This window comes from Hemitrygon akajei, chromosome 20 (genome assembly GCF_048418815.1).
Source record: "Hemitrygon akajei chromosome 20, sHemAka1.3, whole genome shotgun sequence".
Classification (NCBI taxonomy): Eukaryota; Metazoa; Chordata; class Chondrichthyes; order Myliobatiformes; family Dasyatidae; genus Hemitrygon; species Hemitrygon akajei.
In genome coordinates this window covers 59,848,314-59,979,073 of record NC_133143.1, presented here as the reverse complement: position 1 = coordinate 59,979,073, position 130,760 = coordinate 59,848,314, and the positions used below count along the sequence as shown (strand labels likewise).

Genomic DNA, 130,760 nt, shown 5'->3' with positions numbered 1-130,760 from the left:
CTTCTTCCACCAGGCCATCAGACTGATTAATTTATCCTGACACAACTGTATTTCTATGCTATGTTGACAGTCCTGTTGTACATACGATTTATTACAAATGACTATAAATTGCACATTTAGACAGAGATGCAAAGTAAGGGTTTTTACTCCTCGTGTATGTGAAGGATGTGAGTAATAAAGTCAAGTCAATTTGTTTCTAAAGTAGAGTAATTATTTCAGTCAGGAACTTTGCATTGGTGTCTGTAATCGACCAAATTCTGGAGTGGCTCAAAGCCAAACGAGACTCAGAGTGCCACTTTGGAGTTAAAGGCTTAAATAATTTAAATGCTTTTACTGAAGGATGTCTTATCTATGTGTCATATCATCAATTCTCCCTGAATCAGTTACGTTCCCCCCTGCAGCAGCTACAGAAGTGTCCGGGGCAGCGAATACCAGCCTTCTGGAAATAGTTTGACATGCCTCGTTGTTGCTGAGCTGATTAGGCGGAAGATCCGCCCCACAGCAAAGCAGTCCTGTGTCTGTAATGAGTGCCGTTGCTGAGTATGAGGGGTAATCAGCAAATTTCATGACATATGCCAGTGATGCCAAACCTGATTCTGATCAATTAGTAATCAGGCAGTCTGAGCAAGATGAATTGCTCAGAGAAAGGCGCAGTAATGTAGCAGCTACTGCAATTATGTTTGACCCCTGTCAACACTTTCCGCTGCTGTCTGTAAGGAGTTTGTTTGTTCCTCCCATGACTGTGGGCTTCCTTCCACATTCCAAAGACATATGAATTAGTAGGGTAACACAGACGAAATGCTGGTGGAACACAGCAGGCCAGGCAGCATCCATAGGGAGAAGTGCAGTCGACGTTTTGGGCCGAGACCCTTCGTCAGGACTAACTGAAAGAAGAGATAGTAAGAGATTTGAAAGTGGGAGGGGGAGGGGGAGATCCGAAATGATAGGAGAAGACAGGAGGGGGAGGGATGAAGCTAAGAGCTGGAAAGTTGATTGGCAACAGGGATACACAGCTTGAGAAGGGAAAGGATCATGGGATGGGAGGCCTAGGGAGAAAGAAAGGGGGAGGGGAGCACCAGAGGGAGATGAAGAACAGGCAAGGGGTGATTGTGCGAGAGGCAGAGAGAGAAAAAAGAGAGAAAAGAAAAGAAAGAGAAATGGGGGGAATAATAAATAAATAAATCAGGGATGGGGTAAGAAGGGGAGGACAGGCATTAACGGAAGTTAGAGAAATTAATGTTCATGCCATCAGTTTGGAGGCTACCTAGATGGAATATAAGGTGTTTTTCCTCCAACCTGAGTGTGGCTTCATCTTGACAGCAGAGAAGGCCATGGACAGACATATCTGAATGGGATATCAGTTTGGATTAGTAGGGTAACTGGTCACATGGGTGTAATGAGTGGTAGGGGTTCGATAGGCCGAAGGTGCCTGTTAGTGTGCTGTGTCTCTAAATGAAAATAAGTGTAACTCTGGGAGCTGTGGTCCCAGATTAATCATCTTACTTTAGTGCACAGAAAATCAAGGACATTGGTGTTCTGCCATTAGCTCTCAGTGGGTGCTTCTTCCTGCACAGTGCTTAATTAAGAGAACAACTCTACGTTCTGTGGCCATCCTGTGGTAATATTTGTTATCGAATAGAGAGGGACAGAACAATCAGAGGAGTGAGTGAATTTTGTGCAAGTTTGCAACATATATCGTGGGAGTTGTTATGGAATAGAAAGAATTCCATGTGGACTTTCCTCTGCGGGTATCTTCCATTTACATGGCATCACCTGTTTTGGACTTAATGGGGCTAGGAATATTAATTATTCAGCACTGGCTCCCAGTGGATGCTCTGAAAACAACTGCATGGCAGGAAGCCATTAGAAAGAAAACGCAGCAAGTGATAAATAAACACAAGAGATTCTGCAGATGCTGGAAATCCAGAGCAACACACACACACACACACACACAAAATGCTGGAGGAACTCAGCAAGTCAGGCAGCATCTACGACAGAGGTTCCCAACCTGGGATCCATGGGCCCCACAGTTAGGGTAGGGGTCCATAGCATGAAAAAGGGTTGGGAATGCCCGATCTACGAAGAGGAATAAACAGTCACTATTTCAAGCTGAGACCCTTCATTAGGAGTGAAACATTATCTATTTATCCCTCTCCATAGATGCTGCCTGACCAGCTGAGTGATAAATGGGTGCCACGGATCAAAAAGCGAACTCATCGCCAGTGGAAATGTGGTAAATTAGAGGTGATGGTGGTCTCTGTCCACTGCTGTTCGGGTGCACAGAGCCTACACAATCATCCCCTGTAATCCACGGCCGCTGTGGTTATGGAAGGCAAGAAAATCAGTAACACACCCCGGCTTCATCTTGCTGCTGATGTTTATGTACAGCAGAACAATTCAGGACAGATAATGGCTTGCTGATTCAGCTGCAGGGGAGGATTTATGTAACAGCAACTGAGGCACAATTGCGTTCACTCACACTCCTCGGCCAATAGAGAGGAAACGGGATGATAAGGTGTAAAAATGTTTGTTAGTAAATGGAGAGAGGGAGAGAATACAGCATAATGTGGATTATTACGAAATAGGAAAAAAAAGGGAGTCAACAAGGATTTTACAAAGCCTTGCATGAGGCAAGATTTCATGGAGTCATACAGTCATATAAAAGTATAGCTCAAAAACAGGCCCTTTGGCCCATCTGTTCTATCCAAACCATTTAAACAGCCCATTCCCATCGACCTGCACCAGATCATAGCCTTCCATACCCCTAAAATCCATGTACATAGAACATTACAGGCACGTTACAGGCCCTTCGGCCCACAATGTTGTGCTCACCATGTAACCTACTCTAGAAGCTGCCTAGAATTTCCTTATATTGTTTCCATCTATTTTTCTAAGCTCCATGTACCTATCTCTTAAAAGTACCTAGCCAAATTTCTCTTAAACATTGAAATCAAGCTCACATGCACCACTTGTGCTGGCAGCTCATTCCACACTCTCACGACCCTCTGAGTGAAGATGTTTCCCCTCATGTTTCCCTTAAATATTTTACCATTCACCCTTAGTCCATGACCTCGAGAAGTAATCCCACCCAACTTCAGTGGAAAAAGCCTGCCTGCATTTACCCTATTCATACCCCTCATCAAATCTATCACATCTCCTTCTCAATCTTCAATGTTCTAAGGAATAAAGTCATAACCTATTCGATCTTTCCTCATAATTCAGGTCCTCCAGACTTGGCAACATCTGTGTAAATTTTCTCTGTAATCTTTCAACCTTTTTTATATCTTTTCTGTAGGTAGGTGACTTCATATTCACCCCAAGCATCAATAAGAGTATTGTTCTTGCTGTTGCCATCAGAAAGAAAGTACAGGAGCCTTAGGTCCCCCACCACCAGGTTCAGGAACAGTTATTACACTTCAACCATCAGGCTCCTGAGCCAGTGTGGAGAACTTCACTGAACTAATTCCACAACCTATAGACTCACTTTCAAGGATTCTATAACTCATGTTCTCAGAGAAATTATTTAGTTACTTACAATTATTTTTGTTTGATTTTTCTGTATTTGCACATTGGTTGTTCATCAATTATTTTATAGTTATTCATTCATTCTACTGGATTTCTTTGTTCTAATGTGAATCCCTGGAAGAAAATGAATCTCAGAGTAGTATGTGGTGACACATATGCACTTTGATAATAAAGTTATTTTGAACTTTGAACATTGATTCTCATAAGTATGCACATCAAATGTGGCAGTGGTCTTTAGATAACAGTATGGAAATTCATTAGTGAAGTAACAGCAAAATCTAGAAATAAATCTTTGGTGAAAATGTTCATCATCAGTAACTGCAAATAAAATGTTGCATGACTTAAGAGTCATAGAATTCTACAGCCAAAAACAAGCCCTCTGGCCTATCAAACCTGTGCCAACCTGGTTTTCTGCCCAGTCCCATCCACCCACACCTGGACCATGGCCCTCCATACCCTTCTCATCTATGTCCCTAAGCAAACTTCTCTTAAATTCCCCTTAAGGTTTCAAATTTTATCCTAAATCTATGATTAGCTTCTAGTCTCACCTAACCTTGGGGGGAAAAAGCCTGTGTGTATTTACCCTATCTTTACCCTCATAATCTTGCATACCTCTATAAGCTTCACTAGTTTTATAAGCTGCAACTTGTACGTCATGTTTTCACCCAGAAGGTAGAACACTGCACATGAACAGACCCTTCAGCCCGCGATGTCTGAACCACTGCCAGATTCAACTAAATGTCTACCGCCCGCACATGATCCATTTTCCTCTATTTCATGCATTTTCATGTGTCAATCTAAACTGCCATTATTGTATCTGCTTCTACTAGTGCCACTGGCAGCCTTTCCTGGCTCCTTCCACTTTCTGCATAAAAAGACTTGACCCACACATCTCCCTTAAGCTTCCTACCCTGGGAAAAAATTCTGACTGGGGACCTTATTTATGCCTTTAAACTTCTATCAAGTCTCCTCTCAGCCTCCAGTACTCCAGAGAGAAGAATTCAAGATTGTGCAATCTCTCCTTATAGGTCATGCCCTCTAAAGTATGAGCAGTGTATTATTTACAGGTTTCCACTTCCCTACTAATCCGGTTTTACACTGGTGTCTTATTTCATTTGTTAAAGGCTGCCCTTCCCACTTACATTGGTCCTTAGTGTCCCCTCCTCTCCCTCTCTTATGCTCAGAGTCATATGTGCGGCGGAGAGTATATTGACCAGCTGCATCACAGGCTGGTATGGAAACACTAATGCACTTGAATGTAAAATCATGCAAAAAGTAGTGGATACAGCCCAGTCCATCATGGGTAAAGCCGAGGAGGTGAGGAAATGCTGTTGGACAACCCCCCAAGCGGCCAGATCCCAGATGGAGAGGAAACCCCAGCAGCCAAGCACAGCTCGCAAGGATCAGACAGTCCTACGCCCAGTGAGGGGGGCACTCACAAGAGGAAGAGAGTAAAGGAAGAGAGAGAGGGCCCAACCAACAAGAGGCATTTGAATTCCTTCTATAAATTCAGCCGTGACCTCCCCAAACAGGTAGGTAGGAGTCCACTAGGAGTATGGACTTTGCAAGCAAATGGGAAGGGATTGGGCATATTGGGATTGTGGTCAGTGGCAGTGAATGTGAGAGGGTCAGGTCCATTGGAGCTATGGACTGTTGGAGTGAATGGGTAGGGGTTGAGATCATTCAGATTGTGAACGGTGGTGGTAAATGAAGAGATGGGTATAGTGGGAGTGATTGGGAAGAAGTGGTGTCCATTGGGATTTTAGATAGTGGAAGTCATTAGTAAAGAGTTTTGTTCCTTGGAATTTCAGACAGTGGAAGTAAATGGGAAGGAGTTGGTTCCATTGGGAATAAGAACAGTGAAAATGAATGGAAAGAATTTTGGACCATTTGGATTATGGACAGTGGGAGTGAATGTCAAGGGGTTGTTTCCATTGCGACTAACCATTACTTGTTTATCCTGCTCCCCATACCTTGTCCCAGCAGGATTCCAGTGATGAAGAACTGTCACCCAGAGAAGGGGGTGAGGCCCTCTCCCGTCCCTGGAACACTGAGAGCCCCGAAGGGAAAGTTGTGTATGGAGAATACTCCAGCCCTTCTGTCTACCCTGAATTTGACTGAAGCCCTCAATCCTGGACTAGGAGGCATCAGAAGAAGAGGGCTGGGGACTGGCACTTGGAGGCAGGCCAGTTCAAAGGACCTGAACCACCCGCACCTTCCAATATTTTAGGGCCCACCCCCTCAGATCCCTGGCCACATGTTTTGTGACACTGTCAGCAGTGTTCTATGTTAACGAGGTCGTCATTCCAGTAGTATTCGTCTGAGAAAATACCATGCCAAGGGAGGAGGCGGCAGGATGGGCAGCAAAATTGGGATTAGGAGTGCAAAGAATTAGGAGAACAGGCTAGATCTAGGACTGAATCTAAATCTATCTCTCATGTTCTTTCTGTATCTGTCTCACTTTCCCTCCCTCCTCAGCCACTTTTTACCACTCTTTACTCTTGTCAGATGGACAATGTCTTTCACACCTGTCTTTCCTGCTTCCCTTCTCCACTTATGTCTCTCCCATCTTTCTTTCTCTCCATAGACAGAGTATACAACTCCCTTTATACCAGGAGTTCCCGAGCTGGGGTCCCCAGACCCTTTGCTTAATGATCTTGGTCCATGAGATAAGAAGGGTTGGGTAGAACCTCTGCTCTGTACTGCCCTGTAAGAATCTCTCCAGGTACATGTTAGATGTTCCCTTTACTTCCAACACCTTGAGGGATATCTGTTCTGTTTTTAAACATCAAACAAGAGAAAATCTGAGCAGCACGCACAAAATGCTGGAGGAACTCAGCAGGCCAGACAGCATCTATGGTAAAAAGCACATTCGACATTTTGGGTCAAAACCCTATGGCAGGACTGGAGGAAAAAAAGCTGACATCTACTCCTCGACTTTTTTTCTCCAATCCTGCCGAAGGGTTTCGACCTGAAACATCAACTGTGCTTTTTATCCATAGATGTTGCCTGGCCTGCTGAGTTCCTCCAGCATTTTGTGTGTGTTGCACTGTTTTTAAACATGTTCTCTCTGCACTGTTAGAGATAATGGTTCTGACCAGTGTAGTAATTTCTTATTATTGTCCAGTAATTCCTACTTTTCCATCGATCTTTGAAGTAACAATAAGTCAACATTTCAATAACTGTGAACGTGATTGATTGTGGAGGTAAAACCTCATAAATCCAACTTGATTAGACAGAAATATGAACAGTACCCAAGAAAAGTAATGTATGAAATATGTTATTGAATCTTTTTTTGTTGTGTTCTTGCATTAATTTAATAAAAGCAGTTCATTTTTGACATCTTTCAAGTTATTTCTGTGGAGGAGATCCAGGGTACAGGCGTATTGGGTTCAGAGAGCTCAGTAGTTTCCTCTATGTAACAAATCTCATATCAAGTGTGTTGCAGTTTCATTTTTGACATGATTTACAGATTCTTGTTTTGAGTAGTGTACCACTGTGCGAGATAAAGGTGATTTTTGCTTGTCCTGTTATGGAGCAAAAAATATTGACATAATTCTGCACCATATCAAAAATACAAGTATTTATGACCAGTTGAATTCATCCAGCATTTTTAATCTGTTTCCATCTGCAGTTTTTTTTTTGATTTCCAGAAAAGTACTTGTCGGTCATTCTTTTGCCAGCAGGGAAAACAATGGACTGGTTACATTTGAGGTGCTGTCCTTACACTCCTGTATACCTCGGACTTTAGATACAACACTGAGTCATGTCATCTGCAGAAATTCTCTGATGACTCAGCAATAGTAGGGTGCATGATGGGAGGACTGGTGGAGGACTTCTTCGAATGGTGCAAACATCACCTGCAGCTCAACATCAAGAAGACAAAGGAGATGGTGATGAACTTTAGGAAGACTAAGCCTGCACTGCTCCATTACTATTGATGGTGAGGTGGTGGATGTGGTGAGGACCTACAAGTACATGGGGTGCACCTGGATGACAGACTTGAGTGGAGTACCAACACGGAGGCTGTGTACAAGAAGGGCCAGAGTCACCTCTACTTCCTGAGGAGACTGATGTTCTTTGGCATATGTCAGCCTCTCCTTCACATGTTCTACCAGTCTGTTGTCACCAGTACTATCTTCTATGCAATGGTGTGTTGGGGTATTGGCATCAACAGGGATGATGCCATCAGGCGCAATAAACTGATTAGAAAGGCTGGCTCTGTTATAGGAGTGATGCACCATCAATAACTCACTCTGAGACGTAAGAAGCGAGATATCGGCTTTTATGGACTGGAAGAATGAACAACACTACATCCTGGAGAATGAGGCTGGGCTCAGGCCTCAATCGCCTTTATACAGGGGTCTGTGGGAGGAGCCACAGGAGCAGTCCAGACAGGTATATGTAGTTCACCACAAGGAGTCAAACTGGACACACTGGAGGCTGTTGTAGAACAAAGGACCCTGGGAATATCCTGGCAATTCTGGACAATGTTTCTCACCCTTTGCATGCCACCTTGGCTGAACAAAGGAGCACTTTTAGTAATAGACTAAGATAACTGCACTGCTTCAAAGAGCGCTAAATGAGGTCATTCTTATACTTGGCCAATGGGCTGTATAATGAGTCGATCTAGCTGGGGAAGTGATGACCCTCTCCTGTTAGATACTGTTTGAGGTAACTTATTTTTTTATTCTTTCTTACTTATTTTCTAATATTTGTATACAAACTTTTCTATCCAAAAGTTTGGGCACCCCAGTCAAAATTTTAGTTACTGTGAATAGCTAAGCAAGTAAAACATGACTTGATTTCCAAAAGGCATAAAGTTAAAGATGACACATTTCTTCAATATTTTAAGCAAGATTACTTTTTTTAATTTCCATCTTTTACAGTTTCAAAATAACAAAAAAGGAGAAGGGCCTGAAGCAAAAGTTTGGGCACCCTGACGCTGAATTTTGTGCTGAGGACGCAGGAGAGGTTTTCTTCTGATGACTCTTCCATGAAGGTCATACACAGTAGAACAGTGCACCACCTCGCCAGAGTCTGCTAAATCTTCCTGAAGGTCTTTTGCAGTCAAACGGGGGTTTCGATTTGCCTTTCTAGCAATCCTAAGAGCAGTTCTCTAGGAAAGTTTTCTTGGTCTTCCAGACCTCAACTTGACCTCCACCATTCCTGTTAACTGCCATTACGAACTGAAGAAATGGCTACCTGAAAATGCTTTGCTATTTTCTTATAGCCTTCTCCTTCTTTGTGAGCATCATTTATTTTAATTTTCAGAGTGCTAGGCAGCTGCTTAGAGGAGCCCACGGCTGCTGATTGTTGGGAGAAGGTTTGAGGAGTCAGTGTATTTATAAAGCTTTGAAATTTGCTTCAACTGGCCTTTCCTAACGATGACTGTGAACAGGCCATAGCCCTAACAAGCTAATTAAGGTCTGAGACCTTCGTAAAAGTTATCTGAGAGCTCAAATCTCTTGGGGTGCCCAAACTTTTGCATGGAGCTCCTTTTTTTTCCCCCACTCTAAAATCGTACAAAACAAAAATAATACACTAATCTTGCTTAAAATGTTGAAAAGAATGTTTCATCTTTATGACTTTTGGAGATCAGTTAATCTTTTACTCACTTAACTATTCACAGTAACAGAAATTTTGACCGGGGTGCCCAAACTTTTGCATGCCACTGTATCTGTGTATAACTGTAATTCCCTTTGGGATCAATAAAGTATCTACCTATTTATTACATTTCTGTCCACATTTCAAAGATAAGGTATAACAATTTCACCAAAATACAGAAGACCATAAGATAGAGGAGCAGAATTAGGCCTTTTGGCCCATCGAATCTGCTCTGCAATTTCATCATGGCTGAAACATTTCCTTTTCAGCCCCAATCCCTGCATTCTTCCCATGTCCCTTCCTGTCTTGGGTGCCCCTCACCATCCAGGACATTCCTTGTTCTCATTGCTACCATCAGGAAGGAGGTACAGAAGTGTCAAGCCACACAATGATGGATGAACAATTTTGTTCCTCTGTCATCCAATTTCTGAATGGACATTGAACCCATGAACACTACCCTACTTCTATTTTAGCACTACCTACTTAATTAATACATATATAATATTCACATTTTTTTCTACATTATGCATTACATTGTACTGCTGCCACAAAGTCAACAAATTCAATAACATGCTGGTAATATTAAACCGGATTCTGATCCTGACTAATAAAGAATCTCTCAATTTCTGCCTTAAATATACCCAATGACTTGGCCACCTGCGGCAATAAATTCCTCCTCATCTCTGTTCTAAATGGATGTCTCTCTATCCTGAGGCTGTGTCCTCTGGCCTTAGGCTCCCCAACCATAGGAAACATTCTCTCACAAATCCACTCAATCGAGATCTTTCAACATTTGAATTCCAGTGAGCACAGGCCCAGAGCCATCAAATGCTCCTCATATGATAAGCCTTTCAACCCTGGAATCATTTTTGTGAACCCCTTTTGAACCCTCTCCAATGTCAGCACATCAGTTTTTAGATAAAACTGCTCACGATACTCCAAGTGAGGCCTAACCAGTGCCTTATAAAGCCTCAACATTACATCTGTTCTTTTATATTCCTTTAGATGCTGTCATTTAACATTATTGATTTCCTACTCTGCTAAGTTCAGTAAATTAACCATGTTTTTCTGCAACAAAGAGTCTGAAATTCATTGCTTAAGATAGCTGTGGAGCCCAAGTCATTGGGTATACTTAAAAGTGGAGGTTGATTGGTAATGGTGTCAAAGGTTACGGGGAGAAGGCAGAAGAAAGGGATTGAGAGGGATAATAAATGAGCCATTGATAGAATAAGGGTGCATACTTGATGGGCTGAACGACCTATGATGTGCAGCTGATACAGACCTGAAAGGGAGAAGGCACAGCGTACCTTCCTAGATGAACCAGGAGCAAGGATGGACAGAGCAAAGAAGTGCCATCAAGGAGAGCAAAGTGACTGGAAGTGTGAAGAGGGTGCAGACACAGTAGGGTGAAGCAGGATCGATAGGAATAAAGGGATCTTAGGGGTCAAAGCATACGTGAAGGATGTAAGGAATAAAGTCAATTCAATCCAATTCATTAACGAGCAGGTGTACCTAATAAAGTGGCCACTGAGTGTAGATGTACTCTGATAATAAATTTACTTTGAACTTTGATCCAAACTGATCACTTCATTCTAACAATGCATTGAAACAGTTTAGAACTGTTTAAGAAAGGCTCTAAACAGAAACCTGGAGATTATAGGCTACTCACAGTCCTCAGCAGCCCTGTGTCCACCGTGGAGAACTTCAGGTTCCTGGGAACCACCATCTCTCAGGATCTGAAGTGGGAGCAGAACATCAGCTCCATCCTGAAGAAGGTCCAGCAGCGGATGTATTTCCTGCGGCTCTTGAGGAAATACAGTCTGCCTCAGGAATTGTTGCTGCAGTTCTACACTGCAGTCATTGAGTCTGTCCTGTGCACCTCCATCATTGTGTGGTTTGGAGCCGCCACCAAGCAGGATAGAACCAGACTACAGCGCACAGTGAGGACTGCCGAGCGCATCATTGGAGTCTCCCTGGCCTCTATTGTGGACCTGTACTCTTCCAGGTTGAAGAAGAGGGCGGGGAACATCATAAAGGACTCCTCCCATCCTGCGCACGGACTGTTTGATCTGCTTCCGTCTGGTAGGCGCTTCAGATCCCTCCAGACTAAGACTAATAGGCACTGGAGAAGTTTTTTCCCTACTGCGGTCACTTTGCTGAACAGTTAACTGCCGGTTAACTGTCGGCTAACTATTACTTGGATTGCACTACCTGTATGTATAATCTATATTTTCATTTATATTTATCATTATTATTGTTATGAGCAGAGAGACAACATCTGCCGGAAGTAAATTCCTTGTATGTGCATAGGTACTTGGCGATTAAAGTCTGATTCTGATTCTGATTCTGATTCTGAATCTGGTGTTAGTAGTGGGAAAGCTATTCGAAGATATTCTAAGGCGCTGGATATACAAGTATTTGGATGGACGTGGACTGATTAAGGATAGTCAGCATGATTTCGTGCATGGTAAGTTATGTCTAATCAACCAGTTTTTCAACTGTTATTCCTACTGTAAGTATATTACCTATTATGCAGGCATGGAAAGTTTGGGAATCTGGCCTGGTTCCTAAACTACTTCGGCTGTATCGCTGTTTGGAGAGATTTCTTTTTCTGCCTCACCACAATTCTCCATTCTAATTGTAAAAATAGATTTGAGACATGCTTGTAACTATTCCATGTAAAGCCCTGGGGTATTACTAAAGGTTGACAACCTGGATGGAGTAACCAAGTCTTCTGTTCCGAAATATATTTCCATGAAAATAAAAGTTTTTCCAAACTGACAAGTAGCTGGGAGAAATGTGAGAAAAAGTTAATTGCAACACACTTTTAGCTTTCAGCTAATTATAGCCCTCAAGAAATTTTAATTCCAGTTTTGGGAGGAAGCATTGTTTTGATCAATGATCTCAATTTGTGCACCTTGTTGCTTAATACAGTTAACCCTTGCCCGCCTACCATCTCAACTCTAAACAGTCGTCCTGAACCCTGGAGCACCATAGTGAACTTTAAATTCTGTTATTTTCACATAGTCATAGAGCACCACAACACAGGAACAGGCTCTTCGGCCTACGGAAAAGAGATTTCGGGGGTGTTTCGGGTCAAATCTAGTCCAGCTAACTACCACCTCATCCGTTTAGTCTCAGTTATTCATACATTAAAGGACCATACTGTTGATGTTGTCAAATAGTTTGAACTCAGCAATGCCCTATCAAATAGTGGCCAGAATGGGTCTCACAAGGATTATTTGACTCTAGATGTTATTACAGCCTAGCTGCAAAGCTTAATTCTAGAGGTGAGAGAAATTTGATTAAGTGAGACCTGGTAACACTGACGTCAGTGGCATCAAGAAAGGAGTATTACAGCCCTAAGATTTCATCCTTAAACCAACTGTCTCATCAATGTTCATCCTTCTATTTTAAGGTCATAAAGGGAGATTTTATTTATTGAGATACCACGTGGAATGAGCCCCTCTGGCCCTTCAAGCTGCAGCACCCAGCACCCAGCAATCCCCCAATTTAATCCAAGCCTCAGTGGACTCTTTCTGCACTTCACGATGCCTCAGTAAAGCAGCCAGCATTGTCATAGACTCCACCCATCCCAGGTGTTTGCTCTGCTCTTCCCTCCCATCGGCTAGGTGATATAAAAACCTCAAATCACGTACTGCTTGGCTGAAGGACAGCTTCCATCCCGCTGTTGAAAGACTACCGATCGGCTCCCTAGTACGATAGAGGAATTGACCTCACAAACCACAGCGTTTTGACCTTGCAGTTTATTGTCTACCTTCATTGCACTTTCTCTGTAAGTGTTACATTTTATTCTGAATTATGTTGATGTTTTACCTTGATGTAATGAATTGATCTGTTTGAATGGTGTGCAAGACAGCTTTTCACTATACTTCAGTGCATGTGAGTTGTATTTGCTTTCTTGGGTCACAGTGTAGCCTGACACAATGCCTACAGTGCAGAGCAGCAGAAAGCCACAGCGACCAGCTCTCTGGCTGGCTGAGTCTGGCTCTGTGGCTCAGACACTCTGGGGGGTGGGGGGAAGTGGAGTGCAGTAGTGACAGGGGATTCCATAGTTAGAGAGGCAAGCAGGAGATCCTGTGGATGTGAGAGACGCCCTGATATTGCCTCCCATGTGCCCGGGTCAAGGACATCTTGGAGCAGGTTCACAGCATTCTAAAGGGGCAGGGTGAACAGCCAGCAGTTGTGGTACGTATAGGTACCAATGGCATTGATAGGGAAAGGGTTGAGGACCTAAAGAGAGAATATAGGGAGTGAGGTAGAAAGCTGAAAAGCAGGATCTTGAGGATTGTAATCCAACCAAACCTGGAGTATTGTGAGCAATCACAAACACGAGAAAATCTGCAGATCAAGCTGAAGTCAAGTTTATTGTCATTTAACAATTTAAGAAGTGCATAAATATTAAAGGTTGTAATGTACGGAACAGAATAGCCCGTGACACTTTGAATATGATGCGGCAGGGAGTTCAGAAGCCGAATGGCTTGGGGGAAGAAACTGTTTCCCATCCTGACCATTTTTGTTTTTATGCATCAGAGCCTCCTGCCTGATGGTAGAAAGTCAAAGAGGATGCTGGGTGGAAGGGTGGGATCCTTAATTATACTAAGGGCCCTGCGTATGCAGCACTCCTGATAAATGTCCCCAATAGATGGTAGGGAGACCCCCATGATCCTCTCAGCCGGTCTCACAGTCCTTAGTAGTGACTTCTGGTCCAATGCTCAACTGGTAAGACTCTTGGCAGTGTGGAGGATCAGAGGGGTTTTGGGGTCCAAGTCCATAGGACGCTCAAAGCAGCTGTGCAGGTTGACTCTGTGGTTAAGAAGGTATATGGTGTATTGGCCTTCATCAGTCGTGGAATTGAATTTAGGATCCGAGAGGTAATCTTGCAGCTATATAGGACCCTGGTCAGACCCCACTTGGAGTAGTGTGTTCAGTTCTGGTTGCCTCACTACAGGAAGGATGTGGAGGGAGGCCAGAGTGGAGAAATAGAGAAGAGGGAAGGTGGAGGGGAAAAACGCTTCCAGACAGTTTGTGTGTGTTACTACTGTATATTTACAACTTTTTTTTAAAGAACATTCTTTTTTTTAGTTTCTAGCTCCATAATAGTTAAGGGGATATCATGTTCTCTTGTCCAATCATTAATTCCAAATGTGTTGCCATGTCATATGTATGATTCACTTTCTCTTGCCCAATAATTTATTATTAATATGGTGTCATGTCATATATGTGACAAAGGTGGATGTTATGTACTTGGATTTTCATATGGCCTTTGACAAAAGGCCAAACATGAGGCTGCTTAACAGGGTAAGAGCTTTTGGTTCTACAGCAGGGGTGTCAAACTACTGGTCGGCGAAAGAGTCCAATCTGGCCCGCGGGAGGATTTGGGGGTAAAAAAGTACATTCATGACTATTTATTATGTATCAGTACGGCAGCTGTACAGTAGGTGGCAGTTAACCACCTGCTGTGCATAAGCACTTACCACCCTGTACTGAAGACTAATAAGGCCCCACTTACGTCGGCAAACACGGTATAAACACGGAGTATTCAGGTAAGTAACACCCGTATCAAGGCTGACACTGTTTGCTGCTGTGGTTCAAAATGCTTTCCAAGAAACGTTGACATTGAAGGTCGGATATTCAACGATAATTGGGAAGATCGTTTTTTCTTCTGTGAGGTCAACGGCAAACCTGTGTGTCTGATATGCTCGCAACAATTGGCTGTGGCTAAAGAGTTCAATATCAAACAACACTATGAGACGCCACACAGAGAAAAATATGACAAGTAGCAGGACAACTCAGGACGCAAAAGGTTAAAGAGCTTGAAGCAGCTCTGAAAAAAACAGCAATCAGGTTCACCAAAAGTTGAGAGACTCATGATGGAGCTGTTGAAGCCAGCTATATTATTGCCAACAAAATAGCTGCTGCGTCAGAGGGGGAATTCGTCAAAGTGTGCATGCTGACGGCGACTGAGCTGGTGTGCCCTGAGAAGAGACAGACTTTTTGTAATATCAGCTTGTCAAGAAATACTGTGGCAGAGAGAATCGGGGACCTTGCAGGAGATTTGAACAGTCAACTAAAAGACAAAGTGAAGTCATTTATTGTCTTCTCTGTTGCAATTGATGAGAGCACCGACGTGACTGTTGTATCTCAATTGGGAATATTTATTCGTGGTGTTGATGCATCTTTGACCGTCACCAAGGAGTTTGTGGAGATGGTGCCCATGACAAACACCACAACGGCGAACGACGGTTTTCTCCAGCCTCGTCGAAGCCTGGGCAGACAGGGGGTTGACTGCAGTCACACTGTCAGCGTGGCAACAGATGGCGCAACGTCCATGGTCGGGAAAAAGGCAGGTGGTGTTGTGAAACTCAGAGAGAAAGTTCAGACAGAATCCAGAGCAGGAATTCTAGAATTTTCATTGTATTATACACCAAGAGGCGATATGTAGCAGGAGCCTATAAATGGACAATGTCATGGATGTAGTAATCAAAACAGTTAATTTTATTAAAGCAAAGGGATTTAATCATCTGCAATTTGACACTCTTTTGTCCGAATGTAATATTGGAAACAGCCTACCCTACCACACTGAAGTCCGCTGGTTGAGCAGAGGGGTTGTGCTCAAACATTATTTTCAATTGCGTGCAGAAATTGGGCCGTTTATGAACGAGAAAGGGAAGCCAGTGGCAGAGTTAGATGACCCAGACTGACTTCATGATCTTGCATTTCTGGTGGATATAACAGAGCACTTAAATGTGCTTAATGTTAACATGCAAGGCCGCAACAAACCTGTTACAGAATACTACGACAGCATTCGTGCCTTTCAAATTAAAGGGATGTCCTTTTAAAACAGAGATGAGGAGGAATTTCTTCAGCCAGAGAGCAGTGAATATGTGGAATTCGTTGTCAAAAGTGGCCATGGAGTCCAAGTCACTGGGTATATTTAAGGCAGAGGTTGATCGATTCTTGATTAGTCAGGGCATGAAGGTGTGCGGGGAGAAGACGGGAGATTGAGGTTGAAAGGGAGAATGGATCAGCCATGATGAAATAGCAGAGCAGACTCGATGGGCAAATGGTCTAATTCTGCTCCTGTATCTTATGGCCTTGCATTCGCTTGAGAAGCAGCTATTTCTATTGTTTGACTTTTAACAGTTAATCTGAAACTGGAGAATTCATAGCAGTGGCAAATTTTGCTGCCGATGATAACAATACACAGTTGAATCTTGTGCAGTGACAAAAATATTATCTTTCATACTGTAGTTTCACACAATTTTTGTTAAATTTTTTGTTAATTGCTCCATAATAGCATCAAATTCTCTTGCCCAAGAATTACTTGCGAATGTGTTGTCATGTCATACATTTTGATGAAGAGCACCTATTTCTATCTCTTGAATGACATTGTTAAAACATTCCAATATTTAACCTGAAAGTTTATGTAGAAAACAACACTTGCACCAGCCTCTGATAATCTTTATTGTGATATTTCTAATATTTTGGATTTTTATTTAAGCCTAAATTAGTTCCATTGTTGAATTCTGGAATAGCACCAAGCCCCCTGCAAACACTGAAAATGGAAGGCTGTGTTAATGAGACCAACTTTGTCATTTTGGAGGAGGGGGTCATGGCCATGGATGTCATTGGCCAGAAGATCAATGAGAAAAAGCTCACAGTGAGTATTGACATGATGTTATGTCAATAGTACATTTCAGATTAAGTTATAATCAGAAGGTACATGTAATTGTTTTGCTTATTCAGGATAACAAGTTCTGCCACTATTAATCTTGACAATATATTCAAAAAAAGAATTGCATATCAAATGTCTGAAGTTACAATAATCCTCAAGGAATGCTAGTAACAAAAGTAAATTATCTTCTACTGTGACAAAGTGGCTGAGCTCATTAATATCAAATTAAATATTTCTGGCATTCACTGATACTATGATCCATTTATCAGAACATCAACATACAGTACTATACAAGAGTCTTAGGCTCCTAAATATGGGTCTCTATTGTGGACGGAGAGTGGAAAGAGGGCAAGGAGAGGGGATTTATGGTTGGGAAAACAGGAAGGGAAGGGGGAGGGAGCAGGAAGCACCAGAGAGTAAACACCAGAGTAATGATCAATAAACCACTTGTTTGGAATCAAATGACCTTGCCTAGTGTCTCAGGGCTGGGCGTGTCGCACCTGCGTCACCACTGCCCCTAGCACTCCTTCTCTGCACCTCCACACATCTCTCACGGCACTCCACCCTCGTCACTCCCAACACTCTTTTCTCTCACCAGGTTTACAAACTTGCTCTCCGCTCCACGCTGACAAAGAGAGTACTTTGCAAATGTCTTGCTATATGTACAGTAGGTGCCTGAGTTTTGCACAGTACTGTATCTGCAAATAAAACTATTACTTTGTATGAAACAACACAGACAAAATGCTGGAAAAAGTCAGCAGATCAGGCAGCCTCTATTGAGGCAAATGAACAATCAACATTTCAAGCTGAGACCCTTCATCAGACTCCATAGATGTTGCCTGATCTGCTGAGTTCTCCCTGAATTTTGCATACATTGCTGCAGTTTTCCAGCATCTACAGTCTCTCTTGTGTCACTTGTTTGTGTCAGTGATTTTCACTCCAGCAACTTGGTGATAATGGGAACATATCTGAACTGGAACCCAACTCCCCTCATTGCCTTCTTGGATTTTTTCCATGGGTCTGAATTTCAAAATGAGTAGCAAAGGCTTCCTGCAGGAACAAAGTAATCAGAGCAAAGTGATAACTGGGAGGGAAATAAATACAAATGTCTTTTAAGTACTGCTTAGAAAAATAGGTTCCTCTGTCCAGAACAGATGGAGAAAGCATCAAGATAAACACCTGAGATCAATCTTTACCATTCAGGTATAAACTACAGCTTCAGTTAAAAATGTTATAGATCTTTCACAGAAACCAAGTGGTATTCAAATGCTGATCATTACATCATTTGTCAGAACAGGAACCGGTCAATGAGAAATAAAAATTCATTAGTCCGAGCTCGTGCAAACTGCTTGTTCAATTATGGATTTAGAGGGGGCACAAATAAAATGTTGCTTATGACATTTTTACATGCTTTGGGTTGCTTAATGCATTTATTTCCTCAGAAATAAGTGTGGTTATCACCAATAAATTGAATCATCCATTGGGGAAAATGACATCAAATGCCAAACTTTACATCATCACCTCTGTTACCTTGAGCAACCAAACAACTTTATTCTGATATTTAATTATGGGATATTGAATGAACGGTGAGATCTAATGTGGTTTCTGTATGAAAATCGGAGAGCATCACACAGCATCGAAGCAGGCCCTTCGGCCCGTCATATCTATGATATACCTTGTACCTACCCACAGTAATCCCAGAAGAACATAGAAGAGGACGGCACGGCAACAGAACTTTTGGCTGACAATGTTGTGCTGAACTAATTCTGTCAATAATTAAAAGCCCACTAAACTAGTCCTTTCAACCTACACAAATCCATATCTCTCCATTCTCTGTACATGCATGTGCCTCTCTGAGAGCTTCTTAAATACTCCCATCATATTTGTTTCCACAACCAAGCTTGGCAGCGCTCTCTAGGTAACTCCCAGTCTGCGTTTTAAAAAAAAATATTAAAAAAATATAATTTGCCCTGCTCCTCTCCTTTGAACTTGCTGCCTCTCACCTTTAATATATACCCTCTAAAATTAAACCTTTTGACCTTGGTGAATAGGATATAGGCTGTCTATCTACGCCCTTCATAATCTTATAACTTCCTATCAGGTCTCCCCTCAGCTTCTGCTATTCCAGTTTGCCCAATCCCTCTTCATAGCATAGGCAGCATCCTGATAAACCTCTCCAGAGTCTCCACATCCTTCCTGAAATGGAAAACCAGAATTAAAGGCAGTATTTCAGATACGGGCTAACCAGAGATTTATAAAGCTCCAACATAACTTCTTGACTCTTGAACTCAATGCTGCTATTGACAAAGACTAGATTGCCATATGATTTCTTCACTACCCTATCAATGACAACCAACTACGATTATTTTAAAATTACAAATTAGATCCACATGGCCTTGTGCTTACTACATAAATCTGGTTACTAGTTTTTGAAGTAAAGACCAACAGATCCACATCCCACAGCTCAGTGCTCACCTTATTGGCAGCTGTTACCTGTGCTATTATCACGTCAAAAACTTGACATTCCCACCCCACCCTCCCATTTAATTATAAAGGCAACACGTACAAACAAGCTGGATGAACTCAGCAGGTCAGGCAGCATCCGTTGAAGCGAGCAGTCAATGTTTCAGGCCGAGACCCTTTGTCAGGACTGACTAAGTCTCGGCCCGAAACGTTGACTGCTCGTTTCAATGGATGGTGCCGACCTGCTGAGTTCATCCAGCTTGTTTGTACGTGTTGATTTGACCACAGCATCTGCAGTGTACTTTGTGTTAATTATAAAGGCAAATTTTATCCCTTGAATATCACCTAGTAAAAATAATGTTGGATTATGTGGAAGTTGTATTCCAATAATTTGTTCCAGTAAAACACTTAAATTTGTCCAAAAAGGTTGAATTTTAAAACAAGACCAAGTAGACTGTAAAAAAGTACCAATTTCTTGATTACATCAAAAACATTGATCAGATAAACTTCAGTTTAATCTATTTATTTTTTGTTGTGTAATATATATTTGATGTAAAAAGTTATATTGCACTAATCTTAGTCGAACATTTATTGTATTTGTCATACTGTCAAGACATAATCTTGACCAACTTGTTTCATCAATTTTAATATTCAATCAGTTTCCCATTTTTGTCTTGACTTATGAATTCCTTGTTTAATTGCCTGTTTTTGAATCAAATTATACATACCAGACATAATTTTTTAAATTTTTCCTTTATTAATTGAAGTTTCTATTTCATTAGGTTTCAGCAATAACATTGTTTGACCCAGTTTATCTCTTAAATAAGCCCTTAATTGGAAATAACAGAAAAGAGTGTTATTTGATATTTTATATTTATTCTTTAATTGGTCAAATGACATTAATATACCTCCTTCAAAACAGTCTCCTATATATCTAATCCCTTTTGAAACCAGTTATAATATATATTAAACTAAATTATTTGCCATTATCGAAAAAAATTCAAGAGGATCTTGATAAATGGATGATGTTACCAATAACATTAATAGGTAGAGTCAATGCTGTAAAAATGAATATATTCCCTAGATTACAATATTTATTCCAAACACTATCAATATAATTACCACAGAAGTTCTTTCAAGAGTTAAATAGATGTGTGAGGAAATTCCTTTGGAAAGGTAAGATGTCAAGAATATCGTTGGAAAAATTGACATGGAAATTTGACCCAGGAGGGTTACAATTACCAAATTTTAAGAATTATTACAAAGCATATCAACTTAGATTTATTGCATCTTTTTTTGATGAAGATAAACCGGCATGGATTAGAATAGAATTAGATAAAATAGGAGAAAATATACCAGAAGATTTTATATATAAATGGGAATCGAAATGGATACGGGAAAAGAAAGAATCGCCTATACTAATGGTCTCGAAGCTCTTCGTTTTTTTTTTGGATTCCAGACCTAACCAATTCCCCTCTACCACCACTCTCCTCCATCTAGCGGAACGAGTTCTTACTCTCAATAATTTCTCCTTTGGCTCCTCCCACTTCCTCCAAACCAAGGGTGTAGCCATGGGCACCCGTATGGGTCCCAGTTATGCCTGCCTTTTTGTTGGCTTTGTGGAACAGTCCATGTTCCAAGGCTATACCGGTATCCATCCCCCTCTTTTCCTTCGCTACATCGACGACTGCATTGGCGCTGCCTCCTGCACGCGTGCTGAGCTCGTTGACTTCATTAACTTTGCCTCCAACTTTCACCCTGCCCTCAAATTTACCTGGTCCATTTTCGACACCTCCCTCCCCTTTCTTGATCTTTCTTTCTCTCTCCATCTCTGGAGATGGCCTCTATACTGATATCTACTATAAGCCTACAGACTCTCACAGCTACCTGGACTATTCCTCTTCCCACCCTGTCTCTTGCAAAAAGGCTATCTTCTTCTCACAATTCCTCCGTCTCCGCCGCATCTGCTCTCAGGATGAGGCTTTTCATTCCAGGACGAAGGAGATGTCTTCCTTTTTTAAACAAAGGCGCTTCCCTTCGTCCACAATCAACTCTGCTCTCAAATGCATCTCTCCCATTTCCCACACATCTGCCCTCACCCCATCAACCCGCCACCCCACTCGGGATAGGGTTCCCCTTGTCCTTACCTACCACCCCACCAGCCTCCAGTTCCAACATATAATTCTCCGTAACTTCCGCCACCTGCAATGGGATCCCACTACCAAACACATTTTTCCCTCCCCCCCCTTTCTGCTTTTTGCAGGGATCGCTCCCTACACGACTCCCTTGTCCACTCGTCCCCCCCATCCCTTCCCACCGATCTCCGTCCTGGTACTTGTCCTTGTAAATGGAACAAATGCTACACCTGCCCTTACACTTCCTCCCTCACCACCATTCAGGACCCCAGACTGTCCTTCCAGGTGAGGCGACACTTCACCTGTGAGTCGGCTGGTGTGGTATACTGCGTCCGGTGCTCCCGGTGTGGCCTTTTATATATTGGTGAGACCCGATGCAGACTGGGAGACCGTTTCGCTGAACACCTACGCTTGGTCCGCCAGAAAAAGCAGGATCTCCCAGTGGCCACATATTTTAATTCCACGTCCCATTCCCATTCTGATATGTCTGTCCATGGCCTCCTCTATTGTCAAAATCAATCTAAACTCCGGTTGGAGGAACAACACCTTATATACCGGCTGGGTAGCCTCCAACCTGATGGCATGAATATTGACTTCTCTAACTTCTGTTAATGCCCCTCCTCCCCTTCTTCCCCCATCCCTGATATATTTAGTTGTTTGCTTGTTCTCCATCTCCCTCTGGTGCTCCCCCCTCCTTTCTTTCTCCTGAGGCCTCCCGTCCCATGATCCTTTCCCTTCTCCAGCTCTGTATCACTTTCGCCAATCAGCTTTTGTGGTGAACTAGATATACCTGTCTGACTGCTCCTGTGGCTCCTCCCACAGACCCTGCTGACTGCTCCTGTGGCTCCTCCCACAGACCCCTGTATAAAGGCGACTGTGGGCTGCTGCTCTCCCTCATTTTCCCCAGGATGTAGTGCTGTTTATTCTTCCAGTCAATAAAAACCGATAACTCGCTTCCTAAGTCTCAGCGTGAGTTATTGATGGTGCATCAATTTTATTGACTGGAAGTTAAAACATGGAAACCGTTTTACGCCCAGAACGCTTAGATTTGGACCCCCAAGACCCTGAAGCAGCTCTTGCCTTTGAACACTGGCTTGTATGCTTCCAATCATACTTGGAGGAGGTTCGTGCCACCGACTCAGCTGTTAGGCTCAGACTTCTCCTCTCGAGGGTCGCCCCAAAAGTTTATTCATTCATCAGGGACCTCTCGACCTACGAGGGGGCGCTTGCCGCTCTCAAAAGACAGTACCTGCGGCCGGTAAACGCAGTTTATGCCCGGCATCGCTTGGCAACACGAAAACAGCGGCCTACGGAGTCGACTGCTGAATTTCTCCGAGCCCTACAGGCACTCGTGCGGACTTGTGACTGCCAAACGCTCACAGCGGAACAGCATACGGAACTCTTGGTCCGAGACGCTTTTGTGACTGGAGTCCGGTCAGTGTATTTACGCCAGCGGCTGCTGGAAAAAGCTGATCTTACCTTACGCTCAGCGATAGAGACGGCCGATACGTTGGAGGCTGCGCAGCTGTACGCCGAGGCGGTCCAGCCGCGCGATTCCCCGGTTCCGAGCGAATTCGCCAACGCCGCTGCCAGTCGCGGTATCACGAACTCCTCGAATTCGCCAGGTATAAAACTCTGTTACTTTTGTGGGCTTCAGAAACATCCCAGAAACAGCTGCCCGGCTCGCGAAGCGACTTGTTCCAGCTGCGGGAAGAAGGGCCATTTCGCCAAGGTCTGTAAATCTAAACCGCGCCCGGGGTCGAGTAGCGCTGCGTCTGAGACCTGGGGGCCGCCATTTTGCATGCCCGGATGTGGACAACCATCTTTGCCGGCGTCACCATGCCCCGCCCCTACCTACCCGTGTGCGACCTGGGAGCCGCCATCTTGCATGCCCGGATGTGAGCGGCCATCTTTGCCAGCGCCACCAGGCCCCGCCCCCGACTCACCCCGTTCAACGCTGGCTACCGTGACCCTCGATCAAAGCACTCCGCACCAGCTCGCAAGGTCGATGATGGACATCCTGGTGGAGGGGCACAGGACTAGCTGCCTGTTTGACACGGGCAGCACTGAGAGTTTTATTGACCCGGCCACAGTGAAACGCTGTGGACTCGTGACACGGCCGGCACATCAGAAGATCACCTTGGCTTCTGGGTCGCATTCCACAGACATCCGGGTGGGTTGTGTAGCGACATTGGTGGTGCAGGGCACAGAATATCAGAACTTTGCGTTCCTGGTCATGCCTCAACTGTGCGCACCTGTGCTGTTGGGGCTCGACTTCCAGAGCCATCTCAAAAGTGTGACTATGGCATATGACGGGCCCCTCCCACCTCTCACTGTCAGGAATCCTCAGTTTGGTGGGACTTCGCCATATACTCCGTTACCACACGCACATACACATCGACCCACACATCCCACCCAGTACCATGCCGATAGCTGTGCTACTGACACTACTTGCAGCCTCTCCACCCTCAAGATCCCTCCCCCATCGCTGTTCACCAACCTGACCCCCGACTGTAAACCGGTGGCGACTAAAAGCAGGAGGTACAGCGCAGGGGACAGGGCCTTTATTCATTCAGAGGTGCAGCGGCTGCTCAGGGAGGGGATCATTGAGCCGAGCACAAGCCCATGGCGGTCCCAGGTGGTCGTTGTTCAGACTGGGCAGAAAAATAGGATGGTTGTGGACTATAGCCAGACCATCAATAGATTCACGCAGCTTGACGCGTACCCCCTACCCCGCATCGCGGATATGGTCAACCAGATAGCTCAGTACAAGGTGTACTCGACAATAGATCTGAAATCCGCTTATCACCAGCTCCCCGTCCGCCCGGAGGACCGCCCCTACTCTGCCTTCAAGGCGGGTGGCAGGCTCTATCACTTCCTGCGCGTCCCATTTGGTGTCACAAATGGGGTCTCAGTCTTCCAGAGGGAGATGGACCGGATGGTGGACCAGTACAAACTGAAGGCCACATTTCCCTATCTAGATAACATCACCATCTGTGGTCGCGACTGGTCGGATCACGACGCCAACCTCCAACGATTTTTCCAAGTGGCCGAAGCTTTGAACCTCACTTATAACAAGGACAAGTGTGTGTTCAGAACCACACGACTCGCTATCCTTGGGTATGTCGTGGAGAACGGGGTCATTGGCCCTGACCCCGACCGTATGCGCCCCCTGTTAGAACTCCCTCTTCCCACCACTCTCAAGGCCCTCCGGCGGTGCCTGGGTTTTTTTTCCTATTACGCCCAATGGGTCCCCCATTACGCAGACAAGGCCCGCCCCCTGGTCAGGTCTACCACTTTTCCCCTCTCTGCCGAGGCCCGCGCGGCCTTCAGCTGCATTAAAGGGGACATTGCCAAAGCAACGATGCATGCGGTGGACGAGACCATTCCCTTCCAAGTAGAGAGTGATGCCTCTGACGTCACGCTGGCTGCTACCCTCAATCAGGAAGGCAGACCAGTGGCGTTTTTTTCTCGTACCCTTCAAGGCTCTGAACTTCGGCACTCTGCGGTGGAGAAAGAAGCCCAGGCCATAGTGGAAGCTATTAGGCACTGGAGGCACTATCTCGCCGGCAAAAGGTTCACATTGCTGACCGACCAGCGCTCAGTTGCGTTCATGTTCAGCAACCAACAGCGGGGCAAGATCAAAAATGATAAAATTTTGCGATGGAGAATAGAACTCTCCACCTACAATTATGATATCCTGTACTGGCCTGGCAGGCTCAATGAACCCTCTGATGCCCTATCCCAGGGAACGTGTGCTAGTGCCCAGCTCGACCAGCTGTATGCCCTTCATGCCCATCTTTGCCATCCGGGGGTCACCCGATTTTACCATTTCATTAAAGCCCGGAACCTGCCGTACTCCCTGGAGGACATCAGGACGATGACCAGGGACTGCCAGATCTGCGCTGAGTGCAAACCGCACTTCTACCGTCCTGACACTGCGCAGCTTGTCAAGGCCACCCGCCCTTTTGAGCGACTGAGTGTTGACTTTAAGGGCCCCCTTCCCTCCACCGACCGCAATGTCTATTTTCTCAGTATTATTGACGAGTACTCGCGATTCCCCTTTGCCGTTCCCTGCCCCGACACCACTGTCACGTCCGTCATAAAAGCCCTGCGCCAGCTCTTCACTCTGTTCGGATATCCCTGCTATGTCCACAGTGATAGAGGGTCCTCCTTTATGAGTGACGAGTTGCGCCGGTTCCTGCTAGCTAGGGGCATTGCTACTAGTCGAACCACGAGTTATAATCCCCGGGGGAATGGCCAGGTGGAGAGGGAGAATGCCACAGTGTGGAAGGCCACACTTTTAGCCCTTAAGTCAAAAGGGTTGCCGGTCTCCCGATGGCAGGAGGTCCTCCCTGAGGCACTCCACTCTATCCGCTCCCTGTTGTGTACGTCCACTAATGCCACCCCTCACGAACGCCTATTCTCTTTTCCCAGGAAGTCTGTCACTGGGACCACCCTACCAGTTTGGCTGACGTCCCCGGGGCCAGTGCTGCTACGTAAACATGCGAGGAGTAATAAGTACTCCCCGCTGGTCGAGAGGGTTCACCTCCTGCATGCTAATCCCCAGTATGCCTACGTGGTCTTGCCTGATGGGCAGGAGGACACGGTCTCTGTCCGCGACCTGGCGCCCGCCGGAGCAGCAGACCACTACCCCGAACATTCCACGGTAACTATGCACCCTGTACCCGAGGTGACACCGCACACACCGTGCCACACCCAGACTCCTCACGACGCTCATGTACCGGGCATCTCGTACGCGTCTATTCCGGGGACCTCGCACACACGCGAGGGATCCCTGACACCTCCAGCTGGGACAGAACCAACCCACTCTCCGCCTCCGGTGCAAACAACAACTCCGGCACCTGTGCCAACACCACCTCCGGCACCTGTGCAATTGCAGCCGGAGCTACGTAGATCACAGCGAACGATTCGACCACCTGATAGACTTAACCTGTAAATATACTTGGGGACTTTTTTTTAAACAAAGGGGGGGGTGAATGTGGTGAACTAGATATACCTGTCTGACTGCTCCTGTGGCTCCTCTCACAGACCCTGCTGACTGCTCCTGTGGCTCCTCCCACAGACCCCTGTATAAAGGCGACTGTGGGCTGCTGCTCTCCCTCATTTTCTCCAGGATGTAGTGCTGTTTATTCTTCCAGTCAATAAAAGCCGATAACTCGCTTCCTAAGTCTCAGCGTGAGTTATTGATGGTGCATCACCTTTCCAGCTCTTAGCTTCACCCCATCCCCTCCGGTCTTCTCCTATCATTTCGCATTTCCCCCTCCCCCCACTACTTTCAAATCTCTTCCTATCTTTCCTTTTGGTTAGTCCTGACGAAAGATCTTGGCCCGAAACGTCGACAGCGCTTCTCCCTATAGATGCTGCCTGGCCTGCTGTGTTCCACCAGCATTTTGTGTGTGTTGTTGTTTGAATTTCCAGCATCTGCAGATTTCCTTGTGTTTGCTCTTTAAATTCTACTGCGAAGCCTCTGCTAGTGATGCCTACACTGAAGAAGTTTAAATCTTCTCTTCGACAGGAGTTCAGTGAAACCCTCTCTCGCTGCTTCCCATCTATAATTCCTTCGGCCCTTCAACTTTTCGATCATTGGTCAAATGACATTAATATACCTCCTTCAAAACAGTCTCCTATATATCTAATCCCTTTTGAAACCAGTTATAATATATATTAAACTAAATTATTTGCCATTATCGAAAAAAATTCAAGAGGATCTTGATAAATGGATGATGTTACCAATAACATTAATAGGTAGAGTCAATGCTGTAAAAATGAATATATTCCCTAGATTACAATATTTATTCCAAACACTATCAATATAATTACCACAGAAGTTCTTTCAAGAGTTAAATAGATGTGTGAGGAAATTCCTTTGGAAAGGTAAGATGTCAAGAATATCGTTGGAAAAATTGACATGGAAATTTGACCCAGGAGGGTTACAATTACCAAATTTTAAGAATTATTACAAAGCATATCAACTTAGATTTATTGCATCTTTTTTTGATGAAGATAAACCGGCATGGATTAGAATAGAATTAGATAAAATAGGAGAAAATATACCAGAAGATTTTATATATAAATGGGAATCGAAATGGATACGGGAAAAGAAAGAATCGCCTATACTAATGGTCTCGAAGCTCTTCGTTTTTTTTTTGGATTCCAGACCTAACCAATTCCCCTCTACCACCACTCTCCTCCATCTAGCGGAACGAGTTCTTACTCTCAATAATTTCTCCTTTGGCTCCTCCCACTTCCTCCAAACCAAGGGTGTAGCCATGGGCACCCGTATGGGTCCCAGTTATGCCTGCCTTTTTGTTGGCTTTGTGGAACAGTCCATGTTCCAAGGCTATACCGGTATCCATCCCCCTCTTTTCCTTCGCTACATCGACGACTGCATTGGCGCTGCCTCCTGCACGCGTGCTGAGCTCGTTGACTTCATTAACTTTGCCTCCAACTTTCACCCTGCCCTCAAATTTACCTGGTCCATTTCCGACACCTCCCTCCCCTTTCTTGATCTTTCTTTCTCTCTCCATCTCTGGAGATGGCCTCTATACTGATATCTACTATAAGCCTACAGACTCTCACAGCTACCTGGACTATTCCTCTTCCCACCCTGTCTCTTGCAAAAAGGCTATCTTCTTCTCACAATTCCTCCGTCTCCGCCGCATCTGCTCTCAGGATGAGGCTTTTCATTCCAGGACGAAGGAGATGTCTTCCTTTTTTAAACAAAGGCGCTTCCCTTCGTCCACAATCAACTCTGCTCTCAAATGCATCTCTCCCATTTCCCACACATCTGCCCTCACCCCATCAACCCGCCACCCCACTCGGGATAGGGTTCCCCTTGTCCTTACCTACCACCCCACCAGCCTCCAGTTCCAACATATAATTCTCCGTAACTTCCGCCACCTGCAATGGGATCCCACTACCAAACACATTTTTCCCTCCCCCCCCTTTCTGCTTTTTGCAGGGATCGCTCCCTACACGACTCCCTTGTCCACTCGTCCCCCCCATCCCTTCCCACCGATCTCCGTCCTGGTACTTGTCCTTGTAAATGGAACAAATGCTACACCTGCCCTTACACTTCCTCCCTCACCACCATTCAGGACCCCAGACTGTCCTTCCAGGTGAGGCGACACTTCACCTGTGAGTCGGCTGGTGTGGTATACTGCGTCCGGTGCTCCCGGTGTGGCCTTTTATATATTGGTGAGACCCGATGCAGACTGGGAGACCGTTTCGCTGAACACCTACGCTTGGTCCGCCAGAAAAAGCAGGATCTCCCAGTGGCCACATATTTTAATTCCACGTCCCATTCCCATTCTGATATGTCTGTCCATGGCCTCCTCTATTGTCAAAATCAATCTAAACTCCGGTTGGAGGAACAACACCTTATATACCGGCTGGGTAGCCTCCAACCTGATGGCATGAATATTGACTTCTCTAACTTCTGTTAATGCCCCTCCTCCCCTTCTTCCCCCATCCCTGATATATTTAGTTGTTTGCTTGTTCTCCATCTCCCTCTGGTGCTCCCCCCTCCTTTCTTTCTCCTGAGGCCTCCCGTCCCATGATCCTTTCCCTTCTCCAGCTCTGTATCACTTTCGCCAATCAGCTTTTGTGGTGAACTAGATATACCTGTCTGACTGCTCCTGTGGCTCCTCCCACAGACCCTGCTGACTGCTCCTGTGGCTCCTCCCACAGACCCCTGTATAAAGGCGACTGTGGGCTGCTGCTCTCCCTCATTTTCCCCAGGATGTAGTGCTGTTTATTCTTCCAGTCAATAAAAACCGATAACTCGCTTCCTAAGTCTCAGCGTGAGTTATTGATGGTGCATCAATTTTATTGACTGGAAGTTAAAACATGGAAACCGTTTTACGCCCAGAACGCTTAGATTTGGACCCCCAAGACCCTGAAGCAGCTCTTGCCTTTGAACACTGGCTTGTATGCTTCCAATCATACTTGGAGGAGGTTCGTGCCACCGACTCAGCTGTTAGGCTCAGACTTCTCCTCTCGAGGGTCGCCCCAAAAGTTTATTCATTCATCAGGGACCTCTCGACCTACGAGGGGGCGCTTGCCGCTCTCAAAAGACAGTACCTGCGGCCGGTAAACGCAGTTTATGCCCGGCATCGCTTGGCAACACGAAAACAGCGGCCTACGGAGTCGACTGCTGAATTTCTCCGAGCCCTACAGGCACTCGTGCGGACTTGTGACTGCCAAACGCTCACAGCGGAACAGCATACGGAACTCTTGGTCCGAGACGCTTTTGTGACTGGAGTCCGGTCAGTGTATTTACGCCAGCGGCTGCTGGAAAAAGCTGATCTTACCTTACGCTCAGCGATAGAGACGGCCGATACGTTGGAGGCTGCGCAGCTGTACGCCGAGGCGGTCCAGCCGCGCGATTCCCCGGTTCCGAGCGAATTCGCCAACGCCGCTGCCAGTCGCGGTATCACGAACTCCTCGAATTCGCCAGGTATAAAACTCTGTTACTTTTGTGGGCTTCAGAAACATCCCAGAAACAGCTGCCCGGCTCGCGAAGCGACTTGTTCCAGCTGCGGGAAGAAGGGCCATTTCGCCAAGGTCTGTAAATCTAAACCGCGCCCGGGGTCGAGTAGCGCTGCGTCTGAGACCTGGGGGCCGCCATTTTGCATGCCCGGATGTGGACAACCATCTTTGCCGGCGTCACCATGCCCCGCCCCTACCTACCCGTGTGCGACCTGGGAGCCGCCATCTTGCATGCCCGGATGTGAGCGGCCATCTTTGCCAGCGCCACCAGGCCCCGCCCCCGACTCACCCCGTTCAACGCTGGCTACCGTGACCCTCGATCAAAGCACTCCGCACCAGCTCGCAAGGTCGATGATGGACATCCTGGTGGAGGGGCACAGGACTAGCTGCCTGTTTGACACGGGCAGCACTGAGAGTTTTATTGACCCGGCCACAGTGAAACGCTGTGGACTCGTGACACGGCCGGCACATCAGAAGATCACCTTGGCTTCTGGGTCGCATTCCACAGACATCCGGGTGGGTTGTGTAGCGACATTGGTGGTGCAGGGCACAGAATATCAGAACTTTGCGTTCCTGGTCATGCCTCAACTGTGCGCACCTGTGCTGTTGGGGCTCGACTTCCAGAGCCATCTCAAAAGTGTGACTATGGCATATGACGGGCCCCTCCCACCTCTCACTGTCAGGAATCCTCAGTTTGGTGGGACTTCGCCATATACTCCGTTACCACACGCACATACACATCGACCCACACATCCCACCCAGTACCATGCCGATAGCTGTGCTACTGACACTACTTGCAGCCTCTCCACCCTCAAGATCCCTCCCCCATCGCTGTTCACCAACCTGACCCCCGACTGTAAACCGGTGGCGACTAAAAGCAGGAGGTACAGCGCAGGGGACAGGGCCTTTATTCATTCAGAGGTGCAGCGGCTGCTCAGGGAGGGGATCATTGAGCCGAGCACAAGCCCATGGCGGTCCCAGGTGGTCGTTGTTCAGACTGGGCAGAAAAATAGGATGGTTGTGGACTATAGCCAGACCATCAATAGATTCACGCAGCTTGACGCGTACCCCCTACCCCGCATCGCGGATATGGTCAACCAGATAGCTCAGTACAAGGTGTACTCGACAATAGATCTGAAATCCGCTTATCACCAGCTCCCCGTCCGCCCGGAGGACCGCCCCTACTCTGCCTTCAAGGCGGGTGGCAGGCTCTATCACTTCCTGCGCGTCCCATTTGGTGTCACAAATGGGGTCTCAGTCTTCCAGAGGGAGATGGACCGGATGGTGGACCAGTACAAACTGAAGGCCACATTTCCCTATCTAGATAACATCACCATCTGTGGTCGCGACTGGTCGGATCACGACGCCAACCTCCAACGATTTTTCCAAGTGGCCGAAGCTTTGAACCTCACTTATAACAAGGACAAGTGTGTGTTCAGAACCACACGACTCGCTATCCTTGGGTATGTCGTGGAGAACGGGGTCATTGGCCCTGACCCCGACCGTATGCGCCCCCTGTTAGAACTCCCTCTTCCCACCACTCTCAAGGCCCTCCGGCGGTGCCTGGGTTTTTTTTCCTATTACGCCCAATGGGTCCCCCATTACGCAGACAAGGCCCGCCCCCTGGTCAGGTCTACCACTTTTCCCCTCTCTGCCGAGGCCCGCGCGGCCTTCAGCTGCATTAAAGGGGACATTGCCAAAGCAACGATGCATGCGGTGGACGAGACCATTCCCTTCCAAGTAGAGAGTGATGCCTCTGACGTCACGCTGGCTGCTACCCTCAATCAGGAAGGCAGACCAGTGGCGTTTTTTTCTCGTACCCTTCAAGGCTCTGAACTTCGGCACTCTGCGGTGGAGAAAGAAGCCCAGGCCATAGTGGAAGCTATTAGGCACTGGAGGCACTATCTCGCCGGCAAAAGGTTCACATTGCTGACCGACCAGCGCTCAGTTGCGTTCATGTTCAGCAACCAACAGCGGGGCAAGATCAAAAATGATAAAATTTTGCGATGGAGAATAGAACTCTCCACCTACAATTATGATATCCTGTACTGGCCTGGCAGGCTCAATGAACCCTCTGATGCCCTATCCCAGGGAACGTGTGCTAGTGCCCAGCTCGACCAGCTGTATGCCCTTCATGCCCATCTTTGCCATCCGGGGGTCACCCGATTTTACCATTTCATTAAAGCCCGGAACCTGCCGTACTCCCTGGAGGACATCAGGACGATGACCAGGGACTGCCAGATCTGCGCTGAGTGCAAACCGCACTTCTACCGTCCTGACACTGCGCAGCTTGTCAAGGCCACCCGCCCTTTTGAGCGACTGAGTGTTGACTTTAAGGGCCCCCTTCCCTCCACCGACCGCAATGTCTATTTTCTCAGTATTATTGACGAGTACTCGCGATTCCCCTTTGCCGTTCCCTGCCCCGACACCACTGTCACGTCCGTCATAAAAGCCCTGCGCCAGCTCTTCACTCTGTTCGGATATCCCTGCTATGTCCACAGTGATAGAGGGTCCTCCTTTATGAGTGACGAGTTGCGCCGGTTCCTGCTAGCTAGGGGCATTGCTACTAGTCGAACCACGAGTTATAATCCCCGGGGGAATGGCCAGGTGGAGAGGGAGAATGCCACAGTGTGGAAGGCCACACTTTTAGCCCTTAAGTCAAAAGGGTTGCCGGTCTCCCGATGGCAGGAGGTCCTCCCTGAGGCACTCCACTCTATCCGCTCCCTGTTGTGTACGTCCACTAATGCCACCCCTCACGAACGCCTATTCTCTTTTCCCAGGAAGTCTGTCACTGGGACCACCCTACCAGTTTGGCTGACGTCCCCGGGGCCAGTGCTGCTACGTAAACATGCGAGGAGTAATAAGTACTCCCCGCTGGTCGAGAGGGTTCACCTCCTGCATGCTAATCCCCAGTATGCCTACGTGGTCTTGCCTGATGGGCAGGAGGACACGGTCTCTGTCCGCGACCTGGCGCCCGCCGGAGCAGCAGACCACTACCCCGAACATTCCACGGTAACTATGCACCCTGTACCCGAGGTGACACCGCACACACCGTGCCACACCCAGACTCCTCACGACGCTCATGTACCGGGCATCTCGTACGCGTCTATTCCGGGGACCTCGCACACACGCGAGGGATCCCTGACACCTCCAGCTGGGACAGAACCAACCCACTCTCCGCCTCCGGTGCAAACAACAACTCCGGCACCTGTGCCAACACCACCTCCGGCACCTGTGCAATTGCAGCCGGAGCTACGTAGATCACAGCGAACGATTCGACCACCTGATAGACTTAACCTGTAAATATACTTGGGGACTTTTTTTTAAACAAAGGGGGGGGTGAATGTGGTGAACTAGATATACCTGTCTGACTGCTCCTGTGGCTCCTCTCACAGACCCTGCTGACTGCTCCTGTGGCTCCTCCCACAGACCCCTGTATAAAGGCGACTGTGGGCTGCTGCTCTCCCTCATTTTCTCCAGGATGTAGTGCTGTTTATTCTTCCAGTCAATAAAAGCCGATAACTCGCTTCCTAAGTCTCAGCGTGAGTTATTGATGGTGCATCACCTTTCCAGCTCTTAGCTTCACCCCATCCCCTCCGGTCTTCTCCTATCATTTCGCATTTCCCCCTCCCCCCACTACTTTCAAATCTCTTCCTATCTTTCCTTTTGGTTAGTCCTGACGAAAGATCTTGGCCCGAAACGTCGACAGCGCTTCTCCCTATAGATGCTGCCTGGCCTGCTGTGTTCCACCAGCATTTTGTGTGTGTTGTTGTTTGAATTTCCAGCATCTGCAGATTTCCTTGTGTTTGCTCTTTAAATTCTACTGCGAAGCCTCTGCTAGTGATGCCTACACTGAAGAAGTTTAAATCTTCTCTTCGACAGGAGTTCAGTGAAACCCTCTCTCGCTGCTTCCCATCTATAATTCCTTCGGCCCTTCAACTTTTCGATCATATTTTGACCCAGACCCGCTATTACAGCCATATATCCTTCCTTGGAATGTGTCTCCGTCGCCAATTGACTCCAGTTGGCTTCAGGATCCGTTTTCGAGCTTCTCAATTTGGACCTTCTGAGGATCCCAGGTACTCACACTTAATTGACTCTGCCCCCCGTTGTTTCTCCCGTTGAGCTCTGAGGGCGACACTCTCCGCCATGAGAAGGTACCTGGCGTCCCTATCACAGTCCCTTCCACGCCTCCAGGACACCTTTTTCTTTGTTTGCAATGGACCTGTCCGTTATTTCATCCTCCGTCGGATCCATGCGTGCAATCACTGTTTCTTTGACTTTATCACGTCCTGCAAGGATCGCAAGATCTTCCACCTGCAGACCCCAGAGCATGGTCTTCATATCGCGTCCCCGGCCCCGGTAGTCAATCTCGGCCTCCCCAGCGACCCAGGGCATTTTGAAAATCCGGACTCCAGCACCATCACCGCGTGTTCCAATGGCCATGGATTCGCCCCGGCTGTCGATCTCGGCCTCCCCAGCGACCCAGGGCATTTTGAAAATCCGGACTCCAGCACCATCACCGCGTGTTCCAATGGCCATGGATTCGCCCCGGCTGTCGATCTCGGCCTCCCCAGCGACCCAGGGCATTTTGAAAATCCGGACTCCAGCACCATCACTGCGTGCTCCAACGACCATGGATTCGCCCCGGCTGTCGATCTCGGCCTCCCCAGCGACCCAGGGCATTTTGAAAATCCGGACTCCAGCACCATCACCGCGTGCTCCAACGACCATGGATTCGCCCCGGCTGTCGATCTCGGCCTCCCCAGCGACCCAGGGCATTTTGAAAATCCGGACTCCAGCACCATCACCGCGTGCTCCAACGACCATGGATTCGCCCTGGCTGTCGATCTCGGCCTCCCCAGCGACCCAGGGCATTTTGAAAATCCGGACTCCAGCACCATCACTGCGTGCTCCAACGACCATGGACAGCTTCAAAGCGATTGAGCAGCCACCGACTGTGACTCCAGCGTTGAACTCCAGGCCGGGTCTTCACATGCTGCGATTGTGTCTCCCATCTCCCCCTCCCCCTCCCCCTCCACCACTCTGCAATCCCCTCTCCCTCAGATCCCATCGTCAGCTCCTGGGCCCTCAGAGGCTCCATCTTCCTCTCACCCCAACCCTTCCCTCTCCACTGACACTTCCAGCCTCCCCCCTCCCCTCTCTGATCCCATCTCTCATCCATGCCGGGTCTTTACCATTCCCTCTGACCTTCAACTCTCTGAGGCAGAGTGCTCTGTCCTCATTAAGGGCCTCACCTTTGTCCCCCTTCGCCACACCTCAGTGAGTTCTGCGTACGCCATGACGCTGAACTCTTCTTCCGCCGACTCCGTCTCCGAGCTTACTTCTTTGACAAGGACTCTCCTACACCCACCGATCACCCCTTCTCCCGTCTTCAACCCTCCTCCTCTTCATGGACACCCTGCTCTGGTCTTCTACCTGCTCTGGATCTCTTTATTGCTAATTGCCGACGGGACATCAACCATCTCAACTTCACTACACCCTGTTCCAATTCCAACCTCACTCCTTCCGAACGCTCTGCTCTCCGCTCCCTCCGCACCAATCCCAACCTCACTATAAAACCTGCTGATAAGGGGGGAGCTGTTGTTGTCTGGCGTACTGACCTCCAGCTGGCCGAGGCACAGCGACAACTCTCTGATACCTCTTCTTATTTACCCCTTGATCATGATCCCACTAAGGAGCACCAGGCCATTGTCTCCTATACCATCACCAACCTTATTAGCTCTGGGGATCTCCCATCCACTGCCACCAACCTCATAGTTCCCACACCCCGCACTTCCCGTTTCTACCTCCTACCCAAGATCCACAAACTTGCCTGTCCAGGTAGACCTATTGTCTCAGCTTGCTCCGGCCCCACTGAACTCATTTCAGCATATCTTGACACTGTCTAATCCCCCCTTGTTCAATCTCTTCCCACCTATGTTCATGACACTTCTCATGCTTTAAATTTTTTCAATGATTTTAAGTTCCCTGGCCCCCTCCGTCTTATTTTCACCATGGACGTCCAGTCCCTATATACCTCCATCCCCCACCGAGATGGTCTTGAAGCTCTTCGGTTTTTTTTGGATTCCAGACCTAACCAATTCCCCTCTACCACCACTCTCCTCTGTCTAGCGGAATTAGTTCTTACTCTCAATAATATCTCCTTTGGCTCCTCCCACTTCCTCCAAACCAAGGGTGTAGCCATGGGCACCCGTATGGGTCCCAGTTATGCCTGCCTTTTGGTTGGCTTTGTGGAACAGTCCATGTTCCAAGGCTATACCGGTATCCATCCCCCTCTTTTCCTTCGCTACATCGACGACTGCATTGGCGCTGCCTCTTGCACGCATGCTGAACTCGTCAACTTCATTAACTTTGCCTCCAACTTTCACCCTGCCCTCAAATTTACCTGGTCCATTTCCGACACCTCCCTCCCCTTTCTTGATCTTTCTTTCTCTCTCCATCTCTGGAGATGGCCTCTATACTGATATCTACTATAAGCCTACAGACTCTCACAGCTACCTGGACTATTCCTCTTCCCACCCTGTCTCTTGCAAAAAGGCTATCCTCTTCTCACAATTCCTCCGTCTCCGCCGCATCTGCTCTCAGGATGAGGCTTTTCAAAACAGGACGAAGGAGATGTCTTCCTTTTTTAAACAAAGGGGCTTCCCTTCGTCCACCATCAACTCTGCTCTCAAACGCATCTCTCCCATTTCCCGCACATCTGCCCTCACCCCATCAACCCACCACCCCACTCAGGATAGGGTTCCCCTTGTCCTTACCTACCACCCCACCAGCCTCCAGGTCCAACATATAATTCTCCGTAACTTCCGCCACCTGCAATGGGATCCCACTACCAAACACATTTTTCCCTCCCCCCCTCTTTTTGCTTTTTGCAGGGATCGCTCCCTACATGACTCCCTTGTCCACTCGTCCCCCCCATCCCTTCCCACCGATCTCCCTCCTGGCACTTATCCTTGTAAACGGAACAAGTGCTACACCTGCCCTTACACTTCCTCCCTCACCACCATTCAGGGCCCCAGACAGTCCTTCCAGGTGAGGCGACACTTCACCTGTGAGTCGGCTGGTGTGGTATACTGCGTCCGGTGCTCCCGGTGTGGCCTTTTATATATTGGTGAGACCCGACGCAGACTGGGAGACCGTTTCGCTGAACACCTACGCTCGGTCCGCCAGAGAAAGCAGGATCTCCCAGTGGCCACGCATTTTAATTCCACGTCCCATTCCCATTCTGATATGTCTATCCATCGCCTCCTCTATTGTCAAAATGAATCCAAACTCAGGTTGGAGGAACAACACCTTATATACCGGCTGGGTAGCCTCCAACCTGATGGTATGAACATTGATTTCTCTAACTTCCGTTAATGCCCCTCCTCCCCTTCTTACCCCATCCCTGATATATTTAGTTGTTTGCTTGTTCTCCATCTCCCTCTGGTGCTCCGCCCTCCTTTCTTTCTCCTGAGGCCTCCCGTCCCATGATCCTTTCCCTTCTCCAGCTCTGTATCACTTCCGCCAATCACCTTTCCAGCTCTTAGCTTCATCCCACCACCTCCGGTCTTCTCCTATCATTTCGCATTTCCCCCTCCCCCCACTACTTTCAAATCTCTTCCTATCTTTCCTTTCGGTTAGTCTTGACGAAGGGTCTCAGCCTGAAACATCGACAGTGCTTCTCTTATAGATGCTGCCTGGCCTGCTGTGTTATACCAGCATTTTGTGTGTGTTGTTGTTCCTATACTAAAACATTTGATTGATTTATGGAATAAGATAAATGTTGATGATGAGATAAAGAAATCTTTATTAGAAAAGAGACCTTTAATTCAAAATAAACTTATCCCTTTTACAATGAATTATTCTCATTCTCAAACTATACTGTTTAGTGGCCACATTTTTAATGAGTGTTCTTCATTCTACACTAGTCATCATTGACATCAGTGTCATAATTCCATCTGCTTATCCATGCTGTAAACTCATCTGCCTTACCTACAATACTCCGTGCATTGAAATAGACATAACTAAGAACATTATTGCCACCATGCTTTTGATTCCTGCCTTTGTAAACGTGGTCTTAATAACGTCTTTTCCCACAACTACCCCACGATCTGCCATGTCCTACAGCTCTTGTTCAAACACCCACCCCCCGGAGCAGCACTGACAAATCTTTCTATGTATTTTACAAAACACATGAACAGCACAGCATTCCAATGTTTTGCTCAACTTATTGAATTTAGCAGAGAAGGCTAAGTGAAGGAATCTAATAATGTTAAATTAGTGGATAATGACAGTCAGTATGATCACCATGCCTTGTGTTGCAGGATAACACAGATGCTTTCTACGTTGCCGACTTGGGTGAAGTCATAAAGAAACACCATCAGTGGAAGATGACATTGCCTCGAGTGAAACCTTTCTATGCTGTGAAATGCAATGATAGCAAACCAATAGTTTGGACCCTTGCTCAATTAGGGATCGGCTTTGACTGTGCCAGTAAGGTAGGATTTGGAATAATGAGCTCACTGATGCTCTTTAAATATTAAAATGTGTTAATGTATGCAACAATGGAAAATCTCCCAAACTTTGCGGGAAATGGTACCACAGCATAAAAGCCAGGACCAACAGGCTCTGGGACAGCTTCTTCCACCAGGCCAGCAGGCTGCTTAATTCATGCTGATGCAACTGTATTTCTGTTATATTGACTATCCTGTTGTATATAAAACTGATTATAAATTACTATAATTGCACGTTGCACATTTAAACGGAGACGTAACGTAAAGATTTTTACTCTTTATGTATATGAAGGATGTAAGTAATAAAGTCAATTCAATGCCTCACTATACACTCAGTGGCCATTTTATTAGATACGCCTGCTCATTAATGCAAATATCTAATCAGAGAATCATGTGGCAGCAACTCAGTGCATAAAAGCATGCAGATCTGGTCAAGAGGTTCAGTTTTTGTCAGACAAAACATCAGAATGGGGAAAAAGTGTGATTTAAATTACTTTGGCCGTGGAATGATTGTTGGTGCCGTTTCCTCTATATTCCTATTACATGTCGTGACCCATTTGCCAGATCTACTCAGTGTTGTCCTGCCACCTCTGCACTTCTCCGTGCTTCTCGTTGCCTCTGTTCCCCCACAGCTGGTTTGCTCTCGCTTCGTCCTTTCTTTTGAACCATTTCATAGCTCACTCTGCATGACGGTGCTGTCCTCGTCTCCTTGCATTGCTTCACATTTAACATTAAAGATTAGATTTATTTGTCATATATACAGTATATTGCACATATATATATAGTCAGTATTGTATCTGTCAAAGTGGAGTAGAGAGCAAGTTTGTAAATCTGGCTGGAGCAAAGCATGCTGGGAATGGTGAAGGTGGAGGTGCAGGAACATGTGGCAGAGAAGGAGTGCCAGGGGATGGAGACGGTGTGAGTGCAGACAGACCAGCCCTGAGACACCAGGCAAGGTCATCTGATTCTACACAGTTCGTTTATTGATCATTACAGAATGTCTCTCCAGTGCTTCCCGCACCCTCCCCTCTCCCTTCCCCTTCTCCTAACCATGATTCCACTCTCCCTGCCCCCTTCCCACTCTCAATCCACAACTGAAACCCATATCACAATCAGGATTATCATCACCCAAACGTCGTGATTTAAAAAAAAATGGCAGTAGTACAGTGCAATACATAAAATTTCGACAGTACTGTGCAAAAGTCTTAGGCATCCTAGCTATACCTGTGTGCCCAAGACATTTGCACAGTACTGTACTTCAAAACATACAGTGAACTGTGTTGTTTGCATTAACAACCAACAGCTTCAGGATGTGCTGGGCAGCCCACAAGTGTCACCATGCTTCCAGCAGCAATATAGCAGGCCCACATCTTATAACCCTAACCCATATGTCTTTGGAATGTGGGAGAAAACTGGAGTTCCGGGAGGAAACCCACATAGTCACAGGTAGAATGTATAAGCTCCTTATTGACGTTGGCAGGAATTGAACGTTACGCTAACCACTACGCTACCATGTTGTCCCATGTTTTGTGGCCCAAAATGATTTTGCTCTCCCTACTTTACTCTGTGGCTGATTCCTGTTCTGCCCTCATCGGATAGTTGCCCCTTTGTTCTGCCTATCTCTGCCTCTGGTTCACCCTACGTAGTCCCCTGACCCACCACCCTTATATCCCACCAAGATGAGATGGACTCTAGACCTCACAATCTATTGCCTTGTACTTCACTGTCTACATGCATGTTACTGTCACTGTATTTTCTGTGTAACTCGTTCTCTGCATTCTGTTGTTACCCTTCTACCACTTCAATGCATTGTCGGAATGAAATTAATGAATTATGGACAGTATGCAAGACAAAGCTTTCCACTGAACTTCAGTATATGTGACAATTTACCAATCAATGAACTCAGAAAAATAAAAAATATTAAAGATAACTCTCTTTCTGTCCCAACAGAATGAGATTGCGATGGTACAAGATATTGGGGTCCCCCCAGAGAGAATCATTTATGCACACCCCTGCAAGGAGAGCTCTTATATTAAATTTGCTGCCACCAATGGGATTCAGATGATGACATTCGATAACAAAGATGAACTTTTCAAAGTTGCACGGATCCATCCCACTGCGAAGTAAATGACAATTATCTCTTTCTCGTCTGAATCAGCTGATAATTTCAACTGAAATGTAGACAATATGCATCTACTTTTGATATTCTCTGTAGACACCTGTCTGAATTGTCGTTCACTTTTCATATGTCCTTCCATAGTGCTGGCCTTCATCTAGTTCTACATATTTCTCTGTTCTACAACACTATCTCCTGTGTTCCCCCTAAAACTCCAGCATTCATGGCAGAAATATTCTGGCTTGTACCCCCTTCCTTTCCAGGACTGATGAAGGGTCTTGGCCCAAACCACTGACTGTTTATAGAGCAAAAAATACATAGTGAGGTTGTGTACATCCATTCATTGCCCATTCAGAAAGCTGACGACGAAGGGGAAGAAACTATTTTAAAAATATTGAGTGTGTATCCTCAGGCTCCTGTACTTCCTCCTTGATGGTAACATTGAGGTAAGAGCACATCCTGGGTGATGAGGGTTCTTAAAGATGGATGCTGTCTTTCTGAGGCATCACCTTTTGAAGATGTCCTTGATGCAGGGGAGGTTCGTGCCCATGATGGAGCTGGCTGGGTTTGCAACCCTCTGCAGCTTTTTTCCAATCCAGCGCAGTGGTCCCCTCCATACCAGATGGTGATACATCCAGTCAGAACGCGCTCCACGTAATGTAGAAATTTGAGAGAGAGCTTCGTGAAATACCAAAAGTCTGCTGCTACTCCAAATGAAATACAGACACTCTCATGCCTTCTTTGTGATTACATCAAGTCAAATCAAGTTTATTTCATTTAACTATATACCTATATATCATCAAACGAGACATTTCTCTGAACCAGAGTGTAAAGCACAATAGTACACATAACACACAATAACTTATGAATGTTAAGATAAAACCTACAGATGGATTACACATGTATAAACAAACTAAAGCACGTTAAATAAATATTGTAAGGCACAGAACAGATTAGCCAGAGAGAATTCAAATGCAATGCAGCAGGGAGTTCAGAAGCCTTATGGCCTGAGAGAAGAAACTGTTCCCCATCCAGACCATTATTGTTTTGATGCATCAGAATCTCCTGCTTGATGGTAGAAAGTCAGAGAGGATGCTGGATGGATGGGTGGAACCCTGCGTACACATCACTCCTGATAAATGTCCCCGTGGATGTTCAGGAGGCGCCTATGACCTTCTCAGCTGTTCTCACAGTCCTCTGCAGGAACTTCTGGTCCAGTGCTTGGTTGCTCCCATACCAGATGGAGATGCAATATGTTGCGCCCAGAATAGATCCTTAGATGTTGACATGCAGGAATTTGAAATTGCTCAACCTTTCCACTGCTGATCCTTTGATAAGAACTGGTGTGTGTTTCCTTGACTCCCCATTCCTGAAGTTCACAGTCAATTCCTTCATCTTATTAACACTGAGTGCAAGATTGTTGTTGTGACACCATTCAACTAGTTGATGTATCTCTTTCGTCACCATCTGAAACTATACCTACAATAGTTGTGTCATCAGCAAGTTTATAGATGGTGTTTGAGTGGTGCCTAGCAAAACAGCCATGAGTGCAGGGAGAGTAGAACAGTGAGCTAAGCACACATCCTTGACCTCAGCAGTGTGTTCTTTGCTGAAAGATATAGCGGTTCAATCTCCTAGTAGAAATTTATTCTCAGTGGCACCGAGGGACACTAATTGTAACTCAGAGCATTCAAAGTGGATTGGGAACAGCATAAGATAGTACAGTCCTTTAGTGTAATTTGTTTTTGTTAATAAGGTTTGTTAATCTTATTTCAGTCCTCGTATGTGAGAAATCAAAGCAGGATAGGAATGGTAAGGGTCTGGGAAGCGCTGAGGAACAGAGTGTGAGCTCCTTTTCACCACATCCTACAGCAAACAACAGAGTGGATCAATCAGAAGCACATTTATTTTCCTTGCAGCAAGGGGAGACTAGCACCGCACAAGTGCCGATGACAGCCTCCAAAAAAAAAACAGACAGCATAGTCACTCCTTTATACACAAGTGCAGCTAGCCAGACCTCAGTTCAAGGGAAGGGTACATTCTGTTCTTCTGCTTCTTCAGTGTGTTTGGCATTCTTCCAGTAATACATGTGCTGGTCTGTAGTTTGTCAAGGATTCAGGTTTATTCAGCATAATGTTACACAAATATTATTAACAAATCACTCTGGTACAATACAGGTTCCATTCTGTGACAAACAAAAATGCCATTTAGTTACTATCAGTACATTTCCACATTAGTGACTGAGAAATAAAGTACATATTGAGTGGAAATGGTGTCACAGGTAAACAGGGTGGTGAAAACTGTGTATGACACAATGGCCTTCTTGAGAACATAAGAAATAGGAGCAGGAGTCGGCCATCTGTCCCATCAAGCCTGCTCGGCCATTCAATAAAATCATGGCTGATTTGACCATGGACATTTCCACCTACCTGCCTTTTCCCCATAACTCTTAATCCCCCTGCTGTGCAAAAATGTATCAAACCTTCTTTTAAATATACTTACTGAGGTAGCCTCCACTGATACATTGGGCAGAGAATTCCACAGATTCACTGTTCTCTGGGAAAAGCAGTTCCTCCTCATCTCCGTCCTAAATCTATTCCCCCAAATCTTGACGCTATGCCCCCTAGTTCTAGTCTGATATATCAGTGGAAACAACTTTCCTGTCTCTGTCTTATCTATTCCGTCCATAACTCTATATGTTTCTGTAAGATCTCCTCTCATTCTTCTGAATTCTAGAAAGTATGGTCTCAGGCAACTCAATCTTTCCTCATGGTCTAACCCCCTCATCTCTGGAATCAACCTGGTGAATCTCCTCTACATCGCCTCCAAAGCCAGTATATCCTTCCTCAAGTAAGGAGACCAGAACTGCACGCAGTACTCCAGGTGCGGCCTCACCAGTACCCTGTACAGTTGCAGCATAACCTCCCTGCTCTTAAATTCAATCCCTCCAGCAATGAATGCCAACATCCCATTTGTCTTCTTGATAGCCTGCTGCACCTGCAAACCAGCCTTTTGTGATTCATGAACAAGCACTCCCAAGTCCCTCTGCACAGCAGCATGCTGCAATTTTTCACCATTTAAATAATAATCTGCTCTTCCATTTTCCTTCCAAAGTGGATGACCTCACGTTGTACTCCATCTGCCAGACCCTTGCCCACTCATCTCTCTGCAGACTCTCTGTATCTGCTGGACAATTTGCTTTTCCATTTAATTTAGTGTCATCAGCAAACTTAGATACACTACACTCTGCCGCCTCTCCCATTCGTTTATGTTTATTATGAACATCTGTTTGTCCAGCCCCCACCCTGTGGCACATCGCTTACCACTGATTACCAACCAGAGTAACACCCGTGTATCAGCCAGAGCATTGCATATCGGAATTGTTGAAGACTGTACACTGGATAACAGGAACAAGTGTGCAAGTAACTGGTGATCCCAGAGCAAAAGAATATCTACACAGAGTTATTTCCAGATGGATAATATTGGGAGAAGTCAAAATCAAGATCTGAGAAACAGAATCAATTTTATTATCACTGACATATATATAATTGAATATGTAGTTTTGTTGCAGCAGTATGGTACAAGACATGAAAAAATATAAATTACAATATTAAATAAACAAACAGATAACTGAAGAGTGTAAAAGAGCAACATTGAGGTCGTGTTTATGGACCCTTCAGAAATCCGATAGCAGAGAAGCTATTCTTACAATATTGAGTGAGAGTCTTCAGGCTACAGTACCTTCTCCCTGATAGTAGTAATGAGAATAGAGCCTGTCCCAGATGGTGAGGGCCTTCAATCTTACACACCTTCTTAAGCCTCCACCTTTTGAAGATGCCTTTGATGATGGGGAATCTTGTACCGTGATGGAATTCGCTGAGTCTATAACTAACTGAACTCTTGCGAATCTGTGCATTGGAGACTCTATACCAGACGTTGATGCAACCAGTCATAATGCTCTCCAAAGTGCATTTGTCAGAGTTTGCCAGATTCTTTGGTGACGTGCCTTCTTCATGATTGCATTAATATGTTTGGTCCCGGAGATCCTGAGATTTGAAACTGCATACTCTTTCCATTGCTGACCCCCAAGCCTGCTTTCTAATTGTCTACTGAACAAACAAAAATGGTAAACTCCCTCTGACTTTTCAGCAGTCACACCTGTCTTCCTAATGTTGCTATCTTGACAGAATGGTTCTTCGCATTGTTGCAAATGATGCCAAGTCCCCCTTTCCCTTAAGTATGAAGTTTGGAGCAACTTTAAAAGAGTGCAGACAGCTGATGGAAAGTGCAAAGGCTTTGTGTGTGGAGATCATTGGTGTAAGGTAAAAAAAAAGTATTAATACTGAAAAACAGTTTGCAACTTTTATTCAATAGTTTATTTACAAACATGTCAAGGCAATGTCACTATTTGTGACCATGGCAATGGGAACAGCACGTGCAAGGGAATCATGGCAGTTCCAAAGTGAACACGTTGTGTAATGATGATGTCTACCAATTAAATCTTTTTTTTTTCAGTATAAATTACATTATTATTAGAGTGTAAACACAAAAAGTATAAATTTCGAAAAGTACTTTTGGCCTATCCATATCCAAATACCCAAATTGTTTTTGGCATCATCATTCCCTGTACGGTATTAGAAATGTAATGTACAATGCTTGAGTTTTAACAAAGTGCTGAACTAACAGGTAAGAGAAATAAATAAATTTTCCTTAAATATTCTTAAAAATATCAGTTGAATTCTAATCTAATGACTCTTCTTTAACCAGCTTTCATGTTGGAAGTGGCTGTAGTGAACCAGAGGTATTTGCTGAGGTCATAGCAGATTCACGCACGGTTTTTGATATTGGGGTATGTTTCTTTTGAAGTTTTATATATTGAATAATAGAAATTTTCAGAAATACAGCAGTCATAACAATGAAAGTTTCAAATATGATGAGTTAATTACAGTATGAAATACAAAATCTCCTATTTGAGAATGAGAAAGGGCAGGCGACAGAAGTGTGTGTAGGGGAACACTTTCGATCTGGTAAACAAAATCAGATTAGTTTCAGGATAGCTATAGAGAAGGGTAGAACTGGTCCTCTGGTTGAGATTTGAAATTGGAGGAAGACCATTTTTGATGGCATCAAAAAAGAAAAACAGACAGGTGCGGATTGAGAGATTATTTTTGCCAAAAGGATGCTTGGTAAAGCATTAGGATGGTTGGGAGGCCTTCAGAGATGAAATACTGAGAGTACAGAGTTTGTATGCTCCCATTAGAATAAAAGGCAATGATAACAGTTTATTTTAGGCATATTGAAACAGCTAAGAACAAAACACAACATTCTGCAGTAACTCAGCAGACCAGGCAGCATCTATGGATAAAAGTATGTTTGGGCCTATTTGAATCTGATTAATGGTGCAGTAGTGACAAACTAAAACCTAAAGTTTGGGATGTCCTTTGGTGTCAGTGATGCTTTTGTATGAATTGTCATGACAGTAACAGAAAGTGATAAGGTTTGCATGGAAAGTGCTTGCTGGTAATGAGACAACAAAGATTGGATCTTTTACATATCTTCTCCAGATGAGCCTTGGATTTCATATGAACTTGCTCGATATTGGTGGTGGTTTTCCTGGCTGTGAGGATGACAAGATTACATTTGAGGAGGTAACATGTTATGCATTAAAGTAACATTTGAGGAACAATTGATATTCAAATAGGTATACCTACTGTATGCATTTTACATATAAAATATGGGCTTGAGAGTTTTCAGAGCTGAAAAAGCAGCAGACAGGTTTCTAATTACTTTTCAGGTGTAACAGTATCACTGTCTTAAATTATATGTTTGCTCTTTAAATCCTTTGATGTAATAAAGTGAATAAGTCAATGAAACTCAACTGTATGGTCTCATGTCCTAATTGTGGCACCCCATCCCAGGTAATATCCTGGTAAATATTATCCTCTCCAGTTCAGCTAAGTCTTCATATTGTGTGGCAACCAGAAGAGTAAAAAGCTGTACGATTTTATACCATAATTAATAAAAGAAAGTACTCTGTATTCCTTCTTCAACTGCCCCATTTACCTCCGCTACCACCTTAAGGGCTCCTTCCAGTTCTACACCAAGGTTCCCTGTTCCTCAAAACTTCCAAAGGCCCCACCGATCATTCTGAGAGTCCCAAAGCGCATCATCTTGCACTTAGCAGCATTAAATTCCATCTACCACTGGTCTGCCCATCTTAGTAACTGATAAACTTGTCACGTGAAGCAGGAGATATAAAAAGCAGAGCTCAAAGTAGTACTCTCTCAATTTCTGCCTGTGCTACTCTCTCAGTGAGGGTATGAATAGGATGACCTGGCAGTTAAATGTCTGGCTGAAGAATTGGTGTAAGGGGCAGGCTTTCACATTTGGGGATTATTGGGATCTCTTCTGTGGAAGGTGTGATCTGTTCAAAAGGGCAGGTTACACCTGAACTCTGACATCTGACAAACATCCTTGGGGACAGGTTTGTTAGAGATGTTGGGAAAGGAGTTCCCACTGGGTCGGCAGAGGCATGAGAGCCAAAGGATGGTGCTGTTGGTGGGCAGGTGGATGCTATGTGTAGAGAGATTGAGGAACAACTGGCAGAGGATAGGGCACAATTGCAGTCAGTTGCATGGGTTGAAAGGTGTCTACTTTAATGCAAGAGGTATCAGGAACAAGGGTGATGAAAATAGAGCATGGATCAGTACATAGAACTACGACATTGTGGCCATTACAGAGTCTTGGCTGCCCCAAGGGCAAGAATAGCTGCTGGATGTTCTGGGACTTAGATATTTCAAAATGACCAGGGAGGTAAAAGAGGCAGAGGAAGAGGCATTGTTGGTCATAGATAGTATCACAGCTGCAGAAAGGGAGGTTGCTGTGGAGGGATTTTCTACTGAGTCTGTGTGGGTGGAAGTCAGAAACAAAGGCAGTAATCACTCTCATGGGAATATTCCATAGATTCTCCCAAACAGCTACAGAGACACTGAGGATCAGACTGGTACACAAATTTTGGAAAGGTACAAAAATAACAAGGTTGTTGTCATGGATATGATAACCAATATTATCAGCTTCCCTAATATTGATACTCCTTAGTACAAAAGTTTTGGATGGGGAAGGATTTGTTATGCTTGTGCAGGAAGGATTCCTGATACAATATGTGGTCAGGCTAAAGAAAGGAGAGGCCATACTGGACCCACTACTAGCCGATGAGCCTAGTCAGGTGACAGATCTCCTGGTGGGTGGGCATTTCAGAGAGCAACTACAACTTCCTGATGGCCTTGGACAGGGATAAGAGCAGACGCTTTGGAAAGTATTTAGTTGAGGGAGGGCGAATGATGATGCTAATCGGTAATAACCTGAGAACACAAATTGGGAATAGTTGTATTCAGGGAGACATACACAGAAATGTGGAAGTTGTTTAGGGAGCATTTTCATGGTGGTTCTGGGTAGATTTGTCCCTTTGAGGTAGGGAAAGGACGGTAAGTGAAGGAATCATGGTTGACAACAGATGTGAAATATTTAGTCAAGAAGAAGAAAGAAGCTTAAAGTTTAGGAAGCAAGAATCAGATAGGTCTCTTGCGAGTTATGAGGTAGCTAGGAAGGAGCTGAAGAATTGACTTAGGAGAGCTAGTAATGGACTCTTGTATTAACTTCATTGCTTAATACAAATTCAGTATTTGTGCTTTCTGTACAAATTCATTTATAACTACAGTGGATTCCGGTTAATTGGGACACATCAGGACCAGTACATTTTGGCCCAATTAAGCAGCTGCCCCAATTAGGAGAAGTTTCGTGAAAATAGTTTAAAAAAGATAAACTACTGTTTAACTGAATAAGAAATTATGTATGTAAATGAAATACAGAACAAATTAGAACACTACAATATCACTGCAGTTCTATAACACTACATGTTAGTTCCTAATTGTTATCGATGGAGGAATTAATCCAGTATACATTGCTGTGTCCTTTTGATACACTGTAAATGAAAAAAATCAGTGCAGACACCTCGTGCAGATAATGCACTGCTTTCATTGCCTTCCTGCATGAAGTAGTGTCAAAAATCACTGCTATTCAATTCAACATCAGCCAGCCTAAAATGAATAACATAATATAAGCAAATGCAGCTGAGGCTGTTTAAAAACTGTTGACTCTAAGCACAGTGTAGTTATTGTCAATACCTTCAAATTCCTCATAGTCCTACCTTGCAGGAGTGGTGAAAACATTTCATTTTCATTCCCAGCTGTTTCTCGCATCTCCAAGCCAGAATGATTGAAACCATAGTGAGCAAAATGGTCTTACTGCTTATTTCTTACCAACCATCAGTGACAAAAATCACTACTTTTTGAACACAAACGCACACAACTCATGCTATTTGAAAATTGTTCGCTCTAAGCACAGTGTAGTGTCTAGTGGCCATACAAGCGAATGCAACTGATGCTAATTAGAAACTGTTTGGCAACAGTCTCCTGTTCCAATTAAGCGGCATAGTGTCCCAAATTATCAAAGCGAATCTCAGCTATTTTCTCAGTTTTTGTTCTTTGCAAAATGTCCCAACTAAACAGCTGCCCCAATTGACCAGAATCCACTGCATATAAAGTGCTGGAAATTTGGTAATAATATCTAATTGATTTCTATGTTGTAGATTGCAGCAGTGATCAATCGTGCATTGGATCTTCACTTTCCTGAATCAAGTGGAGTGAATGTAATTGCTGAACCTGGCCGTTATTATGTGACATCTTCACTTATAATTGCTGTAAATATCATTGGAAGAAGAATTACTATAGATTCAACTAACTCCAATGGTAAATTCTTCCACAAATCACCAACTAGCTACGGTGATCTTCTGCACTCAATACTGTATGAGGGAATGATGGGTGATACATTCCAAAGCCTTACCACCAGAAGGAGATGTGGCAGGGGAAGTTTTGTATTCCTCACAGGCAAAGGATGGAAGATTCATGGAGATGGCTGAAATTCCTGGTCCGCTTCTTAAGACCATAGAAGTTCGGTTATTTGGCCCATCAAGTCTGCTCCACCATTCCAACATGGCTGCAATTTTCTTTTTACTACTTCACTATTTTTGTTCTCTTTTTGCAGTATTGCCCTGTATAGCTACCACAAAATAACAAATTTTACAGCATATGTCAGTAATAATAAACCTGATTCTGCTTGTCTAATACCCCTTTCTAGAAGATTATTGGGCAGCACGGTAGTGTAGCAATTTGCACAAAGCTATTGCAGCGAGGTATTGGATTTCGGAATTTAATTCCAGTGTTCCCTATATGCAGTCTCTGTACGTCCTCCCTGAGGAATGCATGGGTGTTCTCTGGGTCTTCCAGTTTCTTGCCATGGACCAAAGATGTACTGGGTAGGTGAAGAGGTCATTGTAAATTGTCCCGTGATGAGGTTAGGGTTAAAATCTGGGTTGTCGATGGTGCTCAAAGCCTATTCCACACCGTATCTCTAAATAAATAAATACTGAATCTCCCTCCACTATTGTTTCAGATGATGGATTGAAGTACATTCGTGAATTCCACTCACCAAGGTCAGAAAATAAGCGATGGAAGCCACAGACCTTGTAACAAAAAAAGCAGTGGACATACGAATGCTATCCAGTTGCAGCCTTTCACCATTCTTCTGGCTGACAGCCCATACTGGGAATTGTGTGACCAGGAAAAGTGTTTTTTCCTAACATGTGAGATTATCTCCGAAGAGTTAGCAATCACAAAGAGCAATATTTACTGTATTTATGATACAAATGCATAAAAAGCTGGTTCCACTGCATACTCTCTCTACTCACAGTTCAGGATGTGCAGACCAGCTAGCAGACATTGCCCCCATGCCGAAGAAGTCTTCAGTGTCCTGCCTAAATGACTACCATCCCGTTGCACTTACATCCATCATCATGAAGTGTTTCCAGAGGCTCATCATGAGGCATATCAAGACCCTGCTGCCCCCCTCACTGGACCCCCTGCAGTTTGCGTACCGTCCCAACCGCTCAACAGATGACGCCATTGCCACCACCCTCCACCTGGCCCTAACCCACTGGACAAAGAACACACATATGTTCGGATGCTGTTCATAGACTACAGTTCAGCATTCAACACAATCATTCCTCAGAAACTGATTGGAAAGCTGAGCCTATTGGGCCTGAACACCTCCCTCTGCAACTGGATCCTAGACTTCCTGACTGGGAGACCTCAGTGAGTCCGGATCGGGAGCAGCATCTCCAACACCATCACACTGAGCACGGGGGCTCCCCAGGGTTGCGTGCTCAGTCCACTGCTGTTTACTCTGCTGACCCATGACTGTGCTGCAACACACAGCTCAAACCACATCATCAGGTTCATCGATGACATGACCGTGGTGGGTCACATCAGCAAGAACGACGAGTCAGCTTACAGAGAGGAGGTGCAGTGGCTAACGGACTGGTGCAGAGCCAACAACCTGTCTCTTAATGTGAACAAAACAAAAGAGATTGTTGTTGACTTCAGGAGGGCACGGAGCGACCACTCCCCTCTGAACATCAACGGCTCCTCGGTAGAGATCGTAAAGAGCACCAAATTTCTTGGTGTTCACCTGACGGAGAATCTCACCTGGTCTCTCAACACCAGCTCCTTAGCCAAGAAAGCCTAGCAGCGTTTCTACTCTTTGCGAAGGTTGAGGAAAATCCATCTCCCACACCCCATCCTCATCACATTCTACAGGGGTTGTATTGAGAGCATCCTGAGCAGCTGCATCACTGCCTGGTTTGGAAATTGCACCATCTCGGATCGTAAGACCTTGCAGCGGATAGTGAGGTCAGCTGAGAAGATCATCGGGGTCTCTCTTCCTGCCATCACGGACATTTACACTACACGCTGCATCTGCAAAGGAAACAGCATTATGAAGGACCCCATGCACCCGTCATACAATCTCTTCTCCCTCCTGCCATCTGGGAAGAGGCTCTGAAGCATTCGGGCTCTCACGACTAGACTATGTAACAGTTTCTTCCCCCAAGCTATCAGACTCCTCAATACCCGAAGCCTGGACTGACACCTTGCCCTACTGTCCTGTTTATTATTTATTGTAATGCCTGCACTGTTTTTGTGCACTTTATGCAGTCCTGTGTAGGTCTGTAGTCTAATGTAGCTTTCTCTGTGTTTTTTTTTTACATAGTTCAGTCAAGTATTTTGTACTGTGTCATGTAAACCATGGTCCTGAAAAACATTGTCTCATTTTTACTATGCACTGTACCAGCGGTTATGGTCGAAATGACAATAAAAGTTGACTTGACTTGACTTGAGGATAGCCATGTTTTTAAAAATAGCAGAACGAGCCCTTTACTTTCCTTCTTAAACATTAATGTTACAAAGCTAATCTCTGAAATTCAGTACATGGATCTTATGTGTTAATTATCTTTTCTAGATGATGAGACTGAGACTAAGAAAACCATAATGTACTATATAAATGATGGTTGGCATGGATCTTTAAAAAGTAAATATCCTCCATTAAAACCAATAGCATTTAAGGTAAGGATTCACAAACATAATGTAAGAAAAATGCTATTGTCTTTTTGTAAGCACACTTATCATCTAGGCAGGCCAAATCTACAACAGCAAACTACCAGCCCATTGGTTTACTTACATTCATTAACAAGACACATATTGTTGATGTTATCAAGCATTCTTAACTCACCAATGGTCTGTCAAATAATGGCCAGAATGGGTCTCACAGGGATTATTTGGCCCCTTGTGTTATTACAGCCTAGGTCCAAACCTGGATCAAAGCTTATTTCCAGAGATGAGAGAGATTTCTATTTCCTGAGGAGACTGAGGTCCTTTAACATCTGCCGGATGATGCTGAGGATGTTCTATGAGTCTATGGTGGCCAGTGCCATCATGTTTGCTGTTGTGTGCTGGGGCAGCAGGCTGAGGGTAACAGACACCAACAGAATCAACAAACTCATTCGTAAGGCCAGTGATGTTGTGGGGATGGAACTGGACTCTCTGACGGTGGTGTCTGAAAAGAGGATGCTGTCCAAGTTGCATGCCATCTTGGACAATGTCTCCCATCCACTCCATAATGTACTGGTTAGGCACAGGAGTACATTCAGCCAGAGACTCATTCCACCGAGATGTAACACTGAGCATCATAGGAAGTCATTCCTACCTGTGGCCATCAAACTTTACAACTCCTCCCTCGGAGTGTCAGACAGTCTGAGACAATAGGCTTGTCCGGGACTTTTTCCATTTGGCATAATTAACTTATTATTTAATTATTTATGGTTTTATATTGCTATATTTCTATACTATTCTTGGTTGGTGCGACTGTAACGAAACCCAATTTCCCTCAGGATCAATAAAGTATGTCTGTCTGTCTTGGCTGAATGGGTCCTCAGAGACCTGGAGACACAGAAGGCAATGGCATCAAGGCAGGAACATTACAGCCTCAAAACATTATCCAGGGTAAATCTAGCTGTTGGTTTCCCTTCCATTTTAAGATCAGAACTGGAGATGTTTGTTGATGATAGCACACAAAGTTATTCATGCATGTATAATGGAAAAAGGTTCACAACAATCAGGCTTAGAAACAAATCTCTGGAGTTACCCAGCAACTCTGATAACTATGGAGAGTGAAATAAAGTTAATGTTTCAGGTCAATAATCCTTTATCTGGGGGCTACCTTCATGTGTAGTGGGCACACCTAAAACCTAGAGAGGCAGAACTTTACGTTAAATATGGAATATTACTTATTCCATGTCTAACTTACTGTTTAAAGACATTCATGTTAAGTCCGTGGATGGGGTGGGATTGCGTGGGTTGAGGGGAATTGTGAAAATCCCAAGTGCAAGCTACAATGTAGGTGCCCATCTAGCAATGGCAAGTCCAGTGTGCTAGATGCCATCTTCCGTAGTTTCTCAGTTCCTGGTGTGGAAAGTGTCTACAAAACTTGTACCAAGTCAAATCTCCTGCATTTGGCATTCGCAATAAACTTTATTCTGAAAATTATTTTTACGTGGATATATGGTTTTAGTAAAATTAAATCTAATTTTTAAACAGTTACTGAATATTTGTGACAATCAATATTAAGGCAGAGCCTGCCAGCTGCTAAAACCAGCTGCAGGGCACGCAGCCAGTGTTCGAGGTTCCCAATTAAAGATCATGCCCGAGACCTTACCAATACAAGCATGACCCAGGGGTAGCAACCTTTAGTTAAAGTGCAGTGGAAGATCTGCCTCAATATTTCCAATATATAACAGGTGGTAGACAAGAGGCTATTGGTACAAAGGATTGGAACCCATAAGCAATTCTTCAAGAGGATGATTAAAATGGCCATCTACTAATTATATACTAACATAAAGGACAGCAACACACACAAAATGCAGGAGGAACTCAGCGGGTCAAGCAGCATCTATGGAAAAAGAGTTAACAGTCGACGTTTCGGGCTGAGACCCTTCCTCAGGACGGAGAATGGAGGGGGAAGAGGCGAGCTGGAACTTAATTAGTGAAGCCAGGTAAAGGGTAAAGGGCCATAGAAGAAAGAATCCGATAGGATATGAGAGTGAACAAAAGGAGAAAGGGAAGGAGGCAACCCAGGGGGTGGTGAGAGGAGCTAAAGGTCAAAAATGGAAATAGAGGAAGGTGTCAGGAGGAAATTTGTCCACTGCCAGGAGAAATTAGTATTCATACCATAAGGTTGGTGGGCACCCAGGTGAAGTATAAGGTGCTGCTTCTCAACCCTGAGGGTGGTCTCGTTTTGGCACAAGAGCAGGCCATGGATCAACATGTTGGAAAGGGAATGAGAAATGGAATTAAAATGTTTGGCCACTGGTGGTGGATGGTGCAGAGGTGCTCCATAAAGCAGCCCCCCAATTTGCAACAGGTCTCACCAATGTGGAGAAAACCGATCGATGAACTCAGCAGATTCACAGGTGAAGTGTTGCCTCATTGGAAGGGACATTTTGGGGCCCTGAATGCAGGTGAGGGAAGAGGTGTATGTACAGGACAGTGCTTAGAGGGTGATTAATGGGGAGGGATGAATGTACAAGCAAACTGCAGAGGAAATGATCCCTGCGGAAAGAGGAGAACGGGAGGGGGAAGTCAAAATGTTTAGTGTTAGGATCCCTTGGCAGATGGCAGAAGTTACAGAGGATTGTGTGATGGAAGTGGAAGTAGGTAAGGATAAGAGAGTCTCTGTCACTATGAAGGCAGTGGGAAGATGTACGGGAAATGGAGGAGATGTGGGTGAGGGCAGCATCAATAGTAGAGGGAGGGAAAGCCTGTTCTTTAAAGAAGGAGGATATCTCCGAAAGCCAAGTCCTGGCAACAGATGCGGTGGAGGCGAAGAAAAGGGAAGAGCATTTTGACAGGAGATAGGGTGGGCAGAGGTATAGTCAAGATGACCGTGGGAATCAGTAGGTTTATGAAAGATGTCAGTCGACAGTTTGTCTCCGGAAATCAAGACAGGGAGATTGAGAAAGGGGAGGGAGGTGGTGGAGACGGACCAAGTGAATTTAAGGGCAGGGTGGAAGTTAGAGGTGATATTTTTTAAAAGTCCATAGAAGATGAAAAGTGTTGATAGCAATAAATGATAAAAGTGGCAACATTCAGATGACATATTTACGTTGCCCAACAACGCAATGTTTGATTATTTCCAAGTTAACAACTGACCTGATATTTACTTCCTGCAGAAAGTCAGCCCAGACCAACAACTTTTTAGCACAACACTTTGGGGACCAACTTGTGATGGCTCTGACTGTGTCATTGATCACTGCGAGCTGCCTGAGCTGGAAATTGGAGATTGGCTGCTCTTTCAAAACAGGGGAGCATACACGATCACGTTGTCAAACAAGTTCAATGGTTTTCCAGGCCCCATTGCAAACTTTGTAGTGACCAAAGAAGCCTGGTAGGAACAAATTCATTTCCTTCCCATTTGAATTGAGAATGTGATTCAGTAATGTGTTACATTTTAACCACATTTGTTTTACACCTTTCTCTGCACACAACTGTTCAACTATACATGAGAATTAACTTGTCACTTTGTTCCCAAACAAAGGGAAATTCTCCAGAAGATAAAGAAGGAAAATCAGCATCCAACAGAAGAGCAGGTCCAAGGAGAGCTTTAATTGCTAAGAGAAGCTGAGGATAATTTTCATCAATCACCACCAACATTTAAATGTTGAACTATTCTGAATTCTCAAGTTAATTTTAAACTGCTCTCTGTCACATTTCTATTATGTTAGAAATTAATAAACTTTTAGTGTTTAGTTTACCAGAAGTTGTTCATTAAATTTCCAATACAATGACAACTTTTCCAATTTCCCTAGGATTTATTTCTCAGGTGAGGGCAAAATAAGCAGAATTCCAAAAGCATAATATTTTACCACTTGAAACGGTCATTGTTCATTCTCAATGCATCAAGGAATCAAATCAGTGTAGTAGTACGTAATAAAAACTAAATGGTGTAAATAATTATGTTAGATGTTACGTACAGTATGTGCAGAGCAAGAACGGCAATAGTGTCGCATGGTTAAACATTTTTACTGAGTCGTGTTAGTAATAGCTGTCTAACTGAGTGGGAGCTAAGAACCGATCCCATCAAAACAAAAAGATGCGCTATCCCCAGTGCAGTTGTGTAACACTGAGTTCGGCAGTCCTAATTCACTTACCAAGGTGACGGTGTGACAGCTCACCCCATAACCAGCTCAAATTTCATGGACTGGTTGTGAGTGTAACCAAGTAAGGAGGTTGGTTACCAAGTAGCCAGTATCATGGGCTGTGAAAGTAGCGCCCCCTTCTTTGCTTTGGCCGTCTACATGTGCAGATGGTTGAATTCTGCTGTTTGCTCAGTGAAGCATAAGAGCATTAGAAATGGGAGCAGAAATCGATCTGCCATTTGAACATGGCTAATTTATTATCCTTCTCAACCCCATTCTCCTACCATCTCCTCGTAACCTTTGTCATCCTGACTTACCAAGAACCTATCAACCTCTGCTTTAAATATACTCAAAGACTTGGCCACCACAGCCTTCTGAGTCAATGAATTCCATAGATTCTCCACCCTCTAGCTAAAGAAATTCCTTCTCATCACTCTTCTAAATGAATGTCTCTTTTTCCCAGACTCACCCATGAAAAGAAACATCCTTTCCACACCCACTGTATCTAAGCCTTTCAATATTCGATAGGTTTCACTGAGATCCCACCCCCACCCCCTATTCTTCTAAACTCCATCAAGTACGGGCCTAGAGCCATCAAACGCTCCTCGTATGTTAACCATTTTATTCCGGAAATCATTCTCGTGAACCTCCTCTGGACCCTCTCCAATGCCAGCACAGCTTTTCTTAGATAAGGAGCCCAAAACTGCTCACAGTACTTTGTGAGGTCTATCCAATGCCTTATAAAGCCTCAGTGCTACATCCTTGCTCTTATATTCTAGTCCTCTCAAAATGAATGCTAACATTGCATTTGTCTTCCTTACCTGCAAGTTAACCTTTAGGGAATTCCCTACAAGGACTAAGTCCCTTTGCACTTCTGATTTTTAAATTTTCTACCTGTTTAGAAAATCTGTTCCTTCTACAAAAGGGCATGATCATAAACTTCCCTACGCTATATTTCCATCTGTCACTTCTTTGTCCATTCTCCCAGTCTGTCCAAATCCTTCTGCAGACTCCCTGCTTCCTCAACACTACTACCCCTGCACCATTCTGTGTATCATCTGCAAACTTAGCCACAAAACCATCAATGTGTAATCGATAAATAACGTGAAAGATGGTCCCAATACCTACCCCTGTGAAGCACCACTAGTCACCAGCAGTCAACCAGAATAGACCCCCTTTATTCCCACTCTTTGCCTCCTGCCAGTGAGCAAATTTTGATCCATGGCAGTATATTTCCTGTAATACCATGGGCTCTTATCTTGTTTAGCAGCCTCATGTGTGGCACCTTGTCAAAGGCCTTATGAAAATCCAAGAAAACAACTTTTGTCTATCCTGCCAGTTATTTCCTCAAAGAATTCCAACGTAATTGTTAGGCAAGACTTCCCCTTAAGGAAAGCATGAGGACATTGGCCTACTTTATCATGCATCTCCAAGTATATGAAACCTCATTCTTAATAATAAACTTTGATTCTTCCCAACCACTGAGGTCAGGCCAACTGACCTATAATGTCCTTTCTCTTCCTCTCTCCTTTCTTGTAGAGTGGAGTGACATTTATAGATTTTCAGTTCTCTGTAACCATTCCAGAATCTAGTGATTCTTGAAAGATCATAACTACTGCCTCCACTATCTCTTCAGCTACTTCTTTCAGAAGCCTGGGGAATAATCTGTCTGGCCCAGGTGACGTAGCTACCTTCAAACCTTTCAATGTCCCAAGCATCTCCTCCTTAGTAATAGCAACTACCCCTTGACAATCTCAAATTTCTGGCATTCTGGTGGTGCCTTCCAAAGTGAAGGCTAATGCAAAATACTTATTAAGTTTGCCCACCATTTCTTTGTTCCTCATTACTACCTCAAAAACAAGAAGTGCTGGCAATTGATCTCAGGAAAGGGGCTTCTTTCCACATGCTCTTGCCTACGTCAATGGTGTTGAGGTTGAGAGCTTTAGGTTTCTAGGAGTGAACATCAATAGCCCGTCCTTGTCCCATCACATAGACAATACAACCAAGAAAGCTCACAAACTGCTCAACATCCTCAGGGTCTGAAGAAATTTCACATGACCCATTCACCCTTCCCAGTGTTTATTAATGCACCACAGAAGTTCAAAGTAAATTTATTAGCAAAATCATCTCATTCTACCTTGAGGTCTATTGTCTTGCAGGCATTCAGAGACAAACAAAGAAATGCAAAGCAGTCAGTGAAAACTATGCACAAAGACTGATAAACAACTAATGTGCAAAAGAGGGTGAAATGTACCAATTAAAAAAAATAACAAGTAAATAAATAGTGAGAATATGAGTTATAAAGTCCTTGAAAGTGAGACCATTGGTTGTGTTCAGTGATCAGTCAAGTGTTGAGGTAGGTAAAGCTTTCCATGCTGCTTCAGGAGTTTGAAGTGTAATAACTTCCTGAACTTGGTGGTGTGGGACCTAACACTCCTGCTTCTCCTGTTTGGATGCATAATGGCTCATATGGCTACTGCTTTATGTGACTGCAAGAAACTGCAGAGAGTTCTAGACGCAGTTCTGCATCACAGTAACAGCCAACCCTCAATGGAGTCTGTCTTTCCAACTCTCTGCCTCATTAAATCAGCCAGCATTATCATAAACCTCATCCACCCTGGACATCCTCTCTTCTATCAGACAGAAGATACCAAAGCCAGAAAGCACGTACCACCAGGCTCAAGGACAGTTCTCTGACTATTCAATAGTTCTCTAGTACAAGTTGAACTCTTAACCTCACAATCCACCCCATTATGATCTTACAACTTACTGTTTACCTGCACTTTCTCTGAAGATGCTCCGCTTAATTGTTATTGTTGTACCTTGTTCTACACCAATATAATAAATTGATTGTATGAATAGTATGCAAGACAAGTTTTTCCATTGTGTCTCCGTACATGTGACAATAATAAACTAATTACAGTTCCAAAGATTGGCAGGCTAGAGAATTTTAACCTGTTTATATCAATGAAAAATTAATGTTCACTTTAGATATTTGTAGGTAATGATATCACTGACATACTTACTTCAGTTTAGCTGTTCCTGTTGCTGTGTGACTAACATAAACCAAAGTGTTACTGGCTGGTAAAACAAACGATATTGAAGATATCAAGAGAATTGTGTATTGCTTCATATATCCAAAGCTGAGCATCCATTTCTTAGAAGACTGTTAATTATAAAATTAAAACCCAACCCCATCAGTCGGTCCAAACATAACCCAAACAGGAGATTTGATAATGTTGTTGATATCTGACAGCCAAATTCCATATATTGTCAGATCCTGTTGGGCTCCGGTAGGAAGACCAGGGCTGCTACTCCTGTGTTATAGGAGTTTGCACATTCACAGTACTCATAACAAGCAAGTGTGTAAATTAGAAAGAGTTAAGGTTTTGATTCTTGAAGCATGCAGATGTATGGTATCAAGGAATGTGATAATGTGTTTCAAAGAGATGAACAAAACCATTTCAGTGGCATAGTAAATTGTGACTGATAAAGTAATTTTTTCTTTCCAGTAACAAGCAAGGCTTTATTGGGTAAAGACCTCCCAATAAAAATGCTTTTATGAAATGACTAATTTTTGAATTGTGCCTGACTGCTATGCGCAGATCAGACAAGAAGTGTGGGCTTTCTTGATTATGTACAGTATATAAATGTGCACAGGGAACAAGTCCGTGGAACTTCTGTCCTCAGACCGGAATCACAATCGGGACCAAGCACCTCGAAGGGTCTCCAGGCTCTTCGTTGTAAATTAGAATCGACAATGAGCAGAAAGCCCTGAGAGTTGTTACTGTATTAATTATTCTGTACTCTGTTTTAGACTTGTTTAGTTAATCCTTTGCATCACTTAGTAGTAAGCAGTGGGACTTGGTTCTTTTATCAATGATTTTACACATTGTTTTAGACTTAGTGTTTTGTATATCCTCATGTTTTTCTAATCACTTATTATACTCTAATAAACTACCCAGCAGCAACTTCAGAGTGCTTCTTTTCCTTCATTGATCCAAATCCTCGAAAGCTGTTTATCCTGCCCTTAGAAATATAGACTGGATCCTGACTGAACACTAAACTAATTTCAGCACACCAAAAACACCCCCTGCAACTTTGTTGAATTTGCCACGTCCACAAAGATTCATCACACCTTTCCAAATTGGTTTCAGGGTCTCAGGAACTCACCAAACACTTCCTTGCAAACCTGTAATCTGTCAGCCCACATTCAATTGGTAATTCTGGCAAGATTTGACAGAAAGAGAGATTTTGTCACAATTGATTCAGCAAGCCAACAAAACTGTTTATTTAATGGAGATATTAAATAACAGGTACCTTGGGTGCCAAATCTAAAAGGAAAATGAAAACATTGCATTTATCTGTAAACATAAATATTACAGATAAGCCAAAGTGTTAGTATAGAATCAACAATACTAGCTGGCTTAAAATCAGGTTTTAAGATATTAATTGTTTTAAAGAAAGGTAGTTTTCAGCCTCTGTGCTAAAAATTGGACTTTCACAGACATAGAAAACATTGAGAACGTCTTCTGAAATTATCACTTTCATTGCCATAATTACTTAACTAATATGAGGTTGAAAAAAATGTACATTGACTATAGCTCATGTGTCATTTCAAAGTTAGTGCTCTAACTAAATTATTATCTGTAATTGACTTTAGAGCATAGAGCGTAGTAAATAACAATATTTCTGATTATAACTGAAAATATTAATTGCAAAATGTACTAATTATTCTATTCTTTATGAAATGCTGAGAGTCTAAGATATTTTAAACTGTTCAAAGAACTACATTCCATTACAAATCTAGTCAAAATCATACAGTACCTATAAAAGGTATCACAGTAAATTTAATTTGGCTTTTCTGACACTGATCAACAGAAAAGACTTTAATTGAGCAGCCTTTTTCAAGTCCAGCCACAAATTCTGAATGGATTGAGGTCTGGACTTTGACTTGGCCATTCAAAGACATTAACTTTGTTGTTTTTAAGCCATTCCTGTGGAACTTTGGCTTTATGCGTGGGTTATTTTCTTGCTGGAAAACAGATATTCTCCCCAATTGCAGTTCTCTTGCAGGCTGCATCAGGTCTTCCTTCAGGGTTTCCCTGTATTGTGCTGCATTCATTTTACCCTCTACCTTCACAAGCCTCCAGGTCCTGTACAGTGAAGCATCCCCACAGCGTGATGCAGCCACCACCATGCTTCATGGTAGGGATGGTGTGCTTTTGATAATGTGTGGTATTCAGCTTACACCAAACATAGTGTTTAGTCTGATGGCCAAAAAACTCAATTTTGGTTTCATCAGACCATAGAACCATCTTCCAGCTGACTTCAGTGTCTCCCACATGCCTTATGGCAAGCGCTAGCTGAGATTTCATGTGAGTTTTCTTCGAAGGTGGCATTCTCTTAGTCACTCTCCCATTAAGTTACAACTGGTGAAGCACCCAGGCAACAGTTGTTGTATGCACAGTCTCTCCTATCTCAGCCACTGAAGCTTGTAACTCCTCCAGAATTGTCATATGTCTCTTTGTGGCCTCTCTCACTTGTCCCTTCCTTGCATAGTTGCTCTGCTTTTGAGGACAGACTGCCCTAAACAGATATACAGCTCCTCCGTATTCTTCCCATTTCTTGATGATTGACTTATCTGTACTCCAAGGGATATTCCATGACTTGGAAATTTAATTGTATCCATCTCCTGACTTGTGCTTTTCAATATCCTTCTCATGGAGTTGCTTGGAGTGTTCTTTTGTTTTCATGGTGTAGTTTTTGCCAGGATACTGATTCACCAGCAGATGGACCTTCCAGATACAGGTGTATTTTGAAACACAACATTTCTCTTCCATAATTTCCTGCAGGATGGAAAATAACATAAATATTATATAAATTACATCTCAGTTAGAATTAGGACCACTGTGATCTTTTCATAAGACCATAAGACATCAGTGTAGAATTAGGCCATTTGGCTCATTGAATCTGCTCCACCATTCAATCATGGCTGATCCTTTTTTCACTTCCTCATCCCCAATTCCCCGGCCTTCTCCCCATAGCCTTTGAAGCAGTGTCCAATCAAGAACCGATCAAGCTCTGCCTTAAATACACCAAACAACCTGGCGTCCCTGTGGTAACAAATTCCACAAACTCACCACCCTCTGTCTAAAGAAATTTCTCTGCATCTCTGCCATTTTAATTTTGATTCCTGTCTATCACCTCCCGCTGAGTTCCCTCCTCCTTTCCTTTCTCCTACAGTACACTCTCCTCCAAGCGCAACAGGAAATCCATCTCTCATTTACAGCCCCCCCAAAAAAACTACATTTCAAGTCTCTAGAAATTGACATTCTTTAAGGAGCTACAGGAATGTTAGGTCCCCCCCCCCCCCCCTTCCAGGTTCAGGAACAGTTATTACCCTGCAACCAGGAGGACCTCTGCTTTCCTTAGGAGTTTGCAAATATTCGGCATGACATATAAAACTTTGACAAATTCCTATAGATGAGTACTGGAGAGTATACTGACTGTTTGCATCATTGCCTGGTATGGAAACACCAATGGCTCTGAACAGAAATTCCTACAAAAAGTAGTGGATACGGTCCAGTCCATCACAGGTAAAGCCCTCGCCATCACTGAGCACATTTGCACAAAATGTTGTCATGGGAAAGCAGCATCCATCATCTGGGATCCCCAACACCCAGGACATACTTTCTTCTCATTGCTCTCAACAGGAAGAAAGTACAGCAGCCTCAGGACTCACATCACAAGGTTCAGGAACAATCGTTGTTCCAACAAGACCTTGAACCAAAGAAAATAACTTCACTTTCCCCTTCTTTGAAATGTTCCCACAGCCTTTGGGTTCACTTTGAAGAACTCTTCATCTCATGTTCTTGATAGTTATTGCTTATTAATATTATAATTCTTATTTCTTTTTCTATTTGCACAGTTTGTTGTTTTTTGCACGCTGGTTGAACTGAAACTGGAGTGTTCTTTCATTGATCCTGTTATGGATATAATTCTACATTGGATTTATAGAGTATGCCTGCAAGGATGGGTGGGAGGGAAATAGAGGGCTATGGTCCAGGTACAGGGCAATGGGACGAGGCAGCATAGTACTATAGCGCTCTATGACTATGACTCTATGAATGGGTTGGGATACAGTAGCAAAATCACTTCATTAGTGTCAATGGAAAGCAGCTGCCAAAATTATTAAATGCTCACTTGCTCATGGTCCAGTTATGTAGAGGTACATTCTCCTACACCAAACCTATACCAGAAATTACATCAAAGACAACTTTACACTGAAGAACACTTGAAGCAAAATTTGCTTACAGTGTTTTCAAGAAAATAAATCACCTCTTCGTGATACAAGAATTCACAGCAAAGTCTGAACAACTGTTATTTGTTTTCCTCAGTAAGTCCAAGGAATGGCTGGAACTGTTGATTTGCCTCTTCAATTGCTGTGAAGTATTGAAAGGTATGAATGTTGACTATTACTCTGTCTTCATTAACCCAGCTTGCAGTTACAACATGCACTTAATTCACACATGCTTTTCAATCAGAATTGCAATGAGCTTGCAATATCATTTTTAAACGCATTGTATTGAATCAAAATCAGAATCAGGTTTAATATCACTGACCTTTGTTAATCAGATTATGTAAATGAAGCATTAGCAGTGTGGTGAGTAGCACATAGAGGACCATGCAGTGGACCCTGCTGTGGAATAAGTATAGACAGAAATATGGAAAAGCAGAAGAAAAAAAGACACTATTGCCCCCAGACACATATACAACAAATTATTAATGGGGGAATATCAAAAGTCTGTAGATCTGCAATTATCATTGGAAATCAAAAACCACAGGCACAGGAAATCTGCTACAAAAAAATAGAAAATTTTGGAAAAACTCAGAAGGTTAGGCAGCATCTGTGGAAAGAGAGAGAGTTAACATTTCAGACCCAAAATGTTAGCTGTAACTCTTTCCACAAGTCCTGCTGGACTGTTGGTGTTTACAGGATTCCCTGTGAATGCAGAGCAGCGTGTATCAGCCAGACAGAATGCACAGTGGAAACCCGCATCCAGGAGCATGGGAGGTGTATCTGTTAGGTTACCCGAAGAAGCTGGCAGCAGAGAACATTGCATTTGCAATGGCCATAGGATTGACTTCAATGGCTCAAGACTTCTGTGTCATACCACTGGCTTTTGGAACCGCCAGGTGAAGGAAGCCATTAAAATAAATCTAGAAGAAAAGAATTTTAACAAAGACAAAGGTCTCACTCTAAGTAAGATCTGCAATTTAATTGTAAATAAGATTGGACAGCAGAAACCTGATTGGATGAGGACTAACCAATCAGGAAGGGTGGGTGGATGATGGGGTTGGGGGGGGGGGGGGGATAATACCACTAGACTAGACATGCCCAGGCATCATCCCTGATGAAGATGGTGGAATTTGTCATCGAAATGTCAGTTAAGCTCAATACCTGTACCTGGCTGGAAGTCCAAAATGAGTTTATGAGATGGGGTAGGTTCAAAGGGGATGTGAGGGGTAAGTTTGTTACTCAGAGAGTAATGGATACCTGGAATGTGCTGCCTGGTATGGTGGTAGCAGCAAATACATTAGAGGCTTTTAAGAGATGTTTGGATAGGCACATGGTTGTGAGGAAGATGGAAGGATATGGATCTTGTGTAGGTAGGAGGGATTAGTGTCTGGGTGTTTTTGATTTGCGTTTTAGCTGGTCAGCACTACATTGTGGGTTGAAGGGCCTGTTCCTGTGCTGTACACTTCTATGCTATGCTAACAAGAGCATCCTCTATTCCTGAATTGTCAGAGAAATCATTTGATTTTGCTTCAGTGTACTATCTAAAGGAAGTTTAGGAGTGACAAGAATACTCTATTTTACTTTGTTATTTGTGGTGGATGCATGCTAAATATTCTGGGTTTCAACACTATTGATACCTTTTGGGCACAACTCTACTAAAATATTTCAGTTTGTGACTCTACAGATACTATGGGCTGACTCTATTGATATTTTGAGTGCATCAGTGGCAGAATTACAGGTTGTGACTCTATTGATGTTTCAGGTTAGAGCCCTAGTATTATTATACCTTCAGTTGTAACTCTAGTCACACATTTTGGGTTGCAATTCTAATAACTGTGATTGACATCCAAGTGAAAAGTACTCGTTGAGATTGAACTGGAACAATGGACAAAGTTGAGAAACAAACTGTGTAATCTCCAGCTGTGAGAGAAAAGATAACGGAGGGTTTTAGCATTTGATGCAATTAACAAAAAAAAAGGGAAAATTATGCCATTGAGGCCGAGTCTAGTGAAATTTAGCTTATGAGTGATGTTGAAAAGATATGGTAGGAGATTCAGAAAATGTTGTTGGGAAATAAAACTGACTGGACACTGGCAGCATTATCAGAGCTACGAAAGCATAAACGTGCCATGCTAGGAAGTCAAATAAATAAATTTAAACGTGAACGTGTCAAGTTAGAAAATCAAGTGTATGAACTAAAGTGAGCACATGGTGTGTTGACTGAGCAAGTAAATAATTTAACTAATCAGTTAGGGGAAAAGGAAGAAATGTGTAACATGCTGAAAGGATAGCATGATAGAGACAGTAAAAAGTCTTAACAAAAGAATCTCTTCGTTAACTGAACGAGTGATCTAAGAATACAGGTCCATGATCTGTTGAAAGTGGCCTCACGGGTAGATAGGGTCATTAAGAAAGCTTTTGGCCTTCATAAATCAAAGTTCTGAGTACAGGAGATGAGATGTTATTTTGAACTTGTATAAGACATTGGTGAGGCCTAATTTGGAGTATTGTGTGCAATTTTGGTCACCTTCCTACAGGAGAGGTGTAAATAAGGTTAAAAGAGTACAGAGAAATTTACAAGGATGTTTCTGTGTTTAGACCTGAGTTATAAGAAGAGATTGAATAGGTTAAGGCTTTATTCCTTGGAATGTAGAAGATGAAGAGGAGATTTGATAGAGGTATACAATATTATGAGGGGTATAGACAGGGTACATGCAAGCAAGCTTTTTCCCCTGAGGCTCAGTGGGACTACATGTGTCATGGGTTAAAGGTGAAAGGAGAAAAGTGTAAGGGGAACATGAGGGGAAACTTCTTCACTCAGAGGGTCGAAAGAGTGTGGAATAATCTGCCAGCACAAGTGGTGCATGCAAGCTCGAATTCAATGTTTAAGAGAAGTTTGGATGGATACATGGATGGTAGGGGTATGGAGGGCTATGGTCCTGGTGCAAGCTGATTGAAGTAGGCAGTTTAAATGGCTCAACACACACCAGATGGGCTGAAGGGCCTGTTTCTGTGCTGTACTTTCTATGACTAAAATTATGATGCACAGCAGGGACCTTCGGTGGACGGTTCTGCCAACCCAATGGATCATCTAACAGTAGTGTCACTTATGTTGGAATGCAGCCATCGGTGAATAGTCCATAGAAACAGCGCCAACTTGGAAACTTCAAGGAACTACAAAATAGATGTAAAACTGACTCAACAGAGACCTCTGGTGACTTAGTTGATGATGACAATGATGAGGTAATTGCCTAAATAAAAATAAGGGAATGAAAAGCACACAAGAAAGAAAAAGGAGATTATGAAAGCAGACAGGAGGTTTGCCATCTACAACTAGACCACAAAAGGATTCGGAGGATGATTTTGAATATGAAGGCCACTATAGGACAGTTTTGATCAACTATTCAGGAGTTCAAGGAACAACTGAAGATATTATAGAAGAATTCACATTTGGCTCCTTCAAGTCATGAATGACTTGAAACCAGATGTTTCCAAAGTGGTGAAGCTAATGAAAGCAACTTGGAATGAAAATGCTGTTTCCTACCATGATCTGGTGCAAACTGCCAAACAAGTGGAGTGAGATGTCAAAATCCAACAAAGATCAGTGTTCGGGCATATTGAAGGACAGAGAAAGAAAAGAAGCATTATGAAGACATTCTAACTACAGAAATTGTCCTGTTACTTTTCTTCTATAACATATAAAAATGTGCTGTAATGTTAGGTTGGGGACCTCAAAGGCTGTAAGCTGGTGTGTTTCTGTCCTGAATAAAGACTTTAATATCTACCAGCTAATTCTCTCTGGTGACTTCATTCACAGTCACAACATTTGGGGGCTCATCTGGGATATGTTCGTATCCCATTGTGTGCCCAGCAATAATCTCACAGTTCAAGTGGGTGAGTATTTTTTTTAAGATTAGTACTCACACTTAAATCTGTTCCCGAAGTATCACAAACACACTATAAAATGTGTGTGTGTGTATGTATGTATTTTTTAAGAATAAGTCTGTAACTTCGGTGTAACAGGTTTTAAATGCAATGGAATACAACAGACATTATGAGTTCAGACACACCTAAGTGGTAGATTGAAGAGTATGTACTCTCCAGTTTTAAGCGTGTAGTGTTTAGTTTTTATCCATCACTTATATTTTGCATAAAGTGGGAATTAGTGTGGTGCCAATTGAGGGGAAGGCTATACTCAGATATGTCTGTCAGGATGTGAGGTCAGGCGACGTCAGGTCGAGAACCCTGATGACCAGAACCTGCCCTTGACCTTGATTATGACCATCCACACGCCTTTCACCTCCGGGGAGAAGCAGAACATTTGGTCAGGGTGGCCCTCAATTAAAGCAGAATTCTGGTATAAGCTCAAGGAAATGATTGAGTTTCACCAGATGCACCTTTGTATTGGTATAAGTGAAGAGCCCAGCAAATATGTGGGACAGTATTACCCGGGGGTGCAGGAGGACACATGGGCAACTACCAGGAACACCTGCAACGAAGAGAGATATTGTTTTTTTAATGGTGAAATGAGGCAGTTACTGGGGGAAGGTGAGAGTAACTAGGGAACGATAATGTCGGTGATTAAGAGAGCCGATGAGCCAGCCATCGATCACACAGAATGTCAATATCGAGCTGAGGAGGAGTATTTAAGTTTGGATAATCCAGGGAGTGACAGCCTAGTCTTCCTGAAAATGCTGATGAAAGTCCTGAGCTGATCCCACCAGGAAGTTATAGATTTGGGGATAGTGGTGGGATCGAACTACTCCGTGATAGTATCATGGGCCGGTGAGGTAAACCAGAGGAGGGGGAAGAGAAGTGGTAAAGTGGCTGTAGTGAATGTAGCTGCTGTGATGTCACAGGGGACTTGCTTTGTGTGCCAGGAAACGGGTCATTTAGCAAGGAACTGTTGGAATAGATGTGGGAGGTGCCATGCTACAGCTACGGCTTCTCGGGCCATGGCGGGAGGCAGTGTCCTGTAAAAGGAAGAGAGTGTGAAAATTACTCTCCAGAGCAGGCAGAATCGACAGCAGCACCCTCTCTTTCCAATCCAGCTGCTGACCAGATTTTGGAGCTGGTGAGGTCAGACAAATTGCTGAGAGCAGCCTCTATTGCCAGTGCTGCTCATCCACGGATCTACACAAGAGGTTCATTAGGGGGCTGGTAATGTGAAATGTTAATAGACACTGGGTTGTCAGTATTGATAACTAATCTTCCCTTGCCCACGACTGGAGAGGCGATTTACATTACCTGTGCAGGAGGTGAAACAATGAGGGTAGAGAGAAGTCAGCCCCAGGTTCTTGAGATTGAGGGAGTGCAGGTTCCTGTAGATATCCGGGAGTGCCCAAACAATGAAGGTACAATCCAGGAGATAGACACACTGAGTGAGGCAGGAGCTATCATAGACTCGGGAAAAGGAGAAATAAAGAGGACAAGACAGGGACAGTGAACATGTGTGACCCACAGTGCAGCCAAAATGATTGATAAAGAGACAGACAGCAGCATCAAGCAGGGTGGAGAGACAGGACAATGTGTGGAGATCATGTCTGGAGGTCCCAAGGCTTGGGGCCAAGCACAGTCAGGAGCTGTTAGAAGTAGTGCAGCTGCCTGAGGAGGGAGCTGAGGCTAAAGTAAAGGCTCACAAGAAAGGGGATAGTATGGAGCAGAGAGGGAACAAGTGGGCAGACATCAGTGGGAGGAGGACAGCTGAAGAACGAGAAGCAGCAGAAATTACAAGAGTACTAGAGAAACTACAACTGCCAATTTAGTAAGATTACATGGAGGTGTGAAAGTCCGCTGTAATCAGGGTAACACATTGAGGGATCGAGCAAAGCAGCAGCAACATATTGCAATTCAGAGAGAGGCAAAGGGAGACAACGCAGTCGTCCCACAGCCAGGTGACCAAGCCGTGATAAGGGAGCTGACTGAAAAAACTGGTTTCGTTTCCAGGTGAGAACCACAAGCAGAGCTCCGGACGAACGGCACCTGTGTTTGTGTTCAGACTCGGTGAGGTAGACAGTGGAGACACTAGGCTCAAGTTTAAACTATACAACCACCCCAACTCCTCCTGTACATCGATGAGCTGAGAGTCAAGATTCTGATAATCTTCTGCCATGGCGTGGAGTGTGAACTATTGCCTGATACATTTACCTTGCTGGTGCCCCTGACCAGAGAGTAACCACTGCCGAGTTTTAGCTTTCAATGAACAGAGAGATGAAGAAGAACACAGGTAAACCACGACCGACCAGCAGGGAAGGAGGCAACAGGCACACGGATGACAAAGCTGCATTTTAAATACAGTTGGTCAAATTTCTGGAACAATCGCTGCATTGAGCTTGTGAGTAGCCATTAGGGATGATAGTGTAGTTATCGATCCACAGAGGGATCGAATAGGTAATTGGGAAAGGGAGTCCAAAGTTCAGTGCAATTTCTCTGCCCCCTTTTATACTGATCATCCTTTGAGTTTGGCCTTTCCTGGAACAAAGTTATTTTTGCCCAGAAGGACCAAGAGGAGGGACCTGTATTTTGGAGATGCAATATTAACAAATTAGCAAATATTAACTTCAGTACCAAACAACCTTCAGATCTGAATATAGATTGTAGATTGAATTTAAAATCCAGCTCAGACCAATCGTTTTCTCGAAGCTGCACTTTAGAGTAAATTGCACACCAGGGAACACCCAACTGACTGATATATCTGCATATGCATGAATGCAATCAATACCCCAGTGCAGGAAAACAACTCAGAGACCACAAAAATTAACACTCATTTTGGATGAGTTGGTGGGAAGACCAAGGAATTTGAAAAACCACACATAACTCAAAAGAAGCATTATAAGGGCATTGTAACTATAGAAATTGTCTTCTTAACTTTGTTCTTTAACATTTAAAAATGTGCTGTAAATTTGGGTCTCCCTCTCTCTCTTTTGAGTGACTCCCTATATCTACCCTCAAGTGGTTTCATTCACAGTCACGGCAATGGCATGGCACAGAAAATATAATACTTGATAAAGAAAGCCTGCATTCCATCCTACTTTGCTATATTTTAATTAAATGGAAGTGGAGCTGTTTCGGACAATGCCCCATGTTGTTTTACACGGGGTCAGTTGACAAAACACACTCTAAAGCCACAGTAGCTATGTGGTTGGAAAATCAGTTGGGTTGTGTTTCTAGGCTTCAGCTCAAGAAAATTCACATTAGTTGTAATCTGATTTTGCAGGTCTGGAAATTGTTGAAGCCACTATACCGATTTGATTGGTAGCCCTTTGCTACTAAACCATCTCCAGCTCTTCACTCATTTACTTTAAACTACAAAATATATGCTTCGCCTTTGGTGGACAGACATTTTTGTTCCATACATTTGAAGCTGTAGTTATTGATCATAAGATATAAGATAGAACCATAAAATATTGGAGCAGAATTTGGCTATTTGGCCCATTGTGTCTGCTCTGCAAATTATATCACCCCAAAACCAACCCTTACCTTGTACTTTAACTGTGAGTAATGGCCACAAGGTGTCCTTCTATCACTGTGAGTATGTTGAGAGATCACACGGGAACTACTTTGAATAATGCAAGTTTTGCTCTTATCCTCTGACTTTTAGCAGTTCCATGTACTTTGTGATTTGTATGCAAATTTCATTTTTCATGTGAAATTTAAGCAATTCTATTGGGGAATTTACCATCCTATTGAAGGTGATTACTGTATTTTTGACAGTGTTTACTTATTGAGGGTGGTGTTGTCTTTTGGATAAACTGGGAACATATGATCTCTCAGGATGCCATGAAAGATCTCCAGTCAGTCCATTAAACTGGGAAATTGATATCCATATAAATGGAAAAAATCTGCAGATGCTGGAAACCCAAAGAACACACCCAGAATGCTGGAGGGACTTGGCAGATGCGTGAGGCAGCAACTATGGAAAAGAGTAAAAAGTTAATGTTTTGGGTCGAGACCCTTCATCGGGAACTCACCAACTTAGCCCTAGTCTAATCATGAACAATTTACATACCAATTAACCATACTAACCGTGTGTCCTGGACTGTGGGAAGCAACTGGAGGAAGCACATTCATTCCATGGAGAGGAGGTATAGATTCCTTACAGACATGTTGGAATTGAACTCTGAACTCGACCACCCTAAACTGGAAAAGTGTCGCACTAACTGCTTCACTGCTGTGGTATCTGCTGGTGAATCATGTAGCATCCATTGTCAATATTACTTATTAGGGCATGTTTTAGTTTTTTAAATTCATATTAAATTAATATTACATTAACTATTGTCAGTGGTGGAGGCAGACACACTAGTGAAGTTTAAGAGACTACTAGACAAGTATATGGAGGAACTTAATGTGGGGGTTATATGTGAGGCAGGGTTTGAGGGTCAGCACGACATTGTGGGCTGAAGGGCCTGTAATGTGCTGTACTATTCTATGTTCTATGTTCTATTCTAATGCCCTTCCTTTGGACAACATTGGTGGTGTGGAGAGGGGAGACTTGCAGCTTGGGCAACTGCCGGTCTCCCATAAAAAAAAACTTGCCCAGGCTTGCGCCCTGGAAACTTCCCAAGATGCAAATCCATGGTCTATCACGGAGGCCTACACATTAACTATAATTCAAATAGTTAACTTATTTGCTAACAGAGTGATGCAATTCCTTTAATAACTTAATGTGCATTTTAAGCCCACAACCCTTCTGTACGGTAGCTCTAGGGCAGCTAGTAATCTTTTCAGGAACTTAAACAGGAAGCAGTTTCCCATCTCGACTTGCATAATTGTTATGAACAGCTTGCATAATTGCAAATTGTAAAATTTGGTCTCTGTTTATGAACTGCGGAAGAAGGATTAACTGTTACAATGGTAGTGTTAAACATTCCATCTTTGTCCAGTTCAATTTGGAGTGCATGCTGCAGGATTAATTTGTTAATATCCAGTAAGGAAAACCAGCTGCTGCATTTCTGAGGAGGAACTGGGAAACTTTGAGTTATTTTATGTTGCCAGTATATCGACAAGAGCAGCAAAGTAACACAGCAATTAGTTCATCAGTTTACAGTGCCAGTGACTGGCATTCAATTGTGCACATTTACACAGAGCATTGTCGCAAGAAAGCAGCATCCATCATCATGGACCCCCACCACCCCGGACATGCTCTCTACTCACTGCAGGCATCAGGTAGAAGGTACAGGAGCCTCAGGATTCACACTACCATATTCAAGAACAGTTATTATCTCTCAACCATCAGGCTCTTGAATGAAAGGCGATAATTTCATTCAACTTCACTTGCCCCATCGCTGAAATATTCCCACAACTTATGGACTCACTTTCAAGGACTCTTCATCTCATGTCCTTGATATTTATTGCTTATGTATGTATGCATTTATTTATATTTTTATTATTATTTCCTTTCTTTTGAATTTGCACAGTTTGTTGTCTTTTGAACAATGGTTGTCCATCCAGATGGTGCAGTCTTTCACTGGTTCTATTATGGTCATTATTATATTTTGGATTTATTGAGTATGCCTCAAGAAAATGACTTGCTTATGGTGACCTGTATGTATTTTGATGATAAATTTACTTTGAACATTGAATTCCTGCCGCTGTCCGTAAGGAGTTTATATGTTCTCCCTGAGACCCATGGATTTCCTCTCAAATTCCAAAGATTAGGGTTAGTGAGTTGTGGGCATGCTATGTTGGCATCAGAAGTACCCAGCACAGTCCTCACTGACTTGATGCAAATGATGCATTTTATTGTATGTTTCTATGTACTTGTGATAAATAAAGTTAATCTTTAAAAGAGAGGAATATATTTATATCTGCCTATTTATATCTTACTCCCCTCCCTACCAATTATACTGCTGGGAATGATTATGAGGTCAAGTTGATTGCACTATACATCTCCCATTTTTGGGGACAGATTCAAGATGTACTCGCACAACGTGAAAGAAGGCTGAAATAAAGCAAGTAAATTACAAAAGAAAATGAAAGTGCACAGGTAGAGCCAGAGGAGACAGAGACACAGGAGACTGGAGTGAATGAAGAAAATGCCAGAGAAACTCAATGGGTCAGACAGCATCTGTGGAGGGAAATCGAGAGTCAGTGTTTTGGGTCGAGACCCTTCATTTGTATAGTGTGTGAAAACTGAATCCTCCCCCTACCAAGCACCTCATTACATTCCCTCAATCACAGGACTCTGAGAGAGTGGTGCAGACAGCCCAGCACATCTGTAGAGGTGAACTTCCCACTATTCCGGACATTTACAAAGACAGGTGTGTAAAAAGGGCCCGGAGGACCATTGGAGACCCGAGTCACCCCACCCACAAACTGTTCCAGCTGCTACCACCCGGGAAACGGCACCACAGCTTGAAAGCCAGGACCAACAGGCTCCGGGACAGCTTCTTCCACCAGGCCATCAGACTGATTAATTTATCCTGACACAACTGTATTTCTATGCTATGTTGACAGTCCTGTTGTACATACGATTTATTACAAATGACTATAAATTGCACATTTAGACAGAGATGCAAAGTAAGGGTTTTTACTCCTCGTGTATGTGAAGGATGTGAGTAATAAAGTCAAGTCAATTTGTTTCTAAAGTAGAGTAATTATTTCAGTCAGGAACTTTGCATTGGTGTCTGTAATCGACCAAATTCTGGAGTGGCTCAAAGCCAAACGAGACTCAGAGTGCCACTTTGGAGTTAAAGGCTTAAATAATTTAAATGCTTTTACTGAAGGATGTCTTATCTATGTGTCATATCATCAATTCTCCCTGAATCAGTTACGTTCCCCCCTGCAGCAGCTACAGAAGTGTCCGGGGCAGCGAATACCAGCCTTCTGGAAATAGTTTGACATGCCTCGTTGTTGCTGAGCTGATTAGGCGGAAGATCCGCCCCACAGCAAAGCAGTCCTGTGTCTGTAATGAGTGCCGTTGCTGAGTATGAGGGGTAATCAGCAAATTTCATGACATATGCCAGTGATGCCAAACCTGATTCTGATCAATTAGTAATCAGGCAGTCTGAGCAAGATGAATTGCTCAGAGAAAGGCGCAGTAATGTAGCAGCTACTGCAATTATGTTTGACCCCTGTCAACACTTTCCGCTGCTGTCTGTAAGGAGTTTGTTTGTTCCTCCCATGACTGTGGGCTTCCTTCCACATTCCAAAGACATATGAATTAGTAGGGAAACACAGACGAAATGCTGGTGGAACACAGCAGGCCAGGCAGCATCCATAGGGAGAAGTGCAGTCGACGTTTTGGGCCGAGACCCTTCGTCAGGACTAACTGAAAGAAGAGATAGTAAGAGATTTGAAAGTGGGAGGGGGAGGGGGAGATCCGAAATGATAGGAGAAGACAGGAGGGGGAGGGATGAAGCTAAGAGCTGGAAAGTTGATTGGCAACAGGGATACACAGCTTGAGAAGGGAAAGGATCATGGGATGGGAGGCCTAGGGAGAAAGAAAGGGGGAGGGGAGCACCAGAGGGAGATGAAGAACAGGCAAGGGGTGATTGTGCGAGAGGCAGAGAGAGAAAAAAGAGAGAAAAGAAAAGAAAGAGAAATGGGGGGAATAATAAATAAATAAATCAGGGATGGGGTAAGAAGGGGAGGACAGGCATTAACGGAAGTTAGAGAAATTAATGTTCATGCCATCAGTTTGGAGGCTACCTAGATGGAATATAAGGTGTTGTTCCTCCAACCTGAGTGTGGCTTCATCTTGACAGCAGAGAAGGCCATGGACAGACATATCTGAATGGGGTATCAGTTTGGATTAGTAGGGTAACTGGTCACATGGGTGTAATGAGTGGTAGGGGTTCGATAGGCCGAAGGTGCCTGTTAGTGTGCTGTGTCTCTAAATAAAAATAAGTGTAACTCTGGGAGCTGTGGTCCCAGATTAATCATCTTACTTTAGTGCACAGAAAATCAAGGACATTGGTGTTCTGCCATTAGCTCTCAGTGGGTGCTTCTTCCTGCACAGTGCTTAATTAAGAGAACAACTCTACGTTCTGTGGCCATCCTGTGGTAATATTTGTTATCGAATAGAGAGGGACAGAACAATCAGAGCAGTGAGTGAATTTTGTGCAAGTTTGCAACATATATCGTGGGAGTTGTTATGGAATAGAAAGAATTCCATGTGGACTTTCCTCTGCGGGTATCTTCCATTTACATGGCATCACCTGTTTTGGACTTAATGGGGCTAGGAATATTAATTATTCAGCACTGGCTCCCAGTGGATGCTCTGAAAACAACTGCATGGCAGGAAGCCATTAGAAAGAAAACGCAGCAAGTGATAAATAAACACAAGAGATTCTGCAGATGCTGGAAATCCAGAGCAACACACACACACACACACACACAAAATGCTGGAGGAACTCAGCAAGTCAGGCAGCATCTACGACAGGGGTTCCCAACCTGGGATCCATGGGCCCCACAGTTAGGGTAGGGGTCCATAGCATGAAAAAGGGTTGGGAATGCCCGATCTACGAAGAGGAATAAACAGTCACTATTTCAAGCTGAGACCCTTCATTAGGAGTGAAACATTATCTATTTATCCCTCTCCATAGATGCTGCCTGACCAGCTGAGTGATAAATGGGTGCCACGGATCAAAAAGCGAACTCATCGCCAGTGGAAATGTGGTAAATTAGAGGTGATGGTGGTCTCTGTCCACTGCTGTTCGGGTGCACAGAGCCTACACAATCATCCTCTGTAATCCACGGCTGCTGTGGTTATGGAAGGCAAGAAAATCAGTAACACACCCCGGCTTCATCTTGCTGCTGATGTTTATGTACAGCAGAACAATTCAGGACAGATAATGGCTTGCTGATTCAGCTGCAGGGGAGGATTTATGTAACAGCAACTGAGGCACAATTGCGTTCACTCACACTCCTCGGCCAATAGAGAGGAAACGGGATGATAAGGTGTAAAAATGTTTGTTAGTAAATGGAGAGAGGGAGAGAATACAGCATAATGTGGATTATTACGAAATAGGAAAAAAAAGGGAGTCAACAAGGATTTTACAAAGCCTTGCATGAGGCAAGATTTCATGGAGTCATACAGTCATATAAAAGTATAGCTCAAAAACAGGCCCTTTGGCCCATCTGTTCTATCCAAACCATTTAAACAGCCCATTCCCATCGACCTGCACCAGATCATAGCCTTCCATACCCCTAAAATCCATGTACATAGAACATTACAGGCACGTTACAGGCCCTTCGGCCCACAATGTTGTGCTCACCATGTAACCTACTCTAGAAGCTGCCTAGAATTTCCCTATATTGTTTCCATCTATTTTTCTAAGCTCCATGTACCTATCTCTTAAAAGTACCTAGCCAAATTTCTCTTAAACATTGAAATCAAGCTCACATGCACCACTTGTGCTGGCAGCTCGTTCCACACTCTCACGACCCTCTGAGTGAAGATGTTTCCCCTCATGTTTCCCTTAAATATTTTACCATTCACCCTTAGTCCATGACCTCGAGAAGTAATCCCACCCAACTTCAATGGAAAAAGCCTGCCTGCATTTACCCTATTCATACCCCTCGTCAAATCTATCACATCTCCTTCTCAATCTTCAATGTTCTAAGGAATAAAGTCATAACCTATTCGATCTTTCCTCATAATTCAGGTCCTCCAGACTTGGCAACATCTGTGTAAATTTTCTCTGTAATCTTTCAACCTTTTTTATATCTTTTCTGTAGGTAGGTGACTTCATATTCACCCCAAGCATCAATAAGAGTATTGTTCTTGCTGTTGCCATCAGAAAGGAAGTACAGGAGCCTTAGGTCCCCCACCACCAGGTTCAGGAACAGTTATTACACTTCAACCATCAGGCTCCTGAGCCAGTGTGGAGAACTTCACTGAACTAATTCCACAACCTATAGACTCACTTTCAAGGATTCTATAACTCATGTTCTCAGAGAAATTATTTAGTTACTTACAATTATTTTTGTTTGATTTTTCTGTATTTGCACATTGGTTGTTCATCAATTACTTTATAGTTATTCATTCATTCTACTGGATTTCTTTGTTCTAATGTGAATCCCTGGAAGAAAATGAATCTCAGAGTAGTATGTGGTGACACATATGCACTTTGATAATAAAGTTATTTTGAACTTTGAACATTGATTCTCATAAGTATGCACATCAAATGTGGCAGTGGTCTTTAGATAACAGTATGGAAATTCATTAGTGAAGTAACAGCAAAATCTAGAAATAAATCTTTGGTGAAAATGTTCATCATCAGTAACTGCAAATAAAATATTGCATGACTTAAGAGTCATAGAATTCTACAGCCAAAAACAAGCCCTCTGGCCTATCAAACCTGTGCCAACCTGGTTTTCTGCCCAGTCCCATCCACCCACACCTGGACCATGGCCCTCCATACCCTTTTCATCCATGTCCCTAAGCAAACTTCTCTTAAATTCCCCTTAAGGTTTCAAATTTTATCCTAAATCTATGATTAGCTTCTAGTCTCACCTAACCTTGGGGGGAAAAAGCCTGTGTGTATTTACCCTATCTTTACCCTCATAATCTTGCATACCTCTATAAGCTTCACTAGTTTTATAAGCTGCAACTTGTACGTCATGTTTTCACCCAGAAGGTAGAACACTGCACATGAACAGACCCTTCAGCCCGCGATGTCTGAACCACTGCCAGATTCAACTAAATGTCTACCGCCCGCACATGATCCATTTTCCTCTATTTCATGCATTTTCATGTGTCAATCTAAACTGCCATTATTGTATCTGCTTCTACTAGTGCCACTGGCAGCCTTTCCTGGCTCCTTCCACTTTCTGCATAAAAAGACTTGACCCACACATCTCCCTTAAGCTTCCTACCCTGGGAAAAAATTCTGACTGGGGACCTTATTTATGCCTTTAAACTTCTATCAAGTCTCCTCTCAGCCTCCAGTACTCCAGAGAGAAGAATTCAAGATTGTGCAATCTCTCCTTATAGGTCATGCCCTCTAAAGTATGAGCAGTGTATTATTTACAGGTTTCCACTTCCCTACTAATCCGGTTTTACACTGGTGTCTTATTTCATTTGTTAAAGGCTGCCCTTCCCACTTACATTGGTCCTTAGTGTCCCCTCCTCTCCCTCTCTTATGCTCAGAGTCATATGTGCGGCGGAGAGTATATTGACCAGCTGCATCACAGGCTGGTATGGAAACACTAATGCACTTGAATGTAAAATCATGCAAAAAGTAGTGGATACAGCCCAGTCCATCATGGGTAAAGCCGAGGAGGTGAGGAAATGCTGTTGGACAACCCCCCAAGCGGCCAGATCCCAGATGGAGAGGAAACCCCAGCAGCCAAGCACAGCTCGCAAGGATCAGACAGTCCTACGCCCAGTGAGGGGGGCACTCACAAGAGGAAGAGAGTAAAGGAAGAGAGAGAGGGCCCAACCAACAAGAGGCATTTGAATTCCTTCTATAAATTCAGCCGTGACCTCCCCAAACAGGTAGGTAGGAGTCCACTAGGAGTATGGACTTTGCAAGCAAATGGGAAGGGATTGGGCATATTGGGATTGTGGTCAGTGGCAGTGAATGTGAGAGGGTCAGGTCCATTGGAGCTATGGACTGTTGGAGTGAATGGGTAGGGGTTGAGATCATTCAGATTGTGAACGGTGGTGGTAAATGAAGAGATGGGTATAGTGGGAGTGATTGGGAAGAAGTGGTGTCCATTGGGATTTTAGATAGTGGAAGTCATTAGTAAAGAGTTTTGTTCCTTGGAATTTCAGACAGTGGAAGTAAATGGGAAGGAGTTGGTTCCATTGGGAATAAGAACAGTGAAAATGAATGGAAAGAATTTTGGACCATTTGGATTATGGACAGTGGGAGTGAATGTCAAGGGGTTGTTTCCATTGCGACTAACCATTACTTGTTTATCCTGCTCCCCATACCTTGTCCCAGCAGGATTCCAGCGATGAAGAACTGTCACCCAGAGAAGGGGGTGAGGCCCTCTCCCGTCCCTGGAACACTGAGAGCCCCGAAGGGAAGGTTGTGTATGGAGAATACTCCAGCCCTTCTGTCTACCCTGAATTTGACTGAAGCCCTCAATCCTGGACTAGGAGGCATCAGAAGAAGAGGGCTGGGGACTGGCACTTGGAGGCAGGCCAGTTCAAAGGACCTGAACCACCCGCACCTTCCAATATTTTAGGGCCCACCCCCTCAGATCCCTGGCCACATGTTTTGTGACACTGTCAGCAGTGTTCTATGTTAACGAGGTCGTCATTCCAGTTGTATTCGTCTGAGAAAATACCATGCCAAGGGAGGAGGCGGCAGGATGGGCAGCAAAATTGGGATTAGGAGTGCAAAGAATTAGGAGAACAGGCTAGATCTAGGACTGAATCTAAATCTATCTCTCATGTTCTTTCTGTATCTGTCTCACTTTCCCTCCCTCCTCAGCCACTTTTTACCACTCTTTACTCTTGTCAGATGGACAATGTCTTTCACACCTGTCTTTCCTGCTTCCCTTCTCCACTTATGTCTCTCCCATCTTTCTTTCTCTCCATAGACAGAGTATACAACTCCCTTTATACCAGGAGTTCCCGAGCTGGGGTCCCCAGACCCTTTGCTTAATGATCTTGGTCCATGAGATAAGAAGGGTTGGGTAGAACCTCTGCTCTGTACTGCCCTGTAAGAATCTCTCCAGGTACATGTTAGATGTTCCCTTTACTTCCAACACCTTGAGGGATATCTGTTCTGTTTTTAAACATCAAACAAGAGAAAATCTGAGCAGCACGCACAAAATGCTGGAGGAACTCAGCAGGCCAGACAGCATCTATGGTAAAAAGCACATTCGACATTTTGGGTCAAAACCCTATGGCAGGACTGGAGGAAAAAAAGCTGACATCTACTCCTCGACTTTTTTTCTCCAGTCCTGCCGAAGGGTTTCGACCTGAAACATCAACTGTGCTTTTTATCCATAGATGTTGCCTGGCCTGCTGAGTTCCTCCAGCATTTTGTGTGTGTTGCACTGTTTTTAAACATGTTCTCTCTGCACTGTTAGAGATAATGGTTCTGACCAGTGTAGTAATTTCTTATTATTGTCCAGTAATTCCTACTTTTCCATCGATCTTTGAAGTAACAATAAGTCAACATTTCAATAACTGTGAACGTGATTGATTGTGGAGGTAAAACCTCATAAATCCAACTTGATTAGACAGAAATATGAACAGTACCCAAGAAAAGTAATGTATGAAATATGTTATTGAATCTTTTTTTGTTGTGTTCTTGCATTAATTTAATAAAAGCAGTTCATTTTTGACATCTTTCAAGTTATTTCTGTGGAGGAGATCCAGGGTACAGGCGTATTGGGTTCAGAGAGCTCAGTAGTTTCCTCTATGTAACAAATCTCATATCAAGTGTGTTGCAGTTTCATTTTTGACATGATTTACAGATTCTTGTTTTGAGCAGTGTACCACTGTGCGAGATAAAGGTGATTTTTGCTTGTCCTGTTATGGAGCAAAAAATATTGACATAATTCTGCACCATATCAAAAAGACAAGTATTTATGACCAGTTGAATTCATCCAGCATTTTTAATCTGTTTCCATCTGCAGTTTTTTTTTTGATTTCCAGAAAAGTACTTGTCGGTCATTCTTTTGCCAGCAGGGAAAACAATGGACTGGTTACATTTGAGGTGCTGTCCTTACACTCCTGTATACCTCGGACTTTAGATACAACACTGAGTCATGTCATCTGCAGAAATTCTCTGATGACTCAGCAATAGTAGGGTGCATGATGGGAGGACTGGTGGAGGACTTCTTCGAATGGTGCAAACATCACCTGCAGCTCAACATCAAGAAGACAAAGGAGATGGTGATGAACTTTAGGAAGACTAAGCCTGCACTGCTCCATTACTATTGATGGTGAGGTGGTGGATGTGGTGAGGACCTACAGGTACATGGGGTGCACCTGGATGACAGACTTGAGTGGAGTACCAACACGGAGGCTGTGTACAAGAAGGGCCAGAGTCACCTCTACTTCCTGAGGAGACTGATGTTCTTTGGCATATGTCAGCCTCTCCTTCACATGTTCTACCAGTCTGTTGTCACCAGTACTATCTTCTATGCAATGGTGTGTTGGGGTATTGGCATCAACAGGGATGATGCCATCAGGCGCAATAAACTGATTAGAAAGGCTGGCTCTGTTATAGGAGTGATGCACCATCAATAACTCACTCTGAGACGTAAGAAGCGAGGTATCGGCTTTTATGGACTGGAAGAATGAACAACACTACATCCTGGAGAATGAGGCTGGGCTCAGGCCTCAATCGCCTTTATACAGGGGTCTGTGGGAGGAGCCACAGGAGCAGTCCAGACAGGTATATGTAGTTCACCACAAGGAGTCAAACTGGACACACTGGAGGCTGTTGTAGAACAAAGGACCCTGGGAATATCCTGGCAATTCTGGACAATGTTTCTCACCCTTTGCATGCCACCTTGGCTGAACAAAGGAGCACTTTTAGTAATAGACTAAGATAACTGCACTGCTTCAAAGAGCGCTAAATGAGGTCATTCTTATACTTGGCCAATGGGCTCTATAATGAGTCGATCTAGCTGGGGAAGTGATGACCCTCTCCTGTTAGATACTGTTTGAGGTAACTTATTTTTTTATTCTTTCTTACTTATTTTCTAATATTTGTATACAAACTTTTCTATCCAAAAGTTTGGGCACCCCAGTCAAAATTTTAGTTACTGTGAATAGCTAAGCAAGTAAAACATGACTTGATTTCCAAAAGGCATAAAGTTAAAGATGACACATTTCTTCAATATTTTAAGCAAGATTACTTTTTTTAATTTCCATCTTTTACAGTTTCAAAATAACAAAAAAGGAGAAGGGCCTGAAGCAAAAGTTTGGGCACCCTGACGCTGAATTTTGTGCTGAGGACGCAGGAGAGGTTTTCTTCTGATGACTCTTCCATGAAGGTCATACACAGTAGAACAGTGCACCACCTCGCCAGAGTCTGCTAAATCTTCCTGAAGGTCTTTTGCAGTCAAACAGGGGTTTCGATTTGCCTTTCTAGCAATCCTAAGAGCAGTTCTCTAGGAAAGTTTTCTTGGTCTTCCAGACCTCAACTTGACCTCCACCATTCCTGTTAACTGCCATTACGAACTGAAGAAATGGCTACCTGAAAATGCTTTGCTATTTTCTTATAGCCTTCTCCTTCTTTGTGAGCATCATTTATTTTAATTTTCAGAGTGCTAGGCAGCTGCTTAGAGGAGCCCACGGCTGCTGATTGTTGGGAGAAGGTTTGAGGAGTCAGTGTATTTATAAAGCTTTGAAATTTGCTTCAACTGGCCTTTCCTAACGATGACTGTGAACAGGCCATAGCCCTAACAAGCTAATTAAGGTCTGAGACCTTCGTAAAAGTTATCTGAGAGCTCAAATCTCTTGGGGTGCCCAAACTTTTGCATGGAGCTCCTTTTTTTTCCCCCACTCTAAAATCGTACAAAACAAAAATAATACACTAATCTTGCTTAAAATGTTGAAAAGAATGTTTCATCTTTATGACTTTTGGAGATCAGTTAATCTTTTACTCACTTAACTATTCACAGTAACAGAAATTTTGACCAGGGTGCCCAAACTTTTGCATGCCACTGTATCTGTGTATAACTGTAATTCCCTTTGGGATCAATAAAGTATCTACCTATTTATTACATTTCTGTCCACATTTCAAAGATAAGGTATAACAATTTCACCAAAATACAGAAGACCATAAGATAGAGGAGCAGAATTAGGCCTTTTGGCCCATCGAATCTGCTCTGCAATTTCATCATGGCTGAAACATTTCCTTTTCAGCCCCAATCCCTGCATTCTTCCCATGTCCCTTCCTGTCTTGGGTGCCCCTCACCATCCAGGACATTCCTTGTTCTCATTGCTACCATCAGGAAGGAGGTACAGAAGTGTCAAGCCACACAATGATGGATGAACAATTTTGTTCCTCTGTCATCCAATTTCTGAATGGACATTGAACCCATGAACACTACCCTACTTCTATTTTAGCACTACCTACTTAATTAATACATATATAATATTCACATTTTTTTCTACATTATGCATTACATTGTACTGCTGCCACAAAGTCAACAAATTCAATAACATGCTGGTAATATTAAACCGGATTCTGATCCTGACTAATAAAGAATCTCTCAATTTCTGCCTTAAATATACCCAATGACTTGGCCACCTGCGGCAATAAATTCCTCCTCATCTCTGTTCTAAATGGATGTCTCTCTATCCTGAGGCTGTGTCCTCTGGCCTTAGGCTCCCCAACCATAGGAAACATTCTCTCACAAATCCACTCAATCGAGATCTTTCAACATTTGAATTCCAGTGAGCACAGGCCCAGAGCCATCAAATGCTCCTCATATGATAAGCCTTTCAACCCTGGAATCATTTTTGTGAACCCCTTTTGAACCCTCTCCAATGTCAGCACATCAGTTTTTAGATAAAACTGCTCACGATACTCCAAGTGAGGCCTAACCAGTGCCTTATAAAGCCTCAACATTACATCTGTTCTTTTATATTCCTTTAGATGCTGTCATTTAACATTATTGATTTCCTACTCTGCTAAGTTCAGTAAATTAACCATGTTTTTCTGCAACAAAGAGTCTGAAATTCATTGCTTAAGATAGCTGTGGAGCCCAAGTCATTGGGTATACTTAAAAGTGGAGGTTGATTGGTAATGGTGTCAAAGGTTACGGGGAGAAGGCAGAAGAAAGGGATTGAGAGGGATAATAAATGAGCCATTGATAGAATAAGGGTGCATACTTGATGGGCTGAACGACCTATGATGTGCAGCTGATACAGACCTGAAAGGGAGAAGGCACAGCGTACCTTCCTAGATGAACCAGGAGCAAGGATGGACAGAGCAAAGAAGTGCCATCAAGGAGAGCAAAGTGACTGGAAGTGTGAAGAGGGTGCAGACACAGTAGGGTGAAGCAGGATCGATAGGAATAAAGGGATCTTAGGGGTCAAAGCATACGTGAAGGATGTAAGGAATAAAGTCAATTCAATCCAATTCATTAACGAGCAGGTGTACCTAATAAAGTGGCCACTGAGTGTAGATGTACTCTGATAATAAATTTACTTTGAACTTTGATCCAAACTGATCACTTCATTCTAACAATGCATTGAAACAGTTTAGAACTGTTTAAGAAAGGCTCTAAACAGAAACCTGGAGATTATAGGCTACTCACAGTCCTCAGCAGCCCTGTGTCCACCATGGAGAACTTCAGGTTCCTGGGAACCACCATCTCTCAGGATCTGAAGTGGGAGCAGAACATCAGCTCCATCCTGAAGAAGGTCCAGCAGCGGATGTATTTCCTGCGGCTCTTGAGGAAATACAGTCTGCCTCAGGAATTGTTGCTGCAGTTCTACACTGCAGTCATTGAGTCTGTCCTGTGCACCTCCATCATTGTGTGGTTTGGAGCCGCCACCAAGCAGGATAGAACCAGACTACAGCGCACAGTGAGGACTGCCGAGCGCATCATTGGAGTCTCCCTGGCCTCTATTGTGGACCTGTACTCTTCCAGGTTGAAGAAGAGGGCGGGGAACATCATAAAGGACTCCTCCCATCCTGCGCACGGACTGTTTGATCTGCTTCCGTCTGGTAGGCGCTTCAGATCCCTCCAGTCTAAGACTAATAGGCATTGGAGAAGTTTTTCCCTACTGCGGTCACTTTGCTGAACAGTTAACTGCCGGTTAACTGTCGGCTAACTATTACTTGGATTGCACTACCTGTATGTATAATCTATATTTTCATTTATATTTATCATTATTATTGTTATGAGCAGAGAGACAACATCTGCCGGAAGTAAATTCCTTGTATGTGCATAGGTACTTGGCGATTAAAGTCTGATTCTGATTCTGATTCTGAATCTGGTGTTAGTAGTGGGAAAGCTATTCGAAGATATTCTAAGGCGCTGGATATACAAGTATTTGGATGGACGTGGACTGATTAAGGATAGTCAGCATGATTTCGTGCATGGTAAGTTATGTCTAATCAACCAGTTTTTCAACTGTTATTCCTACCGTAAGTATATTACCTATTATGCAGGCATGGAAAGTTTGGGAATCTGGCCTGGTTCCTAAACTACTTCGGCTGTATCGCTGTTTGGAGAGATTTCTTTTTCTGCCTCACCACAATTCTCCATTCTAATTGTAAACATAGATTTGAGACATGCTCGTAACTATTCCATGTAAAGCCCTGGGGTATTACTAAAGGTTGACAACCTGGATGGAGTAACCAAGTCTTCTGTTCCGAAATATATTTCCATGAAAATAAAAGTTTTTCCAAACTGACAAGTAGCTGGGAGAAATGTGAGAAAAAGTTAATTGCAACACACTTTTAGCTTTCAGCTAATTATAGCCCTCAAGAAATTTTAATTCCAGTTTTGGGAGGAAGCATTGTTTTGATCAATGATCTCAATTTGTGCACCTTGTTGCTTAATACAGTTAACCCTTGCCCGCCTACCATCTCAACTCTAAACAGTCGTCCTGAACCCTGGAGCACCATAGTGAACTTTAAATTCTGTTATTTTCACATAGTCATAGAGCACCACAACACAGGAACAGGCTCTTCGGCCTACGGAAAAGAGATTTCGGGGGTGTTTCGGGTCAAATCTAGTCCAGCTAACTACCACCTCATCCGTTTAGTCTCAGTTATTCATACATTAAAGGACCATACTGTTGATGTTGTCAAATAGTTTGAACTCAGCAATGCCCTATCAAATAGTGGCCAGAATGGGTCTCACAAGGATTATTTGACTCTAGATGTTATTACAGCCTAGCTGCAAAGCTTAATTCTAGAGGTGAGAGAAATTTGATTAAGTGAGACCTGGTAACACTGACGTCAGTGGCATCAAGAAAGGAGTATTACAGCCCTAAGATTTCATCCTTAAACCAACTGTCTCATCAATGTTCATCCTTCTATTTTAAGGTCATAAAGGGAGATTTTATTTATTGAGATACCACGTGGAATGAGCCCCTCTGGCCCTTCAAGCTGCAGCACCCAGCACCCAGCAATCCCCCAATTTAATCCAAGCCTCAGTGGACTCTTTCTGCACTTCACGATGCCTCAGTAAAGCAGCCAGCATTGTCATAGACTCCACCCATCCCAGGTGTTTGCTCTGCTCTTCCCTCCCATCGGCTAGGTGATATAAAAACCTCAAATCACGTACTGCTTGGCTGAAGGACAGCTTCCATCCCGCTGTTGAAAGACTACCGATCGGCTCCCTAGTACGATAGAGGAATTGACCTCACAAACCACAGCGTTTTGACCTTGTAGTTTATTGTCTACCTTCATTGCACTTTCTCTGTAAGTGTTACATTTTATTCTGAATTATGTTGATGTTTTACCTTGATGTAATGAATTGATCTGTTTGAATGGTGTGCAAGACAGCTTTTCACTATACTTCAGTGCATGTGAGTTGTATTTGCTTTCTTGGGTCACAGTGTAGCCTGACACAATGCCTACAGTGCAGAGCAGCAGAAAGCCACAGCGACCAGCTCTCTGGCTGGCTGAGTCTGGCTCTGTGGCTCAGACACTCTGGGGGGTGGGGGGAAGTGGAGTGCAGTAGTGACAGGGGATTCCATAGTTAGAGAGGCAAGCAGGAGATCCTGTGGATGTGAGAGACGCCCTGATATTGCCTCCCATGTGCCCGGGTCAAGGACATCTTGGAGCAGGTTCACAGCATTCTAAAGGGGCAGGGTGAACAGCCAGCAGTTGTGGTACGTATAGGTACCAATGGCATTGATAGGGAAAGGGTTGAGGACCTAAAGAGAGAATATAGGGAGTGAGGTAGAAAGCTGAAAAGCAGGATCTTGAGGATTGTAATCCAACCAAACCTGGAGTATTGTGAGCAATCACAAACACGAGAAAATCTGCAGATCAAGCTGAAGTCAAGTTTATTGTCATTTAACAATTTAAGAAGTGCATAAATATTAAAGGTTGTAATGTACGGAACAGAATAGCCCGTGACACTTTGAATATGATGCGGCAGGGAGTTCAGAAGCCGAATGGCTTGGGGGAAGAAACTGTTTCCCATCCTGACCATTTTTGTTTTTATGCATCAGAGCCTCCTGCCTGATGGTAGAAAGTCAAAGAGGATGCTGGGTGGAAGGGTGGGATCCTTAATTATACTAAGGGCCCTGCGTATGCAGCACTCCTGATAAATGTCCCCAATAGATGGTAGGGAGACCCCCATGATCCTCTCAGCCGGTCTCACAGTCCTTAGTAGTGACTTCTGGTCCAATGCTCAACTGGTAAGACTCTTGGCAGTGTGGAGGATCAGAGGGGTTTTGGGGTCCAAGTCCATAGGACGCTCAAAGCAGCTGTGCAGGTTGACTCTGTGGTTAAGAAAGTATATGGTGTATTGGCCTTCATCAGTCGTGGAATTGAATTTAGGATCCGAGAGGTAATCTTGCAGCTATATAGGACCCTGGTCAGACCCCACTTGGAGTAGTGTGTTCAGTTCTGGTTGCCTCACTACAGGAAGGATGTGGAGGGAGGCCAGAGTGGAGAAATAGAGAAGAGGGAAGGTGGAGGGGAGAAACGCTTCCAGACAGTTTGTGTGTGTTACTACTGTATATTTACAACTTTTTTTTAAAGAACATTCTTTTTTTTAGTTTCTAGCTCCATAATAGTTAAGGGGATATCATGTTCTCTTGTCCAATCATTAATTCCAAATGTGTTGCCATGTCATATGTATGATTCACTTTCTCTTGCCCAATAATTTATTATTAATATGGTGTCATGTCATATATGTGACAAAGGTGGATGTTATGTACTTGGATTTTCATATGGCCTTTGACAAAAGGCCAAACATGAGGCTGCTTAACAGGGTAAGAGCTTTTGGTTCTACAGCAGGGGTGTCAAACTACTGGTCGGCGAAAGAGTCCAATCTGGCCCGCGGGAGGATTTGGGGGTAAAAAAGTACATTCATGACTATTTATTATGTATCAGTACGGCAGCCGTACAGTAGGTGGCAGTTAACCACCTGCTGTGCATAAGCACTTACCACCCTGTACTGAAGACTAATAAGGCCCCACTTACGTCGGCAAACACGGTATAAACACGGAGTATTCAGGTAAGTAACACCCGTATCAAGGCTGACACTGTTTGCTGCTGTGGTTCAAAATGCTTTCCAAGAAATGTTGACATCGAAGGTCGGATATTCAACGATAATTGGGAAGATCGTTTTTTCTTCTGTGAGGTCAACGGCAAACCTGTGTGTCTGATATGCTCGCAACAATTGGCTGTGGCTAAAGAGTTCAATATCAAACAACACTATGAGACGCCACACAGAGAAAAATATGACAAGTAGCAGGACAACTCAGGACGCAAAAGGTTAAAGAGCTTGAAGCAGCTCTGAAAAAAACAGCAATCAGGTTCACCAAAAGTTGAGAGACTCATGATGGAGCTGTTGAAGCCAGCTATATTATTGCCAACAAAATAGCTGCTGCGTCAGAGGGGGAATTCGTCAAAGTGTGCATGCTGACGGCGACTGAGCTGGTGTGCCCTGAGAAGAGACAGACTTTTTGTAATATCAGCTTGTCAAGAAATACTGTGGCAGAGAGAATCGGGGACCTTGCAGGAGATTTGAACAGTCAACTAAAAGACAAAGTGAAGTCATTTATTGCCTTCTCTATTGCAATTGATGAGAGCACCGACGTGACTGTTGTATCTCAATTGGGAATATTTATTCGTGGTGTTGATGCATCTTTGACCGTCACCAAGGAGTTTGTGGAGATGGTGCCCATGACAAACACCACAACGGCGAACGACGGTTTTCTCCAGCCTCGTCGAAGCCTGGGCAGACAGGGGGTTGACTGCAGTCACACTGTCAGCGTGGCAACAGATGGCGCAACGTCCATGGTCGGGAAAAAGGCAGGTGGTGTTGTGAAACTCAGAGAGAAAGTTCAGACAGAATCCAGAGCAGGAATTCTAGAATTTTCATTGTATTATACACCAAGAGGCGATATGTAGCAGGAGCCTATAAATGGACAATGTCATGGATGTAGTAACCAAAACAGTTAATTTTATTAAAGCAAAGGGATTTAATCATCTGCAATTTGACACTCTTTTGTCCGAATGTAATATTGGAAACAGCCTACCCTACCACACTGAAGTCCGCTGGTTGAGCAGAGGGGTTGTGCTCAAACATTATTTTCAATTGCGTGCAGAAATTGGGCCGTTTATGAACGAGAAAGGGAAGCCAGTGGCAGAGTTGGATGACCCAGACTGGCTTCACGATCTTGCATTTCTGGTGGATATAACAGAGCACTTAAATGTGCTTAATGTTAACATGCAAGGCCGCAACAAACCTGTTACAGAATACTACGACAGCATTCGTGCCTTTCAAATTAAAGGGATGTCCTTTTAAAACAGAGATGAGGAGGAATTTCTTCAGCCAGAGAGCAGTGAATATGTGGAATTCATTGTCAAAAGTGGCCGTGGAGTCCAAGTCACTGGGTATATTTAAGGCAGAGGTTGATCGATTCTTGATTAGTCAGGGCATGAAGGTGTGCGGGGAGAAGACGGGAGATTGAGGTTGAAAGGGAGAATGGATCAGCCATGATGAAATAGCAGAGCAGACTCGATGGGCAAATGGTCTAATTCTGCTCCTGTATCTTATGGCCTTGCATTCGCTTGAGAAGCAGCTATTTCTATTGTTTGACTTTTAACAGTTAATCTGAAACTGGAGAATTCATAGCAGTGGCAAATTTTGCTGCCGATGATAACAATACACAGTTGAATCTTGTGCAGTGACAAAAATATTATCTTTCATACCGTAGTTTCACACAATTTTTGTTAAATTTTTTGTTAATTGCTCCATAATAGCATCAAATTCTCTTGCCCAAGAATTACTTGCGAATGTGTTGTCATGTCATACATTTTGATGAAGAGCACCTATTTCTATCTCTTGAATGACATTGTTAAAACATTCCAATATTTAACCTGAAAGTTTATGTAGAAAACAACACTTGCACCAGCCTCTGATAATCTTTATTGTGATATTTCTAATATTTTGGATTTTTATTTAAGACTAAATTAGTTCCATTGTTGAATTCTGGAATAGCACCAAGCCCCCTGCAAACACTGAAAATGGAAGGCTGTGTTAATGAGACCAACTTTGTCATTTTGGAGGAGGGGGTCATGGCCATGGATGTCATTGGCCAGAAGATCAATGAGAAAAAGCTCACAGTGAGTATTGACATAATGTTATGTCAATAGTACATTTCAGATTAAGTTATAATCAGAAGGTACATGTAATTGTTTTGCTTATTCAGGATAACAAGTTCTGCCACTATTAATCTTGACAATATATTCAAAAAAAGAATTACATATCAAATGCCTGAAGTTACAATAATCCTCAAGGAATGCTAGTAACAAAAGTAAATTATCTTCTACTGTGACAAAGTGGCTGAGCTCATTAATATCAAATTAAATATTTCTGGCATTCACTGATACTATGATCCATTTATCAGAACATCAACATACAGTACTATACAAGAGTCTTAGGCTCCTAAATATGGGTCTCTATTGTGGACGGAGAGTGGAAAGAGGGCAAGGAGAGGGGAATTATGGTTGGGAAAACAGGAAGGGAAGGGGGAGGGAGCAGGAAGCACCAGAGAGTAAACACCAGAGTAATGATCAATAAACCACTTGTTTGGAATCAAATGACCTTGCCTAGTGTCTCAGGGCTGGGCGTGTCGCACCTGCGTCACCACCGCCCCTAGCACTCCTTCTCTGCACCTCCACACATCTCTCACGGCACTCCACCCTCGTCACTCCCAACACTCTTTTCTCTCACCAGGTTTACAAACTTGCTCTCCGCTCCACGCTGACAAAGAGAGTACTTTGCAAATGTCTTGCTATATGTACAGTAGGTGCCTAAGAGTTTTGCACAGTACTGTATCTGCAAATAAAACTATTACTTTGTATGAAGCAACACAGACAAAATGCTGGAAAAAGTCAGCAAATCAGGCAGCCTCTATTGAGGCAAATGAACAATCAACATTTCAAGCTGAGACCCTTCATCAGACTCCATAGATGTTGCCTGATCTGCTGAGTTCTCCCTGAATTTTGCATACATTGCTGCAGATTTCCAGCATCTACAGTCTCTCTTGTGTCACTTGCTTGTGTCAGTGATTTTCACTCCAGCAACTTGGTGATAATGGGAACATATCTGAACTGGAACCCAACTCCCCTCATTGCCTTCTTGGATTTTTTCCATGGGTCTGAATTTCAAAATGAGTAGCAAAGGCTTCCTGCAGGAACAAAGTAATCAGAGCAAAGTGATAACTGGGAGGGAAATAAATACAAATGTCTTTTAAGTACTGCTTAGAAAAATAGGTTCCTCTGTCCAGAACAGATGGAGAAAGCATCAAGATAAACACCTGAGATCAATCTTTACCATTCAGGTATAAACTACAGCTTCAGTTAAAAATGTTATAGATCTTTCACAGAAACCAAGTGGTATTCAAATGCTGATCATTACATCATTTGTCAGAACAGGAACCGGTCAATGAGAAATAAAAATTCATTAGTCCGAGCTCGTGCAAACTGCTTGTTCAATTATGGATTTAGAGGGGGCACAAATAAAATGTTGCTTATGACATTTTTACATGCTTTGGGTTGCTTAATGCATTTATTTCCTCAGAAATAAGTGTGGTTATCACCAATAAATTGAATCATCCATTGGGGAAAATGACATCAAATGCCAAACTTTACATCATCACCTCTGTTACCTTGAGCAACCAAACAACTTTATTCTGATATTTAATTATGGGATATTGAATGAACGGTGAGATCTAATGTGGTTTCTGTGTGAAAATCGGAGAGCATCACACAGCATCGAAGCAGGCCCTTCGGCCCGTCATATCTATGATATACCTTGTACCTACCCACAGTAATCCCAGAAGAACATAGAAGAGGACGGCATGGCAACAGAACTTTTGGCTGACAATGTTGTGCTGAACTAATTCTGTCAATAATTAAAAGCCCACTAAACTAGTCCTTCCTACCTACACAAATCCACATCTCTCCATTCTCTGTACATGCATGTGCCTCTCTGAGAGCTTCTTAAATACTCCCATCATATTTGTTTCCACAACCAAGCTTGGCAGCGCTCTCTAGGTAACTCCCAGTCTGCGTTTTAAAAAAAAATATTAAAAAAATATAATTTGCCCTGCTCCTCTCCTTTGAACTTGCTGCCTCTCACCTTTAATATATACCCTCTAAAATTAAACCTTTTGACCTTGGTGAATAGGATATAGGCTGTCTATCTACGCCCTTCATAATCTTATAACTTTCCTATCAGGTCTCCCCTCAGCTTCTGCTATTCCAGTTTGCCCAATCCCTCTTCATAGCATAGGCAGCATCCTGATAAACCTCTCCAGAGTCTCCACATCCTTCCTGAAATGGAAAACCAGAATTAAAGGCAGTATTTCAGATACGGGCTAACCAGAGATTTATAAAGCTCCAACATAACTTCTTGACTCTTGAACTCAATGCTGCTATTGACAAAGACTAGATTGCCATATGATTTCTTCACTACCCTATCAATGACAACCAACTACGATTATTTTAAAATTACAAATTAGATCCACATGGCCTTGTGCTTACTACATAAATCTGGTTACTAGTTTTTGAAGTAAAGACCAACAGATCCACATCCCACAGCTCAGTGCTCACCTTATTGGCAGCTGTTACCTGTGCTATTATCACGTCAAAAACTTGACATTCCCACCCCACCCTCCCATTTAATTATAAAGGCAACACGTACAAACAAGCTGGATGAACTCAGCAGGTCAGGCAGTATCCGTTGAAGCGAGCAGTCAATGTTTCAGGCCGAGACCCTTTGTCAGGACTGACTAAGTCTCGGCCCGAAACGTTGACTGCTCGTTTCAATGGATGGTGCCGACCTGCTGAGTTCATCCAGCTTGTTTGTACGTGTTGATTTGACCACAGCATCTGCAGTGTACTTTGTGTTAATTATAAAGGCAAATTTTATCCCTTGAATATCACCTAGTAAAAATAATGTTGGATTATGTGGAAGTTGTATTCCAATAATTTGTTCCAGTAAAACACTTAAATTTGTCCAAAAAGGTTGAATTTTAAAACAAGACCAAGTAGACTGTAAAAAAGTACCAATTTCTTGATTACATCAAAAACATTGATCAGATAAACTTCAGTTTAATCTATTTATTTTTTGTTGTGTAATATATATTTGATGTAAAAAGTTATATTGCACTAATCTTAGTCGAACATTTATTGTATTTGTCATACTGTCAAGACATAATCTTGACCAACTTGTTTCATCAATTTTAATATTCAAATCAGTTTCCCATTTTTGTCTTGACTTATGAATTCCTTGTTTAATTGCCTGTTTTTGAATCAAATTATACATACCAGACATAATTTTTTAAATTTTTCCTTTATTAATTGAAGTTTCTATTTCATTAGGTTTCAGCAATAACATTGTTTGACCCAGTTTATCTCTTAAATAAGCCCTTAATTGGAAATAACAGAAAAGAGTGTTATTTGATATTTTATATTTATTCTTTAATTGGTCAAATGACATTAATATACCTCCTTCAAAACAGTCTCCTATATATCTAATCCCTTTTGAAACCAGTTATAATATATATTAAACTAAATTATTTGCCATTATTGAAAAAAATTCAAGAGGATCTTGATAAATGGATGATGTTACCAATAACATTAATAGGTAGAGTCAATGCTGTAAAAATGAATATATTCCCTAGATTACAATATTTATTCCAAACACTATCAATATAATTACCACAGAAGTTCTTTCAAGAGTTAAATAGATGTGTGAGGAAATTCCTTTGGAAAGGTAAGATGTCAAGAATATCGTTGGAAAAATTGACATGGAAATTTGACCCAGGAGGGTTACAATTACCAAATTTTAAGAATTATTACAAAGCATATCAACTTAGATTTATTGCATCTTTTTTTGATGAAGATAAACCGGCATGGATTAGAATAGAATTAGATAAAATAAGAGAAAATATACCAGAAGATTTTATATATAAATGGGAATCAAAATGGATACGGGAAAAGAAAGAATCGCCTATACTAATGGTCTCGAAGCTCTTCGTTTTTTTTTTTGGATTCCAGACCTAACCAATTCCCCTCTACCACCACTCTCCTCCATCTAGCGGAACGAGTTCTTACTCTCAATAATTTCTCCTTTAGCTCCTCCCACTTCCTCCAAACCAAGGGTGTAGCCATGGGCACCCGTATGGGTCCCAGTTATGCCTGCCTTTTGGTTGGCTTTGTGGAACAGTCCATGTTCCAAGGCTATACCGGTATCCATCCCCCTCTTTTCCTTCGCTACATCGACAACTGCATTGGCGCTGCCTCTTGCACGCATGCTGAACTCGTCAACTTCATTAACTTTGCCTCCAACTTTCACCCTGCCCTCAAATTTACCTGGTCCATTTCCGACACCTCCCTCCCCTTTCTTGATCTTTCTTTCTCTCTCCATCTCTGGAGATGGCCTCTATACTGATATCTACTATAAGCCTACAGACTCTCACAGCTACCTGGACTATTCCTCTTCCCACCCTGTCTCTTGCAAAAAGGCTATCCTCTTCTCACAATTCCTCCGTCTCCGCCGCATCTGCTCTCAGGATGAGGCCTTTTATTCCAGGATGAAGGAGATGTCTTCCTTTTTTAAACAAAGGGGCTTCCCTTCGTCCACCATCAACTCTGCTCTCAAACGCATCTCTCCCATTTCCCGCACATCTGCCCTCACCCCATCAACCCACCACCCCACTCAGGATAGGGTTCCCCTTGTCCTTACCTACCACCCCACCAGCCTCCAGGTCCAACATATAATTCTCCGTAACTTCCGCCACCTGCAATGGGATCCCACTACCAAACACATTTTTCCCTCCTCCCCCTCTTTTTGCTTTTTGCAGGGATCGCTCCCTACATGACTCCCTTGTCCACTCGTCCCCCCCATCCCTTCCCACCGATCTCCCTCCTGGCACTTATCCTTGTAAACGGAACAAGTGCTACACCTGCCCTTACACTTCCTCCCTCACCACCATTCAGGGCCCCAGACAGTCCTTCCAGGTGAGGCGACACTTCACCTGTGAGTCGGCTGGTGTGGTATACTGCGTCCGGTGCTCCCGGTGTGGCCTTTTATATATTGGTGAAACCCGACGCAGACTGGGAGACCGTTTCGCTGAACACCTACGCTCGGTCCGCCAGAGAAAGCAGGATCTCCCAGTGGCCACGCATTTTAATTCCACGTCCCATTCCCATTCTGATATGTCTATCCATCGCCTCCTCTATTGTCAAAATGAATCCAAACTCAGGTTGGAGGAACAACACCTTATATACCGGCTGGGTAGCCTCCAACCTGATGGTATGAACATTGATTTCTCTAACTTCCGTTAATGCCCCTCCTCCCCTTCTTACCCCATCCCTGATATATTTAGTTGTTTGCTTGTTCTCCATCTCCCTCTGGTGCTCCCCCCTCCTTTCTTTCTCCTGAGGCCTCCCGTCCCATGATCCTTTCCCTTCTCCAGCTCTGTATCACTTCAGCCAATCACCTTTCCAGCTCTTAGCTTCATCCCACCACCTCCGGTCTTCTCCTATCATTTCGCATTTCCCCCTCCCCCCACTACTTTCAAATCTCTTCCTATCTTTCCTTTCGGTTAGTCCTGACGAAGGGTCTCGGCCCGAAACATCGACAGTGCTTCTCTTATAGATGCTGCCTGGCCTGCTGTGTTATACCAGCATTTTGTGTGTGTTGTTGTTTCTATACTAAAACATTTGATTGATTTATGGAATAAGATAAATGTTGATGATGAGATAAAGAAATCTTTATTAGAAAAGAGACCTTTAATTCAAAATAAACTTATCCCTTTTACAATGAATTATTCTCATTCTCAAACTATACTGTTTAGTGGCCACATTTTTAATGAGTGTTCTTCATTCTACACTAGTCATCATTGACATCAGTGTCATAATTCCATCTGCTTATCCATGCTGTAAACTCATCTGCCTTACCTACAATACTCCGTGCATTGAAATAGACATAACTAAGAACATTATTGCCACCATGCTTTTGATTCCTGCCTTTGTAAACGTGGTCTTAATAACGTCTTTTCCCACAACTACCCCACGATCTGCCATGTCCTACAACTCTTGTTCAAACACCCACCCCCCGGAGCAGCACTGACAAATCTTTCTATGTATTTTACGAAACACATGAACAGCACAGCATTCCAATGTTTTGCTCAACTTATTGAATTTAGCAGAGAAGGCTAAGTGAAGGAATCTAATAATGTTAAATTAGTGGATAATGACAGTCAGTATGATCACCATGCCTTGTGTTGCAGGATAACACAGATGCTTTCTACGTTGCCGACTTGGGTGAAGTCATAAAGAAACACCATCAGTGGAAGATGACATTGCCTCGAGTGAAACCTTTCTACGCTGTGAAATGCAATGACAGCAAACCAATAGTTTGGACCCTTGCTCAATTAGGGATCGGCTTTGACTGTGCCAGTAAGGTAGGATTTGGAATAATGAGCTCACTGATGTCCTTTAAATATTAAAATATGTTAATGTATGCAACAATGGAAAATCTCCCAAACTTTGCGGGAAATGGTACCACAGCATAAAAGTCAGGACCAACAGGCTCTGGGCCAGCTTCTTCCACCAGGCCAGCAGGCTGCTTAATTAATGCTGATGCAACTGTATTTGTTATATTGACTATCCTGTTGTACATAAAATTGATTATAAATTACTATAATTGCACGTTGCACATTTAAACGGAGACGTAACGTAAAGATTTTTACTCTTTATGTATATGAAGGATGTAAGTAATAAAGTCAATTCAATGCCTCACTATACACTCAGTGGCCATTTTATTAGATACGCCTGCTCATTAATGCAAATATCTAATCAGAGAATCATGTGGCAGCAACTCAATGCATGAAAACATGCAGACCTGGTCAAGAGGTTCAGTTTATGTCAGACAAAACATCAGAATGGGGAAAAAGTGTGATTTAAATGACTTTGGCCGTGGAATGATTGTTGGTGCCGTTTCCTCTATATTCCTATTACATGTCGTGACCCATTTGCCAGATCTACTCAGTGTTGTCCTGCCACCTCTGCACTTCTCCGTGCTTCTCGTTGCCTCTGTTCCCCCACAGCTGGTTTGCTCTCGCTTCGTCCTTTCTTTTGAACCATTTCATAGCTCACTCTGCATGACGGTGCTGTCCTCGTCTCCTTGCATTGCTTCACATTTAACATTAAAGATTAGATTTATTTGTCATATATACAGTATATTGCACATATATATATAGTCAGTATTGTATCTGTCAAAGTGGAGTAGAGAGCAAGTTTGTAAATCTGGCTGGAGCAAAGCATGCTGGGAATGGTGAAGGTGGAGGTGCAGGAACATGTGGCAGAGAAGGAGTGCCAGGGGATGGAGACGGTGTGAGTGCAGACAGACCAGCCCTGAGACACCAGGCAAGGTCATCTGATTCTACACAGTTCATTTATTGATCATTACAGAATGTCTCTCCAGTGCTTCCCGCACCCTCCCCTCTCCCTTCCCCTTCTCCTAACCATGATTCCACTCTCCCTGCCCCCTTCCCACTCTCAATCCACAACTGAAACCCATATCACAATCAGGATTATCATCACCCAAACGTCGTGATTTTAAAAAAAATGGCAGTAGTACAGTGCAATACATAAAATTTCGACAGTACTGTGCAAAAGTCTTAGGCATCCTAGCTATACCTATGTGCCCAAGACATTTGCACAGTACTGTACTTCAAAACATACAGTGAACTGTGTTGTTTGCATTAACAACCAACAGCTTCAGGATGTGCTGGGCAGCCCACAAGTGTCACCATGCTTCCAGCAGCAATATAGCAGGCCCACATCTTATAACCCTAACCCATATGTCTTTGGAATGTGGGAGAAAACTGGAGTTCCGGGAGGAAACCCACATAGTCACAGGTAGAATGTATAAGCTCCTTATTGACGTTGGCAGGAATTGAATGTTATGCTAACCACTACGCTACCATGTTGTCCCATGTTTTGTGGCCCAGTGCCAAAATGATTTTGCTCTCCCTACTTTACTCTGTGGCTGATTCCTGTTCTGCCCTCATCGGATAGTTGCCCCTTTGTTCTGCCTATCTCTGCCTCTGGTTCACCCTATATAGTCCCCAGACTCACCACCCTTGTATCCCACCAAGATAAGATGGACTCTAGACCTCACAATCTATTGCCTTGTACTTCACTGTCTACATGCATGTTACTGTCACTGTACTTTCTGTGTTTCTCTGCATTCTGTTGTTACCCTTCTACCACTTCAATGCATTGTCGGAATGAAATTAATGAATTATGGACAGTATGCAAGACAAAGCTTTCCACTGAACTTCAGTATATGTGACAATTTACCAATCAATGAACTCAGAAAAATAAAAAATATTAAAGATAACTCTCTTTCTGTCCCAACAGAATGAGATTGCGATGGTACAAGATATTGGGGTCCCCCCAGAGAGAATCATTTATGCACACCCCTGCAAGGAGAGCTCTTATATTAAATTTGCTGCCACCAATGGGATTCAGATGATGACATTCGATAACAAAGATGAACTTTTCAAAGTTGCACGGGTCCATCCCACTGCGATGTAAATGACAATTATCTCTTTCTCGTCTGAATCAGCTGATAATTTCAACTGAAATGTAGACAATATGCATCTACTTTTGATATTCTCTGTAGACACCTGTCTGAATTGTCGTTCACTTTTCATATGTCCTTCCATAGTGCTGGCCTTCATCTAGTTCTACATATTTCTCTGTTCTACAACACTATCTCCTGTGTTCCCCCTAAAACTCCAGCATTCATGGCAGAAATATTCTGGCTTGTACCCCCTTCCTTTCCAGGACTGATGAAGGGTCTTGGCCCAAACCACTGACTGTTTATAGAGCAAAAAATACATAGTGAGGTTGTGTACATCCATTCATTGCCCATTCAGAAAGCTGACGACGAAGGGGAAGAAACTATTTTAAAAATATTGAGTGTGTATCCTCAGGCTCCTGTACTTCCTCCTTGATGGTAACATTGAGGTAAGAGCACATCCTGGGTGATGAGGGTTCTTAAAGATGGATGCTGTCTTTCTGAGGCATCACCTTTTGAAGATGTCCTTGATGCAGGGGAGGTTCGTGCCCATGATGGAGCTGGCTGGGTTTGCAACCCTCTGCAGCTTTTTTCCAATCCAGCGCAGTGGTCCCCTCCATACCAGATGGTGATACATCCAGTCAGAACGCGCTCCACGTAATGTAGAAATTTGAGAGAGAGCTTCGTGAAATACCAAAAGTCTGCTGCTACTCCAAATGAAATACAGACACTCTCATGCCTTCTTTGTGATTACATCAAGTCAAATCAAGTTTATTTCATTTAACTATATACCTATATATCATCAAACGAGACATTTCTCTGAACCAGAGTGTAAAGCACAATAGTACACATAACACACAATAACTTATGAATGTTAAGATAAAACCTACAGATGGATTACACATGTATAAACAAACTAAAGCACGTTAAATAAATATTGTAAGGCACAGAACAGATTAGCCAGAGAGAATTCAAATGCAATGCAGCAGGGAGTTCAGAAGCCTCATGGCCTGAGGGAAGAAACTGTTCCCCATCCTGACCATTATTGTTTTGATGCATCAGAATCTCCTGCTTGATGGTAGAAAGTCAGAGAGGATGCTGGATGGATGGGTGGAACCCTGCGTACACATCACTCCTGATAAATGTCCCCGTGGATGTTCAGGAGGCGCCTATGACCTTCTCAGCTGTTCTCACAGTCCTCTGCAGGAACTTCTGGTCCAGTGCTTGGTTGCTCCCATACCAGATGGAGATGCAATATGTTGCGCCCAGAATAGATCCTTAGATGTTGACATGCAGGAATTTGAAATTGCTCAACCTTTCCACTGCTGATCCTTTGATAAGAACTGGTGTGTGTTCCCTTGACTCCCCATTCCTGAAGTTCACAGTCAATTCCTTCATCTTATTAACACTGAGTGCAAGATTGTTGTTGTGACACCATTCAACTAGTTGATGTATCTCTTTCGTCACCATCTGAAACTATACCTACATCAGTTGTGTCATCAGCAAATTTATAGATGGTGTTTGAGTGGTGCCTAGCAAAACAGCCATGAGTGCAGGGAGAGTAGAACAGTGAGCTAAGCACACATCCTTGACATCAGCAGTGTGTTCTTTGCTGAAAGATATAGCGGTTCAATCTCCTAGTAGAAATTTATTCTCAGTGGCACCGAGGGACACTAATTGTAACTCAGAGCATTCAAAGTGGATTGGGAACAGCATAAGATAGTACAGTCCTTTAGTGTAATTTGTTTTTGTTAATAAGGTTTGTTAATCTTATTCCAGTCCTCGTATGTGAGAAATCAAAGCAGGATAGGAATGGTAAGGGTCTGGGAAGCGCTGAGGAACAGAGTGTGAGCTCCTTTTCACCACATCCTACAGCAAACAACAGAGTGGATCAATCAGAAGCACATTTATTTTCCTTGCAGCAAGGGGAGACTAGCACCACACAAGTTCCGATGACAGCCTCCAAAAAAAACAGACAGCATAGTCACTCCTTTATACACAAGTGCAGCTAGCCAGACCTCAATTCAAGGGAAGGGTACATTCTGTCCTTCTGCTTCTTCAGTGTGTTTGGCATTCTTCCAGTAATACATGTGCTGGTCTGTAGTTTGTCAAGGATTCAGGTTTATTCAGTGTTACGTATTCAGGCAACAATAATTATAGATGAGTTAGACGAAGGGTTTTTATAACAAATAACACGTTTATTAAACACTGATAACAAACCCCCTTCAAATGTAAACAAACCCAAACAATGGTCCGAGCTCAGCTGCTGGCAGCTGCTCAAACAGTTCTTAATAGCTTTGCAGTCCCAAACAGTCTTTAAAGCAGTATTTGAAAAGAACTCAGTCCTTTAAAGCGATATGCCGACAGTTCAAAAACTCACGGTACTTTTAAAAGGAGAGACTTTTTAAAACGATTTAAATTCTCTTCCACGTCGATGTCCTTCGATTCCCAGCGTCGAACTCCCACGTCGAATCTTATTAAATATAACGGCTTAAAGTGACTGACCTTCCTTCCACAATATTCTCAATCTCCCGCTTTTCCAGCGGAGACTATCGTGAGAATAGTAAACGAAATCCTTCCGAATGAGGATCACACAAGGTTGAAGTCAATCCGTCGTCGAAAATCGATTCTTCTCGATTTGTCTTCCAAACTTCACTCTCCATTAGCAAAGAAACCGTTGGCTCTGACCTTTTAAACTTTAGGCATTATATAAAACTTCATTTTTAACTAAACTGCGTCATCACATTAAATCACACAGTAACATGAAGTCATCTTGGCAAATCCAGCCACGAACTGCCCCACCTGACAGGGTGGGTCTCCCTTTTATACCCTGTAGAAAAAACCTGTCACATGACCTCTACTGGCGGGAAAATGACATCACTCCACCATTACCTCATGTCCAGTATAACTTCAACCCCAGTCACGTGACAAGGGTACCACCGTCACGTGTCACGGGTACGTAACACCTCCCTCCAAAAAAACATTTTTGGTCTGACAAGAACAAAAATTTTAACAATCACTTACAAGAAAAACAAATGTATAAATTATATAACATACACAATATACAATACAGTAGGAGTGTTACAATAAAAAAAACCACTCCAAAAAAAAAACATTGTACATTCAACATCGAGATAGACAATCAGCAACCACATTATCTTTACCTTTAATATGAGTTATCACAATATTGTACTCTTGTAGCATCAAACTCCAATTTAACAATCTTCTGTTTTTGTTTTTCATCTTACTCAGAAAAACTAACGGATTATGATCAGTGTAAACAATAAGTGGTTTTTGAGTTGTACCAACATATACCTCAAAATATTCCAAAGCCAAAACAAGAGATAACAATTCTTTCTCTATTGTTGAATAGTTTCTTTGATGCTTATTAAATTTCTTAGAAAAGTATGCTACCGGATGATCAACCTCATCACCCTCATTCCTTTGCATCAATACTGCTCCCACAGCTTCATCACTAGCATCCACAGCTAATGAAAAAGGTTTTTCAAAGTCAGGCGCCTTAAGCACAGGTTGTTCACATACCATTGTTTTCAATTTTTCAAATGCTTCCTGACAAAACACTGTCCACACAAACTTCACATTCTTCTGCAGAAGATTAGTTAATGGAAGGGCAACATTAGCAAAATTCTTACAAAATTTTCGATAATATCCTACCATTCCCAAAAACCTTCTGAGAGTTTTTTTCCCCGTCGGAGCGGGAATTTCCAAAATTGCCTGAACTTTTGCCTGAACAGGAGCTACCTTACCTTGACCCACAACATAACCAAGGTAAGTCACAGTAGCATGTCCAAATTCACTCTTGGCTAAATTAATAGTCAAGTTAGCTTTTGAAAGCTTTTCAAACAATTTCTCCACCGCAATAATGTGTGCTTCCCAAGTATCATTTCCTGTCACTAAATCATCAATATAAGCATCAGTATCTTTCAAACCCTGAATCACAGAATTAATCATCCTCTGAAAAGTACCTGGGGCATTCTTCATCCCAAATGGAAGAACATTATACTCATATAACCCAGATGGAGTTACAAATGCAGAAATCTCTCTACCTCTGTCCGTTAGTGGAACACACCAATACCCTTTCAATAAATCAATCTTTGTAAGGAACTTTGCTTTTCCAACTTTATCTACACAATCATCTACTCTAGGAATTGGATATGCATCTGTTTTCGTTACAGCATTCACCTTTCTATAGTCCGTACAAAACCTAATACTACCATCAGGTTTTGGCACCATAACACATGGCGAACTCCAATTCGAGTTAGAATGTCTAATAATATCATTCTCTAACATGTATTCAATTTCTTTCTCAGCAAGTTCACATTTTTCCATGTTCATCCTATATGGATGTTGTTTAATAGGTTTGGCATCTCCAACATCTACATCATGTGAAGCTATAGTAGTCCTTCTCGGAACATCTGGAAACAAATCCTTATACTTAAAAATCAATTCCTTCATCTGTTGTTTCTGCTCTAGCTGTAAATGTGCTAATTTCTCATCCATATTTTCCAAAATAGTCGAATTAGGTAACCTAACAGAAACAATGTTAGATTTAGAATGAAAGTCAGATGAATCATCTATCATGTTCCCAGTTAAATCCAACTCATTCTCACTAACCACAACAGTCACAGTATCAGATTGTTTCTCAAAATATGGTTTAATCATATTTATGTGGCAAAGTTGTGTTGACCTTCTACGATCTGGAGTTTTTATTACATAATCCACATCATTAACTCTAGACACAATTTCATAAGGTCCATGAAATCTAGCTTGTAAAGGATTTGTCTGCACTGGGAAAAGAACCAACACCTTATCTCCAGGCTTAAACATCCTCATCCTAGCTTCCTTATCATACCAAGTTTTCATTTTCTCCTGAGCCAACTTTAAATTTTCCTTGGCTAAGCTACAAGCTTTATGTAACCTGTCCTTAAATTTCAAAACATAGTCCAACAAATTAGTATGCACTTCCTTACTAATCCATTGTTCCTTCAATAAAGCTAAAGGTCCTCTAACTCTATGCCCAAACACAAGTTCAAATGGACTAAAACCTAAAGATTCCTGTACCGATTCCCTTACTGCAAATAAAAGTAAGTTTATACTCTCATCCCAGTCACTTTCATTCTCCACACAATATGTCCTAATCATATTCTTGAGAGTAGAATGAAACCTCTCCAAAGCACCTTGCGATTCTGGATGGTATGCAGACGAAGTAATTTGCTTAGCTCCCAATTTATAAACTATCTGTTGAAACAATCCAGACATAAAATTACTACCTTGATCAGTTTGTATTTCCTTAGGCAATCCAAAATAAGTAAAGAATTTTATAAGAGCCTTCGTCACAGTTTTAGCTTTTATATTCCTAAGTGGTACTGCCTCTGGAAACCTAGACGAAGTACACATGATAGTCAACAAATACTGATAACCAGTTTTTGTCTTTGGTAATGGACCAACACAATCTACAATAACTTTAGAAAACGGTTCACCGAATGCTGGAATAGGTTGTAATGGAGCTACTGGTGTAACCTGATTTGGTTTACCCACAATTTGACAAGTATGGCACGTCTTACAAAACATCGCCACATCTTTTCTTAGACCAGGCCAGTAAAAATGTTTTAAAATCTTGTCCACAGTTTTCCTTACCCCTTGATGTCCACCTAAAGGCACACTATGAGCTAAAGTCAAAATCTCATTCCGATAAACTTTAGGAACAACCACCTGGTAAACAACATTCCATTCCTCACTTGCAGGAATTGTAGGCGACCTCCACTTCCTCATCAACACTCCTTTTTCCAAATAATATCCTACTGACACCTTCTCAATTTCACTACCTAGTAAAGCTTGTTCCCTTAATTTTACAATCTCAGGATCTCTATTCTGCTCTGCTATCATCTCCTTCCGAGACAGAGATAAATCTTCATAGTCAGACTTACTCCCAGAATCTTGTTCAAACAACGAAGGTAAGAAAGTTTCTGACACATCCTCAAAACTCAAATCCTGAGTTGAACAGTCATGAGTAACAACCTCATTCTGCACATCAATCTTTTTAGCCATAGCTCTAGTCACAACACAAGAAAAATCTGTGTTAGAATTCACCTCTGGTTCCTCTGACTCCATTGTCAAATGCACTTCAGGAAAAACTTGTCCACCTGCCAAGTCATTACCTAACAATAAAGAAATACCCTTCACAGGTAAGCTATGCTGTAATCCTACCTTAACAAATCCTGTAACTAACCCTGACTTTAAATTTACTTCATGTAAATGTACAGGCATAAATTCACTTCCAACACCTCTTATGTTATTTACCTCACCAGTATCACTCTCTTCATTAAACTTCAACACACTATCTAACATCAGTGATTGAGAAGCTCCAGTATCCCTAAGAATTTTTATTGGCACCAGAGTAGATCCTTCTTTCAAGGATACAAACCCTTCAGTTATAAAGTGATCATATCCCTTTCTAACTTGGTCAGACTCTAACAAATCCTCATTTGTGTTTACCAAACCCTGTAACTTTACAGGTGCTTCAGTATGTTGCACACAAGCATCCGGAACTGCTTCCTTCTCTTTCTTTTCCAATTTGAAACAGTTAGCTATTACATGGCCAGGCTTCTTACAATAGTTACAAATAAGACCAAACTGTCTTTCCTTCACAGGTTTTCCTTCCTCCTTACCTCTCTCATTAACCTCTGATTTAATTTCTAATTTACCTTGAGTCTCCATATTATTTTTCCTCTTAAAAATTCTACCCTGAGGAAATTTATTCTTATGGATTAAAACATACTCATCAGCTAATCTAGCACAGTCCTGCAATTTATCAGTATCCCTCTCATTTAAGTAGGTCCTTACTTCAACAGGAATGCTTCTTTTAAATTCCTCCATTAAAATCAGCTCTTTCAAAGTCTCATAGTCCTCATTTACATTTTTAGAAGAAACCCATCTCTCAAAACACATAGCTTTATCATAGGCAAATTCCACATAAGTCTTTTCCACAGACTTTTTCAAACTCCTGAATCTTTCTCTGTACACTTCTGGGACCAATTCATACGATTTGAGAATATTTTCTTTCACAATATCATAATCTAATGCTTGCGCAGCAGTCAAAGCTGTGTAAACCTGTTGTGCCTTGCCTTTGATTACACTCTGTAATAACACTGACCATTTATCTTTCGGCCACTCTGACATCCGAGCAATAGTTTCAAAATGTTGAAAATACCTCTCCACTTCTGTTTCACTAAATGGAGGGACCAATTTAATTTCTTGGCTAGCAACAAACGGTTTTCTAGAATCAGCAGACTGTTCTACAAACCTTAATTTCTCCATTGCATATTCAAAATCTCTCTGCTTTTGCTCAGCTTCCAATTTACACCTTTCTAACATCATTTGTTCAATTTGCAACTGCATCTCCAGATTACTTATTGGAAACGATTCTAAAATCGATTCTTCAAAATGACCCGAAGCCACAAAATGTGATGCGATCTTTCTCTGTATTACAGCTTTTGATGTAGTTGGCAAAATCCCTTTAAGATGCAACCGATTAGCAAGTTCAGAGACGTCAATTTTTTTCGCCTTCGCTAACAAATCCGCGACTGGCGAATCCAGAAACTCATCAATATTCATCGTTGCCGAATACCACTCACAAGCCAATCAAACAAAAAAAATCGAGCAATCCCCGTTACCAAAACACCGATTCAAAATTCAAAAAGCTTATTAAACTCAAATAATTCAATTCCGAACGTAGCCCCCATAATTATGTTACGTATTCAGGCAACAATAATTATAGATGAGTTAGACGAAGGGTTTTTATAACAAATAACACGTTTATTAAACACTGATAACAAACCCCCTTCAAATGTAAACAAACCCAAACAATGGTCCGAGCTCAGCTGCTGGCAGCTGCTCAAACAGTTCGTAATAGCTTTGCAGTCCCAAACAGTCTTTAAAGCAGTATTTGAAAAGAACTCAGTCCTTTAAAGCGATATGCCGACAGTTCAAAAACTCACGGTACTTTTAAAAGGAGAGACTTTTTAAAACGATTTAAATTCTCTTCCACGTCGATGTCCTTCGATTCCCAGCGTCGAACTCCCACGTCGAATCTTATTAAATATAACGGCTTAAAGTGACTGACCTTCCTTCCACAATATTCTCAATCTCCCGCTTTTCCAGCGGAGACTATCGTGAGAATAGTAAACGAAATCCTTCCGAATGAGGATCACACAAGGTCGAAGTCAATCCGTCGTCGAAAATCGATTCTTCTCGATTTGTCTTCCAAACTTCACTCTCCATTAGCAAAGAAACCGTTGGCTCTGACCTTTTAAACTTTAGGCATTATATAAAACTTCATTTTTAACTAAACTGCGTCATCACATTAAATCACACAGTAACATGAAGTCATCTTGGCAAATCCAGCCACGAACTGCCCCACCTGACAGGGTGGGTCTCCCTTTTATACCCTGTAGAAAAAACCTGTCACATGACCTCTACTGGCGGGAAAATGACATCACTCCACCATTACCTCATGTCCAGTATAACTTCAACCCCAGTCACGTGACAAGGGTACCACCGTCACGTGTCACGGGTACGTAACATCAGCATAATGTTACACAAATATTATTAACAAATCACTCTGGTACAATACAGGTTCCATTCTGTGACAAACAAAAATGCCATTTAGTTACTATCAGTACATTTCCACATTAGTGACTGAGAAATAAAGTACATAGTTGAGTGGAAATGGTGTCACAGGTAAACAGGGTGGTGAAAACTGTGTATGACACAATGGCCTTCTTGAGAACATAAGAAATAGGAGCAGGGGTCAGCCATCTGTCCCATCAAGCCTGCTCAGCCATTCAATAAAATCATGGCTGATTTGACCATGGACATTTCCACCTACCTGCCTTTTCCCCATAACTCTTAATCCCCCTGCTGTGCAAAAATGTATCAAACCTTCTTTTAAATATACTTACTGAGGTAGCCTCCACTGATACATTGGGCAGAGAATTCCACAGATTCACTGTTCTCTGGGAAAAGCAGTTCCTCCTCATCTCCGTCCTAAATCTATTCCCCCAAATCTTGACGCTGTGCCCCCTATTTCTAGTCTGATATATCAGTGGAAACAACTTTCCTGTCTCTGTCTTATCTATTCTGTTCATAACTCTATATGTTTCTGTAAGATCTCCTCTCATTCTTCTGAATTCTAGAAAGTATGGTCTCAGGCAACTCAATCTTTCCTCATGGTCTAACCCCCTCATCTCTGGAATCAACCTGGTGAATCTCCTCTACATCGCCTCCAAAGCCAGTATATCCTTCCTCAAGTAAGGAGACCAGAACTGCACGCAGTACTCCAGGTGCGGCCTCACCAGTACCCTGTACAGTTGCAGCATAACCTCCCTGCTCTTAAATTCAATCCCTCCAGCAATGAATGCCAACATCCCATTTGCCTTCTTGATAGCCTGCTGCACCTGCAAACCAACCTTTTGTGATTCACGCACAAGCACTCCCAAGTCCCTCTGCACAGCAGCATGCTGCAATTTTTACCATTTAAATGATAATCTGCTCTTCCATTTTCCTTCCAAAGTGGATGACCTCACGTTGTACTCCATCTGCCAGACCCTTGCCCACTCATCTCTCTGCAGACTCTCTGTATCTGCTGGACAATTTGCTTTTCCATTTAATTTAGTGTCATCAGCAAACTTAGATACACTACACTCTGCCGCCTCTCCCATTCGTTTATGTTTATTATGAACATCTGTTTGTCCAGCCCCCACCCTGCGGCACATCGCTCACCACTGATTACCAACCAGAGTAACACCCGTGTATCAGCCAGAGCATTGCATATCGGAATTGTTGAAGACTGTACACTGGATAACAGGAACAAGTGTGCAAGTAACTGGTGATCCCAGAGCAAAAGAATATCTACACAGAGTTATTTCCAGATGGATAATACTGGGAGAAGTCAAAATCAAGATCTGAGAAACAGAATCAATTTTATTATCACTGACATATATATAATTGAATATGTAGTTTTGTTGCAGCAGTATGGTACAAGACATGAAAAAATATAAATTACAATATTAAATAAACAAACAGATAACTGAAGAGTGTAAAAGAGCAACAGTGAGGTCGTGTTCATGGACCCTTCAGAAATCCGATAGCAGAGGAGAAGCTGTTCATACAATATTGAGTGAGAGTCTTCAGGCTACAGTACCTCCTCCCTGATAGTAGTAATGAGAATAGAGCCTGTCCCAGATAGTGAGGGCCTTCAATCTTACGCACCTTCTTAAGCCTCCACCTTTTGAAGATGCTTTTGATGATGGGGAATCTTGTACCGTGATGGAATTCGCTGAGTCTATAACTAACTGAACTCTTGCGAATCTGTGCATTGGAGACTCTATACCAGACATTGATGCAACCAGTCATAATGCTCTCCAAAGTGCATTTGTCAGAGTTTGCCAGATTCTTTGGTGACGTGCCTTCTTCGTGATTGCATTAATATGTTTGGTCCCGGAGATCCTGAGATTTGAAACTGCATACTCTTTCCATTGCTGACCCCCAAGCCTGCTTTCTAATTGTCTACTGAACAAACAAAAATGGTAAACTCCCTCTGACTTTTCAGCAGTCACACCTGTCTTCCTAATGTTGCTATCTTGACAGAATGGTTCTTCGCATTGTTGCAAATGATGCCAAGTCCCTCTTTCCCTTAAGTGTGAAGTTTGGAGCAACTTTAAAAGAGTGCAGACAGCTGATGGAATGTGCAAAGGCTTTGTGTGTGGAAATCATTGGTGTAAGGTAAAAAAAAAGTATTACTTACTGAAAAACAGTTTGCAACTTTTATTCAATAGTTTATTTACAAAAATGTCAAGGCAGTGTCACTCTCTGTGACCATGGCAATGGGAACAACACATGCAAGGGAATCATGGCAGTTCCAAAGTGAACACGTTGTGTAATGATGATGTCTACCAATTAAATCTTTTTTTTCAGTATAAATTACATTATTATTGGAGTGTAAACACAAAAAGTATAAATTTCGAAAAGTACTTTTGGCCTGTCCATATCCAAATACCCAAATCGTTTTTGGCATCATCATTCCCTGTACGGTATTAGAAATGTAATGGACAATGCTTGAGTTTTAACGAAGTGCTGAACTAACAGGTAAGAGAAATAAATAAATTTTCCTTAAATATTCTTAAAAATATCAGTTGAATTCTAATCTAATGACTCTTCTTTAACCAGCTTTCATGTTGGAAGTTGCTGTACTGATCCACAGGCATTTGCTGAGGTCATAGCAGATTCACGCACGGTTTTTGATATTGGGGTATGTTTCTTTTGAAGTTTTATATATTGAATAATAGAAATTTTCAGAAATGCAGCAGTCATAACAATGAAAGTTTCAAATATGATGAGTTAATTACAGTATGAAATACACAATCTCCTATTTGAGAATGAGAAAGGGCAGGTGACAGAAGTGTGTCTAGGGGAACACTTTCGATCTGGTAAACATAATCAGATTAGTTTCAGGATAGCTATAGAGAAGGGTAGAACTGGTCCTCTGGTTGAGATTTGAAATTGGAGGAAGACCATTTTTGATGGCATCAAAAAAGAAAAACAGCCAGGTGCAGATTGAGAGATTATTTTTGCCAGAAGGTTGCTTGGTAAAGCTTTAGGATGGTTGGGAGGCCTTCAGAGATGAAATACTGAGAGTACAGAGTTTGTATGTTCCCATTAGAATAAAAGGCAATGATAACAGTTTCTTTTAGGCATATTGAGACAGCTAAGAACAAAACACAACATTCTGCAGTAACTCAGCAGACCAGGCAGCATCTATGGATAAAAGTATGTTTGGGCCTATTTGAATCTGATTAATGGTGCAGTAGTGACAAACTAAAACCTAAAGTTTGGGATGTCCTTTGGTGTCAGTGATGCTTTTGTATGAATTGTCATGACAGTAACAGAAAGTGATAAGGTTTGCATGGAAAGTGCTTGCTGGTAATGAGACAACAAATATTGGATCTTTTACATATCTTCTCCAGATGAGCCTTGGATTTCATATGAACTTGCTCGATATTGGTGGTGGTTTTCCTGGTTCTGAGGATGACAAGATTACATTTGAGGAGGTAACATGTTATGCATTAAAGTAACATTTGAGGAACAATTGATATTCAAATAGGTATACCTACTGTATGCATTTTACATATAAAATATGGGCTTGAGAGTTTTCAGAGCTGAAAAAGCAGCAGACAGGTTTCTAATTACTTTTCAGGTGTAACAGTATCACTGTCTTAAATTATATGTTTGCTCTTTAAATCCTTTGATGTAATAAAGTGAATAAGTCAATGAAACTCAACTGTATGGTCTCATGTCCTAATTGTGGCACCCCATCCCAGGTAATATCCTGGTAAATCGTATCCTCTCCAGTTCAGCTAAGTCTTCATATTGTGTGGCAACCAGAAGAGTAAAAAGCTGTACGATTTTATACCATAATTAATAAAAGAAAGTACTCTGTATTCCTTCTTCACTGCCCCATTTACCTCCGCTACCACCTTAAGGGCTCCTTCCACTTGTACACCAAGGTTTCCTGTTCCTCAAAACTTCCAAAGGCCCCACCGATCATTCTGAGAGTCCCAAAGCGCATCATCTTGCACTTAGCAGCATTAAATTCCATCTACCACTGGTCTGCCCATCTTAGTAACTGATAAACTTGTCACGTGAAGCAGGAGATATAAAAAGCAGAGCTCAAAGTAGTACTCTCTCAATTTCTGCCTGTGCTACTCTCTCAGTGAGGGTATGAATAGGACGACCTGGCAGTTAAATGTCTGGCTGAAGAATTGGTGTAAGGGGCAGGCTTTCACATTTGGGGATTATTGGGATCTCTTCTGTGGAAGGTGTGATCTGTTCAAAAGGGCAGGTTACACCTGAACTCTGACATCTGACAAACATCCTTGGGGACAGGTTTGTTAGAGATGTTGGGAAAGGAGTTCACACTGGGTCGGCGGAGGTACGAGAGCCAAAGGATGGTGCTGTTGGTGGGCAGGTGGATGCTATGTGTAGAGAGATTGAGAAACAACTGGCAGAGGATAGGGCACAATTGCAGTCAGTTGCATGGGTTGAAAGGTGTCTACTTTAATGCAAGAGGTATCAGGAACAAGGGTGATGAAAATAGAGCATGGATCAGTACATAGAACTACGACATTGTGGCCATTACAGAGTCTTGGCTGCCCCAAGGGCAAGAATAGCTGCTGGATGTTCTGGGACTTAGATATTTCAAAATGACCAGGGAGGTAAAAGAGGCAGAGGAAGAGGCATTGTTGGTCATAGATAGTATCACAGCTGCAGAAAGGGAGGTTGCTGTGGAGGGATTTTCTACTGAGTCTGTGTGGGTGGAAGTCAGAAACAAAGGCAGTAATCACTCTCATGGGATTATTCCATAGATTCTCCCAAACAGCCACAGAGACACTGAGGATCAGACTGGTACACAAATTTTGGAAAGGTACAAAAATAACAAGGTTGTTGTCATGGATATGATAATCAATATTATCAGCTTCCCTAATATTGATACTCCTTAGTACAAAAGTTTTGGATGGGGAAGGATTTGTTATGCTTGTGCAGGAAGGATTCCTGATGCAATATGTGGTCAGGCTAAAGAAAGGAGAGGCCATACTGGACCCACTACTAGCCGATGAGCCTAGTCAGGTGACAGATCTCCTGGTGGGTGGGCATTTCAGAGAGCAACTACAACTTCCTGATGGCCTTGGACAGGGATAAGAGCAGACGCTTTGGAAAGTATTTAGTTGAGGGAGGGCGAATGATGATGCTAATCAGTAATAACCTGAGAACACAAATTGGGAATAGTTGTACTCAGGGAGACATACACAGAAATGTGGAGGTTGTTTAGGGAGCATTTTCATGGTGGTTCTGGTTAGATTTGTCCCTTTGAGGTAGGGAAAGGACGGTAAGGTGAAGGAATCATGGTTGACAACAGATGTGAAATATTTAGTCAAGAAGAAGAAAGAAGCTTAAAGTTTAGGAAGCAAGAATCAGATAGGTCTCTTGCGAGTTATGAGGTAGCTAGGAAGGAGCTGAAGAATTGACTTAGGAGAGCTAGTAAGGAACTCTTGTATTAACCTCATTGCTTAATACAAATTCAGTATGTGTGCTTTCTGTACAAATTCATTTATAACTACAGTGGATTCCGGTTAATTAGGACACATCAGGACCAGTACATTTTGGCCCAATTAAGCGGCTGCCCCAATTAGCAGATGTTTTGTGAAAATAGTTTAAAAAAGATAAACTACTGTTTAACTGAGTAACAAATTATGTATGTAAATGAAATACAGAACAAATTAGAACACTACAATATCACTGCAGTTCTATAACACTACATGTTAGTTCCTAATTGTTATCGATGGAGGAATTAATCCAGTATACATTGCTGTGTCCTTTTGATACACTGTAAATGAAAAAAAATCAGTGCAGACACCTCGTGCGGATAATGCACTGCTTTCTTTGCCTTCCTGCATGAAGTAGTGTCAAAAATCACTGCTATTCAATTCAACATCAGCCAGCCTAAAATGAATAACATAAGCAAATGCAGCTGAGGCTGTTTAAAAACTGTTGACTCTAAGCACAGTGTAGTTTTTAACAACCACACAAATGCATACAATTGACACTAGTTCAAAGCTACTTCTTCCTGCAAGTCTAACTTTTCATTGTAATGTTCAAGATGATTGTCAATACCTTCAAATTCCTCATAGTCCTACCTTGCAGAAGTGGTGAAAACATTTCATTTTCATTCACAGCTGTTTCTCACATCTCCAAGCCAGAATGATTGAAACCATAGTGAGCAAAATGGTCTTACTGCTTATTTCTTACCAACCATCAGTGACAAAAATCACTACTTTTTGAACACAAACGCACACAACTCATGCTATTTGAAAATTGTTCGCTCTAAGCACAGTGTAGTGTCTAGTGGCCACACAAGTGAATGCAAATGATGCTAGTTAGAAACTGTTTGGCAACAGTCTCCTGTTCCAATTAAGCGGCATAGTGTTCCAAATTATCAAAGCGGATCTCAGCTATTTTCTCACTTTTCGTTCTTTGCGAAATGTCCCAACTAAACAGCTGCCCCAATTGACCAGAATCCACTGCATATAAAGTGCTGGAAATTTGGTAATAATATCTAATTGATTTCCATGTTGTAGATTGCAGCAGTGATCAATCGTGCATTGGATCTTCACTTTCCCGAAGCAAGTGGAGTGAATGTAATTGCTGAACCTGGCCGTTATTATGTGACATCTTCACTTACAGTTGCTGTAAATATCATTGGAAGAAGAATTACTATAGATTCAACTAACTCCAATGGTAAATTCTTCCATAAATCACCAACTAGCTACGGTGATCTTCTGCACTCAATACTGTATGAGGGAATGATGGGTGATACATTCCAAAGCCTTACCACCAGAAGGAGATGTGGCAGGGGAAGTTTTGTATTCCTCACAGGCAAAGGATGGAAGATTCATGGAGATGGCTGAAATTCCTGGTCCGCTTCTTAAGACCATAGAAGTTTGGTTATTTGGCCCATCAAGTCTGCTCCACCATTCCAACATGGCTGCAATTTTCTTTTTACTACTTCACTATTTTTGTTCTCTTTTTGCAGTATTGCCCTGTATAGCTACCACAAAACAACAAATTTTACAGCATATGTCAGTAATAATAAACCTGATTCTGCTTGTCCAATACCCCTTTCTAGAAGATTATTGGGCAGCACAGTAGTGTAGCAATTTGTACAACGCTATTGCAGCGAGGTATTGGACTTCGGAATTTAATTCCAGTGTTCCCTATATGCAGTCTCTGTACGTCCTCCCTGAGGAATGCGTGGGTGTTCTCTGGGTCTTCCAGTTTCTTGCCACGGACCAAAGATGTGCTGGGTAGGTGAAGAGGTCATTGTAAATTGTCCCGTGATGAGGTTAGGGTTAAAATCCGGGTTGTCGATGGTGCTCAAAGCCTATTCCACAACGTATCTCTAAATAAGTAAATACTGAATCTCCCTCCACTATTGTTTCAGATGATGGATTGAAGTACGTTCATGAATTCCACTCACCAAGGTCGGAAAATAAGCGATGGAAGCCACAGACCTTGTAACAAAAAAAGCAGTGGACATACGAATGCTATCCAGTTGCAGCCTTTCACCATTCTTCTGGCTGACAGCCCATACTGGGAATTGTACATGTGCGACCAGGAAAAGTGTGTCAGTTGTTTTTTCCTAACATGTGAGATTATCTCTGAAGAGTTAGCAATCACAAAGAGCAATATTTACTGTATTTATGATACAAATGCATGAAAAGCTGGTTCCACTGAATACTCTCTCTACTCACGGTTCAGGATGTGCAGACCAGCTAGCAGACATCGCCCCCATGCCGAAGAAGTCTTCAGTGTCCTGCCTAAATGACTACCATCCCGTTGCACTTACATCCATCATCATGAAGTGTTTCCAGAGGCTCATCATGAGGCATATCAAGACCCTGCTGCCCCCCTCACTGGACCCCCTGCAGTTTGCATACCGTCCCAACCGCTCAACAGATGACACCATTGCCACCATCCTCCACCTGGCCTTAACCCACCTGGACAAAGAACACACATACGTTCGTATGCTGTTCATAGACTACAGTTCAGCATTCAACACAATCATTCCTCAGAAACTGATTGGAAAGCTGAGCCTATTGGGCCTGAACACCTCCCTCTGCAACTGGATCCTAGACTTCCTGACTGGGAGACCTCAGTCAGTCCAGATCGGGAGCAGCATCTCCAACACCATCACACCGAGCACGGGGTCTCCCCAGGGTTGCGTGCTCAGTCCACTGCTGTTCACTCTGCTGACCCATGACTGTGCTGCAACACACAGCTCGAACCATATCATCAAGTTCACCGATGACATGACCGTGGTGGGTCACATCAGCAAGAACGACGAGTCAGCTTACAGAGAGGAGGTGCAGTGGCTAACGGACTGGTGCAGAGCCAACAACCTGTCTCTTAATGTGAACAAAACAAAAGAGATTGTTGTTGACTTCAGGAGGGCACGGAGCGACCACTCCCCTCTGAACATCAACGGCTCCTCGGTAGAGATCGTAAAGAGCACCAAATTTCTTGGTGTTCACCTGACGGAGAATCTCACCTGGTCTCTCAACACCAGCTCCTTAGCCAAGAAAGCCTAGCAGCGTTTCTACTCTTTGCGAAGGTTGAGGAAAATCCATCTCCCACACCCCATCCTCATCACATTCTACAGGGGTTGTATTGAGAGCATCCTGAGCAGCTGCATCACTGCCTGGTTTGGAAATTGCACCATCTTGGATCGTAAGACCTTGCAGCGGAATGTGAGGTCAGCTGAGAAGATCATTGGGGTCTCTCTTCCTGCCATCACGGACATTTACACTACACGCTGCATCCGCAAAGGAAACAGCATTATGAAGGACCCCATGCACCCCTCATACAATCTCTTCTCCCTCCTGCCATCTGGGAAAAGGCTCTGAAGCATTCGGGCTCTCACGACTAGACCATGTAACATTGGTCCAAGCTATCAGACTCCTCAATACCCGAAGCCTGGACTGACACCTTGCCCTACTGTCCTGTTTATTATTTATTGCACTGTTTTTGTGCACTTTATGCAGTCCTGTGTAGGTCTGTAGTCTAGTGTAGCTTCCTCTGTTTTTTTTTACGTAGTTCAGTCTAGTATTTTGTATTGTGTCATGTAACACCATGGTCCTGAAAAACGTTGTCTCATTTTTACTATGCACTGTACCAGCAGTTAGGGTTGAAATGACAATAAAAGTTGACTTGACTTGACTTGAGGATAGCCATGTTTTTAAAAATAGCAGAACGAGCCCTTTACCTTCCTTCTTAAACATTAATGTTACAAAGCTAATCTCTGAAATTCAGTACATGGATCTTATGTGTTAATTCTCTTTTCTAGATGATGAGACTGATACTAAGAAAACCATAATGTACTATATAAATGATGGTTGGCATGGATCTTTAAAATTTGAATATACTCCATTAAAACCAATAGCATTTAAGGTAAGGATTCACAAAAATAACGTAAGAAAAATGCTGTTAAGTCTTTTTGTAAGCACACCTATCATCTAGGCAGGCCAAATCTACTCCAGCAAACTACCAGCCCATTGGTTTACTTTCATTCATTAATAAGACACATATTGTTGATGTCATCAAGCAGTCTTAACTCACCAATGGTCTGTCAAATAATGGCCAGAATGGGTCTCACAGGGATTATTTGGCTCCTTGTGTTATTACAGCCTAGGTCCAAACTTGGATCAAAGTTTAATTCCAGAGGTGAGAGAGATTTCTATTTCCTGAGGAGACTGAGGTCCTTTAACATCTGCCAGATGATGCTGAGGATGTTCTACGAGTCTGTGGTGGCCAGTGCTATCATGTTTGTTGTTGTGTGCTGGCGCAGCAGACTGAGGGTAACAGACACCAATAGAATCAACAAACTCATTCGTAAGGCCAGTGATGTTGTGTGGGTGGAACTGGACTCTCTGACGGTGGTGTCTGAAAAGAGGATGCTGTCCAAGTTGCATGCCATCTTGGACAATGTCTCCCATCCACTCCATAATGTACTGGTTAGGCACAGGAGTACATTCAGCCAGAAACAGTTTCCACCGAGATGTAACACTGAGCATCATAGGAAGTCATTCCTGCCTGTGGCCATCAAACTTTACAACTTCTCCCTCGGAGTGTCAGACACTCTGAGACAATAGGCTTGTCCGGGACTTTTTCCACTTTCATAATTAACTTATTATTTAATTATTTATGGTTTTATATTGCTATATTTCTACACTATTCTTGGCTGGTGCGACTGTAACAAAACCCAATTTCCCTCAGGATCAATAAAGTATGTCTGTCTGTCTTGGCTGAATGGGTCCTCAGAGACCTGGAGACACAGAAGGCAATGGCATCAAGGCAGGAACATTACAGCCTCAAAACATTATCCAGGGTAAATCTAGCTGTTGGTTTCCCTTCCATTTTAAGATCAGAACTGGAGATGTTTGTTGATGATAGCACACAAAGTTATTCATGCATGTATAATGGAAAAAGGTTCACAACAATCAGGCTTAGAAACAAATCTCTGGAGTTACCCAGCAACTCTGATAACTATGGAGAGTGAAATAAAGTTAATGTTTCAGGTCAATAATCCTTTATCTGGGGGCTACCTTCATGTGTAGTGGGCACACCTAAAACCTAGAGAGGCAGAACTTTACGTTAAATATGGAATTTTACTTATTCCATGTCTAACTTACTGTTTAAAGACATTCATGTTAAGTCCGTGGATGGGGTGGGATTGCGTGGGTTGAGGGGAATTGTGAAAATCCCAAGTGCAAGCTACAATGTAGGTGCCCATCTAGCAATGGCAAGTCCAGTGTGCTAGATGCCATCTTCCGTAGTTTCTCAGTTCCTGGTGTGGAAAGTGTCTACAAAACTTGTACCAAGTCAAATCTCCTGCATTTGGCATTCTCAATAAACTTTATTCTGAAAATTATTTTTACGTGGATATATGGTTTTAGTAAAATTAAATCTAATTTTTAAACAGTTACTGAATATTTGTGACAATCAATATTAAGGCAGAGCCTGCCAGCTGCTAAAACCAGCTGCAGGGCACGCAGCCAGTGTTCGAGGTTCCCAATTAAAGATCATGCCCGAGACCTTACCAATACAAGCATGACCCAGGGGTAGCAACCTTTAGTTAAAGTGCAGTGGAAGATCTGCCTCAATATTTCCAATATATAACAGGTGGTAGACAAGAGGCTATTGGTACAAAGGATTGGAACCCATAAGCAATTCTTCAAGAGGATGATTAAAATGGCCATCTACTAATTATATACTAACATAAAGGACAGCAACACACACAAAATGCAGGAGGAACTCAGCGGGTCAAGCAGCATCTATGGAAAAAGAGTTAACAGTCGACGTTTCGGGCTGAGACCCTTCCTCAGGACGGAGAATGGAGGGGGAAGAGGCGAGCTGGAACTTAATTAGTGAAGCCAGGTAAAGGGTAAAGGGCCATAGAAGAAAGAATCCGATAGGATATGAGAGTGAACAAAAGGAGAAAGGGAAGGAGGCAACCCAGGGGGAGGTGAGAGGAGCTAAAGGTCAAAAATGGAAATAGAGGAAGGTGTCAGGAGGAAATTTGTCCACTGCCAGGAGAAATTAGTATTCATACCATAAGGTTGGTGGGCACCCAGGTGAAGTATAAGGTGCTGCTTCTCAACCCTGAGGGTGGTCTCGTTTTGGCACAAGAGCAGGCCATAGATCAACATGTTGGAAAGGGAATGAGAAATGGAATTAAAATGTTTGGCCACTGGTGGTGGATGGTGCAGAGGTGCTCCATAAAGCAGCCCCCCAATTTGCAACAGGTCTCACCAATGTGGAGAAAACCGATCGATGAACTCAGCAGATTCACAGGTGAAGTGTTGCCTCATTGGAAGGGACATTTTGGGGCCCTGAATGCAGGTGAGGGAAGAGGTGTATGTACAGGACAGTGCTTAGAGGGTGATTAATGGGGAGGGATGAATGTACAAGCAAACTGCAGAGGAAATGATCCCTGCGGAAAGAGGAGAACGGGAGGGGGAAGTCAAAATGTTTAGTGTTAGGATCCCTTGGCAGATGGCAGAAGTTACAGAGGATTGTGTGATGGAAGTGGAAGTAGGTAAGGATAAGAGAGTCTCTGTCACTATGAAGGCAGTGGGAAGATGTACGGGAAATGGAGGAGATGTGGGTGAGGGCAGCATCAATAGTAGAGGGAGGGAAAGCCTGTTCTTTAAAGAAGGAGGATATCTCCGAAAGCCAAGTCCTGGCAACAGATGCGGTGGAGGCGAAGAAAAGGGAAGAGCATTTTGACAGGAGATAGGGTGGGCAGAGGTATAGTCAAGATGACCGTGGGAATCAGTAGGTTTATGAAAGATGTCAGTCGACAGTTTGTCTCCGGAAATCAAGACAGGGAGATTGAGAAAGGGGAGGGAGGTGGTGGAGACGGACCAAGTGAATTTAAGGGCAGGGTGGAAGTTAGAGGTGATATTTTTTAAAAGTCCATAGAAGATGAAAAGTGTTGATAGCAATAAATGATAAAAGTGGCAACATTCAGATGACATATTTACGTTGCCCAACAACGCAATGTTTGATTATTTCCAAGTTAACAACTGACCTGATATTTACTTCCTGCAGAAAGTCAGCCCAGACCAACAACTTTTTAGCACAACACTTTGGGGACCAACTTGTGATGGCTCTGACTGTGTCATTGATCACTGCGAGCTGCCTGAGCTGGAAATTGGAGACTGGCTGCTCTTTCAAAACAGGGGAGCATACACGATCACGTTGTCAAACAAGTTCAATGGTTTTCCAGGCCCCATTGCAAACTTTGTAGTGACCAAAGAAGCCTGGTAGGAACAAATTCATTTCCTTCCCATTTGAATTGAGAATGTGATTCAGTAATGTGTTACATTTTAACCCACATTTGTTTTACACCTTTCTCTGCACACAACTGTTCAACTATACATGAGAATTAACTTGTCACTTTGTTCCCAAACAAAGGGAAATTCTCCAGAAGATAAAGAAGGAAAATCAGCATCCAACAGAAGAGCAGGTCCAAGGAGAGCTTTAATTGCTAAGAGAAGCTGAGGATAATTTTCATCAATCACCACCAACATTTAAATGTTGAACTATTCTGAATTCTCAAGTTAATTTTAAACTGCTCTCTGTCACATTTCTATTATGTTAGAAATTAATAAACTTTTAGTGTTTAGTTTACCAGAAGTTGTTCATTAAATTTCCAATACAATGACAACTTTTCCAATTTCCCTAGGATTTATTTCTCAGGTGAGGGCAAAATAAGCAGAATTCCAAAAGCATAATATTTTACCACTTGAAACGGTCATTGTTCATTCTCAATGCATCAAGGAATCAAATCAGTGTAGTAGTACGTAATAAAAACTAAATGGTGTAAATAATTATGTTAGATGTTACGTACAGTATGTGCAGAGCAAGAACGGCAATAGTGTCGCATGGTTAAACATTTTTACTGAGTCGTGTTAGTAATAGCTGTCTAACTGAGTGGGAGCTAAGAACCGATCCCATCAAAACAAAAAGATGCGCTATCCCCAGTGCAGTTGTGTAACACTGAGTTCGGCAGTCCTAATTCACTTACCAAGGTGACGGTGTGACAGCTCACCCCATAACCAGCTCAAATTTCATGGACTGGTTGTGAGTGTAACCAAGTAAGGAGGTTGGTTACCAAGTAGCCAGTATCATGGGCTGTGAAAGTAGCGCCCCCTTCTTTGCTTTGGCCGTCTACATGTGCAGATGGTTGAATTCTGCTGTTTGCTCAGTGAAGCATAGGAGCATTAGAAATGGGAGCAGAAATCGATCTGCCATTTGAACATGGCTAATTTATTATCTTTCTCAACCCCATTCTCCTACCATCTCCTCGTAACCTTTGTCATCCTGACTTACCAAGAACCTATCAACCTCTGCTTTAAATATACTCAAAGACTTGGCCACCACAGCCTTCTGAGTCAATGAATTCCATAGATTCTCCACCCTCTAGCTAAAGAAATTCCTTCTCATCACTCTTCTAAATGAATGTCTCCTTTTCCCAGACTCACCCATGAAAAGAAACATCCTTTCCACACCCACTGTATCTAAGCCTTTCAATATTCGATAGGTTTCACTGAGATCCCACCCCCACCCCCTATTCTTCTAAACTCCATCAAGTACGGGCCTAGAGCCATCAAACGCTCCTCGTATGTTAACCATTTTATTCCGGAAATCATTCTCGTGAACCTCCTCTGGACCCTCTCCAATGCCAGCACAGCTTTTCTTAGATAAGGAGCCCAAAACTGCTCACAGTACTTTGTGAGGTCTATCCAATGCCTTATAAAGCCTCAGTGCTACATCCTTGCTCTTATATTCTAGTCCTCTCAAAATGAATGCTAACATTGCATTTGTCTTCCTTACCTGCAAGTTAACCTTTAGGGAATTCCCTACAAGGACTAAGTCCCTTTGCACTTCTGATTTTTAAATTTTCTACCTGTTTAGAAAATCTGTTCCTTCTACAAAAGGGCATGATCATAAACTTCCCTACGCTATATTTCCATCTGTCACTTCTTTGTCCATTCTCCCAGTCTGTCCAAATCCTTCTGCAGACTCCCTGCTTCCTCAACACTACTACCCCTGCACCATTCTGTGTATCATCTGCAAACTTAGCCACAAAACCATCAATGTGTAATCCAAATCATCGATAAATAACGTGAAAGATGGTCCCAGTACCTACCCCTGTGAAGCACCACTAGTCACCAGCAGTCAACCAGAATAGACCCCCTTTATTCCCACTCTTTGCCTCCTGCCAGTGAGCAAATTTTGATCCATGGCAGTATATTTCCTGTAATACCATGGGCTCTTATCTTGTTTAGCAGCCTCATGTGTGGCACCTTGTCAAAGGCCTTATGAAAATCCAAGAAAACAACTTTTGTCTATCCTGCCAGTTATTTCCTCAAAGAATTCCAACGTAATTGTTAGGCAAGACTTCCCCTTAAGGAAAGCATGAGGACATTGGCCTACTTTATCATGCATCTCCAAGTATATGAAACCTCATTCTTAATAATAAACTTTGATTCTTCCCAACCACTGAGGTCAGGCCAACTGACCTATAATGTCCTTTCTCTTCCTCTCTCCTTTCTTGTAGAGTGGAGTGACATTTATAGATTTTCAGTTCTCTGTAACCATTCCAGAATCTAGTGATTCTTGAAAGATCATAACTACTGCCTCCACTATCTCTTCAGCTACTTCTTTCAGAAGCCTGGGGAATAATCTGTCTGGCCCAGGTGACGTAGCTACCTTCAAACCTTTCAATGTCCCAAGCATCTCCTCCTTAGTAATAGCAACTACCCCTTGACAATCTCAAATTTCTGGCATTCTGGTGGTGCCTTCCAAAGTGAAGGCTAATGCAAAATACTTATTAAGTTTGCCCACCATTTCTTTGTTCCTCATTACTACCTCAAAAACAAGAAGTGCTGGCAATTGATCTCAGGAAAGGGGCTTCTTTCCACATGCTCTTGCCTACGTCAATGGTGTTGAGGTTGAGAGCTTTAGGTTTCTAGGAGTGAACATCAATAGCCCGTCCTTGTCCCATCACATAGACAATACAACCAAGAAAGCTCACAAACTGCTCAACATCCTCAGGGTCTGAAGAAATTTCACATGACCCATTCACCCTTCCCAGTGTTTATTAATGCACCACAGAAGTTCAAAGTAAATTTATTAGCAAAATCATCTCATTCTACCTTGAGGTCTATTGTCTTGCAGGCATTCAGAGACAAACAAAGAAATGCAAAGCAGTCAGTGAAAACTATGCACAAAGACTGATAAACAACTAATGTGCAAAAGCGGGTGAAATGTACCAATTAAAAAAAAATAACAAGTAAATAAATAGTGAGAATATGAGTTATAAAGTCCTTGAAAGTGAGACCATTGGTTGTGTTCAGTGATCAGTCAAGTGTTGAGGTAGGTAAAGCTTTCCATGCTGCTTCAGGAGTTTGAAGTGTAATAACTTCCTGAACTTGGTGGTGTGGGACCTAACACTCCTGCTTCTCCTGTTTGGATGCATAATGGCTCATATGGCTACTGCTTTATGTGACTGCAAGAAACTGCAGAGAGTTCTAGACGCAGTTCTGCATCACAGTAACAGCCAACCCTCAATGGAGTCTGTCTTTCCAACTCTCTGCCTCATTAAATCAGCCAGCATTATCATAAACCTCATCCACCCTGGACATCCTCTCTTCTATCAGACAGAAGATACCAAAGCCAGAAAGCACGTACCACCAGGCTCAAGGACAGTTCTCTGACTATTCAATAGTTCTCTAGTACAAGTTGAACTCTTAACCTCACAATCCACCCCATTATGATCTTACAACTTACTGTTTACCTGCACTTTCTCTGAAGATGCTCCGCTTAATTGTTATTGTTGTACCTTGTTCTACACCAATATAATAAATTGATTGTATGAATAGTATGCAAGACAAGTTTTTCCATTGTGTCTCCGTACATGTGACAATAATAAACTAATTACAGTTCCAAAGATTGGCAGGCTAGAGAATTTTAACCTGTTTATATCAATGAAAAATTAATGTTCACTTTAGATATTTGTAGGTAATGATATCACTGACATACTTACTTCAGTTTAGCTGTTCCTGTTGCTGTGTGACTAACATAAACCAAAGTGTTACTGGCTGGTAAAACAAACGATATTGAAGATATCAAGAGAATTGTGTATTGCTTCATATATCCAAAGCTGAGCATCCATTTCTTAGAAGACTGTTAATTATAAAATTAAAACCCAACCCCATCAGTCGGTCCAAACATAACCCAAACAGGAGATTTGATAATGTTGTTGATATCTGACAGCCAAATTCCATATATTGTCAGATCCTGTTGGGCTCCGGTAGGAAGACCAGGGCTGCTACTCCTGTGTTATAGGAGTTTGCACATTCACAGTACTCATAACAAGCAAGTGTGTAAATTAGAAAGAGTTAAGGTTTTGATTCTTGAAGCATGCAGATGTATGGTATCAAGGAATGTGATAATGTGTTTCAAAGAGATGAACAAAACCATTTCAGTGGCATAGTAAATTGTGACTGATAAAGTAATTTTTTCTTTCCAGTAACAAGCAAGGCTTTATTGGGTAAAGACCTCCCAATAAAAATGCTTTTATGAAATGACTAATTTTTGAATTGTGCCTGACTGCTATGCGCAGATCAGACAAGAAGCGTGGGCTTTCTTGATTATGTACAGTATATAAATGTGCACAGGGAACAAGTCCGTGGAACTTCTGTCCTCAGACCGGAATCACAATCGGGACCAAGCACCTCGAAGGGTCTCCAGGCTCTTCGTTGTAAATTAGAATCGACAATGAGCAGAAAGCCCTGAGAGTTGTTACTGTATTAATTATTCTGTACTCTGTTTTAGACTTGTTTAGTTAATCCTTTGCATCACTTAGTAGTAAGCAGTGGGACTTGGTTCTTTTATCAATGATTTTACACATTGTTTTAGACTTAGTGTTTTGTATATCCTCATGTTTTTCTAATCACTTATTATACTCTAATAAACTACCCAGCAGCAACTTCAGAGTGCTTCTTTTCCTTCATTGATCCAAATCCTCGAAAGCTGTTTATCCTGCCCTTAGAAATATAGACTGGATCCTGACTGAACACTAAACTAATTTCAGCACACCAAAAACACCCCCTGCAACTTTGTTGAATTTGCCACGTCCACAAAGATTCATCACACCTTTCCAAATTGGTTTCAGGGTCTCAGGAACTCACCAAACACTTCCTTGCAAACCTGTAATCTGTCAGCCCACATTCAATTGGTAATTCTGGCAAGATTTGACAGAAAGAGAGATTTTGTCACAATTGATTCAGCAAGCCAACAAAACTGTTTATTTAATGGAGATATTAAATAACAGGTACCTTGGGTGCCAAATCTAAAAGGAAAATGAAAACATTGCATTTATCTGTAAACATAAATATTACAGATAAGCCAAAGTGTTAGTATAGAATCAACAATACTAGCTGGCTTAAAATCAGGTTTTAAGATATTAATTGTTTTAAAGAAAGGTAGTTTTCAGCCTCTGTGCTAAAAATTGGACTTTCACAGACATAGAAAACATTGAGAACGTCTTCTGAAATTATCACTTTCATTGTCATAATTACTTAACTAATATGAGGTTGAAAAAAATGTACATTGACTATAGCTCATGTGTCATTTCAAAGTTAGTGCTCTAACTAAATTATTATCTGTAATTGACTTTAGAGCATAGAGCGTAGTAAATAACAATATTTCTGATTATAACTGAAAATATTAATTGCAAAATGTACTAATTATTCTATTCTTTATGAAATGCTGAGAGTCTAAGATATTTTAAACTGTTCAAAGAACTACATTCCATTACAAATCTAGTCAAAATCATACAGTACCTATAAAAGGTATCACAGTAAATTTAATTTGGCTTTTCTGACACTGATCAACAGAAAAGACTTTAATTGAGCAGCCTTTTTCAAGTCCAGCCACAAATTCTGAATGGATTGAGGTCTGGACTTTGACTTGGCCATTCAAAGACATTAACTTTGTTGTTTTTAAGCCATTCCTGTGTAACTTTGGCTTTATGCGTGGGTTATTTTCTTGCTGGAAAACAGATATTCTCCCCAATTGCAGTTCTCTTGCAGGCTGCATCAGGTCTTCCTTCAGGGTTTCCCTGTATTGTGCTGCATTCATTTTACCCTCTACCTTCACAAGCCTCCAGGTCCTGTACAGTGAAGCATCCCCACAGCGTGATGCAGCCACCACCATGCTTCATGGTAGGGATGGTGTGCTTTTGATAATGTGTGGTATTCAGCTTACACCAAACATAGTGTTTAGTCTGATGGCCAAAAAACTCAATTTTGGTTTCATCAGACCATAGAACCATCTTCCAGCTGACTTCAGTGTCTCCCACATGCCTTATGGCAAGCGCTAGCTGAGATTTCATGTGAGTTTTCTTCGAAGGTGGCATTCTCTTAGTCACTCTCCCATTAAGTTACAACTGGTGAAGCACCCAGGCAACAGTTGTTGTATGCACAGTCTCTCCTATCTCAGCCACTGAAGCTTGTAACTCCTCCAGAATTGTCATATGTCTCTTTGTGGCCTCTCTCACTTGTCCCTTCCTTGCATAGTTGCTCTGCTTTTGAGGACAGACTGCCCTAAACAGATATACAGCTCCTCCGTATTCTTCCCATTTCTTGATGATTGACTTATCTGTACTCCAAGGGATATTCCATGACTTGGAAATTTAATTGTATCCATCTCCTGACTTGTGCTTTTCAATATCCTTCTCATGGAGTTGCTTGGAGTGTTCTTTTGTTTTCATGGTGTAGTTTTTGCCAGGATACTGATTCACCAGCAGATGGACCTTCCAGATACAGGTGTATTTTGAAACACAACATTTCTCTTCCATAATTTCCTGCAGGATGGAAAATAACATAAATATTATATAAATTACATCTCAGTTAGAATTAGGACCACTGTGATCTTTTCATAAGACCATAAGACATCAGTGTAGAATTAGGCCATTTGGCTCATTGAATCTGCTCCACCATTCAATCATGGCTGATCCTTTTTTCACTTCCTCATCCCCAATTCCCCGGCCTTCTCCCCATAGCCTTTGAAGCAGTGTCCAATCAAGAACCGATCAAGCTCTGCCTTAAATACACCAAACAACCTGGCGTCCCTGTGGTAACAAATTCCACAAACTCACCACCCTCTGTCTAAAGAAATTTCTCTGCATCTCTGCCATTTTAATTTTGATTCCTGTCTATCACCTCCCGCTGAGTTCCCTCCTCCTTTCCTTTCTCCTACAGTACACTCTCCTCCAAGCGCAACAGGAAATCCATCTCTCATTTACAGCCCCCCCAAAAAAACTACATTTCAAGTCTCTAGAAATTGACATTCTTTAAGGAGCTACAGGAATGTTAGGTCCCCCCCCCCCCCCCTTCCAGGTTCAGGAACAGTTATTACCCTGCAACCAGGAGGACCTCTGCTTTCCTTAGGAGTTTGCAAATATTCGGCATGACATATAAAACTTTGACAAATTCCTATAGATGAGTACTGGAGAGTATACTGACTGTTTGCATCATTGCCTGGTATGGAAACACCAATGGCTCTGAACAGAAATTCCTACAAAAAGTAGTGGATACGGTCCAGTCCATCACAGGTAAAGCCCTCGCCATCACTGAGCACATTTGCACAAAATGTTGTCATGGGAAAGCAGCATCCATCATCTGGGATCCCCAACACCCAGGACATACTTTCTTCTCATTGCTCTCAACAGGAAGAAAGTACAGCAGCCTCAGGACTCACATCACAAGGTTCAGGAACAATCGTTGTTCCAACAAGACCTTGAACCAAAGAAAATAACTTCACTTTCCCCTTCTTTGAAATGTTCCCACAGCCTTTGGGTTCACTTTGAAGAACTCTTCATCTCATGTTCTTGATAGTTATTGCTTATTAATATTATAATTCTTATTTCTTTTTCTATTTGCACAGTTTGTTGTTTTTTGCACGCTGGTTGAACTGAAACTGGAGTGTTCTTTCATTGATCCTGTTATGGATATAATTCTACATTGGATTTATAGAGTATGCCTGCAAGGATGGGTGGGAGGGAAATAGAGGGCTATGGTCCAGGTACAGGGCAATGGGACGAGGCAGCATAGTACTATAGCGCTCTATGACTATGACTCTATGAATGGGTTGGGATACAGTAGCAAAATCACTTCATTAGTGTCAATGGAAAGCAGCTGCCAAAATTATTAAATGCTCACTTGCTCATGGTCCAGTTATGTAGAGGTACATTCTCCTACACCAAACCTATACCAGAAATTACATCAAAGACAACTTTACACTGAAGAACACTTGAAGCAAAATTTGCTTACAGTGTTTTCAAGAAAATAAATCACCTCTTCGTGATACAAGAATTCACAGCAAAGTCTGAACAACTGTTATTTGTTTTCCTCAGTAAGTCCAAGGAATGGCTGGAACTGTTGATTTGCCTCTTCAATTGCTGTGAAGTATTGAAAGGTATGAATGTTGACTATTACTCTGTCTTCATTAACCCAGCTTGCAGTTACAACATGCACTTAATTCACACATGCTTTTCAATCAGAATTGCAATGAGCTTGCAATATCATTTTTAAACGCATTGTATTGAATCAAAATCAGAATCAGGTTTAATATCACTGACCTTTGTTAATCAGATTATGTAAATGAAGCATTAGCAGTGTGGTGAGTAGCACATAGAGGACCATGCAGTGGACCCTGCTGTGGAATAAGTATAGACAGAAATATGGAAAAGCAGAAGAAAAAAAGACACTATTGCCCCCTGACACATATACAACAAATTATTAATGGGGGAATATCAAAAGTCTGTAGATCTGCAATTATCATTGGAAATCAAAAACCACAGGCACAGGAAATCTGCTACAAAAAAATAGAAAATTTTGGAAAAACTCAGAAGGTTAGGCAGCATCTGTGGAAAGAGAGAGAGTTAACATTTCAGACCCAAAATGTTAGCTGTAACTCTTTCCACAAGTCCTGCTGAACAGTTGGCGTTTACAGGATTCCCTGTGAATGCAGAGCAGCGTGTATCAGCCAGACAGAATGCACAGTGGAAACCTGCATCCAGGAGCATGGGAGGTGTATCTGTTAGGTTACCCAAAGAAGCTGGCAGCAGGGAACATTGCATTTGCAATGGCCATAGGATTGACTTCAATGGCTCAAGACTTCTGTGTCATACCACTGGCTTTTGGAACCGCCAGGTGAAGGAAGCCATTAAAATAAATCTAGAAGAAAAGAATTTTAACAAAGACAAAGGTCTCACTCTAAGTAAGATCTGCAATTTAATTGTAAATAAGATTGGACAGCAGAAACCTGATTGGATGAGGACTAACCAATCAGGAAGGGTGGGTGGATGATGGGGTTGGGGGGGGGGGGGGGGATAATACCACTAGACTAGACATGCCCAGGCATCATCCCTGATGAAGATGGTGGAATTTGTCATCGAAATGTCAGTTAAGCTCAATACCTGTACCTGGCTGGAAGTCCAAAATGAGTTTATGAGATGGGGTAGGTTCAAAGGGGATGTGAGGGGTAAGTTTGTTACTCAGAGAGTAATGGATACCTGGAATGTGCTGCCTGGTATGGTGGTAGCAGCAAATACATTAGAGGCTTTTAAGAGATGTTTGGATAGGCACATGGATGTGAGGAAGATGGAAGGATATGGATCTTGTGTAGGTAGGAGGGATTAGTGTCTGGGTGTTTTTGATTTGCGTTTTAGCTGGTCAGCACTACATTGTGGGTTGAAGGGCCTGTTCCTGTGCTGTACACTTCTATGCTATGCTAACAAGAGCATCCTCTATTCCTGAATTGTCAGAGAAATCATTTGATTTTGCTTCAGTGTACTATCTAAAGGAAGTTTAGGAGTGACAAGAATACTCTATTTTACTTTGTTATTTGTGGTGGATGCATGCTAAATATTCTGGGTTTCAACACTATTGATACCTTTTGGGCACAACTCTACTAAAATATTTCAGTTTGTGACTCTACAGATGCTATGGGCTGACTCTATTGATATTTTGAGTGCATCAGTGGCAAAATTACAGGTTGTGACTCTATTGATGTTTCAGGTTATAGCCCTAGTATTATTATACCTTCAGTTGTAACTCTAGTCACACATTTTGGGTTGCAATTCTAATAACTGTGATTGACATCCAAGTGAAAAGTACTCGTTGAGATTGAACTGGAACAATGGACAAAGTTGAGAAACAAACTGTGTAATCTCCAGCTGTGAGAGAAAAGATAACGGAGGGTTTTAGCATTTGATGCAATTAACAAAAAAAAAGGGAAAATTATGCCATTGAGGCCGAGTCTAGTGAAATTTAGCTTATGAGTGATGTTGAAAAG

At 42.9% G+C, this 130,760-nt stretch overlaps 2 protein-coding genes and 2 long non-coding RNA genes across 7 annotated transcripts; all 4 read left to right on the top strand.

Moving 5' to 3' along the window:
- Positions 1–4,757: 4,757 nt before the first annotated feature.
- Positions 4,758–6,328, top strand: LOC140713991 (uncharacterized). Its single transcript, XR_012095801.1, has 2 exons — positions 4,758–5,057; positions 5,512–6,328. It is a non-coding gene; the product is annotated as an uncharacterized lncRNA (long non-coding RNA).
- Positions 6,329–12,824: 6,496 nt separating this feature from the next.
- Positions 12,825–56,649, top strand: LOC140713990 (ornithine decarboxylase-like). The gene is made up of 11 exons (XM_073024668.1): positions 12,825–12,928; positions 16,658–16,816; positions 38,274–38,447; positions 40,413–40,585; positions 44,766–44,900; positions 45,346–45,427; positions 46,143–46,226; positions 49,226–49,385; positions 51,991–52,094; positions 55,256–55,470; positions 55,621–56,649. Exons 2-11 carry the CDS (start codon positions 16,718–16,720, stop codon positions 55,688–55,690), a joined length of 1,296 nt encoding a protein of 431 aa, XP_072880769.1. The 5' UTR covers positions 12,825–12,928; positions 16,658–16,717; the 3' UTR covers positions 55,691–56,649.
- A 22,017-nt stretch (positions 56,650–78,666) lies between these two features.
- On the top strand, positions 78,667–80,237 carry LOC140713989 (uncharacterized). The gene is made up of 2 exons (XR_012095800.1): positions 78,667–78,966; positions 79,421–80,237. It is a non-coding gene; the product is annotated as an uncharacterized lncRNA (long non-coding RNA).
- A 6,469-nt stretch (positions 80,238–86,706) lies between these two features.
- On the top strand, positions 86,707–121,599 carry LOC140713833 (ornithine decarboxylase-like). 4 transcript variants are annotated; one of them, XM_073024399.1, is made up of 11 exons: positions 86,707–86,830; positions 90,560–90,718; positions 96,898–97,071; positions 99,035–99,207; positions 109,866–110,000; positions 110,445–110,526; positions 111,242–111,325; positions 114,410–114,569; positions 117,175–117,278; positions 120,441–120,655; positions 120,807–121,599. In XM_073024399.1, exons 2-11 carry the CDS (start codon positions 90,620–90,622, stop codon positions 120,874–120,876), a joined length of 1,296 nt encoding a protein of 431 aa, XP_072880500.1. In that variant the 5' UTR covers positions 86,707–86,830; positions 90,560–90,619; the 3' UTR covers positions 120,877–121,599. The 4 variants fall into 4 exon arrangements, with proteins under 4 accessions (XP_072880500.1, XP_072880503.1, XP_072880499.1 ...); XM_073024402.1 differs by having other exon boundaries at positions 86,710–86,830; positions 90,662–90,718; XM_073024398.1 differs by having other exon boundaries at positions 86,711–86,830; positions 90,594–90,718.
- Positions 121,600–130,760: the final 9,161 nt, after the last annotated feature.

What these genes read in the sequence shown, in the direction of transcription:
- LOC140713990 (XM_073024668.1), top strand. Translation starts at nt 16,718, where the DNA reads ATGGAAGGCTGTGTTAATGAGACCAACTTTGTCATTTTGGAGGAGGGG. An exon ending in CGGATCCATCCCACTGCGAA is followed by an intron (nt 40,586 to 44,765) that starts GTAAATGACAAT and finishes CTATCTTGACAG; the next exon opens with AATGGTTCTTCGCATTGTTG. An exon ending in GTAGTGACCAAAGAAGCCTG is followed by an intron (nt 55,471 to 55,620) that starts GTAGGAACAAAT and finishes TCCCAAACAAAG; the next exon opens with GGAAATTCTCCAGAAGATAA.
- LOC140713833 (XM_073024399.1), top strand. Translation starts at nt 90,620, where the DNA reads ATGGAAGGCTGTGTTAATGAGACCAACTTTGTCATTTTGGAGGAGGGG. An exon ending in GCTTTGACTGTGCCAGTAAG is followed by an intron (nt 97,072 to 99,034) that starts GTAGGATTTGGA and finishes CTGTCCCAACAG; the next exon opens with AATGAGATTGCGATGGTACA. An exon ending in GTAGTGACCAAAGAAGCCTG is followed by an intron (nt 120,656 to 120,806) that starts GTAGGAACAAAT and finishes TCCCAAACAAAG; the next exon opens with GGAAATTCTCCAGAAGATAA.